Here is a 144179-nt window from a genome sequence, read left to right as displayed (position 1 = left end):
AGAACCGGTTTGGGCTGGCTTATGCACAGGGACACCTTGTGTGCCCCAGGCATGTCTCAATCTATTCAGCCCTGTCCTACCCAATACACAAAACCCTGTCTGGGGTGGTGCTCGCACCTCCCCAGGCAGGAAACCCTTTGTCCAGGCCCTCCTCGCTGGAAGGACTCCCAGCAGCAGGAGGTCAGACATGTGTCTGTGGTGGCAGCATCCATTTTGTGATGCTGAGGCTCTGGTTAACTTTAACCGGGGTTAAGGCTACACACATGTCGTGTCCCTCTAGAAGGGTGGAATGCTATCCCCGTCGACAGAACTGGCGAGGGGATAGTATTCCAATTCATATGACACCTTACTCGACATGTTTTGATAAAGCCAAACCAAAGATAGCATTTAACCGCGAGGATTATAATGCACTTAAGAGTATATGGTATGGCAATATCCCGGAACAGCTTAGGGAGTGGTTCCCGACAGCTGCAGACAGGCTCAGCTCATGCTAGAGCACCATCTCACATATTTCCAAGCACTCTGCCTCCAGGATTGATGAGGCCTTCCATAGGAGTGGCTGATAGGAACATATGTGTCCAGTTTAGGGTTAGGCACAGACATACTGTACCTAAGTAAGAGGTGATTACACCAACTTACCCCAGCTGAGTGATCAGCCAGTTGTGTCAAATATGGAGGCCAGGCCAGGGGTGGCACAATACATGCTGCAGCCCCTGGCAGGCCTTGGCTACACCTATGCCCTGGGTACCTATGGTACACTGTTACAGGGGCCTATAAGGTGAACCAATTCCAATTGTGTTATGCACCTAAGGTACATGGAGTCCATTTTAAGGAGAGAGCAATCAGCCTGGGGCCCTGAATAGCAGGATCCCAGGCCAACTAAGTCAAAAACCAGCTAAACACCAGGCAAAAAGTTTGGGGGTAACCATAGTCAGATATCCACCTTCCTACATAACCCCCCCCCCAAACGAAAGGAGATAAGGCTATTCTTGACCAGGTAAGCCTATATTGCCTAAGTGGCCATATACGGAAGTACCAGCTCTGGCTTGGTAACCCCCTGTCTCATGGTCCACTAAGCAATCCCTCACCTTAAGGGTATCTGAGGGTCTCCACCATAGGGAATCTCTACCTGTGGTGTGTCTTTGCAAAGTCAAAGGCTGGTGTTGAGATGGAGTACTGAAGTGAGTTTCCTCTGTAGGGCTCAGCTTCCTCCAATCACTCTCCACCATGTGTGCCTTTCTTTCTCTGACTGAGTTGCACTGTGCTCTCAGGGTCAACCTCTGGCTACCTAAAGCTGGAGGCTGGGTCCCTCTGTTTGGCTTACTGGAGGGACAGGTCAGGTTTGGGCCCTTAGGGTCCCAGGTTTGGCTGTGCCCAACAATATCCATCTGGGGGAGGTCCCTAACTACTTTTAAGGGGGATCCCTCAGGAGTTTTTAAAGCTTGCACCTCACTAGGGCTACTAGTTTCGGTGCCCCTAATCTGCTGATGGGGGTGCTTTATTTGACAGGGGGCCCTTTGGGTCTCACTGTCCTTCTTGTCCTCTGCAGCCCTGGGCTGAGTAAGGCAAGGTAGAGAGGGGCAGGTTACCTGCTCCAGACTGGGTCCCTCCTGAGAAGGGTCCACTGCCATCAGAGGCTCTGTCAGGCCAGGCCTAACAACCTCTGGGACAGTTCCTTCATCAGGGGTAAGATCAGTTCCCTGAGGAGGCTGATCCTTTCCTAAAGTCTGGTGGGAGGGAGATTTCTCTTCCTCCTCAATGCTCTCTGTTTGGGCGGAGTGATCCATCATTTCAGACTTCACTACCCAGGTATCGGTTTGAGTTTGGGCTGTGGCCATCACAGCCCCACCAACCTTTTCAGGAGGAGACTCAGTTTGGGTATGGGCTGTTACTAGTACAGCCCTGCTACTCTTTCCAGGAGGGAAGTTATCTAAAGATGGGGCTGAGGTTTGCTCAGCCCTCCCAACCTTTTCAGGAAGGACATCTTGAATTGGGGCTGTAGCCATTACAGCCCCACTAACCTTTCCATGGAGATTTACCATTCTAGAATGGGTTTGCTGTTCAACCTCAGCCCAGGCTGAGATTTCCAAATCATTACCCAGTAGGCAATCTACAGGCAAGTTTGCTGACACTGCCACTCTCTTTGGGCCAGTGACACCTCCCCAGCTAAGATTGACTACTGCCATGGGATGATTGGATTCTATGCCATCAATGTTTGTCACCTGATATTTGGCATCAGGTAAAAGTTGCCTTGAGGGGACTAGACATTCAGCCACCATGGTGATGCTAGCCCCTGTGTCTCTGAAGGCCTCAACTTTCAAGCCATTGATGAGGGGCTCCTGTCTATACTTGCTCAAAGTGTTTGGGCAAGCTGTGAAATTGGCAAACCCCATGCCAGTCTCATAGACAAGAGTATCTGAGTTAGGGGACCTGGATAGGCCAGAGTCCACCTGTCCTCCAAAAGTAAACCCACCCAAATTCTTGGGGGTGCTCCCACCACCTGGGGGACCACTGCTAACAGTGACAGGAGGTGTTGGAGCCTTACCTGGAGGTATATTCTCCTTATTGCCATTCTTGGGACAACAGCTATCTGTTTTGTAATGCCCCACCTGTTTACAGGTATGACAATAAGGCTTTTTCTGGGATGTAGAAGTGTCTTGGGACCCACCCCCATTCTTGGAGTTTTGGGGCCCTGGGGAAGTCTTTTCCTTACTTTTATCCCCACCCTTCTCTTGAGGCTTGGTAGTCTCTTTCTTTTGGTCACCACCCTGGTTCTTAGGCCTGATCCTGGTTCTGACCCATTTGTCTGCCCTCCTACCCAATTCTTGTGGGGAGGTCAGATCAGAGTCAACCAGGTGCTGATGTAGAAGCTGATTTTGACAATTACTTAAGATTTGCTCTCTCATAATTAAATTATACAATCCTGTATAGTCAGTAACCTTACTTCCCAGCAACCAGCCCTCCAGAGCCTTAGTGGCACACTCAACAAATTCAGACCAGTCCTGAGTCTGTGTCTTCTGGGTATCTCTGAACATTAACCTGTACTGTTCAGTGGTTAAGCCTAACCCATCAATCAGAGCACTCTTCAGGACCATGTAGTTTCTAGAATCCTCATCACTAACTGTGAGGAGTCTGTCTCTGCCTCTACCTTCAAAGGAGAGCCACAAGATTGCTGCCCACTGCTCCTGAGGGATCTGCTGTACCATGCAGGCTCTCTCAAGTGCAGTCATCCATTTGTGGATATCATCCCCAGCTTTGTAGGGGGGCACAATCTTACTCAGGTTTCTTGTATCAAAGGACCTGTCTTTATCCTTCTGGATATTGCTGCCACCAGTGGATCCTAATCCACTCTCTCTAGGCTGTCTTGCTCTAGCAAGTTTCTCTTGGGCCAGGGCAATCTCTAACTCTTGTCTCTGGACTCTCAATTCAGCCTCTCTAATTTGAGATTCTCTCAATTTGGCCTCATGTTCCCTTCTCTGAGGGCTAGTCATCCTTTTTCTGGAGTGACCATGAGAACCTCTAGAAGCATGGGAGTTGTCAGAGTCACCTGAGTGAGTCCTTCTCCTCCTAGGCTTCTGGTTAAGTCCACCTGGGGGTCTGAATGGGTTGTTACCTGATTCATTCCCAAGTAAGCTTAAGTTAGCCTGGTTCAGTGTGCTGACCAGCACCTGACTATCTCTGTCATCATCTGACTCACTGCTTTCCACCTCCTCCTCTTCCTCCTCTTCCTCTACATCTACCTGAGGAGCTCCAGTGGAGGAGGCTTCCTCATCTACCAGGATGATAGGGGCAGGGGTGTCTACAGTGTCATCCTCTGAAGGATGGCCTCCTTCGGCATCCCCTGTGGGGTTTGCTTTAGAGGGCTTTAGAGTCTCAGACTGGTCTAAGAGCTCTCTTAGGTGGTCTGTAGTAGGGGAAGGCCCTGTCTTCAGACCCCTTAAGACACAAAGCTGTCTTAATTCCTTAAAGGAAAAAATAGCAAATTTGGATGGTGCCCTTGGAGGGTCACTCTCAACAGGAGTAAGTCCACTGGACCCCTCTGCTCCAGACATTGCTCTAGTGTGGGTGGATGTGTTGCAATCTACCTACACTGGTGTTTACCTACTAAACCTATCTAGTAGTTGTAGCTAGGGTGTGCTACTCCCTTTGCTCTACAACAAGTAAGTTCAGTAGAACTTAAGTATACTAGTCTTGTTTTATATGTACCTAGCAGGTACCTGTATGATCTTTCAAATGATAATCTCAAAGATTGTAATGGTAAAACAACAGCAAGCTCAGATCCCAATCCGCTGCTCACCAATGTGAGACGTTGGCCTGGTATATAATGCTTACTAATTCTTAGTGATCACTTTGTACCATGCCAAGCAACCCTTATGATGATGGTTGTAATTCAACCTTGTAGACCAGTTATCCTAGTGGTAACGTGGACAAAGCAGTCTTAGGCTAAACTCTGAAAGGCATGTGAAGCCAGCTGTTATACCATACACAACCCCCTTGAATACCAAATGAAAGGGACACCACACAGATATATATTGAAAATATATATTGATTTATTAACTATAAAATCCCCTGGACTCTTTATGAGCTCAGAAGCACAAGCGTTAAATCACAAGACAGTTTAAAATACACAAAAGTTGCACGATATGGATGAGCCCTAGGGGCCACCTAAACCATATACTAAGAAAGTGGTATAAGAGATACCAATAGGAAAGGGAAGAGGCCTAGGGCCTTGGGAATCGCTGGAGCTATTCGAGACTGGCAATGACTAAGTCGGGAAAGGCCCACGGGACTCGGGTGCAGTGTTCAAAGTGCACGCACTTTCCAATGCAAAGTCTATGGTGCTTAAAAAGTACAAAGTTAGTTTAAGGGCACTTCCGCTGAACCTAGAGGAACAAAACTTAAGACACAGACCCTAGAGGTGTGTACCAGTGTAGGGACACCGGCGTTGCAATGTTACCTCACCCACAGGAAGTGGGTGCACAGGGTCGAAGTGGCGTCGGTTTTGACACGCAGGTTCTTGGCGCTTGAAGCTGAAGATGCTGCAGGCGATGTGAAGGAGAAGTGTCCGGTGGATCCAAGGGTGGATCTGAAGTGGTGAAGACCTGAAAGCAGAGGGGACAATGTTCAAAGTCACTGACCAGTGACCACCGTGGAACCAGATTGGAACCAGGCAAAGTCGGGTGCAAACAGGTGATGAGGTGTTGCTTCTCTCTGCAGCCACGTGGACACGAAGAGGTCAAGGACGTCCAGGAGTCGATCACGAGCTGTCCCTCGAAGGCTCTAGCTGATGGCGGTGTCGGCAACTCGATTGAAGCAAACAAGTCTTGGCTAATGCAAGCCACGGGGAAAGTGAAAAAGGCTTATTACTCGGACCAGCAAGGTCAGAGCGGGTACTCCTTTCTACAGGAGCGAGGGCAGGTCTGGATCAACCAGACCCACAGTGTAAATTGTAGGTTTCGTCGCCGAGATGGCCGCTGACCACGTGACAAGCGGCCGGGATGGCGAATCAAGTGGCAAGAAGCAAAAGGGCCCCACGCAGATCGTGGAGATGCTGGAGGGCTGATCTTTGGTGCAAATGCTGCTTGGTTGTGGGGCTTCTCAAACCCCAAAGCACAGAGTCGAGGGTGCCTCGGGTGCTGTGCAGTCAGCGTCTCGGGGGTCTTTCAAGATGGCCGCTCCCACGTCTCTCGGTGCCTCCACGGGTCCCTTCTTTGCAGGGACTGTGGATCGGGCTGAGAGAAGTCTAAGAAGCTGTGTCTTGTCAGGCTCTGCACTCGGGCTCCGACGGGAGGCGGCGGCAAAGCAGACGTCGAGGTGCTGGGTGATGCCTGTGTTCACAGGGTGGCCCCTCCTAGGCCACAAGGGAAATTCTCTTCAGTCTTCTGTGCAGCAGAATGTCGAAGTCCAGTCTTCTTCTTGTTTAAAGTTGATTTCAGGATGATCTGCTGTGCAATGGCACTGCTCCCACTCTTATTCCAATCTGAGGGGTGGATCTCCTGCTAGGTCCCTCCCCTATGGGTGGGACCAGGAAGGGGGGTGGTTACACCCCCTTTCCTTTGTCCAGCTCCTCGCCAGGACTGGGGCTGGAAAGCCCCAGAACCGGTTTGGGCTGGCTTATGCACAGGGACACCTTGTGTGCCCCAGGCATGTCTCAATCTATTCAGCCCTGTCCTACCCAATACACAAAACCCTGTCTGGGGTGGTGCTCGCACCTCCCCAGGCAGGAAACCCTTTGTCCAGGCCCTCCTCGCTGGAAGGACTCCCAGCAGCAGGAGGTCAGACATGTGTCTGTGGTGGCAGCATCCATTTTGTGATGCTGAGGCTCTGGTTAACTTTAACCGGGGTTAAGGCTACACACATGTCGTGTCCCTCTAGAAGGGTGGAATGCTATCCCCGTCGACAGAACTGGCGAGGGGATAGTATTCCAATTCGTATGACACCTTACTCGACATGTTTTGATAAAGCCAAACCAAAGATAGCATTTAACCGCGAGGATTATAATGCACTTAAGAGTATATGGTATGGCAATATCCCGGAACAGCTTAGGGAGTGGTTCCCGACAGCTGCAGACAGGCTCAGCTCATGCTAGAGCACCATCTCACATATTTCCAAGCACTCTGCCTCCAGGATTGATGAGGCCTTCCATAGGAGTGGCTGATAGGAACATATGTGTCCAGTTTAGGGTTAGGCACAGACATACTGTACCTAAGTAAGAGGTGATTACACCAACTTACCCCAGCTGAGTGATCAGCCAGTTGTGTCAAATATGGAGGCCAGGCCAGGGGTGGCACAATACATGCTGCAGCCCCTGGCAGGCCTTGGCTACACCTATGCCCTGGGTACCTATGGTACACTGTTACAGGGGCCTATAAGGTGAACCAATTCCAATTGTGTTATGCACCTAAGGTACATGGAGTCCATTTTAAGGAGAGAGGAATCAGCCTGGGGCCCTGAATAGCAGGATCCCAGGCCAACTAAGTCAAAAACCAGCTAAACACCAGGCAAAAAGTTTGGGGGTAACCATAGTCAGATATCCACCTTCCTACACTTGGAAGTCGGCATTGGTCTCGTCCACCTTAAACATAGATTATGCCTGATCTGAATGATCATGCAAATTATAGGCCTATTTCACTTCTCAGTAACTTTGTGGAGGGATTAATTAATATATAACTCCCCAAATACCTAGAGGACAATTGCATACTGGAAATCCTCACATCCAGGTGTTCAAACAGTCACAGCACGGAGGCTGCCCTTCTGGCATTTATTGATTCACTAGGACATTGCTGGATGCAGGCACCTCAGCGATGCTGGTATTACTAGATTTGTCAGCTGCTTTCAACACGGTCTCCAATTCCATCCCTACTCAGAGATTGTGTGAGATAGGCATACATGTGAAGGCCCTAGCACGGTTCAGAGACTTTATGGCTGACATGACTCATTTGGTCTCAAATGCATCCCTTCAAATCTAGGACAGTCACAAATATTATGGGGTTACCTCAGGGATCCTCCGTGAGCTCTACCCAAATTGTCATAACATGTGGATTTTAAATTATATCTTATGTGTAAGACACCCAACTGGTGATCATAATTGGGCAATATCTAGAGACTTCCAAACCTATGTTCATTGAATGGATGAGAAATGTGGTGGCCTAAATGAGTTTGAGTTGTTCACTATTAAATGGTGATAAGATAGAAATCCTGCTGTTGTGGAAAGCACAGGAAATTTGGTCAGAAGATGGGTGGGCAAAAGAACTTAATCCTACACCCTGCCCAAGGGAGTGGTAAAGAAAACCTCTGCTTTTTGTTGGACAATAAGCTACCAATGAAGGAACAGGCGACCTCTATGTGTGGTATCTGTTCCTGCACCTTAAGACTGATTATGTATGTGTTCCCTTGGCTTTCAATGAGTTCCAAGAAATGTTGGTCCAGGCCCTCATCATGAGTTATCTGCACTATGGGAATGCACTTCTGGTACCAGCCAATGGGAACTTCCTCCCAAAATAACTGGTGGTACAAAACACTGCAGCCCGTATGGTCTGTAGACTCCCACATGGCTTTCCTTCTGTACCCACCATGTGAGCACTACACTTGCTTCTAGTAAGAAAGGAATATCTGTTCAAATTGTTTTGTCTTTTCCATAAAACACTTCTCGGGAACTGCCCACCTGCCTGCGTACAAGAATTTCTTGGTATTGTCTGGGTAGAAATCTGAAGTCTATGGATAAATTTCTCCTGAACCCACAACATACTTGAAACTAACATGTACGGAGCCCGTTCATTTTCCTATTTAGCTCCTCCTCACTGGTATAGCCTTCATTTTCAATAGGCCTCGGAGTATAATTCCGCTCCACTTGCAGAGTTTTTCCTAATCTGTGCTCTGCGCAGTACACAGAGTTTTGAAAAACTCCACTCCGCATAGCGGAGCAAAGATTTTTCTACACTCGTACACGCCAAACTTAAGTTGGTGAGTGCGTGCGAGGAACATCCTACTCCAAACCACCTAATGGCAAGATTTCTCAACACGGGCAGCTACCACTCACATTGAGAAAACTTCAGTTCACATAGTACTCTGCAAACTCTGCCCAGACCTACTTTTCACAGTTCTTTCATGATCCTGCCTCAATTTTGGAAGGTTTAATAAAAAATTGCTGATATCATGCTTTTCTAAATACCACTAGCTACTTTACCTTAGATCTGCTCTACCAGGGTTGGGATACTCCTTCAGGAGTGAAGCGCCTTGCTTTACAAGGTCAGTTAACATAACAATTAAAATAATGTTCTACTTTCTTTACAGTATGCACACATCTGTAAATATGTATTCCATTATCAAGTCTTAAGGAAATCATTCTTTTGTTTTTAACATTTTTCTATAAAAATGTTATCATCATCCTGATATTGCTTTTCCTCTACAAAATGTAGTTTTTGAAATTATATGAACACTAAGCCTGCCGCATCTATGCATCTTATCCTGGAGATGCGTTTCAGATCAAATATTTTATTTAACACAAACTTAGATGCTCTTGGGGTATTAAATCTACAGTTTCATTAAAAAGTTTATTTGAATCTTTTACAGCCTTCCCTTGTGTTCACGCGCTATCCCACACTGAGTTTATCAGAATTCAGCCAGTACATTCTGTACTAGTGTGTTTTGATGATTATGTAAATAACTTTTGAATGATAGCATCCTTCAAACTACAGCACTCTTGTCTATCAAAAGTGACAAGTTCAATTGCCATAAAAATTATTAAGGGTCAGCAGCAAAAAACCACAACCCTTACTGATGCGAGAGCTGGCTAAATAATCAAATGTACCCATCTCCATTAGGTAGAGACCTTTCTATTGAAATCTTATTGTGAAACAGTTATCTCTTTTAGCATCAGAATCATCAGGATAAGAAATGTAAATTTTTGATCTTTTGGATGACACAACCTCTTGGAATTTTGCAAGTGCTCAGATAAGCATCAATCCTATAAGATGATAACATTTTGTTTCTTTCTGTGCCTTTGAAGTCAGATCAATAGTTCCTCTCCCATTCCATATTTTTTTAATGAGGTTTTCAAACTCAGTTCCTCACCTAAATTACAGGATTCTAACCATGGCATGACTGCGGCACATACTATGCCACCCACTTGAGTAGCTCCTAAAACATATCCCAGACCTTCCATTGCAGTCAGAATACAGTTTTAAACGGACAATTGGACTTGGCAATATAACCCCCTTGTCAGGCTTTAAATCCCTCTTTTATTGCATATTAGTCACCCCTAAGGTAAGTCGTTAATAGTCCATAGAACACACTGTACTTTGTAATTAAAAGGATGAGCATGTACTTTTATGTTTTACATGTCTTGGTAGTAGTGAAAAACTCTACTTTTGTTTTTCATCACTTCATGGCCAACTGTTCCTTAAGATAACATTGGGATACCTTATTGCATTTAATAAGTGCTAATCTTGATTGGTGACTGATAAGTAGGCGTGGGCGGAAAATCCGTTCCGCTCGCGGATTTTGCGGATTTTCGGGAAATCCGCAATCCGCGAGATTTGCGAATTTCCCGCAAAATCCGCAAATCCGCGAGCAGCGGATTTTGCTCGCACTGCTCGCACTGTTCGCGTGAGTTCGCGCCCCGCGAATAAGTGCAAAATTGCAGAAATACGATTTTAGCAAAACTGAAAGTAACTACTTACCAGGTTCAAAAGTTCAGGCTCATCATTAGTAGCCATTTCCTGGAGTGCTTCCTGAGGGGCCCCTCCAGAGTTCAGTTGCCAGTTGAAACTAGTATGTGACCCTGCTCTGAACCTCAGAATAGTTACACATATGCCACAAAGGTCCTGAATTACAGCTAAGGGAGACAAGCAGGAGCCAGGCTGGAAGTTAAAATCCATTAATCAGCCCCTAATTCATTATTGTCAGTTGGGGCAGGGCAGGTGTTGTAACTAATTTTGCAACAATGAAAGCACTTAGCAAGTGCAAAAGATCACTAATCAGGGCGCACTAAGGAAGCAGGTGCCAGCTAAAAAAATATTCTGTGACACATGAATCAGCCCCAAATTAATTCAGGTCACTTGAGGCAGGGAAGGTGTGCTTTGCTTTGCCGAAAATAATGTACACTGGACAACCAGAGGGTGTGGTGATGAAACAGAGGGTGGCATGGGTGGGCCAGAGGGTGGCATGAGTAGTCAGAGAGTGGCAGTGGTGACAGAGAGTGGCAGTGATGAAGAAGAGTGTCCCAAACAGGCTGGACACGTAGAAACAACAAGTTCGCGAAACTTGCGACCCGACAGGTAAGTTCGCAATTTGCGAAAGTGTACAAAACCCTCGCGAACTGGCAGAAACACGGGCGAACACAAAAAAAAAAAAAATCCGCAAATTCGCGGGAATTCGCGGATTTTGCGGATTGCGAATCCGCAAATCCGCAAAATTCGCGAACGCGAGATCCGCAAAATTCGCTCATGCTTACTGATAAGCACATCATGTTTGGTATCAATGAGGTTGTAATTTAAAAACTTGTCAATGGTGAATACAGATTTTAAATTACAATTTTGCAAATGCCACTTTTTATAAAGTTTGCATTTTCCGATCCTTAGCCATTTGGTGCCTTCAGCCTCCTCTGGGTCATATGACTGAGTGTAACTGACAGACTGTGAATTCCTCCCAGACAGTCACACAATAGAGGCATTATATATCTGAATCGGCAATTTGATGACAGGATAGGGGGCTGAGCTGGACACATCCTCACATGCAACTGAATAGGCTGTTTTCTGCCTTCACAAAAAGGTTTTGTCACCTCACCATTGTCTCTTCAGCTAGCTTAGAGGCGGGGCAGAAGAGTGAGGAAATTAAAAGCACTTCAAAAAGAAACCTCTATAAACTTTTTCCAGATTTAAAGAAGGTACCAGGTATAAAAACTACTCTTCAGTTAACTTTCTGGACCTGGGGAAGGGGCAGAAGAGTGAGGAAATTCAAAGCACTTCAAAAAGAAACCTCTATAAACTTTTTCCAGATTAAAAAAAGGTACCAGGTATAAAAACTACTCTTCAGTTAACTTTCTGGACCTGGGGTCTTTCAAGGGTAGCGAGTTTGTCTCACTTTGATTTCACCTAAATGATTGCTCCATCACCGATTAGCTGGCCTTCTGGGACTACTTGTGATCCCCTTGCGTATTTAATTCTACCATTATGATCTGGTATTTACACTGGCGTGGGATTTGGTCTTCTACCTTGTGCATGCTAATATGTGGTCTCCTTTGAGGTATGTTGAATTCACTTCAAACACGGGGAGTTGTTTCATTGATGCATGTGTACACCAGTAGTATGTATGGTGTTACATTGGCCTTTTGTTTTTGTTTATGCAGCCTTGAGAAAGTTGTGGGACGATTTCCCATTGTATGCGACAAAACACGTGTTGGCTGACGCAAGACTAATGAACAAAGAAAGGAAACAAGAACTCACAATACTGTGTTGATATTTGTGCATACATCATGCAGCTAATAGTTTTGATACATCATAGACATGTGCTGAGAATTTCTCTTGCGTATTGTGTAGGATTTTGGTGGAATTTGGGGGAGGTTGGTGGTTCTCCTCACCTTAAAGCACCGTCCTCCTATATTATTATTTCTTGAACCAATATCTGTGTTATTTTTCCTGAGTGGCGCCAATTTACCTAGCATTATACCACTGTTCGTCAAAGGTTTCAGGTCTGCTTTGTGCTTCAGGTCATTCTGTATGTCAAAGTCCATATCAAAGCAGAAACAAAAGAAGGCAAAGCAGGACTTAACCTCATCCCAACATTCTCTATTAAAACAGAAGTCATGAGGACATCAATGTGCGACTCAATCTCGCTCCCAATCTTTATTTGAGAAACCAATCCCTCAGGAGATCCAGATGTACCCTGAGTTTCCTGGGCCACCGATAATGCTGAAGCAGGTCAAGTCCATTAATGAGGCCATGCTACCTATTTGTGGACTTTGTAGCCCCCAAGGAACCACAGAGGGCCTCCAGACTGGTTACCATTGGCATATCTGTCCTCAGCATCATCTTCTGACTAATACTCTGGCATCAGTCTCTTCTTCATCTAGGGTGGTCCAGAAATCAACAGTGACGAAGGCTGTTCCTCTCCTAACTCTGGTGTCTGGTCCCAAACGTCACGTCTAAACCTCAACTGAGGTTGCTCCTCAAATCCAGTCCAGTGCATCCAGTTCCCATGCATTCATATTTAGACAGAATGCTTCCTCATCCTCAAACTTTTCGGATTTGACTCTGACCAGAGCTTGCCGCCACTACAGGATTACAGTGGTGAGGATTTATCTGTCCATTATGATGATGAGACCTTAAATATGGCTTTACAAAAGGCCAGTGGGCTTAACACCTCCCCTTATTCGGTCTTGATTTTTTCCATTGGTTGCCATTGGAGTTGAGTGCTTCCTTTTCTTTAGTCATCAGAAATGCTGCAGAGAACTTCCTTCAGTTGAGGTTAAAACAAACGTGCTAAGTGAAGGTCTTCTTTCTGGGCTGACTTCCTCTGAGTCCTTACTAACATTCAACAAAGCCCTATCTGATACTCTTATATAGACTTTTTTGAAATCTTTGCTCTTGCCTGCCAGCGAACAGGCACTTGGCCAGATTCCACAGACCAGCACCTGGTGAACCTGATTTTTTTACCCATTTTTCTACTCCTTAGAGTTTGGTGGCCTTTACCTCCACTGGCAAGGTGAATCCAAATTGGTTCCCTATGAAACCCTGACAAGGAATTAAAAAGGATTGAGGTATTCAGGAAACAAATGTTCTCTTCAGCCAGAATAGCCTTTAGGACAGTCAATCAAAGTTGCCTTCTAGCCCATCCTTTTCGAAATGGCCAGCAAGATATTTCCAGCGGTTTTGAAAGAGATTAGGGTCTACTTGGCTCAATCCTTCCAAGATGGTCTAGATGTAGACAAATATGCCATTCGGCCTGGATACTGATGAGTTTTGAGGTGAACAGTCGGCACTAGTGTGGTGCTCTATCACCATGTGTGAATGACATCCACAGGCTTTTCTTTATATATGTTGGCATCCTTTATGGACATGCCTTTTAACGGATTCTGCCTTTTTATTGATAAAGCTATTCCCACTCTAGAGCATTTCAAGAAAATCGAGACCGTAGCAAACCTTTTGGTCTTTTGACCATTTTTTGACAGCTTCCTCACCAGTTTCGTCTCTTCCAAGGCTACTCCAGAGGTCTGGCATGTAGGCAATTCCATCGTCCTCACCCTGCTGCTGAAGTCGCCACAGCCCTTTTGTGGCCAGGGACTGGTATCAGGCAGGCAACATGCAGGTCTCCAGGGGCACTGACATTTCCAGTACCCCTCCCCTGCATTATCAGGCTCTAAATTGCTTCAGTTTGCCCTAAGCGATGGACTGCTACCATGTGCGAGGCAGGAGTCAACATTGTCTCCCAGAATGGCTGTTCATCACATCAGAAAGGTGGTTCCTTCAGATTGCCCTGCACAGCAAGGCCTTTGCATTGATTTCCAATTTACCACTGCTTCTATCAACATTAGAGAGGCTTCGGAGTAGCATCTGCTCATCTTGCTGCATCAGGTGTGAGATCAGCTATCCAAAGGTGCAATTAAGAGTATATAGGCCTTGGGAGTATGAACAGGTTGTTACAACAGCTATTTCCTCGATCCAAAGAAGTATGGAGGACATATTCAGAATCATGCTGCCCAAGTTCTAGCTGCCCTAAATCCGGGTGACTAGATGGTAGCCTTTGACCAACAGGACATGTATTTGCAGAAAGCTAACCTGAAGTACGACCAACATTGCTTGCAGTTCAAGGTCAATCAGTAGAATTTACAATTTGTCTTATTTCGCTTCAGCCTCATCAGTGCCCGTCAGGTGTTCATGAAAGTGATGATGTCAGTCACCACCCATCTTTGGAAGTTGGATATACCAGTTCTCCTCAGGCAACTGCAAACAACTTGACATTATTGGGGTTCTCAATCAACATGCTGAAGTCACACCTACGACTGACTGCTTCACGGAAAAATTTCCTTTCAGAGAAGCTATTTTGATACTATGAAATTCAGGGACTTCCCTCCATCACAATGAGACTTGGATATTTGAGCTACGATACTGATGTTTCAGCCTCAGTTCTGGGACTTGGTGAGAGTGTTTCGGCGACAGCCTGTCCTCTTGGCCTTTTGCATCATGCTTGTCGATGATGCCTGGAGTTATATGCAGGTTATGCAGTTGAATAGGAAGTCTCAGTCAGCCCAGCATCAAGGTAACAAGTCAGATTCCATCCAGGTTCAGAAAGAGTATGCAAGAGCAGTGCAGTGGTATCTGCTCAACCCCAATTGGACCAAAGGCGGACCCCTGTCCCTACCCCACCCAGAGTTGACAGTGATGATAGATGTGTCACTGCTGGGTTGGGGAGGTCACGTGGAAAAGGGGAAAAATATAGGACACCCATCTCCAACATGTCAGACTTCCCATCAAACTTTTAGAATTGTGGGCCATTTATCTAGAGTTGAAAGCCTTCCTAGAGTCTTTCAAGGGGAGGCAGCTACAGGTTCTCATGGACAACATCACTGTCATTTAGAACTGTAATGAGCAGGGTGAAGTGGGGTCCTGAGCCATGTGCCAAGAGGGTCTGAAACTCTGGATTTGGATGGAGTGTCATGGCATTTCCCTGTTCATGAACCAACTGGTGGGATATTTGACCTCCACAGTGGATAAGGTCAGCTGGCTGTGCCTGGTGGATCACAAATAGTGACTATATTTCAAGGTGTCACCGGGCATTTTCCAACAGTGGGTAGAACCCTGGCTTTATAATTTCACCATGGCTCAGAATGCATAGAACTAAACATTTGGTCATTGGAGTTCCTACAAAATTACTCTCTGCGTTATGCTGTCTGGCTACAGTAGAGCTTGGAACTCCTTTATGCCTTTCTGCCTCTCCGTCCTTGAGTTCTGGAGAAGGTAGGCAACAACTGGGCGCAAGTCATCTTTGTGACTCCAGATTGGGCTAGGAGAGTGTGGTACCTGGAACTTCTGAGCATGAGCATCTGTCCTTCGATGAGGCTACTGCTTCGGCAGGATCTACTGTTGTGGCAGCAGGATAAGTTACTGCACCAAAGCCTGCACTATCTACATCTGCAAGCATTCAGATTGAGTGGCAGCAGCTGCCTGCATTTGATCTATCACCTGAGGTTGTGGATGCTATCTTTGCCTCCAGGCACTTACTCTACAAAGTCCATTTACACTGGGTGCTGGGAAAAATGTATGGCCTTGTGTGGAGTCCACAAAACAGGCCCCTTACAAGCCAAACCGTCAGATGTTTTATTTATTGTTTTGTCCTTTGCCCAACAGGTTTCTGTAGTGGCCACTATTAGAGAGTTGTCTGTCCTTTAGGCCTTCATGCATTTGCATGACAAACTGTCCTTGTTTAAATCACCTATTGGGATGTGATTAATTAAAGCTATGACTCCCAAACCATGTATGATGTTATATTGGGACACTAACTTGGTTCAAATGTTCTTCATGCGCACCCATTTGAGCCAATATATAGCAGCTCCTTGAGACATTTGACTTTCAAGACTGGCTTCTTCTTTGCAATCGTATGGGTGAACTCCAGGGGGCAGATTTATGTTAACTGGCGCATCCCCAGAGATGCGCCAGTTAATGTGCGCCACAGTGCGCCACAGCTACGCCACCCATGGTGCAAAAATGGCACAGATGCGTCACGCATCTGTGCCGGAAAGGTGGCGCATTGCTGGAGTTGCGTCGCAAGCGCGACGCAGCTCCAGCAAGGCTCGGGGGTGCCCCATCTTCACAATACTGCGTCAAGACCTACGCCTGCTTCAAGCAGGCGCAGGGTTTTGACGCAGCATTGGCCTGAAAGTGACTGAGTGAAATCTCATAGATTTCACTCGGCCACTTTCAGGAGGCGTTCCCCCTGCGCAGGAACGCCTCCTTATGGCGTAGGGCTTTACAATGTGACGCATCTCCTAGATGCGTCACGTTGTAAATAGGGCGCATTGTTTGCGCCGCCGTTGCGTCAAAGAAAGTGACGCAATTGCGGCGCAAAGAGGCGCAAGGGCATCATAAATCTGCCACCAGGTTTTTTAGATACAACCACTCTTCACCACTTTTTTACAAGACAAACTTGTGCCAAGATGCCCTTCTTGCCAACAAGTATAACTCCTTTTTGACAATGTGTTCTTTGGCCCACTTCAACCCTCAAAAGAGGAGCTGTAATTCAATTGTCTAGATTTCCAAAGAGCTGTCAACTTGTAGAATGATTGCACCAAAGATCATTGGGTGGTTGATCAGCTTTTTGTTGAGTTTTCTGGGTCAAAAAAGGCAAGGCAGTTCAAAAAAGAACTCTGTCAAGGTGGGTAGACCCCTGCATTAGGATCTGCTAAGGATTCACCAAGAAGCAGCATCCGGAAGGACTGAGGTTACAATATACCAAGGCTGCTACTACTGGGCTGGCATGACATTTGTCAGGCTGTGACATAGGCATAAGTGCATATGTTGACAAAGCACTATGGCCTTCACAGACAGGTCAGATGGGAAGGGGATTTCACCCATTCAGTCCTAAAGAAATGTGCATACTGAGCCGTTCCAGAGCCCCTTACTCCTTTCCCCCACCTTAGGAGGTGCTGCTTTGGTATCTTGTTTAAAGGTGAGAGATCTGCAGTTAGAAGTAGCCATCAGAAGAACATGTCACTTACCTTCAGTAACACTCTCGCTGGTGGATAATCTACCGAGCTACAAATTCCTCACTGCCATTCTCCTTTCAATTTTGTTAAGCGCTCTCCTTTTTTACCATTTAACAAGCGGACCAATTTAAGTAAATCAAATTTAACTATTTCGTCTCATACCGATTTTCGAAATATGAAACTATTCAAAAAAGATTTACGTAGCTGTGCTTTATGCAAATAGCAATTCATTGAGATTCAATATTTTATAAAACAGAATTCGTAAATCCAATTCTGAATTAATCACAATTTCCGAATGTTGCACCTGGAGGGAATGAAGATCACACCCAGTTCTTGCAGTGACAGATATGCGAAGAGTCGCGAAGAGTCAGGAAGAGGTGGGAAGGATGTGAAAACAAAAATGTAATAATGCAGAGCTGGAGATTCTGGTGGAACAGTGTATGGGGGCGCATGGCAGTCTCTATTTAATTTGGAGGCTTCAGTGTCTGTTTCTGAGATTACACAAAAAACAATTATGGAACAGGATACAGGATAGAATAAATGCAGTTGGAGTGACTAAAACTCGGTTTAAGAAATACGCAAGAGGTGGTGTGATCTCCACTTAACGTTTACTTACCTGCAATTATCCATATGCCGGTTTTTAGCAACCTCCACCCTGCCCCTCCCCCTCCCCGCCCTCCTGCCCCACCGTAACTCCCTCCACGGGCCGTCGCTGCACTTAAGTACCGAAGAAAATCTAGCAAACAAATAAAGGAGGCATCAGGAACTGGTGGAGGGAACAGTAAAGAACCACTGCTCACCCCTTTGAAAGAATTCCTCTTTCCAGACAAAAGCCATCTTTGGAGTATCTAGTATTGATACTTCGGTCATTGCATCAGTTAATCAAGGTTGGTTATTTAACATTTGCATAATAAAATGTATACCTATTTTTATAAATGTTGCGTAAACATTATAAAATGGATTATCATATAGTGTGGGCTTATCCATTTTAATCAATAAATATGCAATATTACATGAGTCAAATAAAGTTAAAACAACATTCTTTCATAATTGTATATCGCCTTAGCACAGTGTTTTATACAAGGTGTTGTAGATAATGTAGTCCAGTTGTCCTTAAAGAAACATTGCCATAACTTTTTGTCCTTTACATTTCTACATTTATGGTGATAAAAATAAAAGTCATCATTGGTAATGTTGAAATGTGTTATTTCCTTAAAGGAAACTGAGGATCTTGGTAAAGCATTATGTCCCACTGTAGTACAACAGGCAGGAGCTGCAATTAATATTTTTATAGACGCAGAAAGTGGAGCAAGCGCTCAGCCTATCACTACTGGTTGGCGGAACTCGCGGAGTTGCACTCTGCAGAATTCCATGGGGTTACATAAAAACCCTGCGAGATTCTGCGGTGTTCCGCTGATGGGTGGAACATATGCATGTCATGCTGCTTTTGCTGCAATTTAGCACCAGTAGCACAAGCAGTGCTGAAACATCAGTGCAAACAGCACCATGTTGTGTGCAAGAGAACGCCGCCATTCCAGATGATTTTTTTGCCTCTATAGTTGAAAATCTACTTGAGCTGCAGCAAATTTACTCAAGAAACAACCGTCAGACTGCGGCCAATTGCGACCACCTGCTACCAATTGCGTAGAAAGTAGCACTAGAGGATGCTAAATCTCACACACACTCATATTTCTGGAGCCTTGCGGTAAAAGATTCTGCCATGTGTCGATTGGCATAATTTGACCAGAAGTCTGCGTTACAAGAGTAACACAGTCACCAAATTCCGTGGGCAGAATGAAACATTCAATCCACCCCTACCCATCACCCATGCTTTAGAACATACTACAACTCATTCCACTTCAGCTGCAAATGAAGAATAAAATATGCCATTAATATCTGAAGACGAAGGCCTGTAAGACACACTGGAAGATCTAGGAGGTAAGATATCCATGAGTCATCGCCTACTTCTGCGCAATTTCATGTATCCATGAAAATACAACGTAAGTAGCACGGAGAAACATCTTAAATAAGTAGAATGTTAGGAAGATTATAGTGAGCCATAAGGGATGCTTTGAGAAATATGCCTATTAAAGATCTGGCCACTCAAATGGCAGAAAACTCTGATTGACAGAGGCACAAAAACACTCCCCTACAAATATTTGGAGGTTCTATAGAAATATTGGCTAGAGTGACATCAAAAATGTGTAGGAGAACAGCTGACATGCAGGTTGATTTAGTAGATCACGGTAGTAATGTTGCAAAGAGCCTTGCACAAATAAACAACATCCTGGCGTAGATGCAAACTACTAATGCAGAAAATAGACCACAGAGGTCAGTTGGGGAAACTGGGGGGGGGGGGCTCGGTTGAGCATTATGTGGAATGGTAATCCTGCTTCATCTAGAAACACTAAAAGTCAGAGCGTGGAAGGGCAAGGAAGGGCTAATTAGCATTCTTAACAAAGGCCAAGTACTAGAAGTCAATAGTAATATAAACGCGGCCAAGCCTCATAATGCAATATGCCGAAATGTTGTATTTTAATGCTTTAATATTAAAGAACACATTTGTAATGGAAAAATGTATGTTTTACGTTTTTGTCGATTGTCAACATAATCTCAGAATATTGATTAGTATGCATCATATTCTATGTTACGTTTTTCTTTATAAAAATAAAATCATTTACCTTAAATGTATTTATTTGCAACATCATTCCGACCTGCATAACCCTCTGCAGCTCTAGCAACATCCGGTCTTGGTGGTGGCATTCAAGGGGGGATTTCTTCATTCTACTCTTCAGAATCAGCACTTGCTGCCTTCATGGGTATTTCCCTATGCACAGCGATGTTGTATAGCATAGCACAGTTGGCTATAAACATACAGCACATTGTAGCGTCATACTCCAGGGCACTACCATTGTTATGGAAACATTGGAATCAAACTTTAAGAAGTCCAAGCGTTCTCCATGTAATGCTCCTTCTCTGTCTGTGGACAGCATTGTATCTCCTTTGTCTAAGATTTCAGATTGTATGTATGAAGTCATAATCCACTGATTTTAAGGAGTGAACACATTTATTTGAAAATTAACACAACTGGTTTAGTGTTTGCACCCTGAACAAATTGTAAAAATAAGTAGATGTGTTAATTTATTGATTAACCTCAAAATACCCTGCTTGGTGAACCTGTAACTGACATGAACCTCCTCACCAGTTTGATCAAACAAAAATCACCCTCTGACAGAATTTCCTTTCTCTCCTCCCCCTCTGTTGAGCTTCTCTATTTCAGACCCTCCTCACTACAGCATAGAGTGCTGCCACTATGAAAGATTGCAAGACATCTTGTGACCCCTTTTATATGTTGCACCTTGTCATCACCTGTTTCAAATCAATGGCATTTTGCACATGCATTTTTATGAATTCCCAAACTGCGCATGCTTTGTAAAACAAATAGTGACTCGCTACTTGGAAATTTTCTTTTCGTGATTAAGTAATTTCTATCACTAAAATAAATCACTATTTATTTGGTGTGTGCAGTTTGAAGAAACATTACTTTAGAACTTGTATACTGGCCATGAACCAGCGGCTGGCAAACCTTATGTAAACCAGGCCCAAGGTCGCAAATCAGAAATGCTCATACCTGTACTGACAATTGTTTTGTGCTCTACGTCCGAGGACATGTAAAGCGTCAATCAAGAAACTGATATTGGAAAGCAGGGGTGGTGCTTATATGCTGCTCCTCCCCATCACTTCTCTGGCTAAATTAAGCCAGCATGGAGCCATATGGAGCCCCATGCTGACATGTTGGAGGACAGCTGAGAACATTTTCAGATCCAGGGGGGTGCCTAGTGATATTCAAAATGTCAGGAATCTGCTGTTACAGTATCCACCAGAAAGAGCATTACCAAAGGTAAGCAACTTGTTCTTTGGGATGCACCAGCTATTTGCTTCAGACAAGTTCATCAAATACCCACACTAACGTGCAAGCCATTACACTAAAATGTACAAATACTAGGAATTACAGCCCATTTATGACACCGAGTAGGATAGGCATTCAGCAAATATTATACTGACATTTCTTATCTCGGGTGGGATTCACCTCACATGAAGGAGGATGTAGCAATAATGATGAATGAACTGAAATATGACAGTCATTATACAATACAATGGTGTGACCACAGGAACCAAGTTAAAATATTTATATTAATATTTTCTGCTCCCTCGTCTGGAGCTAACGCTTTAATTGGCAATAACTAGTAGCCAGATACCATGTGATGTAGTTTCTTGCCTGGCCACAGAGACAAAATGAGTCATTCTCAATGGTCGCTCTTACGCACTTTACAGCACTAGAATGGCGTTTATTTGGGTAAAATGGATTTTTAAATAACCACTTGATCTGAAACTAGAGTTCTCACAGTCAAAATAATGTTTAATGGTAAGATATTTGTTTTATTATTGTAAGGAGCTAAATGTCAACCAAAGCAATTTCGAAAGGGATACATTAAGTTGTGGACTACCAAACCCTAAAAAAATCAGCTTTTTTCACAGTAAAACCAAGGATACCAACATCTACTGGAGCTTTGTTTGAATTTTAGGGAAGGAGAATCATAACCAAAGAGCTGGGTAATAATTGCTTTTGTTGTGAGAGTTGGTGTCAACTAAATAATGTGCTGTTTCGAACTATCCCTTAGAGGTAAAGTTTTCACTACCCATCTTTAAGCTGGTTAGATATGCGTCAGTCGAACACACACGTTGACAGAAGAAAAAAAAATCAGAAACCACACACTGGCCAACTCCGGCTGCAAAAAATGCCAGATTGAACATTGTTCTGTTTTTTGGTGGGACATCAGTGGGAGCATCGCCCATGACATTTCCCTTGGCCTATGCAGCTGCACTCCATTTTCTTTGAATGGCTGTGACTGATCGGCATTTATAGATTTAGCTACAATTTGTCCTTTTGTATATATTATGGTAATCCCACAACTAGATACCACAGCTGGCTAGATCAGGCTACGTTTCTTCCTCCGCCACCCCCAAAGGAAACAGCTATATTTATGAATCTCCCATTTCCCACCAGTTAGTTTCAATTATTCGAGCTCTTTGGAGACTGTCCATTGTGTGGTACAATATCCGTATGATTGATATTGGCTGCACCAGGATGTGAATCTGCCCTGAGTCTATTCTTCAGCATCGATCTCTGCAGATGTCCAGGCGTTTAGCGAGCGGTGACAGACTGACAGGAAACACAAAGAAGACGCTCTGCTCGTTTATCTTAGAGAGATGATAATGTAGAGAGAAAATGCGCCCCGACAATGGTTTATAATGCCAGACTATCACCGCAAGAGATGGCTCTATGGTGGGGCTGACACACACACACGTAAAGGAGTCCGGGATGCAAGAATCCTGATTAATGACAAGTTTGATAGTAATTCGGATCATTTCAAATATGTGGTTCCTTCATTTTCGATTAAAACGATCCTTCCGAAATTGCTTTTGAATCACAAAAACATCATGACCATTTCATAATAATGTGTATGATATTCTGAAATATTTTGATAGTGGTAAAATGATGTAGACTTACGGCTAGAGTAGTCGACCTCGAAGTTGGGGAACTGGGGGGCATATTATCAAGGGGGTTTATCACCGCTTTTTTGGCTTTAAAAGCCAAGAAAGCGGAGATAAAATTATCTCCCTATTACCTAGCTGTCGCTAACTGGTGTTAGCGACAGCTAGTAGGAGATAGCGACGATCTTGGGCCCCACTTTGCATGTCAGTGATATTTATCACTAATGACATGCAAAGTGGGCGTGCCAAGATGTTAGCGACTGGAAACAGTCGCTAACATCGCTATCTCCTATTACCAACTTTTGGAGATATTTGCGCTAAGCGTGAATATCTCCAAAAGCTAACACCTGCCCTGAGGAGTTCTTAGCCATGTTATCCAATGGGAGGTGGATAACATGTCTAAGAGCATTAGCTCGATAATGCATGAATATCGCGGACTTTTCAGCGATATTCATGCATTGCGGCCGATTTTTATCGCATTTGCGATAAAAATCACCGCACCACAGCGGTAATTTTTTGTCCCTAGCCAAGCAATAGCGATAATTATCGCTAGCGCTTGGTAATATGCCCCTGGGTTCGAGTCTCGGCCACGACGCTCAACGTCCTGTAATTCTGGGCAAATTACTTAATCTCCGCGTGCCTAACAAAGATCGCTGTGTCCTTCTATAAAAATACTGCAATAAAATACGTCAGCTGCAACATATCACTTAAGAATTGTACACATTTCTTTGGTAATTTTATTGCGAATTTTAAAGTATATGGGCAATGCTGCCAGAATAGAAAAGTATTAATGTATAGGAAACCGAGGAGAACCAACTTAAAAGTCGACAATTGTATCAGTTTTGCTTTGTTATTAAACATTTTTATTGATTATTAGAGACATGTAAACAATTTCGATTAACATTCTGTGCCACACCAGTAGAAAAATAGGATGCTGTCCCCGTTTCAATTGCATCCGTTTTAATTAAATTATTAACATATTATTATACATCCTTTTTATACGAAAACATTAAATAGTCATTAAATAAATAACATTTCAGGTGCTCGAAGCCTGCACAGAAGAATGCATGGAATGCATAACCGGGAATCCACCACATGCTTCCATCTTTCACCACTATACATTAAATGCCCGTTTATTTCTCACTTGCAGGTCCTCCTTAAACTGTTAACTACCTTTGCCATGGTTTTTCCGTCTTTCATTCCTCCTCCTTCACTCCCTTTGTGTTTTCTCGCTCTCTTTCTCTGGATTCAAGTCTGTTGAAGAAAAATCAGTGCCGGGTCCCAAACATAAGTGCCGGTGGGCCCCACCTGCAACCGCCAGCTGAAATTAAGCTCTGCTCTCCCACTTTAGAGATAAGAGAGGCGATGGGGCATATTACCAAGCAATAGCGATATATTGCTTGGTTAGCGATAAAATTTATCGCCGAGCTGCGACGATTTTTATCGCAGATAGCAAGGTTTATCTCAGAACCGATAAAAATCGGCCAAAATGCATGAATATTGCTGTAAAGTCAGCGATATTCATGCATTACCGAGCGAATGCTCTTAGCCATGTTATCCACCTCCCATTGGATAATATGGCTAAGAACTGCTCAGGGCAGGTGTTAGCTTTTGGAGATATTCGCGCTTAGCGCGAATATCTCCAAAAGTTGGTAATAGGAGATAGCGATGTTAGCGACTGTTTCCAGTCGCTAACATCTTGGCACGCCCACTTTGCATGTCATTAGTGATACATTTCTCTGACATGCAAAGCGGGGCCCAAGATCGTCGCTATCTCCTACTAGCTGTCACTAACTGGTGTTAGCGACAGCTAGATAATAGGGAGATAATTTATCTCCGCTTTCTTGGCTTTTAATGCCAAAAAAGCGGAGATAAATCCCTTGATAATATGCCCGATAATTTAGCACCAGCAGAGTCTCCGCTGTTTCTGCTTGTGCACATTTTTGAGAAGGCGAACAGCCTGCCATAGGAATGCTGTGCTAGCATGATATTTGTCCTGACCTATTTAGAGCAGGGCAACTCTATAGGGTGGGTTACTGTCACCATATTACCTGCTCACCCTTGGATGGCCATGGTGGTCCCAGATAGGGAAATCAGTGAATGAATGGCTTTGACACTTACGAATAAAAGTGATAGTTTTGCGGAAAAAAGTCTCTGACAAATAGGTGCAACACACATGGCCAGAATTCGGCAAATTTAACCGTTTTTCCTGCAAATGCCCCACAGGTGGTTTCAAATGAAGGTTGTTGAGGTCTTCACACTTCTCTCAGTAATACGCATCTATGGTGGGGGGATGTGGCCTTCTTGTCTTGTCTTTCTTTTCTAGGCCACAAACTCTTCAAATAGCTTTAATGAGCACCAGGATATCATAATGTTATCCATATAGAGGTGCAAGAAACATCTTAGAATCCCATGTTCACAAAGAGACTGTTAGAAAAGTAAAGTAAAGGTCAGAGTGTGGGTCATTATAACAGACGTGTTGCGCTAATGCACAAAATGGGGGAAAATCCACTTGCACCAATGCTACTGCTTTTCTAACATATTAAATTGCAAACTGATTTTGCTTTCCAGTTCATATTGCTGAAGAATTTTTGCACCAGAACAAAAATGCAGGAGGAAGATTGTCAAACCAGATCGTATAAATATGTCGCTTAGATAATTCTTTTTTTAAAGTTGTAAACATAGATTTTATTTTTGAAAAAATGCAACCAACTACAAGCAATCAAAACAGCTAATAAGTGATAAGTAAAAACGTTAGGCAAATTAAAGCTTGCGCAATATGGTAACAAGAAATAATGAATCAAAATTAGTTGCATATAGAATTTTTGGTATAAAAGCGTATGAAAGAAAAGAGAAAAAAGAAAAAGGAGAAAAGGGGGAAGAAAAGACAAGGGTAAAGGAAATATTGTAATTAAATAAATACATGTGCAGGTAAAATAGCTTAATACATTTTAAAAGGTATCGAACAATATAAGAAAGGGATTGCTGTTTAACAGAGTAAGATAACAATTTAAAATAAAAGGTAGGACATATGAGAAACAAAGGCACAATCTAGTCGATGATTATAACATACACTGTACCACCAGGATTGAAAGGAAAGTTGTATAGAATGTTTCCAATTTTTTGTTATTTGTTGGAAAGCAATAGCAATCAATAAGTCTAAAATGACCATGTTATGACAAAGGGTTTGCCAATGATAAGATAATGTGCCTAGAAATACAGCTTCAGGGGAGAAAGGGAAATGGGTATGGCAAATTATGTTAATTTGAGCCCATACCTTCAACGAAAATTGATGTGTAGAGGGACAGGAAAAAAGCACATGAAATAAGCACATAATAATAATAATAAGCACATGAAAAAAAAACGATGGATTTAGGCCCAGATCTCTGTACTGGGGTGAATCTATGACATTGTTCTACATTCTGTCCATCAACTGTGGTTTTTGCATTTGTCACCCCGAGTGGGATGGGTATGCTCAGACGTGAGTCCCATGCTCTCCACACCACTGGATTCAAGCAAGCCGGACTGAAGACGGCTGGAATGACAGAAACCGGTCCTCGGAAGCTTGTTTCCGGTCCAGGGAAGGCATGGCTTGGCAGTTCGGGCTGGACTGTTCCCATGAGGCACAGGGTCAGACTGATTTGCATATGGCCATGTCTGAACTGGGATGGTGTGGAGTTCAAAAAAACGATGGATTTAGGCTCAGATTTCTGTACTGGGGTGAATATATGACATTGTTCTACATTCTGTCCATCAACTTTAGTTTTTGCATTTGTGACCCCGAGTGGGATGGGTATGCTCAGACGTGAGTCCCATGCTCTCCACACCACTGGATTCAAGCAAGCCGGGCTGAAGACGGCTGGAAAGACAGAAACCGGTCCTTGGAAGCTTGTTTCCGATCCAGGGAAGGCATGGCTTGACAGTTCGGGCAGGACTGTTCCCATGAGGCAAAGGGTCAGACTGATTTGCATATGGCCATGTCTGAACTGGGGTGGTGTGGAGTTAAAAAAACGATGGATTTAGGCCCAGATCTCTGTACTGGGGTGAATGTATGACATTGTTTTACATTCTGTCCATCAACTGTGGTTTTTGCATTTGTCACCCTGAGTGGGATGGGTATGCTCAGACTTGAGTCCCATGCTCTCCACACCACTGGATTCAAACAAGCCGGGCTGAAGAATGCTGGAATGCCAGAAACCGGTCCTCGGAAGCTTGTTTCCGGTCCAGGGAAGGCATGGCTTGGCACTTCGGGCTGGACTGTTCCTATGAGGCATAGGGTCAGACTGATTTGCATATGGCCATGTCTGAACTGGGGTGGTGTGGAGTTCAAAGAAACGATGGATTTAGGCCCAGATCTCTGTACTGGGGTGAATGTATGACATTTTATTTATTTATTTTGAAAGTTTTATATAGCGCGAACAAGATCTTCGCAGATATCAGAGCGCTTTACATAGGAGAGGTGCAGATATACACAGATACATCTATAGTGTTAAAAGTACAGTGAAATGATATCATAAACAATCAAGTAGTCAATTTCAAGGTCAAACAAAAGCAAAGGGTTCGAACAAGTAGTACAGATGAGCACTGAGTCTTTGAAGTTGATCCCCAGTAGTGATTGATCCACATTGTTCTACATTCTGTCCATCAACTGTGGTTTTTGCATTTATCTTAATTAAAGACATACATGTTTTTTTCTTATTCCATAAGAATAATTAAAGAATAGAGTTATTTTTTTAAAAACATATGGAGGAAGACTGGGATGGATAGCTGTGATCATGTAAAAGAAAATATGGGAGCAAGCATCATTTTAATGGTATCAAGTCTGCCCCACTAGGACAAATACAAAGGATGTCATTTATCTATGAAGGTAGATAAAGTAGAGAAGAGTTGGGTCATATTTAGAGAAAGCATTTTCTTAATAGAGGGAGGAAATAGAAGACCTAAATATTTATTTTTATTGGGGATTCCAAGAAAAACTCATAGAGAGAAAATCCAGTTTAAAACAAAAGATATTCAAGGGTAAGATTTCACATTTGTTGTGGTTTAGCTTATAACCACAAAGTAAAGAGAAAGCATTGGCTTCTGTTATGAAGGCCGGAATGGGGAGTTGTGGTTTAGATGAAAAATAAGAGAATTTCTTCTGCATATACACTCATTTTAATATGAAGTTCATCATGGTTGAAACCTAGATAATTCTTTTTTAATGAGTAACACAGAATTTAACTAATAAATTGTGCGGCCAGATGTACAAAGCTTTTGCCACTCACAAATGGTTCACAATTCGGTTTGTGGCTGCAAATAAGTGCATATGAAATGTATCAAGGTGATTTTTTATTTCATTTTCAAAAATAGCAATGCATACAGAATCTTACCTATTCACTATTTTTGTTACTGGAACTAGAGATTAACCATTTATGAATCTCGGGGGCGTTTCAGAAATGGAATGTACTATCTATTCACAAATTGTGAATAGTCACAAAAACACGTTTTCACATTTCCAAATAAGCCTCAAGTGGGAGCCGGCTGTATCAAGTACAAACATGAGAATTAAAAACAAGTTTTTTTCACATACGCTGATCTGTATGCTATGGTGGAGGATGAGAGTTATTTTTCTCTCCAGATTCGCAAAAGAGAAGACAATGACAGGAGCAGATTTTCAGAGTCAGAGTGACTAGTTCAGCAGACTGAGGAAGACATTTAAGACAATTACAGTCTGAGCAGTAATGCTACATTAGTTCTCATTGCTGAATTAGACCTAGAGGCATATTCCCTAACATTTCACGCAGTGCAGGGCAGCAGGCAAAGATGCTCTGCTGCGTTGCATGAAATGGAGACAGCAGAAATGCACATTATTAACTAAGATATGGAGAACTTCTGCTCCTTCCTTGTTCTGGCTCACTGGAGAAAGCCTAGCTTCAATACAGACACCTTTGTGACAACTTTAAGGTTTCCTGCATTAGAAGCCAGATTTGGTTTGTGCAGGATGGGGTACCTTCCTCTACAAAACGATTCCTAAAGTCAATTTCCTTTTTGTATGTGGGATGTGGAATGCATCACACATAGAAAAAAGTCATGAGGCAAAATAAATAAATATTTCCTCCTTAGACATGGGTCTAGGAAGCGCACCATTTTGGTGCAATCCCAGGTTTACTGACCTTCGTAAATCTAGGATTACATCAAAATCCATGGGTGGATGTTTGGGAATGCCTATGCTCCATCCATTCAAAGCCTCTCTGATGCAAAGTAAAGCAATGTAGCACTATGCACTGCCTTACGCTACTTTTTATTTACTAAACCGTGCAAATGCCATTTTACGGACAAAGCAAGTCATTAGTAAATCTGGGCCCCAGTGTAGTCTATGGGTGGACACAGAAGTGTTTCTAACCCCACATATATTAAGGTACTTTGCAGCCTTCACAGTTGAGCCTCAGCGAGATATCACTTTCTTGTTTTTTCTGCAAAATGTTGGATGTATGCTGATTAAAATAGCATACACTTTGCATCTCCTAATACTCCACAAGATTTGTAGCAAACAAAATATATTTTTTCTCTATGGTTTATATTTTCCACATTGTAGGCTGTATAGATGGAACGCATGTTTTGATTTGCCACAGAATATTTGTATCAAAATTTAAAAAAGCAAGCATTCATTAAACATACACACTGTGTTTATTGCAGGCTGCTTAATAACAGACCTTGTAGCAAAATTTCCTGTATAAAGACACATGATTCTTTTATCTTTAAGCACAATGGACCCACAACTTTCTTTCAAGAAGATACTTTGATGATGACTTGTTTGTAGGTGTTGGAATTGCCCCTTTTTGCAGGGTCATCCCTGAACTTTTTCTTTCCTTCTAGTCTTTTTTCTGACCTGGTGTTGGTGGTTTTAGGACTCTGGACACTTTAGCACTGCTGTCCAGTGGAGAGTGTGTGTGGTCTCTGTGGTAAACATGGTAAGATTGGTCTACACCTGTTTGGCGTATTTAATTTACCTGTCAGTCCTTTGTAAAGTGGTATCTTAGATACCCAGGGACAGTAAATTAAATGCTACTTTTGGGCTTGCAGCGCTGAACGCTCCACCCACCAAAGTAGCCTTTCAAAACTGTCTCCAGCCTCTACCGTTGCATGCCTGTTCGCGCAGTGTTACTACCTGTGTGACGTGGCACGCAAAGTGGTTGTCAAGTCTGTGACCACCCCCTTTTCCTGCTTGTCAGTCGTCACCCCTAAGGTAGGCCCTAGCTAGCCCTAATGGCTGGGTGCATTGTAGGTAGAAGGTAGGACATGTACCTTAAGTGTGTGACATGTCCTGGTAGTGACAAACAGCCATTTTGGTTTCCCACTGCTGTGAGGATACCCTCTCATAGGAATGAATTGGGGATTCCCTGATAAGTGTTTCAGTGGTAATTCTTGATATGAGAGGAGCAGCGTGGTCAAGTCTGGTATGTTTGGAATAGTCATAATAAATGCTGTATAGTGTTGTGTGCAGGTTTATGATCTCTATTTTAGAAACCCCACTTTTAGAAGTTGGCATTTCTGTGTGCTATGTGTCTGCCCACCTTATGTGCAATTGAGGTGTGGGTCTCCAGGGAGGGCAGGGTGGGTCAGCGCTAGGCTGAATAGGAGATCTGTATTTGGAGTAGTGGGGAGAGTAGTCCCTTGACCCTGAATAGGTCTGTGCCTGCCTGGGTGAATACTGGCTCCACCCCCTTTGGTGTGTCTGTTGACCGAGCCCACACCTGACAAAGGGGAGTTGAAGCACTGTACACAAAGTGCTCTAAAACCCCCAGAACCAGTTGAGACTGGTTTCCCAAGCCCTGTGCCAGGGCAGAACAAAGACCAAACCCTGTGTAAGTATTGGGGCTGTAACCCCATGTATGGTGTGCTGTGTGGGTGATGCTTGGACCTGCTGGACCCTAAGAGGAACCACCGTGAGGAACTGCCCCTCTGCTGGAGGGCCCTATGAGATGGCCTGCCAGGGCACAGCTTTGCTTTTGGGACCCTGGCCCTAGCACCCCATCCTGAGCACTGTATCTTTATTACTGGTGCCACAGAGAGGGGCACTCCAATCCTGCCAGGAAATGAGTAGCACGTGTGTCCTGCAGCGCTGGGCTTCAACTTGCCCCAAGGGAATCCTGGCGTGGGGATTCCCATGCACTGCTTGCAAGTGGAGCGGGAGCCTACCCCGCATTTTGAGCATACAGTAGAGCGGGAGCCTACCCCACGTTCTCGGTGCCTGGAGAAGAAATGCGGCGGGCAAGGAAGCCAGGCATCTTGCCTGGTTGTAGGTGGGGCCAAAAAGAGAAGTCTATTGCGGCTGCCACCAGAAGTCAGGCGGTTGTAGCCTGATCGTAAGTGGGGGCTCCCGTGGGGCAGAGAGAGAGCTCTACATGTTGCCCGAGAGGAATCCCAGGGATTTGGCTCACCTGAGGCATGGGTGAGCGTGCTGAAAATCAGGGCTGGTGAAGAAGCCACTCCGGTGGCCAGAAGACCTGCAAGGGTTACCTGGTTGGGAGAAGAGCTGCGACAAGTGGAAGTCCGACCGAGACCTCGCTCCGTTTTCCCCAGTAGTTGGAGTTCTTCCAGACCGAAGTGAAGAAGAGCCCCGGTGAGTGGGGGCTGAGCATGGAGCAGTGTTAGTGCTCCCAAGGCACAGCTGCACCACAAGAGCGCGGTCAGTGGCACCAAAGGGGCAGTTGCGTTTAGAAGTCCCGTAGTGGGGCTTCCAAGGCATGGTGGTGCCAAGGCTAAAGTTTCCACAGCTGTACCGCGAGAGCAAGGGCAGCTGCAACGTGAGGGGCCATTGTTTTGATTCTCATGGAATCACGCACATCGTTTCCGCTGCTTTGGCAGGCCAGAGGGCCAGTTGGAAGGTCCTAAGATTTAGCACCCTGAAGTTTGGGACAAAGGGCATTTAGACCCCAAGGAAGGCCAGTTGGCCTGGGGTCATTTTTATGGTGTTGGCCTGTCACAAGGCCCAACGGTGATGCCTAATGCTGAGTTCATTATTTTACCAGTAGTTACTGGTTGTGTTATTACTTATGTTTTCTAATGGTTCTGACCCTGACCCTATTGGCCCAGTCATGTATATAATCCCCTGTGAATTACTACTTGGTGCCAGTTGGCACAGTGTATATTGTGTGGTTATGATTCTAATGTGTTCATGATAATATGAAGGCTATTTTCTATATAACCTTGTGTGGAGTTTCTTTTGTAGTGTGGCTAGTGTGTCGCTGCTGTATGTGTGTGTTGCACGCTTTTCACATTGCCTCTGGGATAAGCCTGATTGCTCGTGCCAAGCTATCAAGGGGGTGAGCAGGAGTTATGTTCAGTGTGTGCCCTTACTCGAGTGGTGGTTTCTGCCTGGCTTAGGCGCCAGCCCTGGCCAACCAGAAATCCCATTTCTAACAGTAGGTATTTATTATATTGCTGTTTTTTTACATATAGATTTGAACTGCTTTAAATTGTATCATTATGTTTGTGTGAGGTGGCATATGGTGTCTGTCTTTGTGTCCTGACCCTTTAAATGATTTTCCTAATAATAAATAATGATTGATTGGTAACATGAATGTTTTGCACTAAAAATAAAAACACTGCACTTTACCAAACTAAATTTTATTGACATTGGCCAAACAAGTCCTACATTAGGGCTGACTCTATCTTGAATTTCTATGTTTCTATATTTTCATTTCTCACTGCTGCATACAGAACAAATATCCCAAGAAATGCTTAACTCACCCCTCTCGGAATTCTGAACCATAAGAAAAGACCTGAACATAGCATTGGACAAATAGCCAACTGACCAGGTATGAACAAGAGATCCTAGAGGCTGACAATATTTCAATCAAAAGAAGCAAAAGCCTGAATCCTCAAAACCTTTGCCAATTAAAACAATTTAAAAATTATGATGAAGATTATGATCATGACAGTGTTGATGTGATTGAGTAATGCACCAACCCAAGGTCAAACATAACAAGATGTAGCACTTTGAATGGCTAATCTGATTTTATTTGTGGATTTTGTGTGAGAGACCATCATGGAACACTGAAAGGAAAATACAGTCTGCAACATTTCAAATATTGTGGAAGCCTCATACTTGTGTAATGTAACGTTAGCATAAGCGGCAAGACTGATTGCTTTGATGAGAGCATGCTGCCCAATCAATGACATGAGTCTAACAATTTACACCGACAGCCAGTATGGTTTTAGAGTGGTCTGCCAAATCTGACAATTATGGTCATAAAGGGGTTTTATGACAGTGCTGCTCATAAAAGTGATCTGAATATTTTGGGCAAGAGGTATGTGTTTGAAGTAGCAAAATATTGTGCTCTTGAATCTGTTACAATCAATTAAAAACAGCAAGAACAATATAAAATGGTAAAAGACAATGTCAATTATTTCTGATTTACTGCAGTTCAAACAATCTGTGAGCTTAGAGAGCCTCAGGGTGAGGCAACAGAAGTTAAAACAAGAGGTTGGGAAACAGAAGGTTGGTCAAAAGATGATAATGTGGTTTGGATAACAGCTCAAAAACAATGTGTTCTACTCATTTTGATCTTGTCATCAATGTCCATGTTAATTGGTCGTGTTGGTTGTGATAATTAGACTCCTTGATATATACTGATGTAATCCAAATTTTAGTGGTAAAGCTGAGAGTCTATGCCAAAGTTGTGTAACTTGTCAACACCATCAGCAAAAGAAGAACTATCCCTCACTCTCCAGCCCATAGACTGGGTTGTAGTGAAGTAACATGTTTGTAAATGCTTCTCTGAAGCCAAGGTCGAAAGGTACATTCCAGGGGATACTTATGACGAACAATGCTGAGATATGTGGATGCTTGCCACAGTTGATCCACTCATCTCATACAACAGAGTGAAGACGGAAGATGAAGAAGTGGTGACAACTATTGCTAAATTACAAAGTCAAGCTAAAGAACACTGCATAGATCCAGATGAATGGCTCCCTCGAGCCGGTTGAGCTGACAAGCTCGTCGAGAGGCACCTGCGCGCCTTGAGTGATACCGTGACCTTAGAATACTTTGGCAGCCTGCTCAGCAACCCCAAATATTTGATGCCTAATCTCTGCTGACGATGGATAATGATCCAGAAACCCATGTATAGAGATGGCCAGTACAACTTCGTAATTACTCGAGACAATCCTGCAAGCACACACGCTTGATGAACTGCATTGACCACAATGCTCAGGGGCGATCCGCTGGGAGGTGAAGCAGTTGATCCCACATTAGTTTCCTGTTAAAAAGGCTCCCTCAAGCCTGTTGACCTGATGAGCTTGTGGAGAGGCACCTGCGCCCTTGAGAGGTACTGTGACCTGAGAATACTTTGGCAGCCTGCTCAGAAACCCCAAATATTTGATGCCTAATCTCTACTGACGATGGATAATGATCCAGAAACACGTGTACAGAGATAGTCAGTACAACTTTGTAATTACTCAAGACAATCCTGCAAGCACACAAGCTTGGTGAACTACATTGACCACAATGCTCAGGGGCGACCCGCTGGGAGATTAAGCAGTGTGATCCCACATTAGTTTCCTGTTTATAAGGCTCCCTCGAGCCGGTTGAGCTGACAAGCTCGTGGGGAGGCACCTGCGTGCCTTGAGCGGTACTGGGACTTGAGAATACTTTGGCAGCCTGCTCAGCAACCCCAAATAGTTGATGCCTAAGCTCTACTGACGACGGATAATGATCCAGAAACATGTCTATAGAGATGGCCAGTACAACTTTGTAATTACTCGAGACAATCCTGCAAGCACACAGGCTTGGTGAACTGCATTGACCACAAATCAGGGGCAACCCGCTGGAAGGTAAGCAGTGTGATCCCACATTGGTTTCCTCTTTAAAAGGCTCCTTCGAGCCAGTTGAGCTGAAGAGCTTGTGGGGAGGCACCTGCGTGCCTTGAGAGGTACTGTGACCTGAGAATTCTTTGGCAGCCTGCTCAGCAACCCCAAATATTTGATGCCTAATCTCTATTGACGACGGATAATGATCCAGAAACATGTGTATAGAGATGGCCAGTACAACTTTGTAATTACTCGAGACAATCCTGCAAGCACACATGCTTGGTGAACTGCATTGACCACAATGCTAAGGGGCGGCCCGCTGGTAGATGAAGCAGTGTGATCCCACATTGGTTTCCTGTTTTAAAGGCTCCCTCAAGCCGGTTGAGCTGATGAGCTCATGGAGAGGCACCTGCACGCCTTGAGAGGTACTGTGACCTGAGAATACTTTGGCAGCCTGCTCAGCAACCCCAAACATTTGATGCCTAATCTCTACTGATGATGGATAATGATCCAGAAACACATGTATAGAGATTGCCAGTACAACTTTGTAATTACTCGGGACAATCCTGCAAGCACATACGCTTGGTGAACTGCATTGACCACAAGGTTCAGGGGTGACCCACTGGGAGATGAAGCACTGTGATCCCACATTAGTTTCCTGTTTAAAATGCTCCATCGAGCCGGTTGAGCTGATGAGCTTGTGGAGAGGCACCTGCGCGCCTTGAGAGGTACTGTGACCTGAGAATACTATGGCAGCCTGCTCAGCAACCCCAAATATTTTATGCCCAATCTCTACAGACGATGGATAATGATCCAGAAACACGTGTATAGAGATGGCCAGTACAACTTTGTAATTACTCGAGACAATCCTGCAAGCACACACGCTTGATGAACTGCATTGACCACAATGCTCAGGGGCGATCCGCTGGGAGGTGAAGCAGTTGATCCCACATTAGTTTCCTGTTAAAAAGGCTCCCTCAAGCCTGTTGACCTGATGAGCTTGTGGAGAGGCACCTGCGCCCTTGAGAGGTACTGTGACCTGAGAATACTTTGGCAGCCTGCTCAGAAACCCCAAATATTTGATGCCTAATCTCTACTGACGACGGATAATGATCCAGAAACACGTGTATAGAGATAGTCAGTACAACTTTGTAATTACTCAAGACAATCCTGCAAGCACACAAGCTTGGTGAACTACATTGACCACAATGCTCAGGGGCGACCCGCTGGGAGATTAAGCAGTGTGATCCCACATTAGTTTCCTGTTTATAAGGCTCCCTCGAGCCGGTTGAGCTGACAAGCTCGTGGGGAGGCACCTGCGTGCCTTGAGCGGTACTGGGACTTGAGAATACTTTGGCAGCCTGCTCAGCAACCCCAAATAGTTGATGCCTAAGCTCTACTGACGACGGATAATGATCCAGAAACATGTCTATAGAGATGGCCAGTACAACTTTGTAATTACTCGAGACAATCCTGCAAGCACACAGGCTTGGTGAACTGCATTGACCACAAATCAGGGGCAACCCGCTGGAAGGTAAGCAGTGTGATCCCACATTGGTTTCCTCTTTAAAAGGCTCCTTCGAGCCAGTTGAGCTGAAGAGCTTGTGGGGAGGCACCGGCGTGCCTTGAGAGGTACTGTGACCTGAGAATTCTTTGGCAGCCTGCTCAGCAACCCCAAATATTTGATGCCTAATCTCTATTGACGACGGATAATGATCCAGAAACATGTGTATAGAGATGGCCAGTACAACTTTGTAATTACTCGAGACAATCCTGCAAGCACACATGCTTGGTGAACTGCATTGACCACAATGCTAAGGGGCGGCCCGCTGGTAGATGAAGCAGTGTGATCCCACATTGGTTTCCTGTTTTAAAGGCTCCCTCAAGCCGGTTGAGCTGATGAGCTCATGGAGAGGCACCTGCACGCCTTGAGAGGTACTGTGACCTGAGAATACTTTGGCAGCCTGCTCAGCAACCCCAAACATTTGATGCCTAATCTCTACTGATGATGGATAATGATCCAGAAACACATGTATAGAGATTGCCAGTACAACTTTGTAATTACTCGGGACAATCCTGCAAGCACATACGCTTGGTGAACTGCATTGACCACAATGTTCAGGGGTGACCCACTGGGAGATGAAGCACTGTGATCCCACATTAGTTTCCTGTTTAAAATGCTCCATCGAGCCGGTTGAGCTGATGAGCTTGTGGAGAGGCACCTGCGCGCCTTGAGAGGTACTGTGACCTGAGAATACTATGGCAGCCTGCTCAGCAACCCCAAATATTTTATGCCCAATCTCTACTGACGATGGATAATGATCCAGAAACACGTGTATAGAGATGGCCAGTACAACTTTGTAATTACTCGAGACAATCCTGCAAGCACACACGCCTGGTTAACTGCATTTACTACAATGCTCAGGGGCGACCCGCTGGGATGTGAAGCAGTGTGATCCCACACTTTTTCAAGAACACTGCATAGATCCAAAGGAATGTGGTAAAGAAGAGTAATCAAGAGACACAATTCTAAACCAAGAGCTAGAGACTCAAGTTCAAGAACAAGGAGTGAAGCTGAACCCCCCTGACATAACGCATGTACTAAAAAGAGAGAGTCATACAAAAAGAAGAATTAAGCAGCAAGTAAGGATGCAGCAGCAGTTATATAGGGGTCTTTATACAAAAATGAGAATCATGTAGCAAGTTGAAGGACGTGGCAAATTCTAGGGCCACACATGTATTTACCACATACTATGCCTTACCAAATGAAGAGTTTGGTCCGACAGTGAAGAAAATACAATAAGCGTTTATTAGCATATAACTCTATTGAGGAGCCCCATCAGAACCTCACCCTAAGGAGAGCTACGAGAGGACTGGACCCCAGCCTTTGGTAATACAAGATAAACCCCTTGAGGAGCCTCAGCCATGCCCCCAAAGGAAAACTACCAGCCTGAGCCGGACATGAACAATTGAGGTACAGAAAGATGGGTCTTCATCTGCCAGCAGGTCATGTTATCAGTGGCTCAATGCCGCTGAGCTGAGTCCAAGACGTTCCACATCTAGGCCTAAAGTGAGACAAAGGCAGACTGGCAGTGATTATGAAATTCAAGATGTAGGCACTTTAGTCAAAGAGGCCCTTCTGCTTCATACATAGTCTATTAGACCGCAAACACAAATATCAGTGTGTGTAATATAGCCACACATGGCTAACCATAAGAAACATAATTCATTGCAGCAGGCAGAAGAACATTTTGAAACCAACAGACCCTCCTTTTAGCCTTGTGTGGCTAATTTTACAAATGCAAGACTTTATTCGCTATTAGGCAGGGTGTTTCCATTCTAAGAAATGACTAACCTATCATATCATAGACTAATAAGCTGGTAAAGTAAATAGCAGAATTTTGTTTTTGTGAAACTGTAAACATCACATTTAAGTATTCAAATATACCTTCATCTATTAGCATAAGTGTGGGAGAGCAGGCTTGATAAACAGGCGTGGAGACTTAAGTATAGGTTTAAATGAAGGTTTATTAACAAAAGTATTAGAAGATGCAGGTTGTTGGGTTATAGGTGTTGGATGTTGTTCTTCTTCATTTGAGTCTGACGAGGATGAAGATGTCCTATCTTCGGATTGTCCTTGACCGTGGTGTTCTCCCCGGAGGCTCATAGGATGACAAAGAAATGAAAGGAGCCGTCAGAATGATATAGGGCACTGTTTCAGAGGTGTAATTCCATCACCACACCTTGGTGCACTAGGTTTGTTGCAGTGCCTCGAGAATAGTCCCACAGCCAAAGTAAAGGCAAAGCAAGAAAGGCAAGGTAAATAAGAAGAGAAACGGAAATATATCCCTACAAGGATATCTTTATAACTGTATCATAGTTTCGTCAAGTGCCCGACTGGAAAAAGAAAGGGTGCGCAATCACATTCGTCTGTCCGGTAAGTGTTTTAACTACGGCGGCGTATTCAATCACAAAGGATTCAAATATACGTCTTGTTCCTCTGTTGTACGCTGTACCCACCCACTCTTTTCCACCATCTCCCGCCTATTCCCAGGACACAAGCACTAACCTGGCTCCCCCGTAACTCTCCTGAGTCACGGCCGCTCCCCAGCCACCTCCGGACACCACCAATCCTCGGACCAGGCTTCTTCACCGTCGTTGGGACTTCCCGATGTCCAGGTCTTCTCAATGTCGGGTCCCGCGTCTTCTTCCTGTAGATTGGATCCCGCGTCTTCCTGCTTGAAACCGGGTCCCGCTTCTTCCTGCTTGAAACCGGGTCCCGTGTCTTCCTGCTTGAAACCGGGTCCCACGTCTTCCTCTCGAGTTGAACTCTTTCCGCCTCCTTCCTCCTCGTAATGGTTCTTCCACTCCTCTCTTATTGGTCCTGGGTAACTACTTCCGGTTCTCGAAGGCGGGTCCTTCCGGGTTGGAGCCCCGATCGCGTTCCTGCGAAGATAGAGGAGAGGGGTCTAGATATCATAGTCGTGGGGATCTGTAAGGCAGTCTCTCACATCCCCTTTCCCTTGCTGTCTTCTAGGGGGTTGTGTCTCCTGTGGATATCTCGATAGATAGTCAGCATTTCCTTGTTCTCGCCCTTTTCTATGTCGAGTGTGGAATCTATATGGTTGTAAGGATATAAACCATCTCAATACTCTCTCGTTGTGTCCTTTATTTCGGGCTAGCCATTCTAAGGGCGCATGAAAGTCCAATTGGTCGCACACTGCTTGTCCTATCAGCGTGTTGCCCCAAAGCATCGTGGTCCATGTAGTTAGCATCAGCGGATGCGCCTCTGCCAGGGTCTTAAGCAAAAAATCCAAGTCGCGTTGGCCATCCCTGGACACGTGTTTCGAGGTTGTTACCTCTCATCAGCAGGGAATAGGCATATATGTAGGGGTGCTGCACAGGCTGCCAAAAAATATCCTCAGGTCCGGTACCACTCGTGGCACGCAGGTGCGTAACCCGGCTCGTCAGCCCCACCAGCTCAAGAGAGCTTGAATATAAATGAAAGCCCAATTGGTCGCACACTGCTTGTCCTATCAGCGTGTTGCCCCAAAGCATCGTGGTCCATGTAGTTAGCATCAGCGGGTGCGCCTCTGCCAGGGTCTTAAGCAAAAAATCCAAGTCGCGTTGGCCATCCCTGGACACGTGTTTCGAGGTTGTTACCTCTCGTCAGCAGGGAATAGGCATATATGTAGGGGTGCTGCATAGGCTGCCAAAAAATATCCTCAGGTCCGGTACCACTCGTGGCACGCAGGTGCGTAACCCGGCTCGTCAGCCCCACCAGCTCAAGAGAGCTTGAATATAAATGAAAGTCCAATTGGTCGCACACTGCTTGTCCTATCAGCGTGTTGCCCCAAAGCATCGTGGTCCATGTAGTTAGCATCAGCAGGTGCGCCTCTGCCAGGGTCTTAAGCAAAAAATCCAAGTCGCGTTGGCCATCCCTGGACACGTGTTTCGAGGTTGTTACCTCTCGTCAGCAGGGAATAGGCATATATGTAGGGGTGCTGCATAGGCTGCCAAAAAATATCCTCAGGTCCGGTACCACTCGTGGCACGCAGGTGCGTAACCTGGCTCGTCAGCCCCACCAGCTCAAGATAGCTTGAATATAAATGAAAGTTCAATTGGTCGCACACTGCTTGTCCTATCAGCGTGTTGCCCCAAAGCATCGTGGTCCATGTAGTTAGCATCAGCGGGTGCGCCTCTGCTAGGGTCTTAAGCAAAAAATCCAAGTCGCGTTGGCCATCCCTGGACACGTGTTTCGAGGTTGTTACCTCTCGTCAGCAGGGAATAGGCATATATGTAGGGGTGCTGCATAGGCTGCCAAAACATATCCTCAGTTCCGGTACCACTCGTGGCATGCAGATGCGTAACCCGGCTCGTCAGCCCCACCAGCTCAAGAGAGCTTGAATATAAATGAAAGTCCAATTGGTCGCACACTGCTTGTCCTATCAGCGTGTTGCCCCAAAGCATCGTGGTCCATGTAGTTAGCATCAGCGGGTGCGCCTCTGCCAGGGTCTTAAGCAAAAAATCCAAGTTGCGTTGACAATCCCTGGACACGTGTTTCGAGGTTGTTACCTATCGTCAGCAGGGAATAGGCATATATGTAGGGGTGCTGCATAGGCTGCCAAAAAATATCCTCAGGTCCGGTACCACTCGTTGCACGCAGGTGAGTAACCCGGCTCGTCAGCCCCACCAGCTCAAGAGAGCTTGAATATAAATGAAAGTCCAATTGGTCGCACACTGCTTGTCCTATCAGCATGTTGCCCCAAAGCATCGTGGTCCATGTAGTTAGCATCAGCGGGTGCGCCTCTGCCAGGGTCTTAAGCAAAAAATCCAAGTCGCATTGGCCATCCCTGACACGTGTTTCGAGGTTGTTACCTCTCGTCAGCAGGGAATAGGCATATATGTAGGGGTGCTGCATAGGCTGCCAAAAATATCCTCAGGTCCGGTACCACTCGTGGCACGCAGGTGCGTAACCCGGCTCGTCAGCCCCACCAGCTCAAGAGAGCTTGAATATAAATGAAAGTCCAATTGGTCGCACACTGCTTGTCCTATCAGCATGTTGCCCCAAAGCATTGTGGTCCATGTAGTTAGCATCAGCGGGTGCGCCTCTGCCAGGGTCTTAAGCAAAAAATCCAAGTTGCGTTGGCCATCCCTGGACACGTGTTTCGAGGTTGTTACCTCTTGTCAGCAGGGAATAGGCATATATGTAGGGGTGCTGCATAGGCTGCCAAAAAATATCCTCAGGTCCGGTACCAGTCGCGGCACGCAGGTGCGTAACCCGGCTCGTCAGCCCCACCAGCTCAAGAGAGCTTGAATATAAATGAAAGTCCAATTGGTCGCACACTGCTTGTCCTATCAGCGTGTTGCCCCAAAGCATCGTGGTCCATGTAGTTAGCATCAGCGGGTGCGCCTCTGCCAGGGTCTTAAGCAAAAAATCCAAGTCGCGTTGGCCATCCCTGGACACGTGTTTCGAGGTTGTTACCTCTCGTCAGCAGGGAATAGGCATATATGTAGGGGTGCTGCATAGGCTGCCAAAAAATATCCTCAGGTCCGGTACCACTCGTGGCACGCAGGTGCGTAACCCGGCTCGTCAGCCCCACCAGCTCAAGAGAGCTTGAATATAAATGAAAGTCCAATTGGTCGCACACTGCTTGTCCTATCAGCATGTTGCCCCAAAGCATCGTGGTCCATGTAGTTAGCATCAGCGGGTGCGCCTCTGCCAGGGTCTTAAGCAAAAAATCCAAGTCGCGTTGGCCATCCCTGGACACGTGTTTCGAGGTTGTTACCTCTCGTCAGCAGGGAATAGGCATATATGTAGGGGTGCTGCATAGGCTGCCAAAAAATATCCTCAGGTCCGGTACCACTCGTGGCACGCAGGTGCGTAACCCGGCTCGTCAGCCCCACCAGCTCAAGAGAGCTTGAATATAAATGAAAGTCCAATTGGTTGCACACTGCTTGTCCTATCAGCGTGTTGCCCCAAAGAATCGTGGTCCATGTAGTTAGCATCAGCGGGTGCGCCTCTGCCAGGGTCTTAAGCAAAAAATCCAAGTCGCGTTGGCCATCCCTGGACACGTGTTTCGAGGTTGTTACCTCTCGTCAGCAGGGAATAGGCATATATGTAGGGGTGCTGCATAGGCTGCCAAAAAATATCCTCAGGTCCGGTACCACTCGTGGCACACAGGTGCGTAACCCGGCTCTTCCGCCCCACCAGCTCAAGAGAGCTTGAATATAAATAAAAAAGTCCAATTGGTCGCACACTGCTTGTCCTATCAGCGTGTTGCCCCAAAGCATCGTGGTCCATGTAGTTAGCATCAGCGGGTGCGCCTCTGCCAGGGTCTTAAGCAAAAAATCCAAGTCGCGTTGGCCATCACTGGACACGTGTTTCGAGGTTGTTACCTCTCGTCAGCAGGGAATAGGCATATATGTAGGGGTGCTGCATAGGCTGCCAAAAAATATCCTCAGGTCCGGTACCACTCGTGGCACGCAGGTGCGTAAACCGGCTCGTCAGCCCCACCAGCTCAAGAGAGCTTGAATATAAATGAAAGTCCAATTGGTCGCACACTGCTTGTCCTATCAGCGTGTTGCCCCAAAGCATCGTGGTCCATGTAGTTACCATCAGCGGGTGCGCCTCTGCCAGGGTCTTAAGCAAAAAATCCAAGTCGCGTTGGCCATCCCTGGACACGTGTTTCGAGGTTGTTACCTCTCATCAGCAGGGAATAGGCATATATGTAGGGGTGCTGCATAGGCTGCCAAAAAATATCCTCAGGTCCGGTACCACTCGTGGCACGCAGGTGCATAACCCGGCTCGTCAGCCCCACCAGCTCAAGAGAGCTTGAATATAAATGATAATCCAAGTGGTCGCACACTGCTTGTCCTATCAGCGTGTTGCCCCAAAGCATCGTGGTCCATGTAGTTAGCATCAGCGGGTGCGCCTCTGCCAGGGTCTTAAGCAAAAAATCCAAGTCGCGTTGGCCATCCCTGGACACGTGTTTCGAGGTTGTTACCTCTCGTCAGCAGGGAATAGCATATATGTAGGGGTGCTGCATAGGCTGCCAAAAAATATCCTCAGGTCCGGTACCACTCGTGGCACGCAGGTGCGTAACCCGGCTCGTCAGCCCCACCAGCTCAAGAGAGCTTGAATATAAATGAAAGTCCAATTGGTCGCACACTGCTTGTCCTATCAGCGTGTTGCCCCAAAGCATCGTGGTCCATGTAGTTAGCATCAGCGGGTGCGCCTCTGCCAGGGTCTTAAGCAAAAAATCCAAGTCGCGTTGGCCATCCCTGGACACGTGTTTCGAGGTTGTTACCTCTCGTCAGCAGGGAATAGGCATATATGTAGGGGTGCTGCATAGGCTGCCAAAAAATATCCTCAGGTCCGGTACCACTCGTGGCACGCAGGTGCGTAACCCGGCTCGTCAGCCCCACCAGCTCAAGAGAGCTTGAATATAAATGAAAGTCCAATTGGTCGCACACTGCTTGTCCTATCAGCGTGTTGCCCCAAAGCATCGTGGTCCATGTAGTTAGCATCAGCGGGTGCGCCTCTGCCAGGGTCTTAAGCAAAAAATCCAAGTCACGTTGTCCATCCCTGGACACGTGTTTCGAGGTTGTTACCTCTCGTCAGCAGGGAATAGGCATATATGTAGGGGTGCTGCATAGGCTGCCTAAAAATTACTTTAGGTCCGGTACCACTCGTGGCACGCAGGTGCGTAACCCGGCTCGTCAGCCCCACCAGCTCAAGAGAGCTTGAATATAAATGAAAGTCCAATTGGTCGCACACTGCTTGTCCTATCAGCGTGTTGGGGCAATGCTTTGGGGCAACACGCTGTTAGGACAAGCAGTGTGCGACCAATTGGACTTTCATTTATATTCAAGCTCCCTTGAGCTGGTGGGGCTGACGAGCCGGGTTACGCACCTGCGTGCCTGGAGTGGTACCGGACCTGAGGATATTTTTTGGCAGCCTATGCAGCACCCCTACATATATGCCTATTCCCTGCTGACGAGAGGTAACAACCTCGAAACACGTGTCCAGGGATGGCCAACGCGACTTGGATTTTTTGCTCAAGACCCTGGCAGAGGCGCACCCGCTGATGCTCACTACATGGACCACAATGCTTTGGGGCAACACGCGGATAGGACAAGCAGTGTGCGACCAATTGGACTTTCATTTATATTCAAGCTCCCTTGAGCTGGTGGGGCTGACGAGCCGGGTTACGCACCTGCGTGCCACGAGTGGTACCGGACCTGAGGATATTTTTTGGCAGCCTATGCAGCACCCCTACATATATGCCTATTCCCTGCTGACAAGAGGTAACAACCTCGAAACACGTGTCCAGGGATGGCCAACGCGACTTGGATTTTTTGCTCAAGACCCTGGCAGAGGCGCACCCGCTGATGCTTACTACATGGACCACAATGCTTTGGGGCAACACGCTGATAGGACAAGCAGTGTGCGACCAATTGGACTTTCCTTTATATTCAAGCTCCCTTGAGCTGGTGGGGCTGACGAGCCGGGTTGCGCACCTACGTGCCACGAGTGGTACCGGACCTGAGGATATTTTTTGGCAGCCTATGCAGCACCCCTACATATATGCCTATTCCCTGCTGACGAGAGGTAACAACCTCGAAACACGTGTCCAGGGATGGCCAACGCGACTTGGATTTTTTGCTCAAGACCCTGGCAGAGGCGCACCCGCTGATGCTTACTACATGGACCACAATGCTTTGGGGCAACACGCTGATAGGACAAGCAGTGTGCGACCAATTGGACTTTCATTTATATTCAAGCTCCCTTGAGCTGGTGGGGCTGACGAGCCGGGTTACGCACCTGCGTGCCACGAGTGGTACCGGACCTGAGGATATTTTTTGGCAGCCTATGCAGCACCACTACATATATGCCTATTCCCTGCTGACGAAAGGTAACAACCTCGAAACACGTGTCCAGGGATGGCCAACGCGACTTGGATTTTTTGCTCAAGACCCTGGCAGAGGCGCACCCGCTGATGCTTACTACATGGACCACAATGCTTTGGGGCAACACGCTGATAGGACAAGCAGTGTGCGACCAATTGGACTTTCATTTATATTCAAGCTCCCTTGAGCTGGTGGGGCTGACGAGCCGGGTTACGCACCTGCATGCCACGAGTGGTACCGGACCTGAGGATATTTTTTGGCAGCCTATGCAGCACCCCTACATATATGCCTATTCCCTGCTGACGAGAGGTAACAACCTTGAAACACGTGTCCAGGGATGGCCAACGCGACTTGGATTTTTTGCACAAGACCCTGGCAGAGGCGCACCCGCTGATGCTTACTACATGGACCACAATGCTTTGGGGCAACACGCTGATAGGACAAGCAGTGTGCGACCAATTGGACTTTCATTTATATTCAAGCTCCCTTGAGCTGGTGGGGCTGACGAGCCGGGTTACGCACCTGCGTGCCACGAGTGGTACCGGACCTGAGGATATTTTTTGGCAGCCTATGCAGCACCCCTACATACATGCCTATTCCCTGCTGACGAGAGGTAACAACCTTGAAACACGTGTCCAGGGATGGCCAACGCGACTTGGATTTTTTGCTCAAGACCCTGGCAGAGGCGCACCCGCTGATGCTTACTACATGGACCACAATGCTTTGGGGCAACACGCTGATAGGACAAGCAGTGTGCGACCAATTGGACTTTCATTTATATTCAAGTTCCCTTGAGCTGGTGGGGCTGACGAGCCGGGTTACGCACCTGCGTGCCACGAGTGGTACCGGACCTGAGGATATTTTTTGGCAGCCTATGCAGCACCCCTACATATATGCCTATTCCCTGCTGACGAGAGGTAACAACCTCGAAACACGTGTCCAGGGATGGCCAACACGACTTGGATTTTTTGCTCAAGACCCTGGCAGAGGCGCACCCGCTGATGCTTACTACATGGACCACAATGCTTTGGGGCAAGACGCTGATAGGACAAGCAGTGTGCGACCAATTGGACTTTCATTTATATTCAAGCTCCCTTGAGCTGGTGGGGCTGACGAGCCGGGTTACGCACCTGCGTGCCACGAGTGGTACCGGACCCGAGGATATTTTTTGGCAGCCTATGCAGCACCCCTACATATATGCCTATTCCCCGCTGACAAGAGGTAACAACCTCGAAACACGTGTCCCGGGATGGCCAACGCGACTTGGATTTTTTGCTCAAGACCCTGGCAGAGGCGCACCCGCTGATGCTTACTACATGGACCACAATGCTTTGGGGCAACACGCTGATAGGACAAGCAGTGTGCGACCAATTGGACTTTCATTTATATTCAAGCTCCCTTGAGCGGGTGAGGCTGACGAGCCGGGTTATGCACCTGCGTGCCACGAGTGGTACCGGACCTGAGGATATTTTTTGGCAGCCTATGCAGCACCCCTACATATATGCCTATTCCCTGCTGACGAGAGGTAACAACCTCGAAACACGTGTCCAGGGATGGCCAACGCAACTTGGATTTTTTGCTCAAGACCCTGGCAGAGGCGCACCCGCTGATGCTTACTACATGGACCACAATGCTTTGGGGCAACACGCTGATAGGACAAGCAGTGTGCGACCAATTGGACTTTCATTCTAAGGGCGCATGATCTGTAAATAGAACTCTCTCCCTTCCAAATAGTACCGCAATGTCTCTATTGCCCATTTGATGGCGAGGGCCTCTTTCTCAATTGTCGCATAATTCTTCTCTCGAGGGAAGAGTTTACGGCTAATGTACAAAATTGGTTTCTCCCCCTGAGGTGTCTCTTGAGACAGGACTGCACCTAACCCCTGATCAGAAGCGTCCGTTTGTAATATAAAGGGACGAGAATAGTCAGTACTAATCAGGACAGTTTCTGATGTTAGAGATCTTTTTAGAGCATCAAAGGACTGTTGTACTGGACTAGGAGGGTAATGTAAGATCTGTTCCGCATTACAGTGTTTTTGTAGAAGATCAGTCAGTGGGACTGCCATCTGGGAAAACTGAGGAGTGAATCCTCTATATTAACCTAGTAAACCCAGGAATGCTCATAAATCTTTTTTTGTTTTGGGAAAAGGAATGTGGGAAATGGCCGACAACTTCGACGGCTGTGGTCTTATGACGCCTTCTCCCAACAAGTAGCCTAGATACTTGACTGTTTGGGCTACCAAATGACTTTTGGCTGGGTTGATTTTTAAACCCTGTGAACCTAAGGTTTGCACAATTGTAGTGAGATGGGTTAAGTGTTGTTCCCAGGTATCGCTGTATATTACAATATCATCAATATAAGCTCCAGCAAAATCATCATAGGGTCTCAGAATCGTATTCATGGCTCTCTGAAATGTGGCAGGAGCCCCATGTAAGCCAAATGGTAACATTCTAAATTAATACAACCCATCGGGTGTAGAAAAGGCTGTTTTTTCCCTGTCTTCTTTTTTTAAAGGTATCTGCCAATATCCTTTACACAGATCTAGGGTGCTGATGTATTTTGCTTTCCCTATTCTTTCTACCTTTTCATCCACTCGAGGGAGTGGGTAAATGTCGAATTCTGAAATCTTATTCACTTCTCTAAAATCAATGCAAAACCTAATGGATCCATCCTGTTTTGGCACGAGTACAATGGGAGAATTCCATTCGCTCTTAGATGGTTCTATAATTCCCATCTGTAACATCTTTTGTACTTCCTCTCTTATTGTTTGTCGCCTTCCTTCAGGTATACGGTAAGGCCTCAATCTAACTCGCTTACCGGGTGGTGTTCTTATGGCGTGTTCAATAAGATTGGTCACGCCTGGGTATTGGAAAAGACAGATTCATGAGGTTGTAACGCCTCCATTAACCCATCAGATAGGGTTTTAGGTAATTCTGGATCGATGCATTGTTGAAACAGGGGCCTTGGGGTTTCAACGTTATGAACTGCCACTGGAGCTGGACCTTCCCATTTCTTTAACAGGTTCACATGATAGATCTGAGAGATTCTTGTGTTGCTGTCTACCTCTATACGGTAGGTTACTGGGGTGACTTGTTGTAGAACTGTGTAGGGACCCTGCCACTGTCCTAATAGTTTCTGATCTGATGATGACATCATAAGCAATACAAGGTCCCCCACCTGAAAAGTTCTCAGTTTGGCCCCTTTGTCATATTGGATCTTTTGTGCGTTCTGTGCCTCTTCCAAATTGTTTCGGACTATCTCTTGCATTTGTCCTAAATGTGTTTTTAGATTCGCCACGTACTCTGGTATGGGTTTGGTGTTATCTTGTTCAGTCTCCTACTGTTCTCGGGCCATATCTAAGAGGGTGCGGGGTTTATGTCCATAGAGTAACTCGAAGGGAGAGTAACCAGTACTTTTTTGTTCTTTGCACCTGATGGCAAAGAGAGCCAAGGGAAGAATGTCTTCCCACCTTCTGGTTTCTAGGTCCAGCAGCTTCTTAAGCGTAGTTTTAATAGTGGCATTATATCTTTCCACCAATCCATCCGTCTGTGGATGATAGGCAGATGTTCTCATTTGGTTTATCCCTAGTTGTTTACATACATCTTTCATCAACTTGGAAACAAAAGGAGTTCCCTGATCTGTCAGGATCTCTTTGGGAAATCCTACCCGGGAAAAGACTCCAATCATAGCTTTGGCTATGTTAGTAGTGTCAGGACGACTGAGAGGTATAGCCTCAGGAAATCTAGTGGCGTAATCAACCATCACAACCATCTATATCCACTTCGAGAAGGTAATAGAGGACCAATTATATCCATGCCCATCCGACTAAAAGGGTCATTGATAATGGGAAGTGGAAGCAATGGGGCTCGGGAAGGATTATACCGACTGTGTCGCTGACAAATAGGACATTCTCTACAGTATTTTTTTACTTGCTGGTATATCCCTGGCCAGTAAAAGTTTTCTACAATGGTTTTCTCTGTTTTATCTGCCCCAAAATGACCCCCCAAAAGGTGACTATGGGCTAAATACAATATTTTTTCTCGAAAGGGTTCTGGTACTAACAACTGGGGTTTTTGTTCGTGCCCCTTCCGATACAACAATCCATTCTTAATAAAAAAATATGGACCTACATGTTGTGGGTCTTCTTCATCGAGTGCATTTTTCCATGCCTCTTGCAGTACAGGATCCTCTTGTTGAGCAGCATGAAAATTGCGATCTGTTTCCCAAGAATTTTCTATTGGGATGGCTGGCATCACCAAGGGTTTCCTTCCCTTCTCAGCCCTTCTCTGATTTCGACTTTTCCGGGGTTTGGAAGGTGGCCTTTCTTTTTCGGTGTCTTTGGAAAAAGGGGCTGTAGCTAACCATTCACTCATTTCCTCTGATCCTGTTTCCTGTAACAACTGGGGCAGCTTAGCGTAATCATTACCAAGAATAGCTTGTTCTGGTAGTCGTAGTATTAAACCTACAGTCAAGGATGTGCCCTGATCCTGAGGGGCTTGAATTAGGACCTTGGCGGTCGGATATGGTTTGGTGTCTCCATGTACACACTTAATAGCTACCATACCGTCAATGGGACCTATTTTGTTACCCAAGTCTTGATGTCGGACTACACTATGTAAGCAGCCTGTATCAGCTAAGGCTGTAAGTGGTTGTCCGTTTACCGAGACAGTACATTTGTAGGGAGGTAGTTTCTTGGTGGGGGGAGAGCAATAATAATTGCAAGCCATTCCTATTTCCATGGGCTCCTCTCGTTGTGGGCAAAAGCGGGCTCTGTGTCCCATTCTGCCGCATTGGAAACACTGAGGTCCAGTCACAGGTGGTCTGCTGAACGGAATACTGGGCATGGGAATACTAGAAGTGCCAGGAACAAGAGCAAGGGGCTCAGGTTTCTTGGCTATAAGTGGTCTGGTTGGTCTATGAGCTGGGTGTCCCAGAGTTTTCCCTACATCTTCTTTACCCTTCTGGAAGTAGGGTAACGGGGAATTTACCCACTCGAGGGAGTGGGTAAATGTCGAATTCTGAAATCTTATTCACTTCTCTAAAATCAATGCAAAACCTAATGGATCCATCCTGTTTTGGCACAAGTACAATGGGAGAATTCCATTTGCTCTTAGATCATTCTATAATTCCCATCTGTAACATCTTTTGTACTTCCTCTCTTATTGTTTGTCGCCTTGCTTCAGGTATACGGTAAGGCCTCAATCTAACTCGCTTACCGGGTGGTGTTCTTATGGCGTGTTCAATAAGATTGGTCACGCCAGGGGTATTGGAAAAGACAGATTCATGAGGTTGTAACGCCTCCATTAACCCATCAGATAGGGTTTTAGGTAATTCTGGATCGATGCATTGTTGAAACAGGGGCCTCGGGGTTTCAACGTTATGAACTGCCACTGGAGCTGGGCCTTCCCATTTCTTTAACAGGTTCACATGATAGATCTGAGATTCTTGTGTTGCTGTCTACCTCTATACGGTATGTTACTGGGGTGACTTGTTGTAGACCTGTGTAGGGACCCTGCCACTGTCCTAAAAGTTTCTGATCTGATGATGACATCATAAGCAATACAAGGTCCCCCACCTGAAAAGTTCTCAGTTTGGCCCCTTTGTCATATTGGATCTTTTGTGCGTTCTGTGCCTCTTCCAAATTGTTTCGGACTATCTCTCGCATTTGTCCTAAATGTGTTTATAGATTCTTCACGTACTTTGGTAAGGGTTTGGTGTTATCGTGTTCAGTCTCCCACTGTTCTCGGGCCATATCTAAGAGGGTGCGGGGTTTATGTCCATAGAGTAACTCGAAGGGAGAGTAACCAGTACTTTTTTGTTCTTTGCACCTGATGGCAAAGAGAGCCAAGGGAAGAATGTCTTCCCACCTTCTGGTTTCTAGGTCCAGCAGCTTCTTAAGCGTAGTTTTAATAGTGGCATTATATCTTTCCACCAATCCATCCGTCTGTGGATGATAGGCAGATGTTCTGATTTGGTTTATCCCTAGTTGTTTACATACATCTTTCATCAACTTGGAAACAAAAGGAGTTCCCTGATCTGTCAGGATCTCTTTGGGAAATCCTACCCGGGAGAAGACTCCAATCATAGCTTTGGCTATGTTAGTAGTGTCAGGACGACGGAGAGGTATAGCCTCAGGGAATCTAGTGGCGTAATCAACCATCACAAGTACATATCTATATCCACTTCGAGAAGGTACTAGAGGATCAATTATATCCATGCCCACCCGACTAAAAGGGTCATTGATAATGGGAAGTGGTAGCAATGGGGCTCGGGAAGGATTATACCGACTGTGTCGCTGACAAATAGGACATTCTCTACAGTATTTTTTTACTTGCTGGTATATCCCTGGCCAGTAAAAGTTTTCTACAATGGTTTTCTCTGTTTTATCTGCCCCAAAATGACCCCCCAAAAGGTGACTATGGGCTAAATACAATACTTTTTCTCGAAAGGGTTCTGGTACTAACAACGGGGGTTTTTGTTTGTGGCCCTTCCGATACAACAATCCATTCTTAATAAAAAAATATGGACCTACATGTTGTGGGTCTTCTTCGTCGAGTGCATTTTTCCATGCCTCTTGCAGTACAGGATCCTCTTGTTGAGCAGCATGAAAATTGCGATTTGTTTCCCAAGGATTTTCTATTGGGATGGCTGGCATCACCAAGGGTTTCCTTCCCTTCTCAGCCCTTCTCTGATTTCGACTTTTCCGGGGTTTGGAAGGTGGCCATTCTTTTTCGTTGTCTTTGGAAAAAGGGGTTGTAGCTAACCATTCACTCATTTCCTCTGATCCTGTTTCCTGTAACAACTGGGGCAGCTTAGCGTAATCATAACCAAGAATAGCTTGTTCTGGTAGTCGTGCTATTAAACCTACAGTCAAGGATGTGCCCTGATCCTGAGGGGGTTGAATTAGGACCTTGGCGGTCGGATATGGTTTGGTGTCTCCATGTACACACTTAATAGCTACCATACCGTCAATGGGACCTATTTTGTTACCCAAGTCTTGAGGTCGGACTACACTATGTAAGCAGCCTGTATCAGCTAAGGCTGTAAGTGGTTGTCCGTTTACCGAGACAGTACATTTGTAGGGAGTTAGTTTCCTGTTGGGGGGAGAGCAATAATAATTGCGAGCCATTCCTATTTCCATGGGCTCAGGAATACTGGGCATGGAAATACTAGAAGTGCCAGGAACAAGAGCAAGGGGCTCAGGTTTCTTGGCTATAAGTGGTCTGGTTGGTCTATGAACTGGGCGTCCCAGAGTTTTCCCTACATCTTCTTTACCCTTCTGGAAGTCCTGGGCCCTGCTATAAGCACTAGCTATTTCAACCGCAGTTTCTAGGGTGAGGTTTGCCTGTTGTCGAACCCAACGTTGGATGGGGGGATGTAAAGAGGTTAGGTATTGTTCCAGATATATCTTTGCCATAATTCCGTCCTTGTCTGTAGAGGCTGGTTTTAGCCAACGGTCCGCCATGTCCTTCACCCTGAAGTACAGAGCACGAGGTGTCTCTTGTGGGCCCTATTTCATTTGTCTTAGCTTGATTCTATAGGTCTCATCATCGATTCCCAGTCTCTCTAGGATACATTTTTTTATATCTGCATAGGGGACTGTTCCCTGGAGTGTGGCAGCTTGTTATGCGGCCTGCAAGTCTCCTGATAACAGGGGTCCCAAATATTGTCTGTGGGCCATGAGGCTGCACTTGCCATGCGTTCAAAATTACTGAAAAACTGATAAACAGGCGTGGAGGCTTAAGCATAGGTTTAAATGAAGGTTTATTAACAAAAGTATTAGAAGATGCAGGTTGTTGGGTTATAGGTGTTGGATATTGTTCTTCTTCATTTGAGTCTGACGAGGATGAACATGTCCTATCTTCGGATTGTCCTTGACCGTGGTGTTCTCCCCGGAGGATCATAGGATGACAAAGAAATGAAAGGAGCCGTCAGAATGATATAGGGCAATGTTTCAGAGGTGTAATTCCATCACCACACCTTGGTGCACTAGGTTTGTTGCAGTGCCTCGAGAATAGTCCCACAGCCAAAGTAAAGGCAAAGCAAGAAAGGCAAGGTAAATAAGAAGAGAAACGGAAATATATCCCTACAAGGATATCTTTATAACTGTATCATAGTTTTGTCAAGTGCCCGACTGGAAAAAGAAAGGGTGCGCAATCACATTTGTCAGTACGGTAAGTGGTTTAACTACGGCGGCGTATTCAATCACAAAGGATTCAAATATACGTCTTGTTCCTCTGTTGTACGCTGTACCCACCCACTCTTTTCCACCCTCTCCCGCCTATTCCCAGGACACAAGCTCTAACCTGGCTCCGCCGTAACTCTCCTGAGTCACGGCCGCTCCCCAGCCACTTCTGGACACCACCAATCCTCGGACCAGGTTTCTTCACCGTCGTCGGCACTTCCCGATGTCCAGGTCTTCTCGATGTCGGGTCCCGCGTCTTCTTCCTGCAGATTGGATCCTGCGTCTTCCTGGTTGAAACCGATTCCCGCGTCTTCCTCGCGAGTTGAACTCTTTCCGCCTCCTTCCTCCTCGTAATGGTTCTTCCACTCCTCTCTTATTGGTCCTGGGTAACTACTTCCGGTTCTCGAAGGCGGGACTTCCGGGTTGGAGCCCCGATCGCGTTCCTGCGAAGATAGAGGACAGGGGTCTAGATATCGTAGTCGTGGGGATTGGTAAGGCAGTCTATCACAATAAGTGACTGTATTTCTTGCATCATCATGGGAGAGCACTTTGTGTCAATTTTAGGCAATGCTACAGTGGGAGTTAGTTTACGTACGCAATATGTACAGCAGACCGGGAGGAAATGCATACAAAGACAGCAGGAAAAAATGACACCTGCAATCCATAACAGGATCATTAATATCTTTCAGCCCCAGGAAACAAATAGGCTCTGGAGCCATCCTGACCAAGACCATGACCCATTGTCTTCTTGTATTTCAGATGCTAATCTATGCAATTTCTTTACGGCTAAATTGACAGCTGGGGCAGTATCTGGTATATATATATGCAAAAGCTTCTCCCGATGACACAGCATGCTCCTCCCCTATCAGCAAGGATGACGTCTAACATCATCCGGTTCTGAAGCAAAACAAGCCTCGTCGCCTGAAGCTCGACTGTAACACTGATAAGTATATCTGCAGTGTTATTGATGACCCCCTCCACCACCCTGGCCAGGCAACGTATGTTACGTCTGTTGAACATGAGACCCCAAAAAGGTGTCAGTCCTTTCATGATATCAGTAAACAGCTGCAGGGATGTATCAGTTTGATCAATATTTTCTGCATTGACAACCCTCTTACTTTGGGAAAAAAAATATTTACACTGGAGTCAATGCGTTTGTGATAATCAGAAGGGGCCAGATGCACTAAAGGAAGAAGGTAAGAAAGGTAGCATTGCTGAGACCACCCTTCGGGTAACCATACATAACCATTGCTTCAGCAAACTAAATAAACATTGGGAGGAGGGCTCAGTGAGGGGCTTTTAGAAATCCTTAGTACAGAAGTAGTGTTACAACTGCTATTTCTGACTTCAATATCCCTCATGCCCTGGACACAAAAGGAGGATCCAACCTCAACAACAGCCAAAGGTATAGGTTTGTCTTTGGTAACATTACGAACTTGGAAAGCATGGTAATATTCAGATGCATTAAACTGGCGAAATCTATCTCTGTCCACATCTGTTTCATTTGTCTTCATTCTTCTAATTATTGCCTTGCTACAGGAGGCTGTTAAAATGCAGTCAAAACGCTCTGCACCAAAGGTAGTACCATATGAAGTTCGGTGTTGGGGCCATACCTGCATGGTCATAGACGACCGAGATCTAATACTCCTATGATCGAAATTATCTGTTTTGGAGAAAAGTCGGACCAAACTAATCAGGGTGAACCAGCCTTCACAACTACTACCATAGGGTAATGGTACAGGTAACAATTTTTCACTTTTATGTGTAGCAAAGGTAATAGGCCACACACCCACAAGTTCGTAGTGTTAGATGTAAAGTCTGGATGTACACATCGCCTCAATAAGCTTTGCGATGTTCTTCCTTGTGTGGGGAAAGGGTACCAATAATATGTTCAGGGGGCATTGGGGTAGTACATATTAGGGTATGCACAGGGTACTTTTCTTCCAGAAATATTAATATGCCAATAACAACCATTGAAGCAATCGCAATTATAGTCAAAAAATGATCTTCATTTTAGGTGGTCAAGAGGACCACACAGGGCCTTGGGAATTCAGGCGAAGAGCTAAATAAGGTTGCTCCTCCTCAGGAATGGGATGACCAGAAGGGTGCTTTGCTAAAAGAGAAAATACTTTGTGAAACCAATATCCGCTACTCAACCAGCCAGAGGGGAGTCTTCTCTCTGTGTCCGTCAGAGCCTCACAGGCAGGCTCCTATCGTCCATCAAAATGTTCCTTTCCAACAGTGGAGCTGCCTAGATTGCAACTCAACAGACAATCAGGGCCCAGAATGTCCTTTTCTTTCAGGATAGGGCACCCGCCCTCCAGGGCGAGTACCCTCAATGATCCTGTCCAGTGTCTCAGGCAGTGCACAAGTATTTGTCACTCTAATCTAACAGGCACCAGAAGCACAGCACCTGTACCCTGCACTCAAGTTCTTCCCTTACTCCTGTATTGCCCTGCTGGCGCACTGTTCTTTTGTCGGGGCCACAGATTGTACCTATCACGCCCGGGCACCTCCTGAACTGCAAACAGAGGTGTAGGCTCACTTTCAGTGGGGAATCAGGACTCATGGGCTAGATATTCAATACCTGGTGCATCTAAGGCAACCCTTGTTTCAGGGAGTTCCACCTCTAACACAGCCTCTTCACTTTCCTTGTCGGTCTGTGCCCAGCTCAACCGGGCATCAGAGAAAAGGGAGTAGCGAGGTATTCTTTTTCCCTCCTGATCCCGTCCTTCACCCACAAGTCGTATGTCGTGACTGACATGGATCCAGTGCTTTTTGCCTTCGACTTTCACTGCTGTTCTCACTGTGGGTAGGATTTGCCCTGGCTGCCGCTACCTCAGCTCGAGGCTGGACTTGTGCTGGAAGTTTAGAACAAGAACAAAATCTCCGGGTTGAATCTGGTGTCCAGGCCTCTCCGGAAGTGATTGTCGGGCAGCCAATATCTGTGGATGAATAGAACAAAGATCTTTAGACAAGGCATACAAGTAATCAATCAACAGTGGATATTCAATATCAGAAAATTCTTTGGTCTCGGGACGCCCAATACATTAGCAGGGTGCCCAAAAATCACCTTATAGGGTGACAGACCAGTCCGTGAGTGTGCTGTCACACTTGCGGACAACAGGGCAAAGCTTCAGTCTAATCGTACCATTGTATTTCTCAACAAGACTTGTGTATTGGAGGTGATTTGCGGCATGGAATTTCTGAATTATTTTCAAATCTTTACATATAAAATTGATCATTTTAGCATTAAAGGGACTTCTGTTATCAGTCCAGATCACCTGGGGCAATCCGTAGTGAGGGAAGTACTCCTTTAAGAGTGCCTTTGCTGGAGCTATGGCTGCATTCTCCTTGGTTGAATAGGCATCCACCCACTTACTAAAGGCGCAAACTATTACTAACACATATTTCAGATTATTTACATTTTCCATTTCAATGTAGTCCATTTGATTAACATCAAAAGGAAAGGAAGGAGTGGCATCATTTCCAGCCGGGACAGTGGTGCCTTTCAGAGGATTATGTCTCAGGCAGTTTTTCACCAAATGTGTTGCAACTTTGTCAATGGTATCATTCTGCCAAACTGGGTCTACTAGTCTGCATATACCTTTCTCACTTATGTGTGCTAGTCCATGTGCCATGGTGACTACAGGGAGGACATACGCATTAGGTAGTAACCACCTCTGTTTGTCACATAAGTCAGCCCAACAAGCATTTTCGTCAATACCTCCTGCCCTTTCCTTCCATGTGGTCAGTTTGTCTGCAGTCACTTCACTCTGTATGTCCTTTACACTCTCCACTGTATTCTCAATCTTCTCATTGTCTGCCACCCATCTAACTGGGCCTGCCACAATCATCTTGTTCATTTTCAGTCTTGCTGTCTCTTTGACTGTCTGATCTGCAAACGCATTACCTCTGCCTACATCGTCCACCACAGCTTTGTGTGCATTACACTTAATGATAGCCAGTTTTTCAGGTAATGTCAGTGCTGATAACAGTCTAAGTATTAACAGACCATGTTGTATCTTCTGCCCATGTATTGGGAAAAAACCTTTCTCTGCCCACAGTCGCCCAAAGGTATGCGCCACCCCAAACGCTTACTGGCTGCCAGTGTAGATGTTAACTGCCAACCCCTTACTTAATTCACAAGCTCGAAGAAGAGCAATCAACTCCGCTGCCTGCACTGACTGATAGAGGACCCCGGAAGTCTCAACTACAGTGTGTAATGTAGTGATTGTATATGCTGCAGTGGTGGTGCCATCTGGCAATTGAAAACATGAGCCATCGGCGTATAGGTACCCTGGGGTTCAGATAGGGAAAAGTCAGTAAGGTCTATCCGTCCCTTCGTTTCTTCCTCAATCTGAAAGAAACAATCACGGGCATCATTGTCCTTTTTGTCCGAAGGTAGGGGTAGTAACGTGGCTGGATTCAGAGTGGCACATTGTTTTATGGCGACATGTGGGGCAAATAGAGTCAGGCCATACCCGGTAAGACGTGCACTGGTGAGGTGCTGTGTCTTTGTCTTATTCAATATTGTGTCCACAGCGTGTGGTACCATCACTGTGAGGTCAGTATCAAAGACAATCCCTGCCAATTGTCTGATAGCTACTGCAACAGCCGCTGCAGCTCTTGGACAGCTCGGGATCGCTCTGGCGACATTGTCAAGAATAGTAGAGAAATATGCATAGGGTGTTTGCTTTCCACCAAAACCCTGTGTTAACACTGAAAGTGCACAAACTTCCGCCTTGTGTACATAGAGCACAACAGGCTTCTGGTAATCACAAGTGACAAGCACAGGTGCAGAGCAAAGCACAGTTTTCAATTGATCAAAAGCTTTTTGGCATGCACGTATCCAAGGCAAGGGTTCATGCACATCTTTAGTGGTGAGGTAAACAAGGGGTTTTGTTAATAGTGAGAAATTGGGAATCCGCGTATGACAATAGGAAGTTATACCCAGGAACGCGGGTACCTCGTACTGAGTTTTGGGAACAGACGTGTTAGCAATAGCAGCTATACGTTCAGGTGCTGACGAACCTACTTCGACAGTAGGTGACCTAAATAGGTGACCTACTGTCGAAAGTACTGAAATTTTGATAAGCACACCTTATGTCCATTGTGTGCCAGGTGTAACAACAATTTAACTGTAGCTTCCTTACAACCCTCCTCTGTATTCAAAGCCACTAACAAATCATCCATGTACTGCAGTAACACATTACCTGGGCAAAGTTCTAGGGAGTCTAATTGTGCCTTTAAAGCCTGACTATAAATACTGGGGCTTTCAGTATACCCCTGTGGAGCACGACGGAATCTGAAACTGCGACCTGCTAAAGCGAAGCCGAAAAGATGGTGGCTGTCTGGGAGAAAGGGGATACTGAAGAAAGCATTCTTCAGATCCACAACAGAGAAGAACTTAGACGTGGGTGGGATCATAGTTATATCGTGGTGATGTCTGAGACGACAGGGTACTGGGGAATCACCACTTTATTAACCTCTCTCAGGTCACTCATGAATCTGTAAACATCTGGGTCCGTGTCAGAACAGTGAGCTGGGATTGTTTAAGAATCGGAGGACTAGAAATTTCTCAGTGGAACCCTGTAAATCAGCAGTAATATACGGTCCTTGTTGATCTACAGGTACTGGAGCTGGTCCCTTGCTCTGTCCGTAGCTGTCCTAGTTGTGTGAAAATTCCGTCACCCCATCCATATCATAGTCCTCGTTATAGTACCATCGTCCCCCTGTTCCATCAAAATTATTCCCACTCTGCCTATTTCCTCCCGCTTTGCCTCTGTGCATGTCTTCTTATTCTACACCTCCGCTGCCCCGGTTCCCCAAACCTCTGCCTCTCTCATTTTCCCCCCTCAACTGTAATTTTGGGCACTCATTCCTCCAATGTCCCTCCTTTCTACAACATGCACACTGATTTTGTCCTAGGGGCTCTCCTTGTCATGGGTTCACGCGCTGCTGAGCTATAAGAAGGAATACACTTGCAACTGTAAAATGGACTCGTTAACTTTTTGTAGTTAGCAAGGCATGTTGTCAAGTTCCCCAGTTCGTGCTTTGCATCAGCTTCACCACACGTGTTAAAACAAACTTACACCGCACGTGAAGAAGGAGCCTACGCCCAGCACGAACTCTATAAAAGCCCTGCTTTCGCATGCAGCAACGCTTCGCTTCTTGATCCAACGTCACCGCGAGCGTTCCTGTTCTTCTGCTAGAGCTGCCCGTCCTGCCGTCCAGATCCACCCTTCGCTTCCCTTGCTCCCGCACCCGTTTGGCTGTCCGGATTCCTGCTCCTCTTCTCTCATTCCCGCTTACCAGTACCAGTCTTCACCTCCACGATCCTCCGACGGCTGCAGCATTTCAAGCTCCGATTCCGGTCCAGATTTTCTTCGACGATTTCCGGTTCCTGCAATACCAAAGTAAGAGTGTTTTGTTGGTTGCTAAGAAACAAGGGGAAAAAAAGCAATAAACATTGGTCACAGCAAGCACTAAACAGTAGCATAGTAGTCACAACAGCGGACACACGAACAAGCATTGGTAAAGACAATCATGACTTCAAACTTGTAAAGGCAGATAGTAAAGCGGACTTTGCATACGCAAATTGTGTGCTTAATTGTTGTGAATATTGCTGATTAGACCTTAGAGTTTCTTTTGTTTAATGTAAAAAAGACCCTTGTAAACCCAGAATTAAAACAAAACATGTAAAGAAAAAACGACATACATGTGCCTATGTTTGGAATTTAGAGAGCCCTGAGAGTAGGGTTTGGCTTGTTGTTTCTTTGTTCTCTCTTTTCAGAATCCAATTAAGGAGCACGATATACAGTTGTAAGGTAGGAAAAGTTAAGGTGTGATATGGTTTAACTCACAATTAACCACTGACCAGTTCCTTTTTGAATGTTCACTTCTTGGCTAATACACCTTTGAATTTTTGTCATCTAAAGGCAAGTAGACTGAATAAAAGTCGCCTAACAATTGCAGAAGTGTTAAAATGGGCTTAAAAGGATGTGGTGTGTACTATTGAAAGCTTGAACATATTTATATAAGAAGATTGAGAGTTAAGATCCATTTAGGTTCATGTTAATGTACTGTTTATTTGGAGACAGTGTTTAAGATTACCCGAGCCATCACAAGAAGCCCAGAACACTTCAAAAGAGAAACCGCATCTGACATCTCAGGAAGAGATCCAGTGTTTTGTCTTGTTTCTCTCACTCCACTTCCCCTTTCCCTTGGGGATTAATCAGCTGTGCCAAGAGCATACATCATAAGAAGGAAACAACAGGAACCTCGTGAGCCAATGCTTGACACTCCTTGAGTTCCACCTCTGCCTGTTTCAGGGCCTCGAGGACCCGAGCCTGAACCACATCCTCTACCTACTCCTCTCACAACCTGCTGTAACAACACTCTCGTTTTCAAGTCCTTGGCTTTCTTCTCTACTTTCTCCTTATTCTCATTCTCTCTATGTTCATAGCACTGAGCCATAATCAAAATCACTGATGGGGTGGATGTCGTCCATGTCCTCTCTGCCACTTGTAATCGTGCCGCAATCTCTGGTAGTAAATATGTGACAAATCAATTTACAAATGATCAAACTCCCCCTTCCTGCTCGAACCTGGTAAAGAAATCAGAAACACTTTCATCCTGATTCAGTCGACATGCCGTGAGATTATCCCAATCCACCTTCCTAGGCGGGATAAGAGAGTGCCGCTTCGTGGTATTGACATTGCTGCTGGACTGCTGGACTCCAAATCCCAGGGAGCCTGTGAGCCCTCTATTGATTACCCGCACCTGTGCCTGCCACTGTGGGGTCTAGAAGACTGCTTGCGGCTCCCGCTTCACAAGAGCCGCTTTGTGGTATTGACATTGCTGCTGGTCTGCTGGACTCCAAATCCCAGGGAGCCTGTGAGCCCTCTATTGATTTCCCACACCTGTGCCTGCTGCTGTGGGTACTAAAAGACTGCTCACCACTACCGCTTCGCGGGAGCAGCTTTGTGGTATTGACATTGCTGCTGGACTGCTGAACTACAAATCCCAGGGAGACTGTGAGCCCTCTATTTATTGTCCGCACCTGTGCCTGCCGCTGCGGGGAATACAAGACTGCTCACTCCTCCCACTTTGCGGAACGTAGGTGGGCGTGCGCCGGGCGAAGCCCTGGCCCAGGGAAGGCCCGTCTGAGCCCGTCGGAGACCTACCGAGGCTAGGCTGGGCCCCCCCCCCTCTAAGCTCGATCAAACTGTAAGGTCAGTTCTGTTAAACACTGTATCTGTACTCCACTAAAATCTGTGAAAACATCTGACTGTATGGGCTCTGATTCTAATATTAAAGATGAGCAAGAAAAAGGGGAAGAGGATAGGTACACTCTGTCGTAATTGGCATGGCCGTGTTAGCGATTAGCTGAAACTACACATTTTTCCTCCTTAACTTGGCTATATACGGAAACGCCATTTTGAATGTTGTGGCGGCCATCTTAGACCATAAGCGGCCTTGTGGCTAGCATGCCCTTTAGTCCGTTGTCCGTACCACTGGCCACTTCAGTTTGCCCAGCAACAGGCTATTTTTAGTACTGGTCAAGCTCACACATGCGCAGTCCCCACTGACCAGTTACCCCCTGGAAATGTGCGCCAAACTGACCAGCGGAGTTGTGCCCCCTCCAATGAGCTGGCTGTGTTCCAAAACATGACCATATATGTACATAATGTGTTGTAACTTGTGCTGCCTATCTTTTATTACCTCAAAACTGTATAAAAGACGGGGTCACACCGGTGTTCGGTGTGATACCTCTTGCATTACCGAAGGGTGCTGTATGAGTGTACCACCACCCCATGGGGTCTTAATAAACTTGTTCTTTGACTTTTACAGTTTCCGTGCCAACAGTTCTTGAGTGTAAGTGGGTTATCTATGGAGCATGTAGGCCTTGGGAACCCTGATTACTTCAAATTGGCGACCACGAAGGGACTCATCGGCGACTCGGATGCCCGAAGGAGAGGTCGTGACGAAGGCTTGGAAACTCGCCATGGACGCGCGCTGCCACTGAGTGACCCGAGTCTTGGCACCCACGGTGTTTCTTCCTTTCCTTCTGATCTGACCTTCCAGGTGGCGCCGGTCTCCGACTGAGTTTTCGATTGTCTGCGTTGCTGGGAAAGTGCCCTTTAGCTGATTTGATCACAGAACATTGGCAGTTGGAATCTGGACATTTGAGATTTTGGGTAAGATATGTGTTCGGTAAGGTAGTCTTCGGACGCTTACCGAAGTTCTATGATTTGTGTTCGGTGAGGTAGTCTTCGGACGCTTACTGAAGTTCTATGATTTGTGACTGGTAAGGTAGTCCTCGGACGCTTGCCGGAGTCCTATGACCTATGACTTTGATTTGAGTTAGCTAACGTTTGTGAATTTGTGAACTTTGAATTTATATGTGTAGTGCACTTCACATAGGCAGGCATGTAGAGATGTTTCTCTAACCTTGTGTTTTTTTCCTCTGAACGGCACATTTGTGTGAAGTACTGTAAGTGCCATTTTATACGGTGTCACGCTTTCGTGATACTTTTTTTGAACATGACTGTTTTAAGCACACTCCGAGGGATGTGCTGTTTTGGAAATGGTACCACAATTAGGTTAGCAGAAGCACAGCCGGCTCCCCCAGAAGGTACACCGAACAGGGATATGTACATCAAATTTGGCCTTCCCCCTATAATGTACAGCAAATTATGGCATAAATATACAAAATCCGATCCTGAATTGCAATGGCCTCTACATGGGTCGTTCGATTTACGTAAAGTGCAGTTTGTGGAACAATGTTTGTTTCAACGCAGGTCTAGACAAAATATGTTTGATTGTGTGCGAATGTGGGAGAAAGCGGTGCGTGAACGAATGAAGCGTGAAGTTGCCTTGGCGGACAAAGAGCAGCGCAAGGCTGCTCGGGATAAGGCTTTACAGCTTGAGGAAAAAGAGGCTCAGGAGAAGAAAGAGAGGGAGGAACGGGAACGTAAATTGCAAACGACTGGTCAATTTCCTATCCGTCGACCGCTTTATCCTGTCCTTAATAATGAAAATGATGATTTTTCATTACTAGATCGGTCACCGCCTCCGTATGTTTCGCCTACGGCTCCAGACGCAGATTCGGAAGATGATGGACAGGATAAGCTGGAAAAGAAGGGTGTATCCGCTCTCAGGTTTACTGCGGAGAGGTCCGCACATTTACGTAGTTGGACTCGTAAAGTGAATAAGAACTGTGTTTCTCAGTCTGAGGTGATTGCGGAAAGGAGTAGTTGGACGGATCAGGAATTGTTGTATTTTCTGTCTACTTTGGCGGATGAAGTTGTTGCCGCGTATCGTCAACTTTCAGATACATTAGAATCTAAAGCTGTGTCAGTTCATCGTGAGAATTTGGATAAAGGTTTATTTGCTCTTACAGATGTTGATGACCTTTTCAAGCAACTGGTCCAGCTGCGAGATGAGACCACCAGTTTGCGGGAGGAGCGGAGAAGGAGACAAAAGGAGTCCGGGTCGGAGTCTAACGTGCAGACTAAGGAGTGTTCCCTCCGGGGTTCAGATAAGATTTCTGCGTTGCATGTTATGCCTATGCGTGAAGCCGCACCTTTGTATGTCCCTCCTAAAGGGCAAGGTACAGATGATGATAAATTGTCTAAGGATGCGAAGGGATATTTTATATATAACTGGGTGTATACTCCCTGGAATAGGGCAGATGTTATGGCATTGAAAAACTCTTTACCTGACCTACGGAAAAATCCTGCGGCATTTTATGAAGGGGTGGAAGGGGCCATTTCGTCTTGTGTGATGACTCTTGTCGATATAGATCTGTTCTTTGGGTTAATTCTTCCACCTGATATGTGGAGACAGATTCGTAAAAATAATGATGAAACAATACTGGGGGGGACATGGAAAGAAATAAACCAAGCAGATTTAGATAGGGAACCTGCATGTAAGCCATGTGATTTGATTCTAGACCTCCCGGCGGCTATTCTGACTAAACTAAAAACGCTTGTTCCTTCTAAAAAGATTGATTGGACCATGTTAGCTTCGTGCAAACAAAAGCCTGATGAGACGGTTTCTGACTTCTTTACACGCTTCGAGGAGGCGTTTCATGATTATAGTGGTCAATCTTTAACAGATGATACGGGTAGGCATTTGTTTGTAGATAAGTATGTGGCTAATCTCCTACCAGAGATTGCAAAGCAATTGAAATCGAGTGAAAGTTCCTGGGCCACGGCGACCCCTGCGTCTTTGTTAACTATGGCTCAGTATTATGAGCGGCAGGAGTTGGAGGCTAAAGAAAGTGTTGATAAGAAGGCGAAAGAATTGAAAACGAAGGTGATGTTGGCACAGGTTCGGGGAACACAGGGTAGAGGGTATGATAGAGGTAGACGTGGCGGAGGAAATGCGTCGTATGGTCGTACGGATATAGCGGAGGATCAATGTGCCTATTGTAAGGAGTTTGGGCATTGGGCTGACGATTGTCCGGTACTCCGTGAACAGCGTAGCCAGCGTGGTCGAGGAGGTGGTAGGTCGAGAGGCAGCTATACGGGGGCGAGAGGTGGCGGTGGTGATCGTGGAAGGGTTGAGGAAAGGGGCCGTGGCCAGGACGAACGAAACACGTTTGATAGACGAAATCAGTATCAGATATCGGAGGGTGAGAATGTGGAACACCAGGATTATGTGCATGCATAGGACTGCGTAGGATGGGGTGCGGAATCAATTGAAGTGCCGGTAGATCAGAAGGGGCCATATGTAACAGCGGGTATTCTGGGTTCTACTGATCAATTTCTAGTCAACACAGGAGCTACTCGTAGCGCTTTGTCAAAACCCTTGGTTCCGAGGGCTCCCCTGTCTGGCGAAATGATAACATGTGTAGGGTTCGATGGCACACCCTCCCCTAGCCCATTGTCAAAACCCCTCGCACTTTGTCTTGACAAATTTTTCAGTTTTGGTCAATTTTTGTTATCCCCCCATACACCAGATAATATCCTGGGCATTGACTTGCTTAAATATTTTCGAGCAACGATACGGTGCGCTCCTGAGGGAGTGTGGGTTATCCTGAATGACAATTATCCTGACTCGGATAGGTTTTGCACTATATTAGACATTCCAGCCTTGGCCTCTCTACCGCACACGTTATGGGCGACCTCAGATACGGATGTGGGAGAGATGCGTATTCCACCTATTCACATTACTGTTAAGGAGGGGGTCTCTCTACCACGAGTGCCACAGTATAAGATTTCGAGAGAAGGTGAAATTGCCTTGACACACATTGTTCAGGATTTGATCATTGCAGGAGTGGTAGAAGAGGTTCCTTATAATGTCTGTAACAGTCCGATTCTTCCGATCCTTAAGAGAGATACTGACGACAAAGTCTATCGGTTTATTATTGACTTGAGAGAGATTAACAAAATTGTCATTCCCCAATACCCGGTGGTGTCCGACATTACGACCCTGCTTACATTGGTGCCACCAACGGCCACGACCTTTAGTGTAATTGATTTGAAAAACGCGTTCTTTTCCATCCCTGTCCATCCTGATAGCAGATATTTCTTTGGCTTCACGTTAAATAATAAATCGTATAGATTTTGTCGTGTTCCCCAAGGTTACACTGAGAGCCCGAGTATATACAGCCAGGCTTTGAAAAGACAGCTTGATTCCTTTGAGTTACAGACTGGCGTTGTCCTCATCCAGTACGTGGATGACCTTCTGCTTGCTGCAGACTCTTATGCACAATGTGAAGAAAGTACAATTGCGTTGCTTTCCTTTTTGGCACAGAACAATCATAAGGTTTCGAAGAAAAAGCTCCAATACTGTAGACCCAAGGTGACCTACCTCGGTCATCTTTTGTCTAAGGAGGGGCGTGCATTAACATCTGATCGAATTCAAGCAATTTTAGACACACCAGTCCCCCGCACACAGAGAGATGTACGTGCCTTTATAGGATTAATGTCCTTTTGTAGACAGTGGATAATGGGGTTTTCACACATTATAAAACCTTTGTTAGCGTTACTGTCCAAAGCTACACCAATGCCCCTTCAATGGACAGATGAATGTCAGAATGCTTTTGAACAATTGAGACAGGCTCTTTGTTCTGCACCCGTGTTAGGTACACCAGATTATACAAAACTTTTCACATTATACGTGCACGAGAACGATGGGTGTGCGTTGTCAGTGTTAGTGCAAGCACACGGGGATAAGCAGAGACCATGTGCGTATTTCTCTGCCATTCTTGATCCTGTAGCACGAGGGTTGCCTGGGTGTTTTCGAGCAGTGGCAGCAACAGCAGTAGCCATACGACAGAGTGAGGGAATTGTGTTATCACACAAACTGTTGGTGTTAGTTCCCCATGCAGTGGATGCTCTGTTAAATCAAACAAAGACCCAATATCTTACGAGTGCACGGCTAACAGGATATGAGCTTACACTTTTGGCGCCACATATCACACTGAAAAGATGCGCTACCCTGAACCCTGCCACTTTATTGCCCTATCCGGTCGAGGACGGTCAGGAAGAAAAACATCATGACTGTGTTTTTCTGACCGAGGAACAGACAAAGGGTCGTGTCGACTTACAGGATATGCCACTTCCAGATGTGGATGGGGAACTGTGGGTTGATGGATCGTGTTTGAGGCTGCCAGATGGTACGACTTCCGCAGCCTATGCGATCACGACACTTAAGACAGTGGTAGAAACAGCACGAATACCACAGAAATCGGCTCAGGCAGCAGAGCTGATAGCTTTAACAAGAGCCTGCGAATTGAGTGCTGGCCTATGTGTGAACATATACACAGACAGCCGGTACGCCTTCGGAGTAGCACATGACTTCGGGCTACTCTGGAGAGAGCGTGGGTTTTTGACTTCTCACGGAGTACATATCATGCATGGAGAACTGGTGCGTGATCTCTTAAACGCGTTGCTTTGCCCAAAGAAAGGAGCGATAATAAAATGTAGCGCCCATAAAAAGATCACTGATAAAGTGGGCCAAGGAAACGCCTTTGCAGACAGTATAGCGAGACAAACGGCTATGTCTCGGACTGACTCCCCCATGTATGTCACACAATCACAGGCTGAGCGATGGAGCGATGCTTGAGCAGAAATTTTGGATATTCAGAAATCAGCCACTGAATCAGAACTTGCGGCATGGGCAGCAGATGGGGTACTAGATGATGAGGGTTGTTGGAGAAGTAAGGACATGGAAAAATGGAAATTGCCTGCAGCTTACTTGCAGGCGATGGTTCAGATGACACATGGATTGGCACATGTCGGAGCCCTTGCAATCACTCGACTGTTAACACGAGTTTGGGAACATCCCGAGATTGCTAATACTGCTAAGAGAGTAGTGCAGACCTGCCTGGTGTGTTTACAACACAATCCCGGGAAGGGGACCCATACTCCGAAAGGAGGGTTCGTTCCACCCTCTGCACCATTTGAGGTACTCCAAATGGATTATATCCAACTCGAGCGCTGCAACAACCTGAAGTACGTCCTAGTGGTGGTATGTGCCTTTAGCAAATGGGTTGAGGCCTTCCCCACGAGAGACAATACAGCCCTAACAACGGCTAAGGTGTTGCTTAAGGAATTCTTTCCTCGCTTTGGAGTTTGCAAATTTTTGTGGAGCGATAATGGGCCTCATTTTGTTGGGAAGATTGTGGAGTACGTACTGAAGGGGTTAGGGATTCAGCAGAAGTTCCACGCTGTCTTCCACCCTCAGTCGGCAGGTCTGGTTGAGCGGTACAATGCTACGTTAAAACTCAAATTGGCCAAGATTGTGGCATCCACGTCGTTGAAGTGGCCTGACGCTTTGCCACTAGCGCTGCTCTCTCTTAGATCAGTACCCCATTCACGAACTGGCCTCACACCATATGAGGTGGTGTTTGCTCGCCCTATGAATATCTGGGGGGTGCCCAAGCCGCGATTAATACATGATGTGCCCTGTGTTATGATGAACGACTATTTGGCCCGATTAACAAATGATTTGCTTTCCATTCATCAACAGGTTCGAGAAGCGCTCCCAGACAACTCTACTGGAGAGGGCTACGATCTTCGCCCCGGCGACCATGTGATGATCCGGTCGTTTGAGAGAGCGAGCAGTTTGGAGCCAAGGTGGAAGGGCCCCGAACAGGTCCTCCTGGCGACCCGGACCGCTGTACGAGTGACCAACAGGAAGCGGTGGGTGCACTCGACACACTGCCGTCGGGTCTCTCCTAATCTGGTGAATCCTGCTGTGTTGACTGACTACAAAGAGATTCTGGAGAAAGAAAAGAGCCCAGCTGTGACGTCGGCCGAAGTAGAGGGAGCCTTCCCGGACCACGCCGTTGCTGGACGAGAGCACTACAACCTGCGTCCTCGATAAGAAGATTTTTGGTTTTTTGTACGTGACTGGTTGGTTACCGCTCCAGGTTTGTGAAACGGAGACCGGGAATTCCAAGGGGGGGGGATCAGTTCTGCCAGTGTAGCGACACCCGTCTTGGCCCGGAGAAGAAAACAACGGCTACCTCGGAGTTCAGCACCGTATTTTTCTTTTTTTAGGTGTACACGTATGTGTATTTGAGACTTTTGTGACCAATTCGAACTATTGAGACTTTGTAAGAACTTTTCCTGAACTATGGCATCATCAGCATCACGAGATAAGCGAATATTAGGTGCCATTCTCTTTGTCTTGACTATTGTGGTGATAGCTGTAATAGCCTGGGTAGTTGAACTTGTGATACCTGCACGTGAACATTTGCTGCCGACTACCCCGGCTCCATCTGAACATTTTCACTTTACATTACCCTACCATGAAGAACGACATCAGCAAACTTATCTGAATAACAGTTTCATTCAGATTCTTCATCACACGCATAATATGACCAATACTTCCAATTGTTGGGTGTGTGGGATGTTACCAGGGCACCAGAAGAGAGGGGGCACCCCACTCATTCCACTCCCGTTCTCGCATAATGGATCTTGCAACGCCTGGTACACCCTCCTCTTTACTCTGAGATGGCCAACAAAAGGGGGGGTGCTTTTCCGTCTGAATAAAATATGTTCTCATGACAAGGATGGGTTTCCACGGGCTGAGGGTACTCGATTCGAATGGGAAGAGTACAGGCCCGACAATGTATCTGCCCCACGTGTGTACAGCAATCAACGAAATATCAATGTATCTAGCTCACATGTCATTAATGTCATTGCTACTAAAGCCGATTTGTGTATAAGAAATAAAGGTTCGATTGCGGTAGGGAAAAGTGAATGCAACACCACACTTACTTTTGATAGCCCGAATGGCATCTCGTTTGTAGCATCTCGAAACACGTATTTCATTTGTGGAACGAAGGGTTATCATCAGCTTCCATTGGGATGGTTGGGCACGTGTTATGTATCGTTTGTGCTACCTCCTGTATTCATTGCCCCACCAATGTATCACAATGACTACGTCTTGTATCACGATTTTGTCCTGAATAGAGTCAAGCGGACTGTTGTTCTGGATGACATAGACCAGACTGATACTGCCTTACAACAGTATGTGGACTTCAATTTGGGACTGTTTTCCTTCGTGGGGGCCGCATTGAACAGTCGGAAAATAAGACGATTGACACGTGTTGTCGAGGCTGTAGCGAATGATACTGCCATTGCTCTAGGAAATATTACTGAGGAACTCCAGATTTCTAGAATAGTTACGCTCCAAAATAGGATGGTGTTGGATGTAGTTCTAGCTGACCGTGGGGGGGCATGCAGAATTATCGGAAGTAGCTGCTGTGTATACATACCTGACAATTCTCCATCTGTTTATGATGCCATATCAAAGCTCCATAAAATAGCCGCTGAGATACACCCGGACAATGGAACTTGGACACTTTCAGGATGGTTCTGGTCAATGCTTACTGCCTGGGGCTGGAAACTGTTAACGATTCTATGTATAATTGTGGGGGTATTGTTTTTTGTATGCTTATGTATCCAATGTGGCCCAGCCCTATGTTCTATGTGTCTATCAGCTTGTATACCATCAAGACGAGCTCTTGCCCATGACAAAATGATGCTTCATAAAGAAGTGACACAAATAATGTTAATAGACATCGAGGACGCACATCCTGATTATGTTCACTATGAGGTAGATTCAGCTAAACGCTAAAAGGGTCGTCTGTCGTAATTGGTATGGCCGTGTTAGCGATTAGCTGAAACTACACGTTTTTCCTCCTTAACTTGGCTATATACGGAAACGCCATTTTGAATGTTGTGGCGGCCATCTTAGACCATAAGCGGCCTCGTGGCTAGCATGCCCTTTAGTCCGTTGTCCGTACCACTGGCCACTTCAGTTTGCCCAGCAACAGGCTATTTTTAGTACTGGTCAAGCTCACACATGCGCAGTCCCCACTGACCAGTTACCCTTCAGGAATGTGCGCCAAACTGACCAGCGGAGTTGTGCCCCCTCCAATGAGCTGACTGTGTTCCAAAACATGACCATATATGTACATAATGTGTTGTAACTTGTGCCGCCTATCTTTTATTACCTCAAAACTGTATAAAAGACGGGGTCACACCGGTGTTCGGTGTGATACCTCTTGCATTACCGAAGGGTGCTGTATGAGTGTACCACCACCCCATGGGGTCTTAATAAACTTGTTCTTTGACTTTTACAGTTTCCGTGCCAACAGTTCTTGAGTGTAAGTGGGTTATCTACGGAGCATGTAGGCCTTGGGAACCCTGATTACTTCAACTCTATTGCAGTAGTGTGGCGGGAACGTTAGATCAATTTATATTAAGGGCAACTTCTGTTTTGGAAAAAGAGATAGCGATAACAGAACGCCGTTTATCCCTGGATCGGCACCTAACTACAAGATCGTCACTGGGTACTATTGCCAAAGACCGCTCTCCAGATCACTGTGCTGCAAATTCTACTACGGATCAATTATGAGGTGAGCGGAGCCGTGTCTATTCCAACTGGGCCATTGGAGGGCATTGTAAAATCACCAGTAGCCGCAACTGAAACTGTTGGCAGTATGCCTCTACGAGCGACAGTTAGATCTATGCCCAAAAACAAAAATACAAATAACCAATCTACCCCTGACCCTGCAGTAAAAAGGAAGAGGGGAGGTGGGCCACAGGGGCCTTCTACCGCAAAAGCGCCAAGGATTAATAAAAATGGAGGACGTGCCTCAGTAGATGAGCGCAGGATTTTAGATAATGCTGCACCTGCCTACTCTGATTGTAACTGTGTCTCTATTGGTGGTCTCAGCTCGAATTCTAATGAGAAAATGTGGAGAAGACTCGAAAATGTATTGACAATGTTATTAACTCCCATTACCTACAGACTGAGCCGGATTGAGGAACGCTTAACTAACTGTAAATCCCAGGCCAAGACTGTTTTTTCTGTCCTTGAGGGCCTTTTTGTTCAAACAAATCCCACTGCTGTGAATATATCCAGTAATCTGGGGAACATGGTGCCAGCCTCAGTCACAGTCAATCCCAAAATTCCTAGTTCACAAATAATGAAACCAACTGTTCCTGGGCTGTCCATTGACGCAGAGGTAGTACCCAAAAAAAATCAGCTCTATCGTATAGGAATGATGTCAACCAGGGAATCTGTCAAGTGAATTTGCCCAATCAATCATGAGCACACCGGGGGACGGCAGAGTGGTAGCAGTATCACCATCTAATAAGAATAATAACCAAAAAAGTTGTACTTCAGTAAGACAACCCAGAACATCCACTGGACTACAAGGATGCAGAGGCTCTGGACATAATGCTGTGCAAGCCAACTCCTCGGCTCTTCACCTTCCTCCGGCAGCTGCCCCTTTAGTGGTTGTTTTGATGAATGTTCCACCCTTGCGGGAAGCACAGACTGAAACCACCAACCAACTTTTTTTTTTTTTTTTATAGTCCTCATTAGTGCAATATCGTAAGTAAGGAGTTGTCAGGGGCCCCAATCTCTCTTTGGTTCTTAGACTTCACTGTCCTGAGATAGATTGTATGTCACTGGACAGTTCCCCTGGAACGTTATCAGAAGAGAGAAGGGTCCCCTTATTTCCATTACTTTGTAGAAGGATTGGATGCGAGGGGGGAGCTAGCCATTATGGCTACTCATACAGGCCTTCTCCTGCCTTTCCATTGCTTACACATAATCATTGGACTTTTTTGAACGTTCGTCGAGCCAACCACTAGGACAATATCACTTCTAAATTACCTCCAAGCGGTTAGTTTACACCTTGCTGGTAGTTTTCCCAAATGTCCCAGAACTTAAATTTTTTTCTCGGGGCCTTTCTTTTATCAAGCCTATATATTCTTAATATAGATGTTAACCATTCACTTTGAGTTGGAGGGGCCGAGCTTACCCATTTTACACATTTTCTCTCCTTGCCAGCAGTATTAATAAGAAAAGGAGATTTTCCTGAGCAGTAGAAACTTTGTCTGATGCATTTGAACTCCTTACCCCAAAGATAATTAAGTCAATACTTACATTTAGATGTCTTCCTAACACCCCATCGAGAGTCTTACCCACATCATTCCAGAAGCCGTCGAGAAGGGGGCACTGCCGAAACATGTGTAAGTCGTTGGCTCTTTCCAGCCCGCATTTGGGGCAGGCTTTCACTGTCGACCCAGCGAATTTCGATAACTTTTTAGGAGTCCAGTAGGCTCTATGGGAGGTGAAAAGATGGTTTCTCTTTAGGGCAGCTGATGTCACAATTGTCCAGCATTTGCTCATAGATACTTGCCATTGGTTGTTTAACTCCAGCGTCGGCAGGTCTTTCCCCCATACTCTCTCCGGTATCCGGAAATCTTCCTCTCCTGCTAAAATCAAAGCCCAGTACCATAGAGCGATTTCTTTATGAATGGAGTCTGTTTTCTGCATTTCACTTTCCAGGGAAGGGTTTCCCGCTCTAACTTCTTTTAGAGATTTAGTCCAACTGGAAAGCTGATAATACTTGAATTTAGATAGTGAGCCCATAGTTTTGGAGGATAAGATATTCCACTCCATGAGGTTGTTTTCAGATATCAGATGACCCCACTTGGTTAATCCTGCTGCTTTTATCGGGAGAGCTAATTTATCTTTGAGACACTCTGGGGTGCCAGGAGAGTCCCAAATGGGGGCTAGGTTGCTGTAATAGGGAATATTTAAGGTACATCTTATGCCAAACCACAGTTTGGCCGCAGACTTCAGCGTCTTGAGTTGGATTTTTTTAAAGAATTTAGGGTGTCCAAATTTGTATAGGAAGTGGCTGGTTTTACTAGTCATTGTTTGGAAGTGTAACAGGTAGCATTCAAAATTATTTAGGAGCTTTCTGTTTGATTTAAATTGAAAAGCTCTACAGTACTCATAGAGATCAGGGCTTGCGATCCCCCCCTGGATTTTTTTTCTTCTTAACTTATTCCAGGCAACTCTGGGATTTTTTGAAGACCATATGAAACTTGAGAATTCACTCTGGATTTTTTTTAGTGTTTCTTTTTTAAATTCAAGAGGGATGGCACCAAAGGCAAAGGTAAATTTTGGTAAGATTGACATTTTAGTTATGTTCGATTTGCCTAGAAAAGACAAAGGGAGACCCCCCCAAACTTTCAATAACCTTTTAACTTCCTTATCTATTCTTTGGAGGTTTATATGGGTAACTTTATCTAGGTCTTTAACTAGGTCTATACCAAGGTATCTGATTTTATCCTTGTTATAGGGGCTAGAGGAGTTGTCATTCCAGCTCATTGTTTCTGTGTTATCTTGATTGATTTGATAACCGGCAATACTTCCGAACCTGGTTAATGCCTCTTCGGCTGTAGTTAGCGACCCCCTAATGTTGTCAGTGAAGATCATCAGATCGTCTGCGTAGAGCGCGTTCTTTTTAGACCAATCTTGAAAAGGAAACAGAGAGATTAGAGGATCTAATTTAAGATGTTCCGCCATTGGTTCTATATAAAAGTTAAAAAGTAGGGGCGAGAGTGGGCATCCCTGCCTGGTTCCTCTCTTTATCTGTATATTTGAAGTCAGACTGCCATTAATTAGGATTTGGGCTCTAGGAGAAGTATATATTTTTGCCACCATGTTCAGTATGTTTTCCCCTAGGTTAAATCTTTTCAAAGCTTTACTTAGGTATACCCAGTTGACTCTATCGAACGCTTTTGCGGCGTCGATAGTGATTATTGATAGGGGGATTTTCTCGTTGGAAGCAATATCTATGGCGGCAAACAGTTCTTGCGTTAGGTCTTGTAATTGTCTTCCCGGTATGAAGCCTTTGTGATTGTTATTTATTAAGAGCCCGGCTATTTTCCCCAATCTCTTCGCCATAATCTGGATCGAGATTGGTCGGTATGATTCACATTTTCTTGGGTTTTTGCCCTGTTTTAAGAGGATGGTGATTATGGCTTCGTTCCAAGAGTCAGGGAGGTCAGATTTGTCTATGAATATTTTATTCAGCAGTGATGTTAAGGGTGAGAGCAAAACCTCCGTTAGTTTTGAAAAGAATTCATTAGGTAGGGCATCTGGACCAGCTGCTTTGCCATTCTTAAGGTTTTTTAATACTTCCTCTACTTCCTGAGTCGAGACTTCCGCATTTAGTTCTTCTCTCAACTCCAGTGGTAAAATGGGGAGGTTTAGGGGATCCAGGAAGTGATCTATTTCTTCCAAATTTGGGTGACAATCTTCATTGTATAGATCTGAGAAAAAAGTGAAGAATTCTTGTTTTATTACTGATTCGTCAGCCCCATTTTCTGCATGATTTCTAGGGTCGAAACAAACAACTTTATTCCTGGTTTGTTCTCTCTTGGTTTTCCAAGCAAGTAGTTTGCCGCATCCCTCCCCATATTCATAATGGGCTAGTTTGCTAGCTTCCCATTTTTCTCTCACTTTATTTTCTAAGATTTCAGCTAGACTATCTTTTTGACTCATTCTGTTCACCTCTAACTGCTCTTTAGGAGCGGAGGAGGTAGCTGCGGCTATTTGTAAATCCAGGTTTTTGATCTTATCCTCCAAGATTAATATTGATTGTTTTATACCCTTTGATTTATGCGCCGCTAGGCTAAGAATGTGTCCCCTTATTACTGCTTTATAAGCATCCCATGTAGTCTGTACCGAAGTACCTTCCTTATTTTCCTCAAAGAAGATATTGGTCCGTAATTTTAGCTGGTCGATGATCTGGGGGTCTAGAAGGATTGTGCGGTCCAGAGTCCATCTTGTGCTATCTTTGTTAGGCTCTAGTTTCACGGTGATCTGGACTGCTGAGTGATCTGAAAGATGGGCGGGGATGTGTTCTACTTTGACTGTTTTTTCGATCAGACTATGGTCTACAAGAAAAAAGTCAATTCTTGATTGAATTCCGAGTTTTTTATTTTTAAAGGTAAAGTTGTTCTGATTGTCCCCTTTTAGTTTTCAAATATCCACTAAATTCAGATCTCTTTTATATACCCCCAACCAGTCTCTCATTTTTGGCAAAGATGTTTGTCTTCTTATGGGGTGGCGGTCTGTTTTTGGGTCAAGAATTATATTGAAGTCTCCACCTAAGACTATTGGAGAAGAAACCGAGAATAGGTGTGAGTATAAGATTTGCAGCGGGAGCGGATCATCCATATTTGGACCATAATACCCCACCACAGTTAGGGCATTGTTTCGAATCCTTACTTTGGCCAGGGCCCATCTCTCCTTTGGGTCCGCTTCATACGCTTCCACTTTTGCATTCAGAGACTTTTTGAAGAGGATGGCAATGCCTTTGATAACGCACTCCTGATTAGTACAGATATATGAGTCAACCCAGTGTAATTTTTTCACAATGTCTTCCCACTTTTTTTTTAGTAAGTGTGTTTCCTGGAGTATTATAATCTCGCTATCTACTGTTTTTAAGTACTCTAATATACTCCTTCTTCTACTCTTAATTCTTAAACCATTAACGTTCCAAGAGATAATTTTAACTTGGGTATTATCTTTATTTATTTTATGTGTGTTTTTTTGCTTTTGGGGGACTCCGAGTTCTCCTTCTGTTTATTCTGATTATTGCTGAGGACCATTTTTTCTTTTTTTCCCTAATTTGCTCACGAATCCCGTGCATCATTTTTTTGTTTTTTCGTTTCATTATTTCCGTAGTGTATATATAAAAAGGTAGATTAAAAGAGCCCCCCTCTTTGGGGAAACCTCCCTTTCTTCTCCCTTGGGCTTATTAAAAGCCCACTTTGAGCTCCGTGCTTGAAAACGTTTAAGAAGAGAAATAGGGCGCAATCTAATTCCTCATCTGATAACGTAGTTGTTCTAGGAATGTTTCGGCTTCTTTGGTGTCTTTTATGCTATGCATTTTGTTTCTCCACATTCCGTATCCGTAGAGAGGCTGGAAATTTCATCCGGACTGAGGCTCCCAGCGCTTTCAACTCCGGCATCATCTGCCCCAGCTCCCACTGCCTGTCTTGAGTAGCCTTAGAGATATCTGATCGGATCCTGAAGGACCAATCGTCCTTATTATAGGAGTCACTTTTTATTGCTTCGCTTAGGATTCTTTCTTTGATGGAATAGGTTCGAAAGTTGACCAGAATTTTCCTCGGGTTCTTCCTTTCCTTACTTTTACCAAATGGGTCTCTGTGAACCCGCTGTATGTCCTCCTCTAGTCCTAGATCTTTACACCATGGGAAGAACTCCTCTTGGAGTAAGATAATGAACTTTTTAATGTCCGTACCTTCTCTGCCTTCCGGAACGTTTAAGACTCTCAGGTTGTTACGTCTGGAATGATTTTCCAAAGTTTCCAGCTTATCTGCAAAGATTTTATCTTCTTCTCTCAATTTTCTTATTTCCTTTTGGTTGGATTCCACTCCCCTGCTTATTGAAACTACTTCAGCCTCGACTGCAGTGACTCTGTCTCCAAGGGCGTTTAGTTTCGCATCTAATAGATCACAGGCTTCCTGGATCTTACCTTGAGATCTCGAATCTAGACCTCATTTCATCCATCATTTTTTCTAGAAAAGCTTCAGTAGGGGATTTCGTCAGGGTTGGAGTTTGGTCTGAGGTTGAGGTTTGGGCCTCCGTTTGGGTAGTGAGAAGGCCTTGGGTGTCTGGGGATGCGTCTTCTGTTAGTGGCAGAGTAGACATAGTCAAGCCGACTAAGGATTTGGACGGACTATGGGTGGTAATGGGGGGTACTCCTGCTTTGTGGTCAAGACAGGAAGTCCCTTGTATAAGATTAAGGTCACGTTCCTTCTTCTTTTCTTTCTCCTGTTTCTGCTCTTGAATTTTGAAGAAGGATCTTAGTGAAGGAGTTACTTTGATCTTGAGGCGTCTGGCCCCTCTCGTAGATCTGCTATTACTCAAAGCTCTGCACTGGTTTAACACCTGACTTAAGGACATTGCGATTTGGGAGGAGGGTGTTGATAAGCATATGACACTACTTGGACACATGTGTCACAGCGTTCAGAACACATGACTTCACAGCATATGACACATAGTTTAGGCTCACTCTTTTGTCCAGCAGCCGCTCAGCTTAGCACGATGAGACTCTAGACAATACCTCACATATTTTCCATACCCCAGGTCTTTCAGACCAGTACAGGTCAGTAGTTCGTGCTAGTAGGTATAAACACATGCTGACACTACTTCCACAGCTGTAGTGCAGTGGCCACGGCACATGACTTCACACCATAACACACAGTTTGGGCTCACCCTTTAATCCCTGAGTCCCGCACAAGGTAACCTTACCGGCATCAGACTCTACGCAATGCCTCACTTAATTTATGCAGCCCAGCACTTTCAGACCGGTAGGTATGAATGCTTTGTTTCGCACCCCCTCTATAACGCACCCTAAACACCCCACAGAGGTTACAGTGCTCCTACTCTCCTCTTTCCCACATTTTTCACCCTTTTCCCCCTTACTTGCTTCAACAGAATCACAAAATGGTGGCCAACATTTCCTAGTTACAACCGCTCACAGCGCTTGCAGCCAATCAGCAGCAAGCTCGTGCTCGTAACGCCTCTGTCAATCACATTGCAGAATTCCCAAATATCGATATCTGTAGATTTTGATATTTCTCAAACACTACTGAACAGATTTACACCAAATAAACAAAAGCGTGCTTTCTAGACCAAGACCCTTCGCCCTGCCAAATTTGGGGTAATTCCGTACACCCGTTCCACCTGTAGCCTTGTCTAAAGTTTCCTATGGAAATTAACATGGAGAAAAATTGTTTTGGGACTCTGTTTCTTCTCTGCCCCCTTGACGAATCACTCCAAACTTTTAACATAGGCGCTGATATGAACAAAGAATTCATTTTGAAAATTTCATGAAGATTCATCAAAGGACGCCAAAGTTAGAAGCAAAGCAAGAAATGCTCTTCCTATGGAAACTCGGCCCTAACTATAACTACCTACTGGCGTCCGCCAGTAGGTAATATATATATGTATGTATGTATGTATATATCAGCATAAGTCACTGCAAGTCCAAATGTTACTCACTTAAACTGATTACTAACAAATCCCCCTGCTGCAATCCCCAACTATAGCCTACCTAACCGTTCAGTTTATTACGCTAAAAGGAAACTGTAACCTTCCTTTCCTAAGTATTCTAGTTTTCCTTACTGTTATCACATAGGTATTATGCATATTTCTTTTTAGTTCCAATGTACATGCTACTGACTTTCATTCAATTATATACAATGAAACTCCATTTTACTATACATACCTGTTTTGTCTGCTTTTGTTGATCTATATATTTGTCTCTCAATATCAGTTTAAATTTCATCTCACTGAGAATCAGCAGTAACTTGCAAACAAATGATAGACCACTCTTGTACAAGGGAACCATTAATAGCAACCTTTTCAACTTTGCTATGAAGGTTACTCAATCACAGAGTGAATCACAATTTCTCTTTCAGATTTAACATATACTACTCATCACTAAGGCGGAAGAACCTGGATAACCCATCATCACTGGTGTGGGTGATCTGAAACAGGATAGTGTTCCACCATAAAGTCTATTCCTTGTAGAGAGATGGACCATCTCAACAGTTGTGAATTTTCACCCCTCATTTGCATGAGCCATCTAAGAGGCCTGTGGTCTGTCCGAACCCAGAAGTAAGTCTCAAGCAGGTATTGTCTCAGCTTCTTCAGTGCCCATTCCTGTGTAGGTAACCTACTGCTAATGTAAGGCTTCTGCTTGGGCTAGGTCATCCTCATTTAACAGTGCTAAGATCACCCCTATGCCATGCCAATGAAGTATCTGTCTGCACTATGAACTCCTTGGAAAAGTCAGGAGCCTTAAGTGCGGGTGCTGTACACATGGCCTCCTTCAGGGTATAAAAGGCTTTCTGGCAAGCCTATGTCCAGATCACCTGTCTAGGCTGCTTCTTTGACGTCAGCTCATTTAAGGGCACATTAATGGTGCCATATCCAATAACGAACCTACTATAGTTTGCTGTGAGGCCCAGGAAGGCCTTGACCTCTGCCTGTGTTTTAGGGGGTTACCAGGCCAGGATAGTCTCAATCTTAGTTTAGAGGGACTGCCCTAAAACCCACTCACCACGTGGCCCATATGAACCAGGGATCCCTACCCTATCTGGCACTTACTGGCCGTGATAGTCAGGCTCAACTGTTGCAGGGTCTGAAGCACCTCTTGGAGGTGTTCTTCCCAGCTAGAGCTTTAGACAGCTATGTCGTCCAGGTAGGGGGCACAGAAAGATTTCTTCCTAGGCAGGAACCTGTTACCCAACATCTGAAAGGTGGCAAGGGCAATCTTCAAATCAATGGGCATAATCCTAAACTGAAAGTAGCCTTCTGGGGTTGAGGATGTGTACCTCTCTTTCACCCCCTCAATCAGAGCCATCTGCCAGCACCCTGAAATTACATCAAAAGTACTGAGAAATGTGGGAGCGCCCAGCCTCTCTATGAGCTCATCAGCTCAGTGGATGGAGTGTGCGTCAAGTCTTCTTGACAGAAATGAGACCCCATACAGTCCACGCAGAACCTACGTTCTTGGGAGGCACCCGCTGGGGCTACTTTGGGTACCTGCATCACTGAGCTGGATCAGGGACTGTTTGTTGAGGAACTCAAACAACCCGGTCAGCAGCATCTTGGAGTCCTCCTTCTTGATACTGTCCCTCACATTGTCTGACAATCTGTAAATAATATTTTTAACGGTAGACTGTGTCCAGTGTCTATGTGAAGAATCTACAGGTGTGTGAGTCCAGGGAAGAGGTAGAACAGAGAGGCAAACTGCCGCTGCAATTGACAACAATCACTCTGCTGTTCAGGGGTCAGAGAATTGGAGGAGATTGACACCCTCCAGTGATTCATTGCATTCCTTGGAAGACAGGAGGTCAGGGAGAGGCTGCCTCCACTCTTCCACTCCCTCATCAGTCACCAGGAGCAAGCTCCTTTCGGACCTCAAGTGTTGTTTTGAGGTGGTGCACCCTTAAGAGGTCTTGAGGGTGGAAGTAGGTGGACTCCACTTCCACTCCATCACCTAATGTTGGCCTGTCTAGTGGTCCTGGAGAATTGAGGAGTTCAAAGGGGCAGAACTTCACTCCCTCTGTCACAACTCCCTGTTGGCAAAGAGAAGGCAGGGAAAAAGGAAGTCCCACATTTGCCTTATGGTGTCCGGTAGGCCTATTATCATACCCTACAAGGTCTTTTTGAGTCTTTGCTCAAGGCTGCTAGTTTAGGGGTGATAGGTTCTAGAGAACTTATAATTTACCCCACACTCATCCCACATGGGGGTCATGTATGCAGACATTAAATAAGTGCCTCTGTCAGACATTACCTCATTGAGGTACCCCACATGAGTTAAAATTCCCATCCAAGCCCTGGTCACCAAAGATGCAGTCGCCAACCTCAGAGGGATGGTCTATGGTTACTGAGTGGCATGGTCCACCAAGGCCAAGATGAACCTGTTGCCTAAAGCTGTTTTGAGGTCTAACAGCCTGATTCATGTACGGGCCGTTTTGCGTGGCCCTAATAGCGAATCATAGCGACTCGCTATTGAGGACACGCAAAACGGCATTCATGTAGGAATTGCTAAATAAATAGCGATTCCTACATGTTCTCTATTTGCGAGTAGCAATTTGCTACTCGCAAAAAAAGGAATAACTCCCCATTCATTCCTATGGGCCAAAAGGCCCATAGGAATGAATGGGGAGTATCCCTTATTTGCGAGTAGCAATTTGCTACTCGCAAATCAGATAGCGATTTTAAGGGTGCCAGGGGTGTCCAAAGGACACCCTGTAGCACCCCTTAAATGCAAATTGTAACAGTTGATGAGCACACACATGTCCAAAGGACATGTGTGTGTGTAACATGCAACTCAGAAAAATGCATTTAAATGCATTTTTCTGAGTTTTCGCAATTTACCGCGAGGTCTGACCTCGCGGTAAATTGCGCCTAGAAATAGCAAAATCGCAAATTGAAATAGGATGTTGAATAGCATTTAAGGAATCTCAAATAGAGATTCCTTAAATGTCATTTCCTTGCACATTTGCGACATCGCAATTAGCGATTTTTGCTTTTGGGATGCTGAATCCCAAAAGCAAAAATCGCACTCGCAAAGGGCCGGATTCTCAGAATCCGGCCCTTTGCGAGCCGATTTAGCCTTCATGAATAAGGCTGTACGTGTCCAATAATGTTAATGCCTACCCTCTGTGCTAATGAGAGGTAATAGGGTCAGGGGAACGTTGAGCCTTTTCTCTGACTTCCCATTAGCCTGGCAGGTGGGACTAGATCTACAGAATGCAACTGAGGCTGTCTTCATCTGGGGATAACAGAAGTAGTCAACGAGGCCAGTGAAGGTCTTGTCTTGCCCCAGATGTCCTGCTAGTGGCATGTCATGAAGCAAACCCAGCAGGAAGGTCCTGTCGCCCTGGGGGCCCACCAGCACATGGCCTCCCCTAGATCTAGGATCCCTAGGCTCGATATATAGGAGGTAGGGGTAGGCTAAACTTTTTATTCTGGTGGGACCCCTGATCACCCTTGTGTGAGTCTCCCCCAGATACCTTTTCGCTGTGCCTCCCCAGCAAACTTCCTGGCGTTAGTCAGCTTGCTGTAAACTGGGTACTTGTGCACCTCTAGAAAACAAGTACCAAGCATGTGCTTTCTCAAAATTAGATTGCACAACCCATTGTAATATTTAACCTTGCTGCCCCGCACCCAGCCATGTAGCTTGAGTAGTCCGCACACTCTACCCAGATTTGGTTGGAAAGCTTCCAGCAATCCCTGAATTTTTTGTGATTTGTTTCAAGGGTCAAACCAAATTTAGATTTCAAGATAGCTGTCATTGGAGAGGAACAGGTATGGTTCCCAATATCTAAAATAAGAAGTGTGTCAGCCCCACAATAAGCACAAACCACCTCACCCCTGCACTCTTCTGATATCTTGTGAACCCTTCAGATCTATATCATAGGCAGAACCACTTGTGGATGTCACCTCCCACCATATATTTGGACACCAAATTCTTGGGGATGTCGGGCTTTTCATCTCCTTCAGATGCTGCAATTATGCTGCCTCCATCATTGCTGGAATCTACCTGCCTGACCTTGAGATTTAGCTCTTTCAAACTCAGTTCATGAGCCAGTAGTAACTTTTTCTCCTCCAAGGTCCTCTCTGATTCAGCCTTCCTATGTTCCACTTCCTTGGCTAGTTTCTTCTCTAGCATCCTGAGTCTGCCCAGTTTCCTGTGTGAACCCTCTCTCCTCCCTTTTCTCTGTCAGCTCCTCTGGAGATAGGATGTATGAAGATATTCTGCTCCCTTCCCAGGCCTTGAGTTCCAAATTAGAGGTCAAGTCATCACCTTCAGCAGGCTGATGGCCCTTTGGACTGAGACCCAAATTCTCCCCTTGACTGTCCACCTCATGATCTCCTTCAGTTGCTGTAGCAAGTGACTTGTGGACTTCTGCCCAGGCCCTAAGTAAATTTAGTAATTACACCTTCCTGGAGGTGCTCTTGGTTGGTCACCCCTCTCTTTACAGAACCCTTTGCTGTCAGCCACAGTTTAGGACTTCATGTTTGCAAGCTCAAACCCCATGCTTGAAGAAGTGAATTCAGGCACAACAAGGAGAGAGAACATATTTGAAAAATCAAAAAGACCGATTTGGGAAAATGTAACCCAAAATGGTCTTAGATCGTGCATGTGAGCTCCTTGTTTTTAGGATTTTTTAATATAGTTGGACTAATCCTTTGCTCTTTTGCACCATACTAGCGCGTTCCCCCACTTACAGCTGAGTAGGTGCTGGTTGGTGGATTGGAACTGACGATCTCCTCTTTGGCCGCCATCTTGCTGGAGGCTTGAGGTTAGCGGTCTAGCTGCCCTGCCCTCCCACCCTCACAAGCATAAAAGCCGCGCTTTTGCTCATGCGCGCTGATTTGTAAAAAACGTTACTTCCTGAGGCGGAAGCTGGGAAGACTCGAGCTACTTGTTTTTAGGATTTTTTAATATAGTTTGACTAATTCTTTGCTCTTTTGCACCATACTAGGGCGTTCCCCCCACTTACAGGCGAGTAGGTGCTGGTTGGTCGGTTGGAACTGACGATCTCCTCTTTGGCCACCACCTTGCTGGAGGCTCGAGGTTAGCTGTCTAGCTGCCCTACCCTCCCGCCGTTGGCGCGTAGAAGGCATCCCAAAGGCAAGCCCGTCTGCGCCCGTCCGCACCTGGATCGGGCCTAGGACCAGAAATCCTGGCCATACTCCCATACATATGGATGTAATTAACAACCGGCCTGAGGCCGAGACCCAAGCCGCAAACTTTTCCAATAAGAGTGATCTCCCTTATCTTAGATATAGTTCTAAGCAGATCATGGCCCTAAGGACCCCAATAGAGCAGAACTGCTCTAAATTACGTTTGAAGGGTGAAAATGCTACTTGTTCGAACTGCGGCCTATCAGTTACAATCAGGTGTAAATTAATCAAGGACAGGAAGAGTCACAAGAAAGACCACTGGCAACCTAGATGTAAAACATTCTCCTTTTTGAGCCTTAACTGCAGGTCACTACCCAAACACAAGTTTGACATTTTTAACCTGTTATTAGATGAAAAACCTGATGCCCTCTTCTTAACCGAAACATGGCTACACGAGAGCTCAGGACCTGATATTGCGGTGGCTGTGCCTGACAACTATGCAATTGAGAGGTTTAACCGCCCCTGTCGTAATTGGCATGGCCGCGTTAGCGATTAGCTGAACCTACACGTTGTCCTCCTTAAATTGGCTATATATGAAAACGCCATTTTGAATGTTGCGGCAGCCATCTTAGACCATAAGCGGCCTTGTGGCCGGCGTGCCCTTTAGTCCATTGTCCGTTTCACTGACCACTTCAGTCTGCCCAGCAACAGGCTATTTTTAGTATTGGTCAAGCGTGCACATGCGCAGTCCCAACTGACCAGTGAGCCTTTAGGAATGTGCGCCAAACTGACCAGCGGAGTTGTACCCCCTCCAATGAGCTGTCTGTATTCCAAAACATGACCATATATGTCCCTAAAATGTGTCCTAACTTGTGCCGCCTATCTTTTATTGCCCCAAAACTGTATATAAATCGGGGTCACACCGGTGTTCGGTGTGATACCTCTTGCATTACCGAAGGGTGCTGTTTGAGTGTACCACCACCCCATGAGGTCTTAATAAACTTGTTCTTTGCCTTTTACAGTTTCCGTGCCAACAGTTCTTGAGTGTAAGTGGGTTATCTTCGGAGCATGTAGGCCTTGGGAACCCTGATTACTTCAAATTGGCGACCACGACCAGGGACTCATCGGCGACTCGGATGCCCGAAGAAGAGGTCGTGACGGAGGCTTGGAAACTCGCCATGGACGCGCGCTGCCACTGAGTGACCCGAGTCTTGGCTCCCACGGTGTTTCTTCCTTTCCTTCCGATCTGACCTTCCAGGTGGCGCCGGTCTCCGACTGAGTTTTCGAGTGTCTGTGTTGCTGGGAAAGTGCCGTTTGGCTGATTTGATTACAAGACCATGGCAGTTTGAATCTGGACATTTGAGAATTTGGGTAAGAATTGTGTTCGGTAAGGTAGTCTTCGGACGCTTACTGAAGTTCTATGATTTGTGTTCGGTAAGGTAGTCTTCGGACGCTTACTGAAGTTCTATGATTTGTGATCGGTAAGGTAGTCCTCGGACGCTTGCCGAAGTCCTACGATCTACGTTTTGATTTGAGTTAGCTAACATTGTGACTTTGTGATCTTTGAACTTATATGTGTAGTGCACTTCACATAGGCAGGCATGTAGAGATGTTTCTCTAACTTTGTTTTTTTCCTCTGAGCGGCACATTTGTGTGAAGTACTGTAAGTGCCATTTTGTGTGGTGTCACGCTTTCGTGATACTTTTTGAACATGCCTGTTTTCAGCACACTCCGAGGGATGTGCTGTCTTGGAGATGGTACCACGATTAGGTTAGCGGAAGCACAGCCGGCTCCCCCAGAAGGAACACCAAATCGCGAGATGTACATCAAACTTGGCCTTCCCCCTATTATGTATAGCAAATTATGGCATAAGTATACAAAGGCCGATCCTGAATTGCAATGGCCTCTACATGGGTCGTTCGATTTACGAAAAGTACAGTTTGTGGAGCAATGTTTGTTTCAACGCAGGTCTAGACAAAACATGTTTGATTGTGTGCGAATGTGGGAGAAAGCGGTGCGTGAGCGTATGAAGCGTGAAGTTGCCTTGGCGGACAAAGAGCAGCGCAAGGTTGCTCGGGATAAGGCTTTACAGCTTGAGGAGAAGGAGGCTCAGGAGAAGAAAGAGAGGGAGGAACGGGAACGTAAATTGCAAACGACTGGTCAATTTCCTATTCGCCGACCGCTTTATCCTGTCCTTAATAATGAAATTGATGATTTTTCATTGCTAGATCGGTCACCGCCTCCGTACGTTTCGCCGACGGCACCAGCTGCAGATTCAGAGGATGATGGACAGGATAAGTCGGAACAGAAGGGGGTATCTGCTCTCAGGTTTACTGCGGAGAGGTCCACACATTTACGCAGTTGAGCTCGTAAAGTGAATAAGAAATGTGTTTCTCAGGATGAGTTGCTTGCGGAGAAGAGGGCGTGGTCGGATCTTGAATTAATGTATTTTCTGTCTAGTTTGGCGGATGAAGTTTTTGCCGCGTATCGTGAACTTTCAGACACGTTAGAACCTAAATCGTTGTCAGTGTATCGTGAGAATTTGGTTAAAGGTGTATTTGATCTTGCAGATGTTGACGACCTATTCCAGCAACTGATCCGGCTGCGAGACGAGACAACCAGATTGCGGGAGGAGCGGAAAAGGAGGCAAAAGGAGTCCGAATCGGAGAATAACGGGCAGATTAAGGAGTGTTCTCTCCGGGGTTCAGATAAGAGTTTTACATTGCATGTTATGCCTATGCGTGAAGCCGCGCCCTTGTATGTTCCACCTAAAGGGGAAGGTACAGATGATGATAAATCGTCAAAGGATGCAAAAGGGTATTTTGTATATAACTGGGTATACACGCCTTGGAATAGAGCAGATGTTATGGCATTGAAAAATTCTCTACCTGATCTTCGGAAAAATCCGGCGGCATTTTATGAAGGGGTGGAAGGGGCTATTTCGTCTTGTGTGATGACTCTTGTTGATATAGATTTGTTCTTTGGGCTAATTCTACCACCTGATATGTGGAGACAAATTCGTAAAAATAATGATGAAACAATATTGGGGGGCACATGGAAAGAAATAAATGCTGCCGATTTAGATAGGGAACCGGCATGTAAGCCTTGTCAGTTAATTCTAGATCTTCCGGCAGCTATCTTGATTAAATTAAAGACGCTTGTTCCCTCTAAAAAGATCGATTGGACTATGCTAACTTCGTGCAAACAGAAACCCGATGAAGCGGTTTCAGATTTCTTTACACATTTCGAGGAGGCATTCCATGATTACAGTGGTCAATCTTTAACAGACGATACGGGTCGGCATCTGTTTGTAGATAAGTATGTGGCTAATCTCCTACCGGAGATTGCAAAACGATTGAAGTCGAGTGAAAGTTCCTGGGCCACGGCGACCCCTGCGTCCTTGTTAACTATGGCTCAGTATTATGAGCGGCAGGAATTGGAGGCTAAAGAAAGTGTTGAGAAAAAGGCAAAGGAATTGAAAACGAAGGTGATGTTGGCGCAGGTTCGGGGAACACAGGGTAGAGGGAATGATAGAGGTAGACGAGGTGGAGGGAATACGTCATATGGTCGTACGGATATAGCGGAGGATCAGTGTGCTTATTGTAAGGAGTTTGGGCATTGGGCTGATGATTGTCTGGTACTTCGTGAGCAGCGTAGTCAGCGTGGTCGAGGAGGTGGTAGGTCGAGAGGAGGTTATACGGGAGCGAGAGGTGGCGGAAGTGATCGTGGAAGAGTTGAGGAGAGGGGCCGTGGCCAGGATGAACGAAACACGTTTGATAGACGGAATCAATATCAGATTGTGGAGGGTGAAAATGTGGAGCACCAGGATTATGTGCATGCATAGGACTGCGTAGGATGGGGTAAGGAATCAGTTGAAGTGCCGGTAGATCAGCAGGGTCCATATGTGACAGCGGGTATTCTGGGTTCTACTGATCAATTTCTAGTCGACACAGGAGCTACACGTAGCGCTTTGTCGAAAAACTTGGTTCCGAGGGCTCCCCTGTCTGGCGAAATGATTACATGTGTAGGGTTCGATGGCACACCCTCCCCTAGCCCATTGTCAAAGCCCCTTGCACTATGTCTTGACAAATATTTCAGTTTTGGTCAATTTTTGTTATCACCCCATACGCCAGATAATATCCTGGGTATTGATTTGCTTAAATATTTTCGAGCAACGATACGTTGCGCCCCTGAGGGAGTGCGGGTTATCCTGAATGACAATTATCCTGACCCCGACAGGTTTTATGCTATTTTAGATATTCCAGCTTTGGCCTCTCTACCGCATACGTTATGGGCGACCTCAGATACGGATGTGGGAGAGATGCATATTCCACCAATACACATTACTGTTAAGGAGGGGGCCCCTCTACCACGAGTGCCACAGTATAAAATTTCGAGGGAAGGTGAAATTGCATTGACACATATTGTTCAGGATTTAATTTCTGCAGGGGTTGTGGAGGAGGTCCCTTATAATGTTTGCAACAGTCCTATTCTTCCGATCCTTAAGAGAGATACTGACGACAAAGTCTATCGCTTTATTATTGACTTGCGAGAGATCAACAAAATTGTCATTCCCCAATACCCGGTGGTGTCTGATATTACGACCTTGCTTACATTGGTCCCACCCACGGCCACCACGTTTAGCGTAATTGATTTAAAGAATGCGTTCTTTTCCATCCCTGTTCATCCTGATAGCAGATACCTGTTTGGCTTTACGCTAAATAATAAATCGTATAGATTTTGTCGTGTTCCCCAAGGTTATACTGAAAGCCCTAGCATCTACAGCCAGGCTTTGAAAAGGCAGCTAGATTCCTTTAAATTGCAGTCTGGCGTTGCTCTCATCCAGTACGTGGATGACCTTCTGCTTGCTGCTGACTCTTATGCACAATGTGAAGAAAGTACACTTGCGTTGCTTTCCTTTTTGGCACAGAACAATCATAAGGTTTCGAAGAAAAAGCTTCAATACTGTAGACCTCAGGTGACCTACCTCGGTCATCTGTTGTCTAAGGAGGGGCGTGCATTAACATCTGATGGAATTCAAGCGATTTTAGACACACCAGTCCCCCGCACACAGAGAGACGTACGTGCCTTCATAGGGTTGACGTCCTTTTGTAGACAGTGGATCATGGGTTTTTCACATATCATAAAACCCTTGCTAGCGTTATTGTCCAAAGCTACACCAATGCCCTTAGAATGGACAGATGAATGTCAGAAGGCTTTTGAACAGTTGAGGCAGGCCCTTTGTTCCGCACCCGTGTTAGGCACACCAGACTACACAAAACTTTTCACATTGTACGTGCACGAGAATGATGGGTGCGCGTTGTCAGTGTTAGTGCAACTACACGGGGATAAGCAGAGACCATGTGCATACTTCTCTGCCATTCTTGATCCTGTAGCACGAGGGTTGCCTGGGTGTTTTCGAGCGGTAGCAGCAACGGCAGTAGCCATACGACAGAGTGAGGGAATAGTGTTATCGCACAAACTGCTGGTGTTAGTTCCTCACGCAGTAGATGCTCTGCTAAACCAAACAAAGACCCAATACCTCACGAGTGCACGGCTAACAGGATATGAGCTGACACTTTTGGCGCCACATATTACACTGAAAAGATGCGCTACTTTGAACCCTGCCACTTTATTGCCCTATCCGGCCGAGGAGGGTCAGGAAGAAAAACATCACGATTGTGTTTTCCTGACCGAGGAACAGACAAAGGGTCGTGTCGACTTACAGGATGTGCCACTTCCAGATGTGGATGGGGAACTGTGGGTTGATGGATCGTGTTTAAGGCTGTCAGATGGTACGACTTCCGCAGCCTATGCGATCACGACACTTAAGACAGTGGTAGAAACAGCTAGGATACCACAGAAATCGGCTCAGGCAGCAGAGCTGATAGCCTTAACAAGAGCCTGCGAGTTGAGTGTTGGCCTATGTGTGAACATATACACAGACAGCCGATACGCCTTCGGAGTAGCACATGACTTTGGACTACTCTGGAGAGAGCGTGGGTTTTTGACATCTCACGGAGAACACATTATGCACGGAGAGCTAGTGCGTGATCTCCTAAACGCGTTGCTTGGCCCAAAGAAAGTAGCGATAGTAAAATGCAGTGCTCACAAAAAGATCACGGATAAAGTGGGCCAAGGAAATGCCTTTGCAGACAGCATAGCAAGACAAACGGCTATGTCCCGAACTAGCTCCCCCATGTATGTGGTACAATCGCAGGCTGAGCGATGGAGTGATGCTAGAGCAGAAATATTGGATATTCAAAAATCAGCTACTGAATCTGAACTTGCGGCATGGGCAGCAGATGGGGTACTAGATGACGAGGGTTGTTGGAGAAGCAAAGACATGGAGAAATGGAAATTGCCTGCGGCTTACTTGCAGACGATGGTCCAGATGACACATGGACTGGCGCATGTCGGAGCTCTTGCAATCACTCGGCTGTTAACACGAGTTTGGGAACATCCTGAGATTGCTAATACTGCGAAGAGAGTAGTGCAGACCTGCCTGGTTTGTTTACAACACAATCCTGGAAAGGGGACCCATACTCCGAAAGGAGGGTTCGTTCCACCTTCTGCACCATTTGAGGTACTCCAAATGGATTACATCCAACTCGAGCGCTGCAACAACCTGAAGTATGTCCTAGTGGTGGTATGTGCTTTTAGCAAATGGGTTGAGGCCTTCCCCACGAAAGACAATACGGCTTTGACAACAGCTAAGGTGTTGCTTAAGGAATTCTTTCCTCGCTTTGGAGTTTGCAAATTTCTGTGGAGCGATAATGGGCCTCATTTTGTTGGAAAGATTGTGGAGTATGTACTGAAGGGGTTAGGGATTCAGCAGAAGTTCCATGCTGTATTCCACCCTCAGTCGGCAGGTCTGGTTGAGCGGTACAATGCTACGTTGAAACTTAAGCTGGCCAAAATTGTGGCGTCTACATCGTTGAAGTGGCCAGACGCTTTGCCGCTAGCACTGCTCTCTCTTAGATCAGTACCCCATTCTCGAACTGGCCTTACACCCTACGAGGTGGTGTTTGGGCGCCCCATGAACATCTGGGGGGTGCCTAAGCCGCGATTAATACATGATGTGCCTTGTGTTATGATGAACGACTATTTGGCACGATTAACAAATGATTTGCTTTCTATTCATCAACAGGTTCGAGAAGCTCTCCCTGACAACTCTACTGGAGAGGGCCATGATCTCCGCCCTGGTGACCACGTGATGATCCGGTCGTTTGAGAGAGCGAGCAGTCTGGAGCCCAGGTGGAAGGGCCCCGAACAGGTCCTCCTTGCTACCCGAACCGCTGTACGAGTGACCAACAGGAAGCGGTGGGTGCATTTGACACATTGCCGCCGTGTCTCTCCGGATCTGGTGACTCCTGCTGTGCTGACCGACTACAAAGAGATCTTGGAGAAAGAAAAGAGCCCAGCTGTGACGTCGGTCGAAGTTGAGGGAGCCTTCCCGGACCACGCTGTTGCCGGACGAGAGCGCTACAACCTGCGTCCTCGATAAGAAGATTTTTTTTGGTTTTTTTTTAATGACTGGTTGGTTACCGCTCCAGGTTTGTGAAACGGAAACCAGGAATTCCAAGGGGGGGGGAATCAGTTCTGCCAGTGTAGCGACACCCGTCTTGGCCCAGAGAAGAAAACAACGGCTACCTCGGAGTTCAGCACCGCATTTTTCTTTTTTTAGGTATACACGCACATGTATCTGAGACTCGGTGAACAATTTGTGTTATTTGAGACTTTGCACGAACATTCCTGAACTATGGCATCAACGGCATCACGAGATAAACGAATATTGGGTGCCTTTCTCTTTGTTCTGACTATTGTGGTAATAGCTGTGATAGCCTGGGTAGTTGAACTTGTGGTGCCTGTACGTGAACATTTGCTGCCGACTACCCCGGCTCAATCTGAACATTTTCACTTTACATTTCCCTATCATGAAGAACGACATCGGCAAACCTATCTGAATAACAGTTTTATTCAGATTCTTCATCACACACATAATATGACCAATACCTCAAATTGCTGGGTGTGTGGGATGTTGCCAGGGCACCAGAAGAGAGGGGGCACCCCACTCATTCCACTCCCGTTTTCGCACAATGGATCATGCAACGCCTGGTACACCCTCCTCTTTACTTTGAGATGGCCAACCAAAGGGGGGGTGCTTTTCCGTTTGAATAAAGTATGCACCCATGACAAGGATGGGTTTCCACGGGCTGAGGGTACTCGATTTGAATGGGAGGAGTACAGGCCCGACAACGTGTCTGCCCCACGTGTGTACAGCAATCAAAGAAATATTAATGTATCCAGCGCACATGTCATTAATGTCATTGCTACTAAAGCCGATTTGTGTATTAGGAATAAGGGTTCGATTGCAGTGGGGAAAAGCGAATGTAACACTACTCTTACTTTTGATAGCCCGAATGGCATCTCATTTGTAGCATCACGAAACACGTACTTCATTTGTGGAACGAAGGGTTACCATCAGCTTCCATTGGGATGGTTGGGCAGGTGCTATGTATCGTTTGTGCTACCTCCTGTATTCATTGCCCCACCAATGTATCACAATGATTATACCTTGTATCATGATTTTGTTCTGAACAGGGTTAAGCGGACTGTTGTTCTGGATGACATAGACCAGACCGACACTGCCTTGCAACAGTATGTGGACTTTAATTTGGGACTATTTTCCTTCGTGGGGGCTGCATTGAACAGTCGGAAGATAAGACGACTGACACGTGTTGTCGAGGCTGTGGCGAATGACACTGCCATTGCCCTGGGAAACATCACTGAGGAACTACAGATTTCTAGAATTGTTATGCTCCAAAATAGGATGGTGCTGGATGTAGTTTTGGCTGACCGTGGGGGGGCATGCAGAATTATCGGAAGCAGCTGTTGTGTATACGTACCGGACAATTCTCCATCTGTTTATGATGCCATATCTAAGCTCCACAAGATCGCAGCTGAGATACATCCGGACAATGGAACTTGGACACTTTCAGGATGGTTCTGGTCTATGCTTACTACCTGGGGCTGGAAACTGTTGACGATTCTATGTATAATCGTGGGAGCAATGTTTTTTATATGCCTATGTATTCAATGTGGCCCGGCCTTATGTTCTATGTGCCTATCAGCTTGCATACCATCAAGACGAGCTCTTGCTCATGACAAAATGATGCTTCATAAAGAAGTAACCCAAATAATGTTAATAGACATCGAGGACGAACATCCTGATTATGTTCACTATGAGGTAGATTCAGCTAAACGCTAAAAGGGTCGTCTGTCGTAATTGGCATGGCCGCGTTAGCGATTAGCTGAACCTACACGTTGTCCTCCTTAAATTGGCTATATATGAAAACGCCATTTTGAATGTTGCGGCAGCCATCTTAGACCATAAGCGGCCTCGTGGCCGGCGTGCCCTTTAGTCCATTGTCCGTTTCACTGACCACTTCAGTCTGCCCAGCAACAGGCTATTTTTAGTATTGGTCAAGCGTGCACATGCGCAGTCCCAACTGACCAGTGAGCCTTTAGGAATGTGCGCCAAACTGACCAGCGGAGTTGTGCCCCCTCCAATGAGCTGGCTGTATTCCAAAACATGACCATATATGTCCCTAAAATGTGTCCTAACTTGTGCCGCCTATCTTTTATTGCCCCAAAACTGTATATAAATCGGGGTCACACCGGTGTTCGGTGTGATACCTCTTGCATTACCGAAGGGTGCTGTTTGAGTGTACCACCACCCCATGGGGTCTTAATAAACTTGTTCTTTGCCTTTTACAGTTTCCGTGCCAACAGTTCTTGAGTGTAAGTGGGTTATCTTCGGAGCATGTAGGCCTTGGGAACCCTGATTACTTCACCCCAATAAAACAGGAGGCGGCATAGCTGTTATTTTTAAAAACGATTACAACTGCGATTTTATGAGCCTTCCCAACACAAATGGCGAAGCAGCAGTTTTCAAACTTGCCATCACCCCTAACTTCACGTTCTCTGGTTTGCTGGTCTACCGTCCACCCGGTTCCGCCACAGCATAGACGACTGCTCTACCGGAAACCATAAGTCCCCTAGCTTTGACAGCCGCCAATTTTTCTCTTATTGGAGACTTTAATATACAGCTAGAGAATCTAGCTTGCACCACCACCTCGGAGTTTATATCCGATCTAGCTGCCCTGAACCGTAAGCTATTAAATTCAGGACCAACCCACACTGTAGGTCACCCACTTGACCCTATCTTTTCCAACCTTAAGGCAAATAATGTTCTCCCGGCGTTGCCACTTAGCTGGTCAGATCATTATTTGATCAGGTTTTCACTCCAAGTAGCCTCACAGGAGTGTAATGTTCCCTTGGATCAACCAAGGCAGATAAGTAATTGGAAAAAATTGGACATGGAAACTTTGAACACCTTTTTAGACTCTCACCGTTCCTGCTCAAAACAATCTGTACACTCATTATCTGTAGCAGTTCAGAACTGGCTCTTGAGGGCAATCGACACTTGCCTCCCAATGTCCATGGCGAAGCGCAAGGGCCTACGACCTCCTGCCCCTTGGTTTACTGAGACACTAAAAAAGGAAAAATCTGAGTGTAAAACCTTCGAACGCAGATGGAGGAAAATCTATTCCTAGGACGCGAAAAAAGAGTACATAAGTAGATTAAACAAATATCGGACCCTCTGCACAAGCAGATCATGTGTGTTCCACTATTGTGGAGGCCCTAAATTGCTCCCAAACCATATTTAAGTTGGTAAAAGAACTTGCAGGATCTAAAACTACAGCTACGCCTCCCGAACCTAAACAAATTGCAATGTGAAGCTCTAGCGTCCTTTTTATACAAAAGGTGGACACAATCTATCAAGGAATTACGACAGCCCCGAATAGTGGTTTCCCCTCTGACATAACACATCTGCGTCCTTCTGCTCACAACATAATCAGCATATCCGACACAGATGCCTCTCAGAATCTTGGAAGCATCCTGGACAGCTGGCCCAGAATAAACAGGGAGACTCTACTTAAACTGCTTAATACCATTAAATCGGGATCACCAAAAGACCCTCTACCCTGTACGATACTCAGAAAGCTTGGCCCACATTTATTTGACAGTATCACAAACCTACTTAACACGGTATACAACGTTTAGCACGCATTTTTTACCACGCACTACCATTACAATGCAGGCATTACCACGCATACCATTACAACGCATTGCACTGGGGGGCGCTCTAGGATAGGGAATAAGTTTAATTTTATATCCAACATCTTCCCTAGTGTCCACGGGGACTGGAGTTGGAATATAAAATTATACTTACCACTATCCAGCACCTCAAAGCGCTATGCGTTGTAACGGTATTCGTTGTAAATATCGCGTTGTAAAGGTATGCGTGGTAATAGTATGCGTGCTGACGTCATACATCCACTTAACACCTGCCTACAAGAAAACACTGTGCCTCCCGACTGGAAACATGCCATGATTCATCCATTGCTAAAAAAGGCTGGAGCGGATCCTAATCAGCCCTCCAACTTTCGGCCCATCTCTCTGCTACCCATCTTCTCCAAGATTTTGGAAAAACATGTGAACCAAACCTTAACTGAATTTGTCACCACCCAAGATTTACTACCCTCCTGTCAATCTGGATTTAGAGCGGGCTTCTCGACGGAAACCACTCTACTAGGAGTCACGGAAAACATTTGTGGACTCTTGGACAAAGGAGAGACGGTGGCCCTAATATTGCTGGATTTAAGTGCCGCCTTTCATTCTGTATAACACACTGTTTTAATTAATACGCTTCGCTCTCTTGGTATTTGTGGTTCAGCATTAGAGTGGCTCATCTCCTTCCTGACTGGAAGGATGTTTCAGGTCTTTTCTCATACAGCATGCTCAGACACTCATGTCTTTGAACATGGTGTACCTCAGGGTTCTATACTTAGCCCTCTATTCTTTAATTTGTATATGAGACCTTTGGCTAAGGTGGTAGAAGAAGCGTGTCTATCAATGTATTCATACGCGGATGACTCTCAGTTAATTTTTTCCCTTACATCTGAGAACATGGATGCCCCGTCCACCCTCAAACGCGGCTTAGTGAAAATGGCAGGTTGGATGCAAGATAACTTTCTCCAACTAAACGGGGAAAAAACGGAAGTCATCATATTAGGCAAAAACAAAAACTTGTGGGGCCCTCAACATTGGCCTAATGAGATGGGTATGCTCCCTGTCCCAGTTCCACAAGCGTATAATCTAGGTGTCATCATTGATGACTCTCTTAAGATGCACAAACAAGCTGAGAAAACTGCAACTACGTGCTTTGCCATTTTAAAATGGTTGAAAAAGATATGTTGGATGTTGCCTGAGCCAACAAAGAAAACCGTGTCAATGCCTTAATCACCTCAAGGATTGACTACAGGAATGTCCTTTATTTAGGCTCAAATAAAGCAACCACCCGTAAACTACAGGTAATTCAAAATTCAGCAGCCAGGCTAATATGTAATATTCCTAGATACACCCCTACTACCCAATATCTTCGGGACCTTCACTGGTTGAAGGTTGAAAACCAAATCAAATTTAAAGCATTATGTTTTATGCATAAAATTAATTCTGCTAAAGCCCCGAAATACCTTCTGTCGCTTGCCCTCCCTTATCGCCCATCTCGATCCCTGCGTTCCTCTACACAAAGAAAGTTTGTTATCCCTAAAATCAAGTTGTCCCGTATGGGAGGCGAATCTTTTTGCTACCAAGGTCCCGTGTTATGGAACTCCTTGCTTTTCTCAGTACGCAACAAAGATAATTATTTTAAATTCCGCAAACTCCTAAAAACCTTGCTATTTAACATTTTGGCTCTCGTTTCCATCCATCTGACCCATACATCTCTACAAATCTAGTACCGGGAAACCCTTTGTGGGTAGCTGTTGCGCGTAACAAATGCAATAATAATAATAATAATAATAATTGTGCAACCAACAATTACTGTCTGGCACTGCATAAATACAAGTCCAAACCTCAATTGCTGAGCCTTAGTCTCGGAAATTGGATTGTTGGTTGACTGGGGTGTGAGCCCTGGTCAAGCAGAAACAACACTCCTTGTCAGGGTAAGGCACATGCAATTCCCAAATTAACTTGTACTCAACCCCTTGGTAGCTTGGCACAGAGCAGCCAGGCAATTAACACAATGAAAATTTACCACAAAAGAATCCCACAATTGAGTAGGAAAAATAGAGTGATTTTTAATTAATAAAACAAGACCAAAACAACAAAATGCAATCAGTTGAATTGGAGATATTGAATTGTAAAGCTATTAGACAAAATAGCGCCAAAAGGCATAACACCAGTTGTGGACATCTGGTTGCACCAGACCTGGAGAGTCACAACTTCAGGCCAAAGCACTACAGGGTGCGGCCAAGTGACAGGGTCTGGCTAGGCCTGCTGAGCAGAGCACCTTAAATCTTTGTTTGCAGAGAATTACTTAATTCCGCAGGGAAGATTGATTGCCTGACCAAAGTGATGCATTGGTTCTGAGAAACTAAGAGGCTGCGGTGCGCAGTCCTGCTTGACGAACATTGAAGATCATGTTGATGGGGTTTGTGATGTAAAGTCTGACATAGGAGATGCAGTGCTCAGTTGGGGTAATGCGTCAAGTCCCAAGAGCTGTAAGGCTGTGATGTGGAGTCCAGCGTCACCTTCGAGGCTGCCATCGATGAGAGATGAGGGCATGTGCTGAGAATGTATTTTCCACTTTTGCAAAGCCTCTCTCTCCATTGAATAGAATTGGTGCACCTCATTATGCTATGCTATGCTATGTGGATTTCTAAAGTGCATGGCTACCTGTAGGCTTCCCAGCACTGGCTAAGATGTAGCATTGCTTCAGGACTAGTAGAGAAAGACAGGGGGCAATCAATGTGGATATAACCATGCTTTAACCTTTTTCTGAACTGTGATTCGTTGTTTAGGCATCTTAATTCTATGGTAAGCATGCTCCAAAGTTTATTGATGAGATGTGAAAAGTTCCTACTGTCCCATCTGGCCGTGTGAATTATAGATACCTTTGCGAATTGACTAGTAGAGCATCTTAAAACCGTACTAGCAGAGTAGGGGGTCAAGAGTGCCCTTGTCTTAGGGGGTCCTTTGGAGTTAAGCCCTCTATGTGCCGGATACAATATTTTAGATGTTATCCTTACCTCAATGGGGAGTCGGTGCTGAGAAGTTAGAACACTGTTTTCTGAAACAAATTTTGGGTCCTTGTTTAGGATCCTTGCTGCCATATTTTATAAAACCTGGGGCCTATTGATGACATATTTGGGGGAGCATATGTACAGAAAGTTCCTGTAGTCCAACCAGGGGAGAACAAAGGATTGGACCGCAATTCTTCTGGACACACTCAGGATAATGCCTAGGATTTTGCAGAGTGTTCTGATGGTGCCCAAAAAAAATTGACACATTGGCCTGTGTCTTCATGGAAAGAATCTTGTTGAGCCACATCTTCTGGCTTTTAATAGGGGAGAGTGGATGGGTGGACTGCCAAACAGTCTGGCCAATCTATAGGTGGGTGGTGTTCGGATCTGTTTCTATGAATCCTCAGCTCAGTTTTTCCCAGTCCAGTTTTAAGCAGCAGTTCGCCATATACTTTGATACTTTTTCCAAGCAGGGTGAAAGCTGATGGGACAGTGAGCCTTTTACAGGTGTGAGGGGGATGACCAATTGTGTGCCGTTGGTATATGATACTATTGACAACTCAAACTCCTGAACTATATCTGCCAATAGGTGCATATGCAGGTTAAAATGTGTGGGGCTGAGGGCAGATCCCGGGAAATCCCACACTTCAAGGGACAGACGTGAATTGTCACCAACCTGTCCTTCAAAAAGGAGGTGAGACTATTAAAGCAGAGCTCTTTATTCTGTCTCCTCCTATTTTGTACGTAAGTGTCTTATGGTCAACCACGTTGAACACTGCACTTAGGTCGAGGAGGATGATATAGCAACTGTCCATCCCTGGTCCAGCAGCATTTTTCATTCCTCTGTTACTGCATGGAGGGCAGTTTCCATACTGTGTTATGTATAGAATCCCATCTGGGAAGTGTGGAGTAGATGATTTTCTTCAAGGAGTGTAGACGGTTTTTGGTTTACATATTTCTCTAGCTCCTTGCCTATAACTGGGAACAGGGAAAGTCCTTGAGACATTGTGTGTGTGGGTGCGGGGTCAAGCACGTCCCTGATTTGACCTTGCTGAGAAGCACAGGAAGTTCTTCCTCGATGATGGAGGAGAAGAGAGGCAGGGCACTGTAGGTTGTGTTGGGCAAATACTCTCAGATGTGAGGGTATTTAAAATTCTGTTCTTTTCTCGAGACAGATAAATATCAGCTATTTTGTTCTGAAAGAATGCTGCCAATTTGTAGCAGCATGCTATTGAGGGGTTGTGGAGAGTGTTTCCAGTTTTTGGAGTGGTCTTGGATTGCACAATTTAAAAAAGTTCCCTAATGGTGTTCAATGCCTGGCTTATTTAGTACTAGCAGCCCGTCCCGACGTTGTCCGGGGATGGCCGATGTACAGTGTTGCCTTTACTTTTTGTTTGCGTAGTAATGTGTGTTTAATTCATCCGCAGGTTTTCATTGAGCCACACCTAATTTTGTTTTGCTGTCCTTATTGAGAGTGTTCCCCCTGTGTGCGAATGTTGTTGTTTCCCAAATGTAATTTGCGCCGCAAGTGCAGCAAGTGTTACAGTGGTCGCTCAGATGTTTTGGCCTGTTTGTGAAAGGGGCTTTCCATGTTTACGTTTTCAATCCCTTTACTAATGTTTTTTTTTTTGTTTTTATCGGTGCAAGTACTGGCAGTGTTCCACTGATAACGCAGAGTGTTTTAAATTTTGTCCGCAGCATACGTAATTATTCGGAGCCTTTTAGTAAAGTCTCATTCATGTTCCATCGATTGGTTTTCTTGTCTAAGAAATGGGCGCCTATTTGTTACGTTCCCCCTGTGACAACGTTGTCGTTTGTCAAATGGTTAAACATTTGTTATATTTTTGTATTGCAACTCGTGTGTGTGTTAATCATTGTGTGTCGTGATTGGTGGGCTGTGCGAAGCAACGCGAATGATAGGCGGCCCTTTTTGTAAGCCTGCCCCCTGTGGCATGGTATTATTATGGAAGGCGCGCCCCTTTTTGGATGTCATCCCACGAAGGCGTTAATGTTTGAAGGGTAATGCCGAGGAATGCGCGAATGTCGAGGCGAGTGATAGGCGGCCCTTTGCAAATGCGCGGGATGCACAGTTAAGTGTGTGCCTTGCAAAGTGAAATCATTGAAATCGCATTGGCGCTATGCACATTGAATTGTGTGGTGAAGTGTGTGCCTTGCACAGTGAAATCAGTGAAATCGTTTGGCATATGTTTATTGTTTGTACTTTGGGCCATTCCCCCGTAAACGCCCACATCTTTTGTTTGACACGCCCCTCTAAATGCCCACATCTTTTCTTTTACACACCCACGTTAACGCCCACAAGGGACTACTTACCCACTTTTGGAGTCTTTGCTTTTTTAATGTATATGGTGTCCACATCTATAGCCTATGTCCTTCTGCTACATCTCCCCTTTCAAATGGTGTATTGGGTGTAATGATTGGTGCAGTACTTTTTGAGTTTACCTGGCTCAAAGGTTTGTGTTCTCTCTTTATAATAGTAGTATAGATTTGTGGTAGGATGCTTGGGCATGTTGAATTTCTATATGATAGTTCCTAATTGCATTTATTAAGCATAGTTATTACAATTAAATGTAATAAGTGATAATTTTTGATTGGGAGGAGGTAGAGACACCTGTTTTCACTCAAGATACCTGTTTGCACTCAAACAAGTTGTAGAACAGTAGAGGACAATATAAATTGGCATTGGTAGTGGCAGAAGTGGTAGACATGTGAGTCTGCTAGTTGGATTAGTAGGATAACATATACATATTGGAGGGAAGAGATTTGAGAGGATTATTTGGGAGTTCATAGCAATGAAGGAGGTTTGGGATGAGACATATAGTGTGTTAGTTGGATGAATATGATAAAGGATGGATAAACGAGGGGAGAGTTTGCATCAGCATTTTCTTGTCCTTACCATTGGTGCCTTTTGGCCATATCCTGGGTCACATGGCTGTTAATGGCTCTGCTGTTGGGGTTTGTGTATTCCTATCAGACAGTGAGACAAAGGGGGCTCAGGAGTGGGCAGGATGGGCCATCCTGGTAGGATGACTGAGAGGAGCTGCTCCCAGCCCCACTTGCACTTCAAAGGACCTTGTCTAACATACACACAAAGAATACCGACATCAGGCCTGTGTGCCTTTTGTCATCCCTAGACAGTTTGGAACCTTGACAAGGAAAACTTTACAGAACCAGATGTGGGGGTAAGACAGGGAGTACCCCTTCACACAAAGGCTGGTACCAGGTATAAATACTGGACCTTCAGAGAAAGGATTCTGAACAATCTTGGACCTGTGGAAGTTACAGTAGAAACAGTGACCGACTGCCAGAGAGATGCCCTGCTGCTTGAATGATTGGCTTGCAGTCTGAGAAGGAAGATTGGACCTGCTTCCTTTCATCCCAAGCTACTGATAGTGACTCTGAGGGTCAGTTGGCTGACTTCCTTTGTGAGATACGGGGACATAACATGCTTCAGATGCCTCCCTGAAACTAGGCCTGCCTGAGCCCTACTGCTGACCTGTGTTGGAGTCAGTCATGATCCCCAAGAGATACCCCTGAGGTCCTGGACTTTTGGCTGGCATCAGAAAGAACACCTGCTTGGCTAAAGGCTCCATTAAATCCGGCATGAAGCCATGAAAAGCCTCTCCGCACAGATGAAAGCTTCCTCAGAATTGGCGCTGAGTGACAGGAAGCCCCTCAAAGCCTCACTGCACAGCTGCACTCTGCCTCAGAACTAATGCTGAGCTATGCAACAATGCCTCACAAAGCCTTGTCGGGTAGAACTTGCAACAAGGACAAAGGGTACAGCTTCCTGTGGGCCAAACTTTGTCCTGTGCCTTGCCTGCACTCCATTGCGGCTGCCTGAACTTGTGACTTTTTGCCAGTCTAGTGTGACCTGATACTGTCAATTGGTGCTTTGCGCCTATTTTTGCTACTTAAAGATGTATAATTCCATGAATTTCATTTTTGTCATTCTGGGCTCTTTATATGTATTAAAACCTGTTCGATTTTTACAATTGTGATTGAGGCTTGTCCTGTGTTGTGGTTTGACTTTGTTACTGTTTGTGTGCTACATAAATACTTTGCTCACTGTCTCTAAGTTAAGCTTGACTGCTTATCTGCCACGCTACCTGAGGGTTAAGGACAGGATAATTAGGTGACCTATTGTGTTATTTACCTTGACAACGATTGTGGTTGTTGCTTGAGTGGGGCTTCTATCTCACCTCCTTTATAAGTGTATATTAACCAACAATCAACTTGTTCTATTAAACAATCAACTTGCTCTATTAAATGGCATGTCTTTTCCAGGGAAACAGAATATGAGGCAAGGTTACACCTCTTTATTTTTATTGTATTCCCTTAATCCACAGTAAAGTCACACATCACTGAGTCTGGCTTGGCCGGCTGCTTCGGTTGATGCTTAGTCTGGTGCTTTGTGTCCTGGCTCATTATTTTCAATAAAATAGACACTCCTCGGACACCCTCCGAATAACGGATGCAGTGATGACATTATTGAGGTTATGTCAGCTCTGGGAGGAGGAGGAGCTGGACTTACAACCATCAGCACAAGCCATTTATTCCTGATGTGGCAATTCAATTGGCTGCTGGTATCACCCTCATGGTCCTCTCTCTGAGCTGGGTGGACCCAGTACTCTACCCCACATGAGACTGCCACATAAGCCATACCAACATGAAGGTGTGCCCAATTGCTAGTGCTGTCCCTTTCCAAAGTGGCATCAGCAGTTGGCCCGACGACTTGGGAAGGGATTGAGTTCAGTCGCACCTGAAGGTGAATTGTGCTCACTTGCAGGCTAGAGATGCTACCCTCCTGTGCACACTTTATTAAGTAGAGCTGTATTGTTGCTGTGGGAAGCGATTGAGCTCCATTTATAAATAACCAGCAGTGATTGTGTAGGGTAAAGAGACTTAGCCCCTTTCACTTCTGGAGCTGGGAGCAGTCTCTTAGAAAGGTTGTTCTATTGATTAGAAAATAGAATCTAGGGCCCGCAAGTGCTTATTATTATTATTAATATATTTATTTTTGTAGAGCGCAACAGCTACCCTAAGGTTTCCCGGCGCTAAAGTGAAACTGAAACAAATAATAAAGAGGGATAGTGAGTTAATGAAAATCAAGTTATTGGTTGAACAACCATGTTTTCAGATTCTTACGGAATTGCAAATAGCATTCATTTGTGCGAAGATGAATTGGAAGGGAGTTCCACAATGTGGGGGCCAGATAGGAGAAGGAGCGACCTCCCTGTCTGACTCGATTTATCCTAGGTACCTGGAACTTATGTTGGGTCGAGGAACGTAGGGTTCTAGGGAGGGTGTATTGCTGCACCAGAGAGCTCAAATAGGCAGGAGCCTTACCAGCCTTGATTCTATGCATAAAGCATAGAGCTTTAAATTTTGCTCGTTGTTCAAGCCAATGGAGACTCCGGAGACAAGATGACGTAGGGGATCTTTTTGGTAACATACATATCAGTCTCACAGCTTCATTTTGTACTGTTTGCAGTTTGTTTGTAACATCCTTGCATGCACCTAGGTATAATATGTTGCCGTAGTCCAGCCTAGATGTAATTAGGGCTTGGACTACGGTTTTTAGTGTGTTTTGTGGGAGCATCCACCTGATTTTCTTAAGCCACTTGAGTATGGTAAAACACGTGGCAGCCACTCTAACAGCTTGTTGTTTCATGGACAGGTTTTCATCAAAAATTATGCCCAGATTGCGAGCGGATTTAAAAGGGGTGGGTGTGGGTCCCATCTGGGATGGCCAATGTTGTGGGCCCCACAAGGAGGTTTGTTTTCCAAACAGCAGTAGTTCCGTTTTTCCTCCGTTGAGTTTTAACTTACTCTCAAACATCCAGTTGGCAATGTTGTTAAGGCCAGAGTGGAGGGAGGACGGGTTGGAATTTGTATTTGCCGAGAGTGAATAAACAATCTGGGTGTCGTCAGCATAAGAGTAGATCGACAACCCAGATTGTTCGGCTAAGCTGGCAAGGGGACTGACATATAGATTGAATAGTAAGGGGCTGAGAATTGAGCCCTGGGTAACTCCATAAGGTTGGTTGTGGGGTTTAGAGGAGGATGTAGCAGAGAAGACTTGAAAAGTTCTCTCCGAGAGAAAACTTTTAAGCCATGCCGGTCCCGTGATACCATAGGTCCGCAAGGTGTTGAGGAGGATGGTGTGGGAGACCGTGTCAAACGCGGCACTAAGGTCGAGTAATATAAGTGCCACGGTCTCCCCATCATCAACTTGCCGGCGTATGGCTTCAGAGACCCCAAGTAGGGTAGATTCAGTTGAAAAACCTGCCCTAAAACCGGATTGGGATGTGTGAAGGAGGTGATTGAATTCTGTGAAATGGGTGAGTTGGGAAACAATATGTTTCTCAAGGATGCTTGACAATTTGAATGTTTTATGGACGGGTTAGCCAACATTCAGCTCAAAGAGGAGCTGTGGGTGAGGGGCTTCTTTCAGGGGAACAGCTAGAGGGCACCCAAGATCCAGCAATACCCAACCGGGTCACACATCGAATAAGTTATAGTGATCAACAATACTTTACAAGCCTCTGTGTGGAAACAATTGGCAAGTCAGAACTAAAGCAGGGCACATCAGCATTTGAACTGTGCAGACTACTCAGGAAAACTATAGCCACGTGTAGGGTGGAAGTTAGGGCATGATGGCTTCAAAAACAGGCAAAACAGTTGGAGGTGATAGCAGCAAAGAATATAGATTTAGAGGCCAGTCCAATGAGGAACAATATTAGGATCACAGGTGTGGTACATAGAGGTTGGAGTAACTCATGTAATATGCTGTAATGTAATTATGTAAAATTTCAACACAACTACACAAGATTATGTGGAATTACGCAAGGAGCATATCCCATTCATTCATTTATTTTCTTAGCAAAAAATGCACCCTCACAACCAAAATGGATCCGTAGGTGCATTTTGCAAAGAGCGCTAAATGCAGCCGCGCACGTGGAGCAGCAGCCAGCAGTCTCTATCTCTCACTATATTTGTTTTCCTATGCTCATGCAGTAGATGATTTGGGCCACATTACTCTTAATTAATAAATGGGCATATTTGCGCAATATTTGGTAATTTTCCCTAAAAAAATATACGCACATTTACAGAACTTGCTCCAATTACTCTCAGTGTATTTGACATTATACCTAGGGCTAGTGGCGAAGTCTACCTATGAGGGTCGCATGAACACATTCGACAAACATCTGCTGACATAGTAAATTGTTAGTGTCCGGCTGTTTTCTTTTATTCCTTTACTGTAGAGCGTGGTCATCGCTAAATAGTCCTTAGACTGCCCCCAGGGGCACCCAGCAGATAATAGCCAGACACCTTAATTTAAAGGACAGGAATGTGGCTCTCCATGTGGTGCAGGAGAAGGGGGATACACTATCAAAGTTCTTCTCTGGTTCTCTATCCACACTTCACTCCGGCAGTACAAGAGGCGAGACTTACGTTTGTTTAGCTAAAACACCTTCTCCATACAAATGCCATTCAATATGCCATGTTGTACCCGGTTCACCTTCAGATCAACCTGGATTGCAAAATGCACATTTTCACCCATCCGTCTGTCTGAAGCAATGGAGTTCTGCAAGAAGCATCTGCAAGTAAGAAAGTAACAACCAGGGGAGAGACCATCACAAGACAAAGGCACCTAGAAGTGCTGATTGATGGTGACCTCAAGTCACTTCATAGATAATGACAGCTTAATATGATGAAGACTGAATTTCATGGTCTTGGGTGGTGGCAGAGTTGTGCTGATGCTAATGATATATTTTGTGCCAATAAGCAAATGGAATGTTATTGTTTTGTAGAGTGCCCCATTTTTATTTTTCACAGAACGTGGGGACTGGCAGGCACGCCATATACTTAGGTGTGTCTCATTGTGACACCACTATTAGAGTTGGTGCTTTTGGGGGGTTGTTATGTGGAAAGTTTGGCACTGACAATTGTGGGTTCAGTGTGGCTGGGGTCGAGCTAATGGGATGAAGATGTTCAAAATGTTTACATTATGCACTTGACCAAGAATGTGCACCACTTAAATCAGATACGAAAGCAGATGGCCCATTAAGCTACACCCACATGTCCACAGATCAAGACACTGACCCTTATGTCCTGGAATATTAGTGGATTGAATAATCTTCAAAATGTCTGTAGAGTATTTGCCTACCTGTATAGGCACAGTGTTGTACTATAAGAACTTCAAGAGGCACCAGGAGAGGGGATCATATGGACGACTCTTATTTTAGTTATTATTCCTGAGGGGTATGTATTCTCATCTTTATGGGCATTGATTCAAAGTAGACCTGGCCAACATGTTATTACCTTGTTATTGCTACTGGGTCATAGAAAACTGGCCTTGATTAACACATACGTATCAAATGTCGATAACGGTGGCTTTCATTATGGAACCATAAGGATTTATGTAACATTGAAGTGAAATCGGTTCTGTGGGGTGCTGAATTTAAATGATTATTAAACCCAGAACTCAATGGTTCTAAAAGGAGGAGTTCACAAAGCATATTGGCACCAGCTGCTCTTGTCGAACGCGTGCCAAAGGCAAGCCCATCTGCGCCCGTCCGCTCCCGTACGGAACCAGGGGCCAGTCAGAATGCCCGGATTATCACCTACTCCGCAGCATTTCTACAAAATCTGCACACTACCATTCTGACCCCAACCAGGTATACGTTGGATCTGTTGTCTAAAAATGACATCCTCATAAACAGGATCATTTCCCCATAACTGTCAGATGGCACAGGCCCTACTGGTACTTTATCTACTCAAGACAGGCCTGAAACTAGCCCAGACCCGATAGTATACTATTTGAACACTCGCTCGCTTGTCAAGCATCAGTTGGATATTTTCTCCCTATTACTCTCAGACAACCCCAGCCTACTATTGTTGACTGAGACATGGCTCACGGAGGACTCTAGTCCAGATATGCTGGCAGCCATTCCCAATAACTATTACGTTATACATGCAGACCGCTCCGCTAATACGGCAGGGGGAGGCGTAGCAGCTATTATTCACAGTGACTACAGATTTAGCTCCTTGCCTAGCCTTGCCCTTAAAGATACTGACAACCTGGTGATAAAACTTGAATCCCCACATGAACCCCTAGTCTGTGTATAAATCTATAGGCCTCCCAATAATACTCCCTCCTTTCCGCTGGAACTTAGCGAACAGATAGCTAAACTGGCGATTGATCACGCCAGGGTATTGCTTTTGGGTGATTTCAACTACTGGTACCAATACCCTGAGGAGGGTCCGCACTCAGCTGAAATGACGGACCTGCTTATGAATTTGAACTTCACCAAGAAAGTGTTGTCCCCTACCCACCAAAAGGGACATATTTTAGATCATGTCTGGACGAATGGGGTGGAGATTTCCAGTCCTATTATTTTCCCTGTACTTGGTCTGATCACCATCTGCTGAATTTTACTCTACGGCTCCCTTCAGTTGAGAAATCTAACTCCATGCAGGGCGGTTTTGCCAGAAGATGGAACTCTATTAATAAAAGTGATTTCCTTAGCTCGTTGGCCGACACACTTCCCCAGGCTGGGCCAGATATAGAGATGATGGACACCAATATCTCGAACTGGCTCATGAATGCCAGTGATAAACATGCCCCTCTTACCAGATTAAAAATCACCTGATGCGCTGATGCAACCAGAGGGTTCTCGATTGAACTCAAAGACCAGAAGCTGCAGCTCCGTAAACTGGAGAGACAGTGGAGTGCAAAGTATGGCCAGGAAGAAAAACTGACCTATGTGAAGGCTAGGAAAGAATGCAAGAAAAATATTCTGGCAGCTAAAGCGGCACACTTTTCTAACCGCATCATCAATTCAAACAATAACTCAAAAAAAATCTTTAATATGGTCAATGAATTGTCTAATCCAGAGAGGATATTATTGAAGGCGGTACCATCACAGGAATTATGCAACTCCCTCCATGATTACTTCATTGACAAAATCATTACTATTAAAAATAATATTCCTAAATGTCTCGCTGCACCTAGCGCTGATGACCATTTTAAAAACACTCATGTGATAAACCAATTACCCAATATTGACTTAGAAACCTTCCATAAGCTTCTAGTGAAGGTTAAGCCTGAGGCTCCTTCTGACTTCTGTCCGGCGCATATTCTCAAAGACAGTTTTTTGGCTTTTCCTGGTCCCATACCGGCCCTAATGAATGAGTCTCTTACCGTGGGGAAAGTCCCCCCGGCCTTTAAGAAGGCTATAGTTGTCCCCCTATTGAAGAAACTTGGGGCAGATCCTAAACTGCTATCCAATTACCACCCAATCTCTTTGTTGCCTTTTGTGGCAAAGCTATTGGAAACTCATGTAGCAAACTGCCTGTCTGATTTTTTGGAGGAGTCTGGTTATCTTGACCCGCACCAGGCGGGCTTCCGGCCGGCCCATTCGACAGAAGCAGTCATAGTGGCAGTAACGGGTACTCTTAGAGAACATGTGGATAGGGGCTCCCCACAGGCACTGGTATTATTAGAGCTCTCAGCGGCGTTCGACACGGTTGACCATGAAATATTGATCGACCGTGTCGAACTGGCAGGTGTCTAGGGGTGGCTGCCAGTTGGCTGTCGTCTTTTCTAAATAACAGGTCTCAGGCAGTCCGTCAACGGTCCCACCTTGCCTCCCCACATATAATCACATGTGGGGTTCCTCAGGGCTCAGCACTGTCACCGCACTGATTTAACATCTATATCTCTCCTCTGATTCGATCTCTGAAGTTGAGAAACGTGACAGTTTTCAATTATGCAGATGATCTGCAGTTGGTCCTCGAGATGAATGGCTCCGATCGTTCAGTGGCAGAGTTCCATGAAACACTGCTGTTTATACAGCAGTGGATGGATTGTAACCATCTGAAACTTAACCCGGGCAAGACATAGCTTGTCTTGACCGGGGACAGTGGCAAATTCTGGGGTCCTCGCTACTGGCCCACGGAGCTCGGTCCATCTCCTTCTCCTTCCAGCTCAGCAAAAACGCTGGGGGTCTCTTTGGATAAGGATCTAACACTAAAATCCCAGGTGGGCAGTGTGATATCAAAATGCTTCTTTCAGATGAGGAAGATCAGGAAAATCCATCGGTTTTTCACTCAGGTCGCTCTGGTCCGGATCTTAACGGCCACGGTCATATCACATTTGGACTATGCGAACTCTGTATACTTAGGGATGCCTAAATACTCATTTAAGCGATTACAGTTGGTTCAAAACCAGGCAGCTAGGTTGCTCATGCGCCAACCCAGATGGCAACCAATTAGTCCAGCGCTTCAGAAACTCCATTGGCTTCCCATCTTCCAGCGCTGTGTTTTCAAAACAGGCTGCACTGTGTTTAAGGCCCAGAATGCCAAAAGCCCCGCTTTCATTACTAATATGTTACCTAGATATGTGCCAAACCGGACCCTTCGCTCAACCCACCTCTGTTTGCTTTCTGTACCCAAGTTCAAACGGGTGCGCCAGGGGGGCCACCGTTTTGCGGTCCTGGCACCCAAACTATGGAACTCGTTTCCTTTGGAAATTCGATCCTGTACTGACATCATGCAGTTCAGGAGGCTCCTTAAGACATGGCGGTTTCAGCTAGCCTACAATCTGGCATAATTGACAGCTGCGGTCTGCTCAGTTCGCCTCCAGTTATTTCTGTTCTCTGGTCAGCGCCATGAAGCCACCTGGTGTAAGTACGCTCAAAAAATACCCACTAACATTAACATTAACATTAGATTGAAAGCCGAGTGAAAGAGGTCCGTTGGTCCGGAGTAAAAGCCAGTGACAACATGGATTATGTGAGAAATCGAGTTAAAGAGGTCTCAATAGGAATGTGATACTGCTAATGGGGCCACTGTGAGTTAATCGTGGATTTAAAAGTAATGGTGACTGACGCGTTATTGGATGAAATCATTACCTGTGCATCGCTGTATTATTTCAAATATCGAAACTTTTGAGAACCAAAGTATGATGTTGAAAAGCAAAATAACAAGTGCTATGTGAGTTATAAAACTGAGTAAGTAGTAATGCAGAGTGATGCGAAGTGACGCTTACCAGCATCGGTGGGTTGAAAAGATTTCAACCGCAGGGTCAAACAAGCATTTGCAATGCAAAGAACAAATACACCAGCAATGCACTTGGTCTTGCCTTCCAAACCTTATATGTATTTAGCTATGTAGCACATAAGCCTGGCTGCTGAAACATTTACTGTTCTTTAACGTAGAGGGAACGTAAGCACCAAAGTGCGTGATGCGCCAGGTATGGGAACACATGGAGAGAAATATTGCCTTTCAGTGGGAAATGGTATAGTCTAAAGCGCTGTTTTTAATATAAAATCAGTGCCTTCGGCGTTCATATCACTGTTAGTGGAAGTCTAAGGACTGGAATCTAGAAAATGCTAAAGTGATTCTGGTATTTTACTGACCTCTGCTGGTTGTTTTCTATCAAGAAAGTTAAACAGAGGAAGTAGCCAGAACAATAGAAAAAAGAAAGTCTCTCAGCCGAAAGCACTTCTAGTATTTTGCTGACCTCTGCTGGTAGTTTTCTATCAAGACAGTTAAATAGAGGCAGTTGAACAGAAAAAAAGTCCCTAAGCGGAAGCAGACAAGTCCTAGGGCTGATCTCCAGAGCCCACCAAGTACATACACATATAAGTATATACTAAAGTATATAAGTATATACTAAAGTATATACAAGAGGTCTCGAATGCTTGACCTGAAAAAGTTGTGCTCAAAGACACCCGGTAGCCTGAAAATAACGTAAAAACGTTTAAGGATGGACTAGTTCAAAGAAAATAAAGGACGGATCAGTTCGTGAAGCGGTAAAATAGTTGTGCTGCCGTTCACGTATAAAAAGTTAACACTTTTTAATTTAATTTAATAACGATTTGTAAAGCGCCTGGTGACCCAAGGGCATCCCCGCGCTATAGGAGTGCGTCAATTAGTGTCAACTAGTGCGTCAATTACGAGAGAAACCGATTATGAGGGAAATCAATATTGTCAAGCTTAAGTAACATGTCTGTGTGTTAAAACAAGCATTTACAATGCAACGGTCTCGCCTTTGCAAAAGTTAGAGTTATTGGCATTGTAAATGACAACATGTTCATGTATGTGTTGGTTTTGAAAACAGATAAATAAATGGCATCATCATTTACAATGCCAATAGCGTAATCTCTCGCAAATGCCACACACAAACACACAGACCCACACACACACACACACAGCCCCACAAACACACAGAGCCCCCACACACACAGAGCCACACACAAAGAGCCACACAAACACTGAGCCACACACACACACAGAGCCACACACACACAGAGCTACACACAGAGCCACTCACACACACAGAGCCACACACAGACAAACAGAGCCACACACACACACAGCCACACACACACACAGAGCCACCCCCCACACACACACACAGAGCCCCTTCCCACACACACACACAGAGCCACACACACAGAGCCCCACACACACACAGGCTCTTGCTGTGTGCTTGTGTAGGGTCAGGCTCTTGCTGTGTGAGTTGCCAGGCTTTTGCTGTGTGCTTGTGTAGTGGCAGGCTCTTGGTGTGTGCTTGTATAGGCTCTTGCAGTGTGCTTGTGCAGGGGCAGTCTCTTGGTGTGTGCTTGTGTAGGCTCTTGCTGTGTGCTTGTGCAGGGGTAGGGTCTTACTGTGTGCAATGCCAGGGTGCTGCTTCTGCTGCTGTGTGCAGAGGCCCTGTGCTGACGTGCATCCTAGAGAGGCCGCGATGGTGCGAGGCAGGCTCTGAGTTGTTTTCGTGCAGGGGGTGGGGAGGGAGAGGGCCTTTATGCTCCTTGTGCGGCCCAGTTGAGCACAGAGAGGTGGTTCCTTTAAGGTGGGGGGTCAGTGCGTGAAATGACAGACTGCCGCGCGCGGTGGCTCAGGGCAGCCGTGTACTTGGGGTGTATGCGCAGTGTGTGCTAGATTTGCGGGATCATGTTCGTACAATGGTGAAAGATGACTATCTGGCAAAACATAGGATTCTAGTGGCCTGGACAGAAACATAGGTATAATGGAGGCAGGCAGACCCTAATTTGAGCCTGTGGTTGCCAGTGGACGACAGCAGCACTTGTTTTTGGGGACCTGCTATCCTTAACAAGAAAAGCACGATGGACCGAAAGAAATGATGAAAAGAGGGTTGCCCTGTTGGAGTAAGCAGCGGGGGAGAAGGGACAAAGTGCACAGTGAGAGTGAAAGGCAATGAACAGGAGAGGAATGAGAGAGGAACATGATGGGACACAGAGAATCGGTGATAAAGGGAGGGGGTGGAATTCTGGCCTGGATGGAAGCACGTCTGGCGTGAGATGATGCTCAGTGCCCACGGGTTGGCGAATGGAAACTACTAGTCTGGAAAGCACACGCCCGGAGTGGGTTATCGGGGGGAGTTGCCAGAGGGCTAATGGGAAGTTGAATCCAATTTCTCATGAGCTGCCCCAAATATGAATAAAGAAAGAGCCGCTAGCGCTAGGGACTCTCCAGAGAATCGGCGAGTCCCATCACTGGGAGATGGACAAACGGCGGCCATTCAGTGTAAAGGGAACCCAGGAGAGGCGTACTTTTCAACATCATTTGGAATGAATAATTCATTTTGTACTTCTGACGCCGCCAGACGATCGCACGGGTGGGATGCATTAGATATACATTTCCTATTTTTTGTGGAATGCCAGCCACATGCCCAGATAAGATTGGGGCTTGCTTCCCTGCGCTTCCCTTACCCCCGCCCTTTCCAGCCTAGGTTCTGCTCGAGGGAGGCCTTGACTAAGGTCCCCGGTCCAGCCACATCCCCCCCTTTGGGTTGGGGGGGCTGAAGCAAGGGGCATTTTGTTACGATACTATGAACAAATTAATAACTTATATTTCCCTACAGTAAATCACTTCTAATCCTAAACGTGCTGGCAGCAGAAAAGCATTTCGGTGCCTCATCAGGAGACATGAGCGCTATATAAATACATTGACAGTAACGTTGTGATATATATATTTTTTTTGCATATTTTTATAGCGCAAACTCAACCCGCAGGTATTGGAGTGCTTTACACAAGCACCGTATTTACAATACACATTCAGGCACGGTGAGATTATGTGATTTGCCCAGAATCACAGAATGTGGACGCGACCCCAAGGCTCGAACCCTGGTCTCCAGGGCCAAAGTCAGCAGTCTAGCCGATGGACCACATCCTCTCCCCCTCCTCTCGATGTCATTGCCAGTTCTCTGGATGTCACGTTGTCCAGAAACGCGCCAAATGCCTCCTTGCTGTTCTGCACAAACATGAACTACGGATGAAATCACAACTCATTAAAGCTGTAATGCTGATAAAAGGCTGAGTAACTCTGCATGTTTGGATTGCGAGTGCGACCACCACCTCGAACCAGTAACAGATCATTGCTAATGTGCCTTTAACTGTCAGGACAGACAGCAAAATAACCCAAAATAACAGCTATGCAACATGAAGTGCATAAACACTGTGAAGTGTGCACTTGGACCTTATTTAATATGCACTTTCCTGTAGGAAAAGGGTCGGAGATGGCCCTCGAGGTCGAAGGCTTCCAGCCAATTAACAAACACCACGTGACGATGTCAGCACTTGATTTAAGCAAAGCGAAGCACAACCACCACCAATATGTGTAGTGTAGTTCATATTTTCCCAATAGGCCCTGCGCATTGGAATAACATAAACAATAGTATGGACGTAGAAGTGCGGATCTTCCAGGTCTCTATTGACTATGCTAAACTTAATTGGGTTTGTTACCAACTAGCTCAGAGGTCACTGGAAACTTTCTTGACTGAATAGGAAGTGATCAGCTTCCCTGGTACAAACAAGAAGGGATTCAGTTTTCCAACAACGGCATAAACATGACAACTTTGCTCCTTAGAATAAGAGTCAATCTCTAGAGTCGTGTGAAACAATAGACAGTTATTTTACTCAGAAAGTTTTGTGCAGATTACTTTCACCAATATGCAGAGAATAGAGAGACGGGCATTATTGAACAGTCTTTCTTCTCGTACAAGAGAAATGAATTGCCACAATTGCAAGACTTGTTATTATAAAAAGTGCGTACAGTAAAATGAGTATTGCGAAATAATACTGTAAAAGCATTGATATGGTTTCTTAGCCATACAATGGTTTAAAATGAATAAAACATATATACATTCATATATACATTAGGCTAACGTACACAACTGGTGCTTCTAACTACGCCTACCCCAGTGTACCTGACCTAAGCCTAATCCTTGGGAGGGGAGTAAGTAAGTAGCTTTAAGTTAAGTTGGTTTTGCCAAGGTTTGCTTCAAGAAATCTCTCTAAGGGTTTAGTCAACACCATACCTCTGAAATAGAATTTTGGAGGTCTGGTATCTCCTTCCAGGGACTCGATATCCCAGTCACTCGCAAGAGTAGGCTGGAAACGCCGGAGCTGGATTTCTCGGCAGGAGAAAAGACAGCGTCTCTCCCAGCGCGTCGAGGAAGAGGAGGGGCAGCGTCCGCGGGCAGCTTGCATCTGCTGGACTTCTTGCAGGGGGACAGCTGTTCTGCTCCTATGTGAACCATACCATCGTTCACTCGTTAGCAGCGATAGCAGTAGCGATAGTAGCAGCCGTGTTAGGATCAGCTGCATCAGCAATGGTATCATCAGCATTTGCTTAAGGCAACGTTGGTAATATTTATACCTGAAAGGTGCCTGGTTAGACGTAAGTTTTTGGACATAAGACGTCAATAAAGATGTCACTAGGAAGTGATCGTCTCTCAGTGCTCATTAGAGTTCTATTACTAATCAAAACATAGCAAGCGGGGCTTTCCCAGGTTGCTGAATCTTTATCTTGTTGAAGAACTCGGAGTGTAATCTAGGAATCTTAGATAGTGGCTTCTGCTGTGTCATTTGCACTAATGAGCTGCAAAAGAAGTTGCAGAGGAAGCGATTCTGAAATGTGGCTCTGTTCGTGTGAGGCCAGAGACGAGTTTCTGAATATTGCATTTGATCGGTTATGCCAATATAGGGGAACAAATGTATTATAGCCGTATAGGGGCATAAGGTTACAGTATCAATCAGGGTCCTAGATTAGAACGCAACATATGCAGACTGTTCACGTGCCCCTCTCTGCTTCTATCTCCCAATTGAGAGGGATAAGTCCCGCACATACTCAGGCGCACTCTGGTTGCAATATCTTTCGCATGCTGGAGTTTTTTATGTGTCGTGTGGGTGGCACATAAAAAGCTCTCTGCTTCTCTCTCTGCTTGTTTTTCTAGGAACCACACACTGCCCGCTGCCCGCTCCAGCGCCACTTGCCATGTCTCTCCACCTTGTTTCCATACCTCCTTGCATCTTCATGTGTGTGCACTTTGGTGCGGCCCGACTCCGCCCTCGTAGGACTCATTTGAGGAATCAAAAAGCAGATGGGTGCAAAAGTGCAGAGTGACGCGGAGGACAACAACTAATCACTGCCCGCGCTGCAAGGTCCAACTTCAGTACAAAGAATAACAAGTGCCTGACTTCCTGCTGGCATAAAAGCTTTCTTATATTCTGTATGGGGTCATCTGTTGGCCCCATAAAGAAGATAAGAAAGCTTTTACGCCAGCCGGAAGTCAAGGAGCCCAGTCTGAAAAGGACGGGGCTTAGCAAGAAAGGAGAACATCACTAGGACCTCTTCTCCAATGGCTGGCCACCGTTTAGGAGGCCAGCCAATGGAGAAGAGGGGCGGGGCTTAACCCTCACTAGTGAAGTACTCCTAAAAAAACATAAAATCTCACGAGCTTGACTGCTCATGTGCGCAGTATGCCACGCAAGACCTAAAAAGGGAACAGAGTCAGAAAACATAACAGAGATTAGCAAGTGAACAAGGATTAATGGAAGATACACCATCTTAGAGTGGCAAACTACCTATTGAAGTCATTGATTAAAAGTGGGGTTAATTTGGCACTGCATTGCTCAAAGATAGTATTGAGATACCAGACAATGAACATGAAAAATGAGTGGGCAGTGAGAGACAAACATGAAAGAACAATCATTAAAAACCATCAGCGAAAGTGCCATTAATGAGAACAATGTGTTTAACTGATGAAAGTGTCTGGCTGGAGAAATGTCATTAGCAATTCTTGTAGGAACCATTAACGGCTGATGAAATCAAAGCAACCATTGACAGTATAGTCAGTAGTAAGATTCTTGGTTGAACGGTCTAACCACTGAATTTTATTAGGCTTATAAAAGCATTCTGATTCCACCTTTGCTTGTGGTATACACAGACGCAGTTGAACTTGGTGAACTGCGCCTTCTATAATAATACCAGCATTTGTAAAGTGTGCAGCTACCTCAGGTGAGGTGTCCCGGGGGCCGTCGGGAAGATTAGGCGAGTGTTATCATTTCCACCTTAGTTTCTCCCACCTGTTCCACCCCTCTTCTATCTTTCCCCTGGGTCTCTCCCATGGAAACCTGAGTGGGAGGCAATTTAGAATCTTGGTTTCCTCTAAGAGGGTGCCCTGCTGTACTGGCTTGTTGGAGGGGTTCTACTAAGCTATTCAATAAAGAAGTTGGACTTACCTTCCTGTGTCCGTCTTTACATCATTTTGGTGATGATCCATGGGATGTTGTGACAGGGACAGCAAAACGCCTCCACCCTGTTGAAATACATTTTGATAGTCAGTAGGGGCACAATTTTCTGGGCAACGTTTGGACTGTCATCCTTCATCTTTCCAGTGAGAGTTGGCTGTGGTGTTCTTATCCTGAGGTGGTGAGTTTATGCCATCGCCCAAAATGACCAGACTCAGACACATGTCTCTTAAATAGCAGAAAAGGCCACCTTTATTTTAGATCAGGTAACTCCAAATTCAGGAAATTGAGTTTATAAGATCAACAATTTAGTAAAACATGCCAAAACATTTACCATTTTCCTGGGTATAAAATATTAGCATTTTCAGACCGAAGCCTTCAAATATTATGTTATCACATTCTTTCAAATCCTTGTGTTTCATTACTCTTCATTTGTTACAATTATTCCTTTCACCTTTCTTTTTCCTTAAATACGAGGTGGGCAAGCCCGCTCCAGACTCACCCACCGCAAACCACCCCATAACTTTTCTTAAGCCTGGTAGCTACCTATCTAAAAGTGACAATCTATATGCAACAGCAACTTTTTTTTGGGGGGGGGGGGATAGGGGAGGGTGGGATTATGAAAATAACACCTCCCGCCTCCAAGCTGCCGCCTGAAAAACCTCCCTCAGCACGCACTGTGAACGTTCCACAGCGTACGCCTCCTTCCCAGCCTATCCTTTGCCCTCGGACTGGTCCACTGGGCGAAGGACCCCAGGGGAGACCTCTCGCGCTCTGCTCCCCCTGAGGCCCCATTCTCCCCACTCCACGAGTCTCCTTTCTTCAGCACCATTGCAGCCTACTATGCTAATGATTTGGTAACTGTTTGTTGACACTGGCTGGCTGGTTAATTCATTTGCAACAGTGTACTCTGTTTTTCTTTTTGCCATCTGCGCCTCATTAGTGTGATCTTCTCAGCGCCTGGGGACTTTGTGCCTTCCCCTTTTCCTTCTCCACAGCGCTCTGCTTTCACGTTCCCTCAGAATCCTGCTGCCAGCCTTTTCCTGTCACTTCCCCTGTGCAACGTGGTACTGCTCCATATTTCCTCTGCAGTGGGGTTGTGGTGTTGGCAGCACTCTCTCCCCTTGACTTTTCAGTTGCCCGTTGGGCATCAGCAGGGGGGAATTGATCATTGGGCTTTACCGCGGGGAGTGTTGTTCAAAAGCCCTCATTTTAGCAGGCGCCTTCCCGCAGCTGCAGTGCACGGTGACCTCACTTTGCTTCTGAGGTCTGTTGGTTGAGGAGTGGATCACAGATTCCTGTCAGGTGTCAAGTTGGAGCACCCTGTGTACCTTGCTGCCTCCATGTGCTCCGCCTCGATCAGCTTCTATGACCTCCAGCTGAAGCTTCCGTGAAGGGCTCATGCTCATGATTAAACAACATGTCTTCAAGTGCATCAGCGTTTTCCCCTTGAGTAAAATTTCAAAAAACGGAATCTGCGTTCATAATCGCCTAGGCGCATCCTGCTGACACATCGAGGATTCTCCTCAGCAGGATTTCAAGTTTCCATCGGCCCAGCTAAAGCGTCACTTTTCTCATCTACGCGCAACAACAAAACAAAAAAACGTGACCTGCTCGTTTTCTCCTGGATCTCCCTGACAGGAAGCCGTCTCAGGGGAGGGATTGACATCCAATAGCCGTGATCTAGAAAGAGGACTACGTCTTTTCTTACCTCACTGTTACTATTAACAAGCTTTTCCTCATTGTACTGTGTTTCTAGTGATAAAGTACAGTGGTAGAGTGTAATTTCCTCATTATTCTGTTTTTTTCCACTGGCATAGTGTGGTTTCGGTTGTTTTTAGTTCTGCTAGCATTGGGAAACATTTGTTCTTCCCTTATTAGGCAGTTTCTCTCTCATTATGGTTGCAGCAAGCATGAACCAACCACCACCATTTCTGAATGACTTAGGCGAGCCAGGCATACCACGGTGTAGGTGGCTTGGGATTTTTAAGTCATATCTTATGGCCATAGGGGGTGGGAATTTTTCATCAGTTAGGAAGCAGCATATCATGCTTCACAACTTGGGTCTTCAATGGAGGAAGGTTTATGAAGACATAACAGGAAGAGCTGTTGATGAAGAGTTGGAGGGGGGGAAGCAGGAATAGATGTGTATGATTACACTTTAAGAAAATTGGAGGCACACTTCAGGATGAAAATTAACGTAGTTTTGAAAAGGCACACATTCTTTAAAAGGACCCAAAGAAAAGATGAGAGAGTATCAGCATACGTGGCTGTTTAAAAAGGCATATCAGCTACTTGTGAATTTGTCAGTCTTACGTATTCACTTATTAGGGACCAAATTGTTAGATGCACTAATGATCAGAAAATACAGGAAGAGCTTCTTACTAGACACCCTGATTTGACTTAAGCTATCAGTATTGCGAAGGGAACAGAACACAAAGCATTATGCATCAAGGAGATGAAAAATGTATCTGTGGTCATCAAGTAGAGAGAAGTTAAAACTCTAGTCAGTGAAGATGCAGTTTGTAAGATTCGTGAGAGGAATAAAGAGGTTTCTTTTAATAGCTGGCAAATGTTTGTTGCTACAGTTGTGGTAACCAAAATCATCTAGTGAACAATTGGAAATGCCCAGCGAGAAATGTGGTATGCAGGAAATGTAATAAAAGGGGCCACTTTGCCAAAGTGTGCAAAGCTACAAGTGAGACGGAACACATGATAAATGGGCCCAAGCCTAAATGTGATGATAGCTAAGATTAAATTTTTCAAATTAAGCAAGCTGTGGTGGAGGAATTGGTACAATATCCCACATGCAATATAACTCTTGATGGTGTCAGTATTCCTGTGTTCACTGATTCCTGGTCACCCTATACATTGATAGATAAGAAATTGTTTGAGTAAAACTTTAGTACATATATTCTAGTTGTAGTGGCTGCTGATATCCAACCTGAAGGGTAGAACAAGGAGTCCATTCTGTTAGAGGGCTTGTTAAGAATGAGAATATCCTTCAAGGGCATACACACAGTATGGAAGGTATACATCACCGAGAAATGCTCCAGCTTGTTGGGTTTGAAAAACCAAAAGGAAATGGGCATCACACTTGATCCTAACAATATCAATCAAGTGCTACTAGTTGAATGACCAGAGGTAGGCAACAATTTCCCTAAGGAATTCCCAGAGCTGTTTTCAGAGCAGTTGGCTGATTAAAAAGTACATGCACAAGATCATCCTCAAAGAGGGTGCTATCCCTGTGGCTCACAAGACCAGGTCTGACCCCTCCTAATGAGAGAACCATTAACCTCTTCGCCGCTAATGACAAGGGTAACTCGTCATGGAGTTTCCATTGATTTCAATGGAAATTACATTGAAGAGCCAGAAGCAGCATAGCATCCAAGTGGTTAAAGGAGGAGTTGCAAAGACTTGTAAGGAAAGGTGTGATAAATGAAATTGAGAGCTCAGAGTGGATGGCACCCTTTGTTCTTACCACCAAGGAAAATGGGAAGAACATTCGGCTATGTGCTGACTTAAGGGACCTTATCAGCAACATGTCAGTAGACAGGCACCATCTACCAAGGATACATGAGATGCTGAGCACCGTACAGGAAGCACGTACTTCAGTGTCTTAGACTTATCTTCGGCGTATCACCCGGTCACCTCAAACACTGACTCACAAATTGACTTCTTTCACTACTCCGTTTGGCAATTATACATTTCTGAGAATTCCTTTTGGACTGGCATCTGCCGCTGCAGCATTCCAGAGAATTATGTAGTAAATACTGAGAGAATGTGTTAGGACTTTGTGCTTTCGAAGATGACATACTAATATATGGGTCTAGTGAAAGTGAGCACAATCTTAATCTTAGAAAATGTTCTAAGCAGTTTGAAGGAAGCAGGGTTCACCACCAAGTAAAGCAAGTGTAAGCTGTGGGTCACTTCAAAGGACTATTTGGGGCACACCATTTCAGAGGAAGGAATCAAACCCAACATAGACTTGTAAAATCTGTACTCAGAGCCCTGAGACACATATCCATAGAAGTCATTAAGTCATTTCTGGGATTGGCAGAGTATATGGCCAAATACGTAAAGAGCTTCTCAGTCCTTACCCAACCCCTCAGGAAGTTGCTGAAGAAGGGTATAACATTCAGATGTGATGGTTAGCATGATACTGCGTTTGAGGAGATAAAAAGATCAATTGTAAATGCACCCCACATTGGGGATTTCAATGTTCAGAGGGAAACCATTCTTACCACTGACGCCAGCAACAAGGGCATAGGAGCCACCTTCTCGCAAAAAAAAAATAACCAGGAGAAAATTGTACCATTTGCATCCAGGACCCTTACTGATGCAGAGGTTAATTACTCAACAGTAGAGAAGGAGGCACTTGCATGGTATTGGGCCATCACCCACTTTTAAATTTTACATGTGGGTCCAACCATATGAGCTGTGAACTGATCACAAACCGTTACTTTCCCTTTTAGCAAAAAAAGAAATGGAGAACACCACTCCACGCATAGCAAAGTGGGTCCTGGGACTCCAAACATTCAATTACAGAATAACATATGTGCCTGGTTCTAAGAACAATGCTGCAGATTGCTTGTCTAGAGCTCCTGTGGCTTAGGAGGAGGGTTGTGAGTACATTGAGGATGCTATTTTGGAGATCAGCGTCCCGCAGTTTTACAAGATCAGTGGGAGTCCATTACAAAGCAAGATCAAGAGCTCAAGGAAGTAATAGTCAATGGGTGGCCCAATAGAGGTAGGGACCTACCAGAGGAACTGCAGTGCTTCTGGAATGTAAGGGAGGAACCATCCTTGGAGGGTGATATATTAAAATCAGGAAAGATAGTACCACCTGAAGGCTTAGAAGGCTTACAATACCAAATATTTGATTTATCTCATGAAGGCTATTTGGGGAGGAGTCTGGGTAAGGCCAAGCTAAGATCCGATTACTGGTTTGCCTATATGGATCACCTTATGGAAGAGAAGGTCAGGGACTGTCAGGCAGGTGGACTGGGTGACAAAACTAAATGTCTTAGATATTCCCCCTAATTCCCATGGAAGTACCTAACATTCCTTGGAACACACTGGCTCTTGACATAGCAGGACCAATACAGGCAATGGGTCCACAGGGAAAGTACTTAACAGTTCCTAGTGACTACTTCTCACACTGGATCTTACACAACTTTGTCAGCATGGTTAACACCAAGACCATCAAGTGTTTCTTAACTGAGGTATTCTCCAGGGAGGGAATCCCAGAAACTCTCATCAGGGACAATGGGGTCCAATTTGTGTCTGAAGAAAAGGAAGACTACCTTAAGGATCCGTCCATCTCTCATTTGCATACGCCTCTATATTGCCCCACGGCCAATGGCAAAGTAGAAAGAGCAAATAGAATGTTGAAATAATCCATTCTGTTATGGTCTTACCACACTACGTCCAATTCCACTACAGGACTGTCCCAGTTTGAAATGTTAAGGAGGAGAAAAGTGGGATCCAAACTTTCTCCCAGTTGGCTGTTCAACAACAAGGTGGTCACTATTGACCCTGAGGAAGTGGGAGGTAGGGTGGTGAGTCAACAAAAAAGTGGACAAAGACAGATACGACAGGAAATGGGGCACTAGAAGCAAGGACTAGAAAACTGGACAGTGGGTCTTGTAAGGAAGCCCCAGGTGGTGACCAGCAAAGGTGACAAATTCTACGAACCAGAAAGGATAAAGCAAGTCAAAAGCAATGTGGTTGTTCTGAAAAATGTTAAAAATGTGGAGCATGGATAGAATTACAAGGTGTCCCTTAAATTTGATTCCTTCTGATGTGGGGGAGGAGGACTTGTCACAGAACAAGAGGAAAACATGGGCAGACCTGTTCGCCCACCCATGTGGCAAAACAATTATAAAATGTCAAAGTTCATTGTGTCTCTGTTTGCATAGCATTTTCAAGTATTGGGAATTGTATATATCATTAATCGCTTGTGTTAATCTCCATTTTCGTGACCCCTCTCTTCCATTTCTTCTCTCTTTCCTCTCCTCTCCTTCTTCATTTTTGGGAGGTAGATGTGTTATAATTTCCACCTTAGTTTCTCCCACCTGTTCCGCCCTCTACTATCCTTCCCCTTAGTTTCTCCAATGGAATCCTTAGCGGGAGGCAATTTAAAATGTTGGTGTCCTCTGAGAGGGTCCCCTGCTAAACTGGCGTGTTGGAGACGTTCTACTAAGTTACTCAATAAAGAAGTTGGACTTACCTTCCTGTGACCGTCTTTACTTCAGCGACCTATTGCCCAGAGTCACAAGGTGCTGGGCTAACCTGCTGTCAGCACCAGGAATCAAACCGTGAGACCCTGTGTTCCGGAGTCAGCCACCCTGGCTGCTGCACCACACCTCTTCCCTATGCTGGGAGGCAATCATCACAGTCCTCCCCAAGCCGGAAAGAGAACCCAGGAGGTGTGCTTCATATTCTCCTCAAAAAGGTGTTTGATAAAGTAATTGATAACTGCTTGCCACTATTGTAGGAAATTGTGATCTCCCTAGCACAGTCAGGCTTTGTCCCACACATACATATTGCTAATAATTAATGTACACGTTTTACAGTTATATATCAGCTTGCCCCTGAATTAGAAGAACTGGCAGTAAATTTGGATCTGATAAAGTATTTGATTCACTTGAAAGGCTTTTTCTACTCGCATATTCCTGTAAAGTGGTATCCTGGAAAATGTTCTCTGACTGCCGGGGTTGCTATAATATCAGACTGATTGCCATGATATGGGCAGATGGGCTGACATTGGATGTTTTTATGGCATCAAGTGGCACTAGACACGTTTTCCCCTTGTGTCCTTTTTTGCTTGCCATGGCAATAGACTTGATGTTTTGAGTGTTGACAGCACTTCAAACACATAGAGGGCTTCAGATTTTGTCATGGTGTTTTCTTCTTTACATGTACACAGCTAACAGTATACTATCCATCGGCAAATCATGACCCTCTTATTAGAAAGGATACTCAGTTTGGTTATTCTAGTATAATGATCAAGAGGGATAAAACCAGGGTGTTCGTTCTTACACAGAAAACCAGTGAGCCTGACTTAGATTACTGTATGAGATGGGTGAGGCATTTGGTTCAATATTTAGGATTAGTTCTTTGTAGGGAGACCAAATTAGTTATCAGGATAAACTATGGTAATGTGGTAGATAGGCTATCACACAGGGTAGATAAGACTCCTACTCTCCATATCTTGCCTAAGTTTCTTTTCAAACATACCTCGATCCCTGAACACAAAATTATTTCAATCAATAAATTGTTGGACCTGATTTACAAACTGCGCTTTAAGTAAGCTTACACTTTTGGGTATAAATAAACTGAACTTTTGAGGTAACCTTATCTTTTGTAGCACGTCCAGCACTACACATGACCAACCACTGACCTTCAATTCCCTCTTAATAAAACCCATAGAAAATAAAACTAACTTCAATTAAAATAGTTTAATTATAAATACATATAAATTATTGTTAAAAACATATATCAAATAATAGATTTGTTCATAAAATGAATGTTACTCTATTTTTAAAATTCAATATAGGTTATTACATATGTTATAATTAAATAATAAATATATGCTATTTTAATACTTTTATCATATGAATTTATATTTTGCTATCTTTAATTACATGTAAGATTATTTCCTCAAAGTAGTAAACTTACACAACATTGTAAACATACTTAAAACTGTAAATTACCACCAGAATTTCTAAAATTGTTATGGGCAGGGAAGAATCCTAGGATCAGCTACCACATTCTGGTGTTACCTTATAAGAGGGGCGGATTTGAAATTCCAAACCTGGAAATCCACTATCTGGTGCCAGGTTCTCTAATTTTATCCCAGAAAAAGAACAGTCAGGGGACACCCAGTTTAGCTCTCCACATCCCTTGGGACAGCCACACCCAATTACCAAAAATAATCATAATAGCAACCACATGCTCGACTTGAAGGTCACTGACTGATTTCTAGTGCAAATAGGCAATTACTATACACCCCAGCAGTGGGTTTCGCAAAATCCCTCTCCTGACTCTCACAAGAGAACTCACAGTTTTACTATAAACAATGTGATCAATGCTTTATATGTGACAGATGTATTATTATTTTTTTTGTTTATACACACATATATTTATATGACTCATTGGGGAACAACATTGTGTAGTTATAGTTAGAACACAATAAAGCATTATTTAGCTTGTTAATAAGGTTGGCACTATCAAGGTCATCCACTTCAGTTCTTTCTTGGAGAGCTTCAGGGTGATCTGACAACCTGAGGCCAAGAAAATGGGGGGTCCTAATACAGAAAATTAAACAGCAATACCACTAATTTTTTGTGATTTGGTGTAAATCTGTACAGTAGTTTTTGAGAAATTAAATTTCAAAATATTTGTATATTTCACATTGCAGAGTGTCAGCAGATCTGACAGATTTAGAGATAAGATCTGATTGGCTACCACCACCACAATAAAGGTTTTGCCGCAACCATTTTAGAACTCAGGAATTTGAACCTCTTTACTAGAAAAAAACCCAAATAGGTTAGGGATTGCCTCTTCCCAAGGCATGGTGGGGGTAGGTCTCAAAAACCTAATCTGAATCAAAGGTCCGATTTGAAAAAAAAGTGCTGTTAAAATTAAGCGCCCAGGGGTGGGCCAGTGTCCAGGTGGGTTGCTGCTTTATATTTGATTGGGGACGGGGGCATGTGGGCCCCCTCCCTTAGCCTTCTTGAGGCCCTTGGGACTCCATGACCCAGGGCCAATTATTTTTTTAGAGAAGGGGGCATGCAGACCTGGTCCCAAGGGAACCCGTTCTTTGGAGCAGAGATTTACATTTGGGAAGGGTGCCTCTGGTCCTTTGCCACTAACACTAGGGATCCCATCCCCTGAGGCCTGATAACTGCTGTAGTGTCTTGGGGTCCTCATCCCCAGGGGCACTGCTGTGTTTCTTACGCAGGAAAGTACAGACAGTGAATTTAAACTTTAATTCCATGTCATACTCCTCTAGGCAGTGGAGAAACCCTTGTTCCTGTCCAAATAGGAGCGGGAAAAATACTGACAAAACTGCTTGTCTCGTCTGGACATAGCAAAGTCAAAAAGTCATCTCCCATTGACACCACAGTGGGTTCTGGCTTGGGAGAAACAGGGGCAGCGTTGGCCTCGGGGCTCCCTCCATGGTCCCCAACAATTTAGACTGTTGTGGGTGCCCAAAGTGGACACAGGGCATCCACTTTACAAAAATAGTCAGCACCCTTTATAATTGTTGCCTGGGTAGCCGGCAGGGGCCGCGGGGACCTTGGGGCTCCAACTGCTATGACTACATTTTATTATGTATTGATTGCCCTTGGTGGAAACCGAGGCACTCGCTGTAAAACAAATAACATCAAGAAAAGAGTACTAAATGAGCATTGGATAGACATTCATGTATTATTTACTACTCCTGCAAGAACCCTTGTGGTGTATTCGAGGGTTGCATGTTGTGGCCTGAAACATTTAAAGAATTTGATTATAGTTATTGGTGACTTTTTGGCAAAGACAATTTGTCTTCTTTACCTGTTTTGATATCAGTACATCAACACAGGTAAAGAAGAGAAATTGTCTTTGCCTTAAAAAAGCCAAAATGCCTGCTGACCTTTTGCCTTACTCAAAATTACACCCTTTATATTGTTACATCACATAGTGAGCCATGCATGAGGGGCTGGAAGTAGGGCCTAGCCTGGACCTATGCCAGGTCCTGCACCAAACCCCACACCCTGCACTTAAAAAACATAGGTTAAAGTGATGTTATAGTTAGGAATTGGAATAATGTTGCACGTGAAATGTACTAAAAACCTTAGAAATTCAGTGAAATACCCAAAGGTTAGAAGGATGTTATAGTTAGGTAAAAATGTAATTTAAACATACGTTCTCTCAAGTAACTATAACTCACTTCAGGTGGTAAGGGGAGCCACACACGTCAAGGGACATACCCTGGACGGTATTTTTACAAATAATCCAGATCTCCATTTCAGCCATGTAGATCCTTTAGCCTGGTCGGATCACTCAGTAGTCCTTTTCAAAATCCAACCGCTTGAGCCCAACAGAGCCAAAAAGAACATAAAGCCGGCCAAGCTCTGTAGGCTCTGGAAGGATTTGGATGGCAAAGCATTGGAGGACTACTTGTTAGCCTCCACTTTCTTACCACCTACAGATATAAATGAAGCAGCTGAAAGCTATATAAATTGGTTAGATCAAGCCTGTACCTCCCTAGTTCAGTCCAAACTCTGCCGCCCAACGCGTATAATACCTTCTGCCCCTTGGTTCACCGAGGAACTACGCGATTATAAGGTGTCATGTAAAAAATTAGAGCGCCAATGGCGCACAAAATATTCAAAGGCAGACAAAATGACACTTAATGCCAGACTTAAGATATACAAAGGAATGATTAAAAAGGCAAAAAGCGTTTACTTTTGCGCAAAAATTGAGATCGCGAAGAATTCTTCTCAAGAACTTTTTAAAACTGTGACTGATCTAAGTACTCTGAAATCAGTCACTATTCCCCCTAGTCTGGAGCTATGCGAGACTCTTGCAAAATTCTTCTTGGGAAAGGTAGAGCAAATATTTATCGCCCTGGAACATCAAGTGAGACTCACTCTCAGTGAGAGAACCCACAAGCTCATGCAAAAGAACTCACAGTCCCTGGAATTCGTGGAGTTCAGCCCAGTAAAAGTAGAAGAAACTATAAAGCTATTACTAAAAACTAAATCAGGCTCACCCCACGATCCCTGTCCAGCTGCGGTGGCCCAACTTGCAGCCACTCCTATCTCAGTCATGCTTACTGAAGTTTTTAACATGATGTTTAAAGGAGGAGAATATCCACTGTGCTGGAAGCAGGTCTCCATCGCACCTTTGCTTAAAAAAGCTACCTTAGACATCTCAGATCCCAATAGTTACCGGCCCATAGCTAGACTCCCATTGCCGGCTAAGCTTATTGAGAAGGCCATGAATGCTCAGCTCTGTGACTTCCTCAGATCCTCTCAGGGGCTTGACATGGCGCAACATGGATTTAGGGAGGGCCACAGCACTGAGACTGCCCTCATTAAGTCCACGGAAGAAATTAGGAAGGTGATGGATGCGGGCGGACGGGCGGTCCTGGTGCTTCTCGACCTGTCCGCGGCCTTCGATACGGTCCACCATAGTATTTTGGTGGACCGCCTTGAGGGCTGCGGAATACGGGGAGTTGCGCTGAGCTTGCTGAAATCTTTCCTCTCGGACAGAGTTCAGGTGGTTGCCCTGGGAGATTTTGAATCCACTCCTTTCACACTCCCAGGAGGGGTTCCTCAGGGCTCCTCCCTGAGCCCCACCCTCTTTAATATATATATCTCCTCCCTCGCCCCGGTGATTCGGTCATTTGGCTTTGAACTTACATCCTATGCAGATGATACACAAATTGTGGTATCTCTGCTCCCGGGTCGAGAGGAGGGAACAGCAGCAAGATTTCAGGACTGTATGACCGCAGTAAGCTCATGGATGGCTAGGAATTGCCTTAAATTGAACTCCTCGAAGACAGAGGTTCTTCTCTTTGGCAATGAGACCAACTTATGGACCCCCAACTGGTGGCCTCAAGAAATGGGAGATTCTCCCATACCTGCCACAACAGTAAAAAATCTAGGGATACTCATTGACAATCAACTTACTTTTAAGGCACAAGTCAATGCCCTTTCATCCTCGGTCCACTGGATAATAAAAAGAATAAGGAAAATTCTCCCCTTCCTCTCCAGTAGCAGCAGGAAAACTGTCGTGACAGCATTAGTGCTGTCACGCCTCGATTACGGCAATAGTCTGTATTTACAAGCACAGCAAGGGATCCTAAACAAGCTACAGACGCTGCAAAATGCTGCTGTTCGCTTAATTACGGGTCTACCCAAGTTTGCCTCCGTTTCTGGGGAACTGAGCAAATTGCACTGGCTCCCAGTACGGAAACGTATGATGTTCAAGGCACTGTGTATAGTGTTCAAGGCAGTGAATGGACTAGGTCCATCTTTCCTTCAACAACACTTCCAGCTGTACAAGCCAGGTCGACATTTAAGATCATCCAATAAATGGCTTGTCAAGACTGATCGTATTAGGAAAGCTCGATGGGGAGGTCGCAGTTTTATCTCCGGAGCAGCTGGCATCTGGAATAAAATGCCCCTCCCCCTAAAACAAAGCACTGACCTAATGACATTTAGGAAGAACATTAAAACATGGCTTTTCAATCTATAGGGACTAACATCGCATGGAGAAAGCACATCATTTCAGCGCCAGGACACCTGCCCGGTAACAGTGCGCTTAATAAATGGTAAAAATAAATAAATAAATAAATAAATGCTCAAAAGTTACTATAACTTGCTCTGTTTTCATGTACTGCTAATTACCTCCCATATTGCATTACTCACGACATGTTCTGTGGCATCACTGATAACATGACTGCAAATTCTAAAATGGCTTCATTGGTGACAACACTGCATGGCACGATGTTAGTCACAGTTACTTTAGGGCATGAGTTATAGTAACTTCAGATACCATAAGTAGTGATTTTCAGCTAATCTTTAACCTTGGGTTTGTTCACTGTCTATGTATATGTGTGTGTGTGTACATTTACAGGGGGGAGGATGTGGGCTAACGGCTAGAGCGGTCGTTCTTGAAGTTAGGGAACCGGGGTGTCTTGGCAGGGATGCTCAACATCCTGTGAGTATGGGCAAATCACTTAGTCTCTCCGTGCCTATCAAAATAAATGTGTCTGTCTGTAGCACAATTGGTGACCATGTAAAGCACTCTGTTACTTTCGGGCCGAGTTTGCGCTACATAAAGCCGCCCTAGCCCCGCTCCAAAAAATAATAATATGTGTGTGTGTATGTGTATACATATATGCATACATGTATATGTGCCTATTGTTCTTGCTCTCATGACATTATTTTCATGTCATTATTTAATATCATATTAATTAATGCTAATGGTTCCTCTTTGTTGTACTTTGGGAACACATGTTCATCACCTGCATTCAGGACAAAGGTTTAGCAGGTTACAGCAAATTGTCTTCCCACAAAGCAATCATCATTTGTAGGAGCTGATAAGATATATTAACTCTTTGGAGATTTGGTCCATCAAGTAAATATTAGCTTAACAAAAGAAGTTTTAAAAGTTAGATCATAATATAAAATGAACTGTCAAAGCACAGTCTAATAGTGTTGATTTTACTTTACTCTCAGTGCTGTCTGGGATTTAGTCCCAACAAGACAGACTTCGAGTGACCTTGTACTACATGTATGAGACGCCAGTATTAGAATACATTAAGAGCCTTGAAAGAACCCTAGGCTACCTGGTTACATGGGGCAAAACACTTGTTAGCTGTATAGCCAAGAACGACTAACTTGTTAAAAAAATTATAGACTTTTTAAAACACTACTAAGAGAAATACAGAAGTTCGAGATATAAGACTGTACACCCAATAACTACAGGGGCCGATTCACAGAACTAAACTGAGAAAAAATCCTAAACTAACTACTTTTGGTATTCACAGAAGGCACTTACGACTCCTAACTTTACGTCTGCACTCGGGTGGGATTTTCCACACCTGGACAGTACTCTCCGCCCCCAGAGCGTACTAACCGCACCCGGACCATATTCTTCAGCTACGGCCGTACTCTCTGGCTCGAGCTGTATTCTCCGGCTGGGGCCAGAAAGTGTAATCTATGGGTAGAATTGCAATTTTTACAAAAAAGAACATTAGGAGTGGGTGATAAATGGTAGAGGAGCTCATGAGAAACAGTTTGGGCAGGGAGAAGGGTACGGCCAGACACTACATCATAACCCAGAAAAGTTTTCTCCTTTGCATCATGGTACATGCAGTGCAGAATTTGCGCTCCCCCCAGTGTTGACTGTGCAGTCAACACTGTTATCTTATTTATTTCTATTAAAAATGATGTTGATCCTTTACACTATTTAAATATGTTCATTATGTTGCTGATGCCATCAGTAAGGTAGTGATCCTTTCACACAAACACTATCCATGCTGTCATGTATTCTCTGTAACACAACTTTGGGACTAATAGGATAACACAGGCAGTATCCTTGCATTTTTAAGTTCACAGAGGCAAAACCCATGCACTCATGCAATCACGGAGCCACTACCCCTGCACTTATGCAATACCTAATCTTATACCCATGTACTCATACAATCACCCAGGTACTACTCATACACTCATCCATTCACTCAGGCACAACCCATGCAGTCATCCATTCCCTCAAATACTACTCATGCACTCATCCAATGACCAAGACATACCCTTGCACTCATATTTTCACTCAAGTACTTCCCATGCACTCATTTAATCACCCAGGAACTACTCATGGACTCATGGAATGACCCACCCACTATGCATGTACTCGAGCAATCACTAAGGCACTAGTGTTGAACTCAACTATTTACTCAGGCACTACCCATGCACTCATCCAATAACTTAGGCATTATCCTTGCATCAATCCATTCACTCAGGCACTCCCCATGCACTCCTCAAATCACCCAGACAGTACCTCAACACTCATGAAATGACCAATGGTCTACCCTTGCACTCATGCAAGTACCTAGGCACTACCCATGTACTTGTGCTATCACTCAGGCACTACTCTTGCACTCAAACATTGACTCAGGCACTACCAATGAACTCATCCATTCTCTCAGGCACTACCCATGCACTCTTCAAATGACCTAGGTATTACAAATGTACTCACCCTTTTACCTATGCAGTACCCATGCACTCTTCCAATCATGCAGGCTGTACCCCTGTACTAATGCAATCACCATAGCACTATCCATACACTCATGCAATCATTCATACACTACTGTTGAACTAATGCATTCTCTCTAATACTGTTTCTGCACTCATTCATTCAGTGAGACACTACCTATGCACTCATCCAATGACACAGGCATTTATTTTGCAGTCATCCTTTTACCCATGCACTGCCCATGTAGTCATCTAAGCACCCATACATTACCCTTGTAATAATAAAGTCACTCAGGGAGTACCGATGCACTCATCAAATCAATCAGGCAGTACCCCTGCACTTATCTAATCACCCAGGTACTGCCCATGTACCTATGCAATCACTCAGGCTTAATTTTTCCACTCAACCTATCACTGAGGCACTAACCATGCACTCATCCAATGACCCATGCATTTACCTTGCATACATTCTTCCAGTCAGGCACTACCCATACATTCATCGAATCACTGATGCACTACCAATGCATTCACGGAATCCAAAAGGCACTACTCTTGCACTCTAGCATTCACTCAGGCAGTATGCACGTACTCATCCATTCACTCAGGCATTACCCATGCACTTATCCAACTTATCCAATGACCCAGGCTTTACTCTTGCACTCATACTTGCACTCATCAAATGACTCAGCCATTACTCTTCCCCCCAACCTTCTACTCAGGCACAACTAATGCACTCATCCATTCTCTCAGGCAGTACCCACACACTCATGTTGTGCAGTCAACACTGAGGGGAGCACAAATTGTGCACTGCATGCACCATGATACACAGGAGACAACTTTTCTGGGTTATGAGGAATTGTCTGGCCGTACCCTGATCCTTGCCCACACTGTTTTTCATGATCACACATTCCTAATGTTCCTTTTTGTTAAAATTGTAACCCAACCTACTGATTACACTATATCCGGCCCCAGCCAGAGATTACGGCTCGAGCCGGAGAGCACGTCCCTAGCTGGAGAGTACGGTCCGTGTGCAGAGAGCATGGTCCAGGTGTGGAAATTCCTGCCTGAGTGCGGACATAAAGTTAGGAGTCTTAAGTGCATTCTGTGAATACCAAAAAGTGCCTTCTGTGAGTACTAAAAGTAGTACGTTTAGGATTTCGTCTCAGATTAGTTCTGTGAATCGACCCCCAAATTGCTAAAGAATCATGAACCTTTTACAACACTAAATGGAGGGATAGAAAATTTCTGGATGATATGAAGAAGTATGAAAGAGCCAGCTCTTCCTTTAATTTGTCAAAGAGCCTCTAAAAATCTAGAATTCACACCAATGATAATTGAAATTGAGATTGAGATTTGTTTGAAATAGACTGCTGCCCAAAGGAGTCTCTGTACTATAGATTTATTCTTACCAAACAGGCAAAGACTTATACTGGAATTTCAGATGGTCATAGGCTTAGTTTTTCCCTGAACTGATCATGTTTCAGAGAAAGCATGGGCGAATTTTGGAATTCGCGGTTCGTGAATTCGCAAAATAATCTGCGAATTTGCGGAATTCCCCCTCGAAATCGTGGATTTTTTTGCAAATGTTCTATACTCAACTGGAGTACTTTCTACTGGCTAATCAGTAAGTGCTACCTCGTTGGGTAAATGTGTTGTGCTTTTCCTGCACTACGGCTGTGTAAAGGACCAGAAGAGTTGTCTCCAGTGACCCCGTGTGTCTGTAACTTTGCCACCGCGCCCATAGGCGCCGAGGTCCCTCGATTGAGCTGTCCACCACAGTGGGGGAAAGGGCGGGAAGAGATTGCATAGCCTAGTGTGCGTGGGGCCAGGCTTCTGTGCAAATTCACATGCCTCTTCTTTATAAAGGTCAGAGGCCGATCAGCGCAGCAGATGATGAGAAAGCAGTAAGTGCTACCTTGTTGGGTAAATGTATGTGCTTTTCCTGCACTACAGCTGTGTAAAGGCCCAGAAGAGTTGTCTCCAGTGACCCCCTGTGTCTGTAACTTTGCCACCGTGCCCACAGGCACTGAGGTCTCTTGAGTAAGCTGTCCATCACAGTGGGAAAATGTTAGATGTCAGATGTTAGGTTGGTCTTTTATAGCGCACGGCTACTCCAAAGGAGTGTCCCGGCGCTTTAATTAGTGACCAGAAAAGACAGACATCAACAACATAAGACAGAACTACTACAAAGAGTAGAGAGATCCAGCACTGGAGAGAAAGAACACTATCGGGCAAAGAGCCATGTTTTAAGGCCCTTCCTGAAGGCCAGTAGATTGGGTGTACAGTGACAGTGACAGTGACAGTGGAAGAGAGTTCCAGAGCTGCGGAGCTCGCAGCCTGAAAGAGCGGCCTCCAATGCGCGCCTTTTTTACTCGGGGAACCTCAGCTAAAAACAGAGACTCAGACCTCAGAGAGCGAGCCGGGTGGTAGAAGGCAAGTCTCCTTTTGAGATACTGAGCCCCGTGGCATGCAGGGCCTTATGGGCCAGTGTCAAGGCCTTAAACTCTATCCGCTTCCGGATGGGCAGCCAATGGAGCGACTGCAATAGGCTGGATACTCTGGCACGTCTGTGAAGGCCAAAGATAGCCCGCGCGGCCGCGTTCTGCACCACCTGCAAGCATTGCAGGAGATACTCAGGCAGGCCAAGATAAAGGATGTTGGAATAATCCAATCTTGAGCCAATTAATGCCCGGACCGTAGTCCTCCTGTGCTCTTCCGAGAGCAGGGGGAAGAACTTCCGGAGCATTTTGAGGAGACCAAAGCAGGTACCCGAGAGAGCCAGAACCTGGGATTTTAATGTCAGCCCATTGTCGATCTTAACTCCCAGATTCTTAGCTATCTGGGATGAGTGTGCTGGAAGGAACATGTCAGCAGGCCACCATTCATGCCACTCTGGGTCAGATAAGCAACCGAAGAAGAGTATCTCGGATTTATCTGAGTTGCACTTGAGGCTGTTAGCTGGAACCATGTAAAAACAGACCCAAGGCACTCACGGATACTCTCTCCGTCGAAATCATCTCCTTTCTGACATGAAAAGAGGAGCTGGGTATGGTCGGCGTAAGATACGATCTGGGCCCCGAAAGACTCCACCAATGTCGCCAGAGGGGTCATAAAGATGTTAAAGAGAGTCGGGCTCAACACGGAGCCCTGAGGGACTCCGACTTCCAATGGTGGCATCTCGGTGGAGCTCGAAGAGACCCAGACCGTTTGTCGGCGGTCAGCTAAGAAGGATCTAAACCAGCTGAGCACCGTCCCCCTCAGACCGATGGTTTCTTAATGCACTGAACATAGAATTTGGCCAGATAATGGTCTGACCACAGTACCCGCAACAATGCCGACATTTCAATAGGGGACGTGGAGAAGATCTGATCTAGAGTGTGGCCCTTGTCGTGGGTCGGTCCAGAGAGAAAGGGGGTCAGGCCTAAGGGTGTCATGATATCCATCAATTTCATTGTATCCGGGTCAGAACTCTCATCCATATGGAAATTCAAATCACCGGCGAGCACACAGTGTTCTGCTCTAAGGATCAGCATCGAAATTATCAACTGGAGCTCCTCAAAAAAGGACCCTACAGGGCCAGGGGGCCTGTAAACTAGGAGCCCTTTAAAAGATTGTTGAGGTGTCAATGATATGGAAAAGGCAAGGGATTCAGAGCCCGTGATGACATCCATAGGAATGATGGAACATGCAAAGGATTCATTAACCTCGAGTGCTACACTCCACCCCTTCCTTTCAATCTATCTTGCCGAAAAATGTTATATCCTGGGGGTATTGCTGCAACAATATCGGGATTGGATGACTCGCCTAACCAGGTCTCTGTCAGCATCAGACATGCTGATTTTTCAGTAACAAGGAGATCGAAGATTTCCTGGGCATGTCTACGAACAGATCTGGTATTTAAAAGTAGGCAGAGGTGTTTAGCACCACCCACCTCCCTAGTTGATATGGAAGGGGGGGCACTGGCCAAAGACCAGCCGCAACCCGGACATTTCCGCTTGCCCTTATACCGACCAGGAAAGACCCTATGACAGGCACAGGAGGCCTTTTGAAATGAGCGGAGCTCCTGAGACGAATAACAAATCATAGCAGCGCCAGGAGAGGAAGAACGAAAAACCGATGGTCGAGCCCTGCCTGCCACTCCGGGCGCCTCCGGGACGCTGACGGGCGCAGACGGGCAGGACTCTGGCACGACTCCGGCGCAGATCCGGCGTGTCCGCTGTCCGCGTCCGCTGCGCGATGTCTCAACTACCTTCTTATAGCGCTGCTAGAGCGCGTGAACGGCGTGGCCCACACCCAATATGGCCGCCAAAGCCAGATTCCAGCCCTCGGCGTCGATGCTCGGCCGAGGGCGGTCCGGGGGTAGTGGAGGGGGGAAGTAACAGCGAAGCGCTAAGGAGCACTGTGAAAGTCTCAAGTCCCTAATCTCTTGCGCCTATCAATCAAACGCAGAGAAACATAAACATTAAAATGTCACAGGCGCTTCTTAATCAAGCGCAAGAGGCAGCAAGTTAAAAATGTCAAACACAGATTTTTAAATGAGGAAAGAAGAGAGCGAGACCTCCCGGCTTCCGCCTCAGGAGGGAAAAGGTCACAAAAGATGTTAATCCCTAGGCGATGTCTCAACTACCTTCTTATAGCGCTGCTAGAGCGCGTGAACGGCGTGGCCCACACCCAATATGGCCGCCAAAGCCAGATCCCAGCCCTCAGCGTCGATGCTCGGCCGAGGGAGGTCCGGGGGTAGGGGAGGGGGGAAGTAACAGCGAAGCGCCAAGGAGCGCTGTGGAAGTCTCAAATCCCTAATCTCTAGCGCCTATCAATCAAGCGCAGAGAAACATAAACATTAAAATGTCACAGGCGCTTCTTAATCAAGCGCAAGAGGCAGCAAGTTAAAAATGTCAAACACAGATTTTTAAATGAGGAAAGAAGAGAGCGAGACCTCCCGGCTTCCGCCTCAGGAGGGAAAAGGTCACAAAAGATGAAGAGATTGCATAGCCTAGTGTGTGTGGAGCCGGGCTTCTTTGCAAGTTCACATGCCTCTTCTTTATAAAGGTCAGAGGCCGATCAGTGCAGCAGATGAGGAGAAAGCAGCCTCCTGGTCACTGGAAGTACAGGGGGATTGCCCTCGGGAAACTCGTGGATGCCTAGACCTCCATCACGGATTACAGCTAATTGTAGACTGTAAATCTGGGGAGAAAGCACACCTGCCTAGCATCGACCGTGCTCACTAGATCTTTGGGCTGATTATAATGCGTTACTGAATTTGAGCTTCAACTCGGACACCTGCTTTATTTATATCTCTAAGTGCTTCCTTCTGAGGTTTAATTGCGAAAAATCTACAAAATGCGCAAGCGGAACAAAGTTTATGCCCATGCTTATTTGAGAGGTTCGCTTAGCTCTATGAACAGCGAGTTGCATAGCTTGGTACATAAATAGGAAAATGCTCATCCTCTGAATCTGGCACAGTGAATTTTAAGGATGGTCACTAAGTAAAGGATGACAGAATTTAGATTGCATGTATGTGTGTGCTAATAAAATCGTTGCCTGAGAAAAAAGGTCCAGTACAAGGAATGGTGATGGGTTTTTAACTGACACCTGTTTGGGTAACCGCAGCATCCATTAAGCAACTGCAGACATGCAGCTATGGACGTTGGTTTTCAAGTAATCAAGATTATTTTGACATGAGACAATAATTTGGTTATTGTCAGCATATGTGACAATTTCAAAGCCACAGGTTTTTACAAGAGGTGCCAGTGGCTGTGTGCAAATATTTAAAAGGGTGTGTTCATGGAAAATCAGAGTGAAAAGGAGAGTGGCTTGCCAATCTTGAACATCCTGGGTAGGAATAAACAAAAAAAATGTATAGCTTGCACACATATATGTAGCTTCTGCATTCTGAACAGCAGCATATCATGGAAAACTATGTCAACTATTTTTGACATGTCCATCAAACCAAGGTGGTTATGCCTCCCTGGTCCAAAAGAAATCTGAGATCATCTGTCATATCAAGGAGAGCAGATCCCATTCTGTGGAATATCCTAACTCCTTATTTAGTCATATCTTAAAGCCCAAGACATTTGAGTACTCAGACAGTTGGAGAATAAGCAACTTTAATAATTTTAGCTAGCAAGGGCAAGAGGGAAATGGGTCTGTACTTTGTAAGATGGAGTTTAGTGATGCGTCGTCTCTTCTAGATCCTAGGGAGTTGAACAGTGTCTAATGTGCTGGTAAGAACAGTGGTTAGTATGGGACCTAGATTTGTTAAGGCTCATTCATATATCTAAAAGGGCAATGTGCCAAAATGGAATCCAGATTTACTAGATCCAAGATGAGTGGTTACCTTTTATTTTGTAATAGGGTAAAAATAATATCTTCAACTTTTGTATTCCCCTAAAAAAAATTAAAGCTATGTGATGTGGTGATATCCTACTGACCAATATACATTTTACCTTTAGTCAATATTTTGAGGGGTAGGGCCTGAGCCAAACTAATATATCTGAGGTTTTAAAGGGTTTGTGGGCTAAACGAGTCCTTATAAATTACTTTTATTTACGTATTATAAGTTTGATTACATGTGTTTCTATCCATGTCAAAAATGAATGTGTGCTTAAAACTATGTTTTTTTGACATTTTCATAAAAGCTTCCATACATACTTGAATATGCTTTCTGTACATCCATGAAAGAATACTAAATCATCAAATGTATTGGATATTAAGAATATTTTCATATGTTTTGCAAATTCAAAAGTAAAACTGAAAAGTACATTGATTTCCCCAACCAAGAAGGAGTTTTAGAGTCGCTGTTCTGGTTTGGGGGGAAAACTTTCCTGATAATCCTCAGGTCTTAATTTTTACTACAAGATGAACTTCCTCCCTTGAAACAGAAAGGGGATTTGGAGCAGCAGGCCCTTACAACCCCCAGGAACTGGACACATGGAGCTAGCGGTGAAAACATTTTGAACAGACTATTTGGGAGACAGGACAACAGCAGGTAACAAAGGATATATAAACAGATGGAACGCTATGCCTACATTAAAGGAAGTTAGAAGTGGACAAGCTTCCTGATATTGGTCATCTAGCATTGCTTAATTGAACTCAGCTCCCCTGTCATCTCCTTCATATCTTGGGAAATGACCATTTGACTGGGATTTATTTCCTCCATTGTCTCATTAAAGGCATCCATAGTGAAATTATCCTGGGATGTAGAACATTTGGGGGCTCTGAGGTATCTTAGAGGTATCTTAGATGAAAGCTTCCCACATCGACTGTTGTTCCAGGCATGCACTTGGGGGAGAAGATAGAGCAGTGGGTGAAAGTGATTGCTATGTTTATATCTGGGCCTCTAAAGTAATGACAAACGTAGCCACGGGCCAAGTGAATGGTAGAGCCTACTCCTGGGATACCACTATAATATATCCAAGGCAAGAAGAACCTAAAACTTCCTGTCTTGTGATGTCCAGCACTACCACTCTCTCACATTCCTCAAACAGCCTCGCTCTGAGTCTTTATGATTGACAGCTAGTGACTTTCTAGGGAGTGCAGTCTCACTGCTGGCAGAAAGTGTGTCCTCACGGTATCTTCTAGAGTATGCCTGCTGTAAGAATTCCTCCTTTTTTGCGTGGTTATCCCAGATTGTTTGTCTTTTGCTAGACCCAATTCTATGGCTGTATATAAACTCTGCACACTGGGGCACTGCTATCCAGTACCCAGTGTATGTGCTTTGACCCCTAAAACATGGAGGAATTGGCTCATTCCTGAATGGTGCTTTTACCTTTTATATAAGGCCATAGGCTATGGTGCAGAAGTACACCTAGGGCATGAAAATGCAACTGTCGTTTGTGAACTTCGGCACTTATTGGGACATTCACTAGTGTGCTGAATGAACACATGGTATCAGGCCTACCAAGTTAGCCTGACATCTTAAGTGTTAAGCACACAGGACAATCTTTTGAACTAACCATTTTTACAGATAAAAACATCTGTTTTAAACATTAGAAGGTCACCCCTATGTAGGTCATGTAGCCCACAAGGTAGGATGCATGATATTTAAAAATGGAACACATTGAAAATTAATGTTATGTCTCTTCAGTGGAAAATCTTCATTCAATATGGCATTTCTATGACCAGAGTACCTAACAAACTATTCCTGATTCTTCTACACTTTATATCACTTATCTAATTTCATGTCAATTCTGTTATGTCTTCCATGCAAGGAGTTTCCCGCTTTCTCACTACACTCAAAATGTGCTAATTTGCTACCTTTCCAGCGCACCCGGATCCTCTCTTCCAGAGTAAATTTCCGATCTTTAATTTCTTTTGACTCCCCTCAATGGAATCTTCCTCATGAGTTAGCTCCCCGCACTTCTTTTTTTTAACACTGCTATCTCATGCTCCAGATCTTCAACCACCTTTCTGTATTACTTGCCCATTTGTTCAGGCAAACTAATGAAAGCACCCTAATATAAGCTTTGAACGTGCCCCAAACTATATATTTGGCTGCTGATGTGCTATTATTCTCTAAAACTCAACTGTCCTTATTCTTAAAATATCTATTAAAGCCTGACTGTTTAATAGGGAACAATCTAATGTCCATCTTCTCACTTTTCTACCGATTCTACCTTTAGCACAAAAACCACTGCTGCATGATCAAATATATGTCACATCTTTAACATATGCTCTTAAAGACTTGTCTAAAAAGAAATAGTCAGTACTAGAATGGTGAATGTATTTTTTGTTGGAAAAAGTATACCCCTGTTCAACACCGTACTTCTCTCTCCAGATAACACAAATGCCAAATTGTTTCATCAGGGATCTAATTTATGCATGCATTTTGGATTATGATTTTGATCTGCCACTATTAGAACTGTTCAAATCATAATCCATTACCATATTAAAATCTCCAGACATAATAATTAGGTGCTTAGAGGTGCTTAGAGCTGATCACTGTGAAGATACTGTTAGTAGAGGCTCTTTATCTTCTGTTTGGGCCATAGTATCCCACCAATGTATAAATCCAATCATATATTCCCACAGTCGCAATGACCCATCTACCCCTCTTATCCACTTTTGCATGCAAATTGGAAACCTGTGCTAGCTTTTTAGTTAAGATGATTACCCCTTTTGTATGACATGTTTGTTCTGAACACACCAATTGCACTACCCTCTTCTGGTTTTTAAAGATATCTAAGCATTCAGCCTAAGACAAGTGTGACTCCAGCAGTACAATATTTAGGGCCGGGGCTTCCCTCAGATATTGAAGAATGTTGATTCTCCTACTACTGGATTGCAACACATTAATGTTCCGGGACAGAATTTAGATTCTCAAAATTCCGAACTTCATCTTGTCTTCTGTAGTAACTCACTACCTTTGAGGACATTCAAAGTAAAAGAAACTATTTTTTGTTTTTGCCCTCTTTGCTCCCCAACCTGTGAACCCCAAGCACCCTCTGCTCCCCCCTCCCATGGAGAACACTGACCTTACTCTACTAGGCTAACCTAGCCATTTTAGCCCTACCAGGAAGAAAAGGGATTTCAATTAATACCACCAAAAAATCTGAAGAAGTGTTAGTAAAGAGAACATATAAAAATACTAACATAACTAATAAGCAAAAAGTAGCTACAAAAACATATAGAGCTCTAAAGAGGCTATCTAACCCAGGCCTGGATCTTTTTCATAAAGAAACCATTTTCCCAATCATGCAATTATACTTGATTTGACCTGAGCTTCTTAAGTAAGCTATCTACCTCTTCATAGTCTGTCAGATTATGCATCATATTATTGGTCATCACCCGAAGAGTGGCCGGGAAGTATCCCTAGACAGACACTTCCAGCTTTTTAAATTCATCCATTTTCTTCCCTAGTTTCCACTGCCTATTCAAAGTAGTTTGAGAAATATCAGTTCCGAACACAAAACAGAACCTTTCCCATTTAAAGAGCCTGCTTTCAGGGCTTCATTCAAAATCTTGTCATTGATAGTATATGTAAGAAAGTTCACTAAGATTATATGTGGCTTTGTTCTGTTTAAATTCTTCCTGAAGGGGTTTCTGACTCAGGATATTCAGAATGTCTGCCGGAGCTTCCCAAGTGCCACTGGACTTAAGCAGATCCACTATAAAGGATTTTATATCCTCCCTCTCACTTCCATCCAGCACATTCAGCAACTTGATGTTATTTTGCCTTGCATTATTCTCTAAAAATGCCAGTTTGTCTCGGTTTTCCTTCAATTTCACCCTCAACCTACACAACTCTTGACTGTCTTGCATCTTGTTCTCTTGTAGTTCCACAACTGAGGCTTCTAATGCATCTGTTCTTGAGATATAGATTCAAAATTCTCAACAAAGCCAAAATGAATGTCTGATAAAATATCAAATACACAAATATCGATATACAAAATTATCGGACCAAAAATATCGATGGCAAAAATATCGGAATCCTATCCCTAACAAGGTAAGTACAAATATATCGAATTTTTTTTATAGAATGACACAAATATCGTTTTTTGTAAAATATCGTTTTATTTTTATAAAATAAAAATCTAATATTAACAAAATAATACTTCTAAATGCAATAAACATATTTAAAAATGTACTATAATATTTATAATTAATACATAATGTTATACAAATTAATATTAATAAATATATAATACATAATATATTTTTCATTAATAATAACTTTAAATTAATTATTTTCATAACCTATAAACAAATACAAATATAATAAATTACTAATACATTTATATACATAAAATAATCATATACTTTTATAACAATTAATAACAACATAAAACTAATAAAAAAGCGAAATACTTTTTAGATAGCGTAGGAGTAAAAATTACTATTCCCACTCCAGAGAGTGCAATAGTAGGGAAAGTGTTGGATAGCGTAGGGGTAACAATTACTATTCCCAATCCAGAGAGTGCAACAGTTGGGAAAGTGTTGGATAGCGTAGGGTTAAAAATTACTATTCCAACTTTAGAGATTGCAACAGTAGGGAAAGTGTTGGATAGCGTAGGGGTACCAATTACTATTCCAACTCCAGAGAGTGCAACAGTAGGGAAAGTGCTGGATAGCATTGGGGTAACAATTACTATTCCAACTCCAGAGAGTGCAACAGTAGGGAAAGTGTTGGATAGCGTAGGGGTAACAAATACTATTCCCACTCCAGAGAGTGCAACAGTAGGGAAAGTGTTGGATAGCGTAGGGTTAAATATTACTATTCCAACTCCAGAGAGTGCAACAGTAGGGAAAGTGTTGGATAGCGTAGGGGTAACAATTACTATTCCAACTCCAGAGAGTGCAACAGTAGAGAAAGTGTTGGATAGCGTAGGGGTAACAATTACTATTCCAACTCCAGAGAGTGCAACAGTAAGGAAAGTGTTGGATAGCGTAGGGGTAAAAATTACTATTCCCACTCCAGAGAGTGCAACAGTAGGGAAAGTGTTGGATAGCGTAGGGGTAACAATTACTATTCCAACTCCAGAGAGTGCAACAGTAGGGAAAGTGTTGGATAGCGTAGGGGTAAAAATTTCGATTCCAACTCCAGAGAGTGCAACAGTAGGGAAAGTGTTGGATAGCGTAGGGGTAACAATTACTATTCCAACTCCAGAGAGTGCAACAGTAGGGAAAGTGTTGGATAGGGTAGGGGTAACAATTACTATTCCATCTCCAGAGAGTGCAACAGTAGGGAAAGTGTTGGATAGCGTAGGGTAAAAATTACTATTACCACTCCAGAGAGTACAACAGTAGGGAAAGTGTTGGATAGCGTAGGGGTAACAATTACTATTCTAACTCCAGAGAGTGCAACAGTAGGGAAAGTGTTGGATAGCGTAGGGATAAAAATTACTATTCCAACTCCAGAGAGTGCAACAGTAGGGAAAGTGGTGGATAGCGTAGGGGTAACAATTACTATTCCAACTCCAGAGAGTGCAACAGTAGGGAAAGTGTTGGATAGCGTAGGGGGAAAAATTAATATTCCTAATCCAGAGAGTGCAACAGTAGGGAAAGTGTTGGATAGCGTAGGGGTAACAATTACTATTCCAACTCCAGAGAGTGCAACAGTAGGGAAAGTGTTGGATAGCGTAGGGGTTAAAATTACTATTCCAACTCCAGAGAGTGCAACTGTAGGGAAAGTGTTGGATAGCGTAGGGGTAACAATTACTATTCCAACTCCAGAGAGTGCAACAGTAGGGAAAGTGTTGGATAGCGTGGGGTAAAAATTACTATTCCCACTCCAGAGAGTGCAACAGTAGGGAAAGTGTTGGATAGCGTAGGGGTTAAAATGACATACTTATAAAAAAAATTTTTTTTAAATAATACAAATATGAACTATTAAATAAATATAAACCATTTACAATACATATACATATTTATTAAAAACATGATTAGCTAAATATATGTAACCAAAAATAATCATTAAAAAATACCATTTTATAATATTTAATTACCAATTAATAAATAATTAACAATTAAAAAATTAACTTAACAATGATTTTTAATTCATTATTACTTAATTAAATTTAAATTAGTTCCCACCATATTCCCCTATAAATGCACAACACGCAACAGAACACATTTATCAATTAATTAATTATTTAAAATTATTTACCAATTTTTTAAAATTAATTACCAATTTTTTAAAATTAATTACCAATTAATAAAAATTTATGTATGCTTCCTACTAATTAATAATTAATTCAACATAATGAAATTACTTCCCACCCTATTCCCCTATAAACCCATAACCCGCTACAGAACATATTTATCAATTAATCAATTCATTAAAAATAATTACCACATTAATTAAATGTAATTACCAAATAATTTAAATTAATGTATGATTCCTGCTAATTAATAATTATTTCAACATTATTAAATTACTTCCCACCCTATGCCCCTATAAACCCATAACCCGCTACAGAGCATATTTTTCAATTAATCAATTAATTAAAATTAATAAAAAATATTTCTCAATTAAGTAATTAATAATTCCTACTAATTGATAATTA

This window comes from Lissotriton vulgaris, chromosome 3_2, assembly GCF_964263255.1.
Source record: "Lissotriton vulgaris chromosome 3_2, aLisVul1.2, whole genome shotgun sequence".
NCBI classification, from domain to species: Eukaryota; Metazoa; Chordata; class Amphibia; order Caudata; family Salamandridae; genus Lissotriton; species Lissotriton vulgaris.
Note: the sequence above shows the minus strand (reverse complement) of the source record.